This window comes from Triturus cristatus, chromosome 4_1, assembly GCF_964204655.1.
Source record: "Triturus cristatus chromosome 4_1, aTriCri1.1, whole genome shotgun sequence".
Classification (NCBI taxonomy): domain Eukaryota; kingdom Metazoa; phylum Chordata; class Amphibia; order Caudata; family Salamandridae; genus Triturus; species Triturus cristatus.
Window position 1 is genome coordinate 511,770,793 of NC_140585.1, and position 144,179 is coordinate 511,914,971.

Below are 144,179 nucleotides of genomic sequence, written 5' to 3' on the forward strand. Positions count from 1 at the left end.
AACAATCGTTTTGTCATCCAGGTATTCTATTTGCGGCAATAATTTATTTTAGATTTTGCTTTTTGTTTTTTTGCGCCGCTCTCTTCTTTTGATATTCCGTTTTTTTCTGTTGATTGACCTTGTTTCCTTGACCTTCTTAGTGTGTTGCGCCGGTCTGTCACTAAAAAATCCACCTCCTCCCCCAAGCTCAGTCTTCTTTCTTCTGCATTCATTACGTTTCTGTCGCTATCTTCTGAGCCAATGTCACTAATTAAGGAGGCTACATCAGATACCGATAGTGAGTCTTTGGATGTGCCTGCATCCTGTTGCCGTGTAGTGTTCGTGTTTTTTGTTGATTCTACATTGTGTTTTAATTTTTTAGCATTCGCAAATTTCCGTGCAAATGTATAAATCCTGCCTTGTTCGTAATCGGCTAAGTCACGAGCGAATTTGTAAACTTTACGCGTTTTGATTTTGTCCTCTTGTGTCTTAAGACGTCCTTGAATCTCTTGTCTTGTTTTGGCTATATAGTCATTGGGTTCTTATAGTTTTAACTCTTCATTGATTTTTTCAATTTGTTTCACGAGCTCCAATCGGTCTGACTCAGCATATTTCATTAACATTCGAACAAGGTTCATAGAGGCATCCAAATTGCTTTGCCCCCATTCTTTCAGCATGCCTGGATTTGGATTTTCAAAGCTGGGTGCTAAAAGCATCCTCAGTCCTCTCGAAACTCGCCCTGCTTCCTCGTATTTTCCCACCACTTCGTGACTTCAGCCCTTTTGCATTTCTCTAATTTTTTCAAAAGCTCTTTGGCTTTAGAGTTGTTTCCGCCATTGTTGATGCTTATCTGCATGCTTACTCCCGTTGTGGGGATGTTTGGTAAGTTTTTGAAAAGTTAATCGGTAGCCGCCTCCCGCTCCCAGACCTCATCCGCTGACATTTTCGGCTATAGTTTAACGCCGGGTCTTGTAAATCAGACCTCAGGCTGTTTGTTTACAGTGCCACACCTCCCCTCCTATGCAGTTCCCGATAAGGCACTCACCGCTGCAGAAAATCAATTTCGGTGGGTCACCCGACCCAGCCTCCTCCGTCTTCGCGTGCGGCGGTTCCGTCGGCTGCTCTAGGGGGAAGCTGCCAGTGTTCCCTTCCGGGTTTTCTCATTTGTTGGTTGTGGGCAGCTTCCTGCTTGTGGCGAAGGGGTCCGTCGACGGAATCAATCAGCATTCCGTAATCAACGTAAATCAGCAACTAGACTCCCTCTTGCTTCCTAATTCCTTGGAAAGAGAGTCACGGACCCGAACATGGTGGCTGAAACAGTTTATTACTCCATAAGTCGTATGACGCGTTTTGGGCACTCAGTTGCCCTTGATCACATGCGGAAATGCAGTCCGCCTTCTATTTTTATAATGCATAGTGAAATACACCCATAGTGAACATAAACAAAATACTCTTGTTCGCAATCCTTCAATGAGTCAGACATTTCGGTTTGCTTGATTCTCTACTACATCCATTGATATTGTTACTGAGTGTTTTACTTTATATAATAACATTCAATTTGCATTTGATTATTGCACAATTGTTATGTTGTATAATGTATCTAATTGTGCCAGATACATTTATTTTAGCTAAAAAAAAATGATAAATAAATAAATAAATATGATATATCTCTTTTAGGCTAAAAAATACACATAATCTTTCAATCGTAAAAACACTTTATAAAAAGTGTAAAACATGTAAAATATATACATATATATATATCTATATATTACCTACTGGCGGTCGCCAGTAGGTAGTTATAGTGAGGACCTATTATCCATAGGAAATCCGCAACATTCTATTTGGAAGAACTTTGGCGCCGGTTGACGAATCTTCGCGAAATTTTCCAAACTAGTGGGGCGCTCCGGTCCGCTGCTATCCTGAAAGTTTCGGGGTGATTCGTCAAGCGGGGGGCATGAAAAAAGGGGGGTCCCAAAATGTGTTTTCCTCATGCAATTTTCCATAGGAGCCTTTAATCACAGCTGCAGCCCGAACTGCTGAACAGAATTACACAAAATTTGGCAAAGAGGTAGCCCTTGGTTCACACTCGTGCCTTTTGGTTAAGTGGTGTAAATCCGTTCAGTAGTTGCTGAGAAAATCAAAAATAAATTCATAGATATATCTATGGCCTCGGAGGATCCGCGCATCCAATGCGCACCCAGCGCGCACCCTCCCGATCACGAGCTGCATGCTAATTAGCTGTCAACTGGCTGTAAACACTCCAAACCAGGAAGTGTTGGCAGCCATTTTGTGCCTTGATAGAAGCGAGGCTCAAGAAATCAGTGGATCAAGTGTGCAAAATATATAAAGGGTGCAGGGTAAAAATACCCTGACCCTTTAGACCTGCTTAGGGGGTCCCACAAGGAAAAAACATCAAAATGCACACTGGGTGCGTGGATCCTGCCGTAAAAATAAAATAAAACGCGCTCCTTTAATAATTAGCCCCCGGGGGGGCCAAATCCCGGGGGCAAAATTATTAAATTTGATGGAGGGCCCAGAGGGACCCCCCAGCCCCGGGGACCGTCACCCCCCGGGGCTACAAAGTAAATAGTGACATCACTGATGACATCATCCAGTGAATGTGGTTTGGTTCGTTATTTAAATATGTATTATATATATAGCAATCTGCATTGAAGAATGAGTGGATATATAAATATCTGGATGGAGGATTTAGTAGCAGTGTGATTGACTGTTTACTTGACTAATTTATAGTGTCTCACTAAATATATTGGATAGGGACTAAACTGTGTGAATATCTGTATCACTTTGGCAGTTGTTGTGTAAACTGCTGCACCAGTTGGTCACTAGCTACGTGAAAGTCTATATTAGTTATTGATTAGTTAACTGAGTATTTGTAAGGGAGTATTTGTAAGGGAGTGAATGTGTGTGGTTCGGTGGGGGGGGTGACTGCCCAAAGTTGTGGGAATAGTTGATTCAGTAGGTATGTGAGTTTAAAACTACATGTTATAACAACTGTTTGGGTGAGTGAATATCTTTATGGGTGTGGTGATGAGCAAATATATCTCTCAATGGTACATGTCCAACAAACTAGAAAAATAAAAGCCAATGTATTTGACAGTTGTTGTATATAAATAAGTATACATAAGACTCAGTGATTGTATGAGTGACTGTCTGGATAACTGTATACTTGTAATAGTGATTTTATAACACACTAAGTTTGAGTAACTATCTATATGAATAAATGAAGTGGTGTTTATATAAGTGTGTAGCTGAGTAAATGTAAGTATGATCCATTGTTTGCATAAGTGAGTAGGATGACTGCATAAGTGAAAAGAATGTGTGCTGGAGGGTAATGTCGATATAGGTGTATAAGTATATTTGATAGTGTTCCATTGATCATTGACAGCATGTATCTATAGGTAAATGATTAGATGTGTGTGTAGATCTACGAATCACTGAGTGGGTTTTTAGATGAAAGGTTATACTAGTGAATGATGAGGTGTATCTGATTGTCACGTGGATGATATCATCAGTGATGTCATTTGAGATGTCATAAGTGATGTCATCAGTGATGTCACTGACCATGTCATGAATGATGTAATATGTGATATCATCAGCAGTGGATTGCGGGCGCGCGAGTTATAGTTAGCAGAACTAACTATAACGGAGGAATTTCAATGGTTTTGTACGAGTGAAATGTCCAGCTAACTATAACACCCCTAAAACCTATGGTTTTTTTTTTCAGTGAATAAATATATATATATATATCACTGAAAAAACCATAGGTTTCAGGCACGTTATAGTTAGGAATTAGCATTTAAAAAACCTTAGAAATTCACTGAAAAAACGATAGGTTTCAGGGGCGTTATAGTTAGCTGGACTTTTCACTCGTACAAAACCATTGAAATTCCCCCGTTATAGTTAGTTCAGCTAACTATAACTCGCGCGCCCACAATGCACTGCTGATGACGTCACATATTACATCACTCATGACATGGTCAGTGACATCACTCATGACATCACTGATGACATCTCAAATGACATCACTGATGACATCACTGATGACATCATCCAGTGAATGTGTGTTTTTCGGAAAATTACATATGTTTTATATATGTATATCTCAAGGTCGATGGAAGAATAAATGGGTATATAAGTGTCTAAATGGATGATTTGTTTTTGAAAAATTGATTGTATAACTGACTGATTAAGTGTATCTTAGTGAATACATTGCTTAGTGAATAATGTTTAAATATGTAAATATCTGTATCAGTCTCTCACTTTGTGTATAAGTGGCTGCATGGGTTGGTGAGTAGCTACATGAGTGTCTATATAGGTTATTAGTTGGTTTTTTGAGTATCAGTATAAGTGTCTGAGTGTCTGTATGGTTCGGTGGGGGGTATTACGTAGTGCATAAGTGCATGAATGAGTGACTCACTGTGTTGAAGACAGCATGTGTGCAGGACTGTATGGGCGGATGAGTGTGTGCATGGGTGTGTTAGTGAGTGAATGACTGTCTCAATAGTGTCTTAATGAGTAACTACATATGTTTTAAACTAGTATATGTGACTATTGGTGTATATAAGTGAGTATATGAGTGAGAGATTGAAAGAGTTCCTGTATGAATAAGTATGTGTTTCTATAAGTGATGGTTTAAAAGACTAAGTATGTGAAAGTTTCTGTAGAAGTAAGTGTGGTGGTGTGTGTATAACTGTATATGCAAGTAAATGGATGTTTGATTCTTTATTAGCATGAGTGACTATGTGTGTGAGTAACTCTATGGATGAGTGGTGTTATGTAACGGGATGTATAGGTGTATGAGTACATATGATGAGTGAGTACATGTATGAGTGACTATATAGGACTGTTGGTGAATGAGTGGATGTGTATGTGGATCTTAGAATTACTGAATAGGTTGTTGTAACTGATATTGGTATGTCCATTGTTTTGAAAATTGTAGTTTCTATTTTTGAATGTGTGTATCAAAGGTTATATTAGGGGGAGAGGAGGTCTGCCACTCTATCAGCAAGGATGATGTCATCAGTGATGTCATTTGAGATGTCATCAGTGATGTCATGAGTGATGCCACTGACCATGTCATGAGTGATGTAATATGTGACGTCATCAGCAGTGCATTGTGGGCGCGCGAGTTATAGTTAGCTGAACTAACTATAATGGGGGAATTTCAATGGTTTTGTACGAGTGAAAAGTCCAGCTAACTATAACGCCCCTGAAACCTATGGTTTTTTCAGTGAATTTCTAAGGTTTTTTAAATGCTAATTCCTAACTATAACATGCCTGAAACCTATGGTTTTTTCAGTGAATTTGAAAGGTTTTTTAAATGCTAATTTCTAACTATGCCTACAGAGATAGGACATGTGAAGAAAGAAGAAAAAACGCACAGAAAGAAAACAAAGAAATGCAGAAAGAAGCAACAGAAGTCCTCAAAGACGAAGAAAAGTGCAGGAAGAAGGATAACGTGCAGAAAGAACAAACAGAAGAGCAGAAAGAAGCCTTGTTGAAAAATCATCCTGTACCCTCAACTTTTTCAGATGGATTCTGGTGGTAACTGAGTCTGACTAACCAGTCCTAGAGCCAGTGCTATGTTAAAAGACACTCAGAATACAGTGAAAACACCTACATACACTAGGGAACACTATGCGTTGGGGTCCCCCTGTGATCATCTTGACCTCCTCTGTAAGGCCCTAGTATATAATAGGGGAGGGGATTAAAACTACCTCTTAAAACGCGCCACAGGGCGTGTTTGCACACGTCACCTCAGGCCCTATCCCCTCACTTCCCCACTGTGTAAACACGCCCTGTGGCCGTTTTAAGTTGGGAGATTAAGTCCCCTTGAATCCTGAGGGTCCCTAGGGTCCAACTAGACCACTAGGTACCTCCAGTAAGCGCCACAGAGCTGCGTTGCAGAGAGATGTCAAAAGGGGCAGGGCCTAGACCACCTCTCTGCAACGCAACGCAGTGGCGCTTACTGGAAGCACCTGGTGGGCTAGATGGCCCCCAAGGTCCCTCAGGATTGAAGGGAAATTATTTCCCCAACTTAAAACGCACCACAGGGCTTGTTTGCACACGTTAACTCAGGCCCCGTCCCCTCCCTACACCACTGTGTAAACACGCCCTGTGGCCGTTTTTTGTTGGGAGATTAAGTTCATTTGAATCCTGAGGGTCCCTAGGGTCCAACTAGCCCACTAGGTACCTCCAGTAAGCGCCACAGATCTGCGTTGCAGAGAGGTGTAAAAAGTGGCACGGCCTGAACCACCTCTCTGCAACGCAGCTCACTGGCGCTTACTGGAAGCACCTGGTGGGCTAGTTAGCCCACAGGGTCCTCAGGATTGAAGGGGAATTATTTCCCCAGCTTAAAACGCGCCATAGGGCGTGTTTGCACAAACGTCACAAACCGTATGTACCTATCACCATGACGATTTGCGTGATATTCATTAAAAGGCGACTATGCATAGAATGAATCCACATGGAATGTATTTACACTGCTAGTGAAGCTCTGACGTGTCTGACGCCCTACCGTGCCTAATCCCGGTGCCCCCGCCGGTGGGTACTCTCCAAGTAGACACCCTTGGTGTTTATTTATACAAACATGGATAGCTATTGATGGGCACTTTTAATATACATGCACACCAAGCCATTCAAAGGGGATTCGACACAAATTCGACCAAACTATGCAAGAAACCCCCCTCACGGTTAACCCCTTCCATGCTGCGCAGATTCCGCCGCTGTGCTGACGGAATCTTGCGCGGGCGTGGTCATGACGGAACGGTTCCGTCATGAGCACAGCTCAACCGTGGCTCATGACGGAACCGTTCCGTCATGAGCACCGAAGGGGTTAATAAAACACACATCCACCGCCGGATGTGTTATACTTTTTATTTTACTCTCTGGAAAGGAGACGAACCTCACTTGAGAGTCACAGCGTGCTCCTGGCTGAGCCCAATGCTGTGTTACACCCACCAGTGCCCGCCGAGTGCCTCACACCTCTGTGTTGTATTTCACCAGCTAGTGCGTATGCTATGACACTCTCTAGCCCATGTGCACTGTAACACCACCCCGTGAATATGTCATGCCACACTTGCCTTCACACGGGTTATATTGCCCCATCTAACGTGCCTTCCTCGATGCCTATGTTATAACGCACAGTGCTATGCCATACATATTACAATCTTGGATCCATATCTTTGTCACAGTGCATATGCAACATTACACTCCCCAGCACATATTTTATATTACAACTTTAGAGACTAGTTAGGTTACACAACACTGCCCTGTGCATATTACACTCCAAGGCGCATATCGCATAGCACACGTTAGTGCCTGTGCTATCTCGTGCTCTCCAATGAATCTGTCATTGCGCACAATGTATTGCATATTATATTTCACGCCCCGGTTCATCTTATATCACACTTTTCGGTGCATAGTTTATACCATATTCTATATCTAGTTTTCATTTTCAATCGTGCTCCCAGGACTATGTTCTATATAACACTGCGTCCACCTACCCTTTTCACGGGCATTACATTTTGCGATGGGGGTGGAGGGTCAGGGGGTGTTTCTGCCAAGTGAGCCCGGAGTCACAGTCACAAACGTCCTCTTCTTCCTGAATAAAAGTGAGATTATGCTGCATACTTGTTCATATTTTAAGTAGTTCGCACAGACACACATTTTAAAAACAATAAAGTTCCTAATACCCACCTTCTCCGAACAGTTAGCTTGCTGTCCCATCCACCTCCTCCCTATCCTCTGTTGTCTGAATCCACGGACTAGCCTCCTCCCTCCTGCCATGCATGGTCTGATGTGCTGCCACTGGCCTCCATTTAGCATGATGTACCAGTCCACTCCTCCTGCCCTCCATTGCCCAATTCTATGGCCCATCATTGCCCTCCTGCTTAGCCTCTGTGCTTAGCTTGCTGCCCCTATTCTCCTTCCCCCTGCCCTCTTTGTGCATTCCCCTGCTCCATCCTTTTTGCCCACCATGTTCCATGGACCTGCCACTCCTATCTACTCTGAGTGTTCTGTTGAGCTGCACTCCCCTCCCACCTGCCTAGCATTGTCAGGTGACTGTAACCTGTCCCTGCCACCTCCACCCTGCCTGTCCACATGCCATGCCCCTATCCCCTTCCTCCTGTCCTCCATGGTTCATTTTACTGCCACACCCTTCTGCCCTCCCTGGTCTGTTGTGCTGCAACTGCTCCTCCTGCCTGCCCCGTGCGGTCTGTTGTGAGGCCCCTTCCCCTGAACTCTCTTGTCTGTGCCCAGGTCCTGACCCTCCCTTCTATCCTCCATGGTCCTTTATGCATGCCCCTGCACCCTCCTTCTTGCCCATCATAGCCATTGTGCTGCCACTAACCCTCCCGCTTGCCATGCATGGTCTTCTGTGCTGCCATGGCCCCTCCCACCTTCCCTGTGTGGTCAGCTAGCTGCCCCTGACCCCCTCCCACCTTCCCTCCATGGTCTGTGTGTATGCCATCACAGTCTCACTGTTGCTCTTCATGGTGTGTCTTGCTTCTAGTGCCCATCCTGCCTGACCTCCATGGCTATCTTGCTGCTCCTGCCCTGCCCCCTTGCCCCCAGCCCTCTGTTTCCATGTGCAGACCCCTATTCCCTCCCTCCTGTCTTGTCTGTTCCATTGTAATGCCCCTGATCCGTCCCTCCTGCTCTTTATGGTCTGTTATGCTGCAGCTTTGTCTCCTGTCTGTCCATTATGGTCAGCTAGTTACCATTGCCTCTTTCCCCTCTGTTCTCTGTTGTCCATGTGCATGGTCCTGTCCCCTCCCTATTGCTTTCTATGGATTGTTGTGCTGCACTCCTGTCCCGCATGCGCTGTGTGGTGTATTGTGCTGCTGCAAAACATGATGCCTGCCCTGTAGGGTCAGTTTGGTGCACCTCTCCATGTCCCTCGTGTCCTCTGTTATCCGAGTCCATGTCCCTATCCTAATTCCTCCTGCCTACCATGATCCAATGTACCATACTTGCGAACATTTTGAACTTGGTAAGAGGGAGATTTTGAAAAAAAACTGGGGTATTGATTTTCCCCTTTGAGCTACATTGAAAAAGAGGAGATTGTAGACAGGAGACAGATCAAATAAAGCCCATTTGAGCTTCAAAACATTGGACGTTTCCTGGCTGAAACAGGTCTGTTGGCATGTATGATTGTACTACCACTTCCTCTTCCTTCTGCCCACAATGGTCTACTATATTGCCACAGCCTCTCTTGCCAGTCATGTATTGTTGGTTTGTTGCCCCTGCCCCCCTTTCCACTGCCCTCCATATTCTGTTGTGCTGCCACTGCCCTTCCTGCCTGCCCAGTGTGGTCAAATTGTTGCATCTGCACTCTCCTACCTGCCTTCAATTTTCAGAGTCCGTGCCCCTGGTCTCTGCCTCTCAACAGTATCCCAATGAACAACTAGATTGCTAACATTCTATATTTATTACAAAAGTGTGAAACGCCTGACGTCATCTTGATGTAATCAAAACTGTAATACCTAGAGTATTTCCTTTAGAAATTACATATGAGAGGGTCTTATTTGCATCAAAATTATGGCTAGTGCTCTAAAAAACTAAAATGAGGACATATTTTCTGAGTTTTCAAATAGCAACAAAGAACTTTTAAATTATTTGTAATCTTTATGTTTTTTTATCCAGTTGACCACTTGATTAAATGTTGCACCTTGGCGAGAGGATGTGGTGTTACTTCCAGAGCTGCAGACTTTGCAACTGGGGAGCCAGGTTGGAGTTTCTGCTTCAGCTCAACATTCTGTGATTCTGGTCAAATTATTTAATCTCCCCATGTCTACAACCAAAATGAATTTGATCTTGTGTGATGTAACCAATGCTCATGTAAAGCACTCCAATACCTGACAAGTCTGCACTATATAAGACTGCAAATACACAAAAAATAAGTGTTTTGCACACTTCTGTCATTGGGCTTCATGTGGGCTACATCTGGGTGATATTTGTGCTGCATTTGGGCTCTTTTGTCTCTGGTGGCCATCTTGGGAGATTTATTTGTTATGAAGATTCCTAATTTCCTCATTTACTGCAGTCTCCTCAGTAGGAAATGCTTTCAGTTTTTTACTTTGATTCCATCAAGAAGGTATTCAGATATGTCACACATTTGTCATAAATTCTGAATGTTAGCACTCTAGTTGCTCATTAGATCACTGTAGTAAAGCTACTGCTCACCACGGAAGTCTGCTGCTGGTATTAAAAGTGCATGTTTCAGTCTGCATATCAGAATTCTTTTAATGAAATAGAAGAGGATTTGAGAAGTCACTCAAAATGTGCCCTAATTTTTCTTTCTTCAGCACTAATCATAATTTCTATGGCAAAATAAACCCCCTCATTTTGTTTCTTTTTAAATTAAATGTTTTAAGTGTTACCAGTTAATTCCAATCAAGATGGCTTCAGGTGTGCCATACTTTTGTCATAAGTAAGACAGTAAGCGCTTTAGTTGTTCTTAAGAACACTCTGGGACATTCTGTCATTGGGCTATACTTGGGCTACATCTGGGTGATATTTGGGCTACATTTGGGCTCTTTTGTCTCTGGTGGCCATCTTGGAGATTTATTTGTTATGAAGTTTCCTAATTTCCTTATTTACTGCAGTCTCCTCATTGGGAATACTTTCAGTTTTTTATTTTGGTTCCATCAAGAAGGCATTCAGATGTTTCACACATTTGCCATAAATTCTGAATGTTAGCACTCTAGTTGCTCATTAGATCACTGTAGTAAAACTGCTGCTCACCAGGGAAGTCTGCTGCTGGTAGTCAAAGTGCATGTTTCAGTCTGCATGTCAGAATTTTTTTATGTAATGGAAGAGGATTTGAGAAGTCAAAATGTGCCCTTATTTTTCTTTCTGGAGAACTAATCATAATTTCTATGGCAAAATGAACCCCCTCTTTTTGTTCCTTTGTAAATTAAATGTTTTAAGTATTACCACTTTATTCCAATCAAGATGGCTTCATGTGTGCCATTCTTTTGTCATAAGTAAGACTGTTAGCGCTCTAGTTGTTCGCTAGAACACTCTGGGACATTCTGTCAGTGGGCTATACTTGGGCTACATCTGGGTGATATTTGGGCTACATTTGGGCTCTTTTGTCTCTGGTGGTCATCTTGGGAGATTTATTTGTTATGAAGTTTCCTAATTTCCTGCAGTCTCCTCAGTAGGAAATACTTTCAGTTTTTTACTTTGGTTTCATCAAGAAGGCATTCAGATGTGTCACACATTTGCCATAACTTCTGAATGTTAGCACTCTAGTTGCTCATTAGATCACTGTAGTAAAGCTACTGCTCACCAGGGAAGTCTGCTGCTGGTATTCAAAGTGCATGTTTCAGTCTGCATGTCAGAATTTTTTTATGAAATAGAAGAGGGTTTGAGAAGTCAAAATGTGCCCTAATTTTTCTTTCTGCAGCACCAATCATAATTTGTATGGCAAAATGAAGCCCCTCATTTTGTTCCTTTGTAAATCAAATGTTTTAAGTGTTACCACTTTATTCCAATCAAGATGGCTTCAGGTGTGCCATACTTTTGTCATAAGTAAGACTTTTAGCGCTCTAGTTGTTCGTTAGAACACTCTGGGAAATTCTGTCATTGGGCTATACTTGGGCTACATCTGGGTGATATTTGGGATACATTTGGGCTCTTTTGTCTCTGGTGGCCATTTTGGGAGACTTATTTGGTATGATGTTTCCTAATTTACTCATTTACTACAGTCTCGTCAGTAGGAAATACTTTCAGTTTTTTACTTTGATTCCATCAAGAAGGCATTCAGATGTGTCACACATTTGCCATAAATTCAGAATGTTAGCACTCTAGTTCTTTATTAGATCACTGTAGTAAAGCTACTGCTCACCAGGGAAGTCTGCTGCTGGTAGTCAAAGTGCATGTTTCAGTCTGCATGTCAGAATTTTTTTATGTAATGGAAGAGGATTTGAGAAGTCAAAATGTGCCCTTATTTTTCTTTCTGGAGAACTAATCATAATTTCTATGGCAAAATGAACCCCCTCATTTTGTTCCTTTGTAAATTAAATGTTTTAAGTATTACCACTTTATTCCAATCAAGATGGCTTCATGTGTGCCATTCTTTTGTCATAAGTAAGACTGTTAGCGCTCTAGTTGTTCGCTAGAACACTCTGGGACATTCTGTCAGTGGGCTATACTTGGGCTACATCTGGGTGATATTTGGGCTACATTTGGGCTCTTTTGTCTCTGGTGGTCATCTTGGGAGATTTATTTGTTATGAAGTTTCCTAATTTCCTGCAGTCTCCTCAGTAGGAAATACTTTCAGTTTTTTACTTTGGTTTCATCAAGAAGGCATTCAGATGTGTCACACATTTGCCATAACTTCTGAATGGTAGCACTCTAGTTGCTCATTAGATCACTGTAGTAAAGCTACTGCTCACCAGGGAAGTCTGCTGCTGGTATTCAAAGTGCATGTTTCAGTCTGCATGTCAGAATTTTTTTATGAAATAGAAGAGGGTTTGAGAAGCCAAATGTGCCCTAATTTTTCTTTCTGCAGCACCAATCATAATTTCTATGGCAAAATGAAGCCCCTCATTTTGTTCCTTTGTAAATCAAATGTTTTAAGTGTTACCACTTTATTCCAATCAAGATGGCTTCAGGTGTGCCATACTTTTGTCATAAGTAAGACTTTTAGCGCTCTAGTTGTTCGTTAGAACACTCTGGGACATTCTGTCATTGGGCTATACTTGGGCTACATCTGGGTGATATTTGGGATACATTTGGGCTCTTTTGTCTCTGGTGGCCATTTTGGGAGACTTATTTGGTATGATGTTTCCTAATTTACTCATTTACTACAGTCTCGTCAGTAGGAAATACTTTCAGTTTTTTACTTTGATTCCATCAAGAAGGCATTCAGATGTGTCACACATTTGCCATAAATTCAGAATGTTAGCACTCTAGTTCTTTATTAGATCACTGTAGTAAAGCTACTGCTCACCAGGGAAGTCTGCTGCTGGTATTGAAAGTGCATGTTTCAGTCTGCATGTCAGAATTCTTTAATGAAATAGAAGAGGATTTGAGAAGTCACTCAAAATGTGCCCTAATTTTTCTTTCTGCAGCACTAATCATACATTCTATGGCAAAATTAACCCTCTCATTGTGTTCCTTTTTAAATTAAATGTTTTAAATTTTACCACTTTATTCCAATCAAGATGGCATCAGGTGTGCCATACCTTTGTCATAAGTAAGACTGTTAGCGCTCTAGCTGTTCTTTGGAACACTCTGGGAAGCTGCAGTAGAACACAAAGGAATCAACTGACAGTCTCTGCCCTTGTTGGATGTACATGTTTTACTGAGAATGTCAGACTTCATTCTCACATGACTGAGAAAGATAATGTGAATTTACAGAAAATATGCTCTCAGTTTAGCTTATAGATCACCTTCCAAACCTCTGTGGGAAAAGCATGAGAAAATAGTTTTCTCTCAAACATGATTCATGATATCACAGCAGAAGGCTTTTTCACATGGTAAAATCACCATAGAACACACCACAATTCCTAAAATGAGTATGGTTCCATCAACAAATGATTTATAATGTAACTAAAGTCTTAAAACCTTCTATTAACTGTAATGCTTTTTAATGAGGTGCTATCATGTATATTGGTCCCAAGATGGCTGCCAACACTTCTTGGATGAAGTGCTGACAGCCAATCAGATCTCACGGTGAGATGTGTGGTTAGGCTCCACCCAGATATATATGTGTTTTTACTTTTGATTTTCTCAAGAACTACTCAACAGATTGACACCATATTTGCAAAAGGCACATGCCTGACCTGAGGACTACCTCTTTGCCAAATTTCAAGTAATTCTGTTCAGCCGTTCGGGCTGTACCTTCGACTAAAGGTCCTATGGGAAAATGCATGGGGAAAACGCGTTTTGGGACCCCCCTTTTTTCTCAGCCCCCGCTTGATGAATCACCCCGAGACTTTGAGGGTAGGAGCTGAGCGTAGCGCCCCATTAGTTTTGAAAATTTCACGAAGATAAGTCAACCGGCGCCAAAGTTATTCAAAATAGAATTTTCAGATTTCCTATGGGAACTCGGTCCTAACTATAACTATCTACTGGCGACCGCCAGTAGATAATATATACATGTGAGCAAGGGCCGAGTGGCTCGAAACGCGTCATGGACTAGGCACGTAACCTTTTTTGAATAAACACCAATTTCAAGCACTGGCGATTGAAGTTGTCCGTTCCTATCGTTGTGCGAGACTGCACATTTGGGAAGTTTCTTTGATATATATATATATATATATATATATATATATATATTATATATATATATTCACTTAAAAAAACCATAGGTTTCACACATGTTATAGTTAGCTGTACATTTCACTCGTAAAAAACCAATGAAATTCCACGTTATAGTTAGATCAGGTAACTATAACTACTATAACTTGCGCGCCCACAATAAACTGCTGATGACATCACATATTACATCACTCATGACATGGTCAGTGACATCACTCATGACATCAATGATGACATCTGAAATTACACATTGTGGATTGCGGTCGCGCAAGTTATAGTTACCTGATCTAACTATAACGTGGAATTTCATTGGTTTTTTACGAGTGAAATGTACAGCTAACTATAACATGTGTGAAACTTATGGTTTTTTAAGTGAATTTGCAAGGTTTTGTAAATGATAATTCCTAACTATAACGTGTGTGAAACCTATGTTTTTTTCTGTGAATTTGTACGGTTTTTTAAATGCTAAGTTATGTATTTATTTTTTATTTGTTTTTCTGGTTTTTCACTGTGCGCACACCCTGCGCGCACGGTGCGCTTCGCGCACCGTGCGCGCGCTGTGGGCAACCGGTGCGCTTCGCGCACCGAGCTCCCACGTTGCGCAGTCCATGCAGTGCGTGCCTCCCCTTTTTTTAGAGAGTATCATTTGTTCTTTTCTCCCTTGTGGGTCCTTTAATTTATTTGATAATTGTGATTTTTACTTCTTTATTTTTTTTTTTATTTTTTTTCCCATGCGCGTACGGTAAGCTTACCGTACGCGCACACGCCGCGATTTTTTTAATAAAATTATTACATGTATTTTTCGTACTTTTGGGTCCTTCTTGGACCCCCTGACCAACACTAGGGGGTCTGCAACTCTCTTCGTTGCCCCCTTTTCTCGTTCCCCCCCTTTGTTTGTCAGTGCGAGAGACAGAAAATGGCGGCCGACACTTCCTGATTTCGACCGATTCGAATGTTTACAGTCATGTAACCACCAATCAGAATTGAGCTCGCGCACGGCACCGTACGCATACGGTAAGCTTACGGTAAGCGCACGGAGCGCGCTTACAGATATATATATTGATTTAAATGCTATTTTCTCAGGACCTACTGAACAGATTTACACCAGACCTACAAAAGCCACATCCTTGACCTGAGGACTACCTCTGTGCCAAATTTCAAGTAATTCTGTTCAGCATTTTCCCATAGGACTAAAGGTCCTATGGGAAAATGCATGAGGAAAACGCGTTTTGGGACAACCCTTTTTTCTCAGCCCCCGCTTGACGAATCCCCCCGAGACTTTCAGGGTAGGAGCGGAGTGTAGCGCCCCATTAGTTTTGAAAATTTTGCGAGGATTCGTCGACCGGTGCCAAAGTTATTCCAAATAGAATGTTGCGGATTTCCTATGGAAACACGGTCCTAACTATAACTATCTACTGGCGACCGCCAGTAGATAATATATATATATAGAGAGAGAGATCTATCTATCTATCTATCTATCTATCTATCTATCTATCTATCTATCTATCTATCTATCTATCTATCTATCTATCTATCTATCTATCTATCTATCTATCTATCTATCTATCTATCTATCTATCTATCTATCTATATATCTATATATATCTCTCTCTCTATATATATATATATATTCAACATCAATATCCACAAGGAAATAATTGGCACGCACTCCCAGTCTCTGAAGTTAATATCCTCAATATACTTTATTCAGCTTACAGCTTGTAAATCCTTGAGGGACAACCAACGCGTTTCGCTATCCGCCGATAGCTTGGTCACGGTCAATGTTCCTCATTCAACCCCACCAATAAAAACAGTGTGATGCCAAATCATGTGATCAAGAATGTCAATCATCCTGCCTTTTGGTTCTCAAAGGCTTCTGGTACTAGTAGTTTTTTACATTGCCACCATTATCATTCCTAAGTTAATGTTGCATTCACATGGGCTATCATATATCGTGAACAGATCAATTAGCATATATTGTGCATGTGTGAATCAGTTGTCAACAGGCTAAAACCCCAGATTCCTCAAATAATGATTATAACGAGTAACATAAACATTTCTCTATTGAGACTTGGTCTATCCATCCCATTCAGCTATAATAGACATAGGTTTTTTTATATATACAAGGGATTTTTGGCCTGTATAGTTCAGTGTTATGTATCATCTGAAACTAAATATTTCAAGTTATATAATTTGATAATGTTATGCCCTCCAGTGGGCTACCCTTACTCCTGTAACTGTTAAACCCCTGTGAAAATCATTATCCTTAGGGCATAGAAACCCAAAACACCAAGACATTCAGCAGCTGATGTGACAATAATTATGCAATTGTGTTCAATTGTGATTGATGTTACAATCTAAGCACCTTGATGCTTATTCTTGAACCACAGAGCATCAACAAACGGACAACCGAACTTTAAAGAACATCATAAATGAACATATAATTCCTCACTTTGGTTTAACCCCCAAGGGGTATATGTCCTGAAATTCAGATTTTGACGTGATTCTCGACGTCTCAAATTTTTTTCACGATCTCCACCTCTGTCATGCACAGGGATCATCTCCAGGGCATAGAAAGATAGTGATTTCCAGTCACTCTCATGGTGGCTTTCCATATGCTTTGCAACAGCATTACTCCTGTCCTTATTTACTGTGGCCCTTACATGTTCTAAAATTCGTTTCTTAAGCTCACACTTGGTGCTGCCAATGTATTTGAGTGAGCATGGGCATTCGATGACATATACCACGAACTGGCTTTTGCACGTAATCAGATCTTTTATTAGCCATTTTTTATTTCCATTTTGTATTGGAACCTCCGTTATGTTTTTGGCTATTTGGCAAACTTTGCATGAGTGGCACTTTCTGAAGCCCTTGGTTGTAAGCCATTGTATTCCTTTCTTTTTTTTGGTGTCTTGATGGTGACTGTGCACTAGTTTGTCACGTAGATTTTTTGCACGACGGAAAGTGACGTTGGGATGTTTCCCTACAAGTTCATCCACGACTGGGTCCAATTGTAGAAGCTTCCAGTTTTTGCGTAGGATTTTGCTTATTTGTTTCACTTCCTTCGAATGATCCAAGATTAGTCTGATAGGTGGTGGTTGATTTCTCTCTGTGTTGTTATCTTGCTTTTTAGAGTTAAGGATGGTCAATCTCTTTTTTGTGTTGGCTCGTTTCCAGCATCTTTTGATAATTTCTTGCTTGTATCCTCGGTGTTTGAATCTTATTGCCGAGTCTTTGCTGTGTTGTTCCCACTCATGTTGTTCTGAGCAAATGCGGCGTAGCCTTAAAAATTCGCCGTATGGAATGTTGTCCTTTACTGCTGGTTGGTGGAAGCTGTCTGCATGCAGGGTTGAGTTGGTAGATGTTTCTTTTCTGTGTAGTGTGGTTTCAAGTTTGTTATTGGCAACATAAATCTCTGTGTCCAAGAAGACAACCCTGTTGTTACTGATGTTGTATGTGAATTTGATGTTCGCATCTGTGGAGTTTAAGATTTTAAAATATTCCTCAAATTCAAGTGCCGTGCCATCCCACACTATCAACAAGTCATCGATGTACCTCAACCACTTCATGACTTTCTCCACATATTTGTCGTTGTTCGGATGCCATGCAACCTGTTGCTCCCACCAACCCATGGTAAGACATGCATACCCCGGGCTGAAAGAGAAGCCCATCGCACAACCCTTAATTTGGAGGTAAATTTCATCTCCAAAAAGGAACACATTTTGATTTAGACACATCTGGATCATATCGATCAACATCTGGTTGTGATGTTTGAATTTGATGTCTCTTTCTTTTAAAAAGAAGCCACATGCAGTTAGACCGAATTCGTTGTCAATGTTAGTATAAACTGATGTTACATCCATCGTGATTAGCATATACGAAGGCTGCCAGGGAAGTTCCTGCAGATGTTTCAAGAGATCTGTTGTGTCCTGGATGTAAGAATTTAAGTTGAGTACGAAGGGCATCAAAAAGTGGTCAATGTAGCTGGCTATTGGTTCCAATAGTGATCCTTTGGCTGACACTATTGGTCGACCTGGTGGTTTCTGAGGATTCTTATGCACTTTCGGCAGGAAATATATTGTTGCAGTGATTGGATGTTCCGTGGTTAGAAACCTTTTCTCATCTTCATCAATTAGATTTTGTTCTTGCCATTGGAAGATTTTTTTATCCAAATTCTCCTTGAAGGTTTTCGTTGGGTTTCTATCCAGTTTGGTGTAGTACTCCCTGTTGTTCAATTGGTGGTGTGCTTCCATTACATAATCTTCAATATTCTGAATAACAATATTTCCACCCTTGTCCGCCATTTTTATGCTGATAGTTTTATCCTCCATCAATGTTTTGAGGGCCATTCGTTCTTCTTTCTTCAGATTGTCCTTGTACTTTGCTCCTTTGATATTGTAGATTTCCTGGACCACTGCTTCATGAAAAATGTCAATTTTGTTGCCTGGTGGTAATTGTGGGTAGAACCGTGATGATGGTTTTTTCCCACTGAGGCCCGCGCCCAATTGTGGGCATAGAGAGGATTCATCCATCATGTTTGATTCTTCCATCACATCCAAATTGACAAGGGTCAAAAGTGCAGGCATATCTGTAGTTTTCAAGAGTGATTGGTTGGTACTTAGTGTCATTCTTTTTTGATTTTGTTTCTCAAGGAATTTTGACATCTCTTGATTTTCTTTGAAAATTTTAGCCAATTTAATCTTTCTTACGTATTTATACAAATCAATTCTGGTCTGTGCAAGGTCCATTGATTGTATAGGGCAGAAATTAATGCCATGTTTTAGCAGAGAAATGGCGTCATTTGTTAGGACCCGGTTCGATAAATTCATTATCACCAATTCATCCTTATCCTCCGGTATATCTGAGCAGTTTATTTTGAGGTTTTCTGTCGCATACTCCTGGTTTTTGTTCCTGTTTCCTCGGAAACACTTTTTTCTTTTGCCTCTCCTTGTTGTTTTCTTTTATCCGATGTTGGCGTCCGCTGTACCCATTTTCTTCCTCTGCCTCTTCCTCTTGCACCTTGAAATTGATGTTGGTTCTGCTCCCAGAACCTCTGTTGTAAAACCAGTCTCATGTCCCCTAAAAAATTCCTCGTTGATTGTTCCTCACTTGAATCACCCTCTGCATCACTTGCTCCTGTTGATGTCAGCGATGTTAAACTTGCAGAGCTCTGTGCACCCCTTTCACCTGGTCCCTGATTCTTGAAAATATCAAACTTTCTGGCATATGTAAAAATGCGTCCCTGTGCATAGTCCTCTTTGTCTCTCTGGAATTTCGACTGTTTCCTCAATTTGACCACCTCCTCATGTTTATCAACATATTTATCCAGATCCTCCTTGAGTTTGGTCATTTCCGGGTTCATTTCCATTATAGATAATTCTTTTTCCAAGATTGTTAACTCTTCCTTGATTTTTGTCAGCGATATTTCAATATGTTTTACCAAGATCGCTATCAAGCCTAGAGATGAATTGAGTAAAAAATCACCCCATTCTTGTAATAGCTCGTTACTTGCATCTTGTTGGCTAGGCATGAGGGAGATACGAAGTCCTCTCTGGACCCTTCGCACCTCTAGGTATTTGTTCCGACATCGGAGGGTGGAGGTAAGCCTCTATGCTGCATGTGGCTGGCAGTTTCTGATGAATGTACCACTTATTTTCGGATCAGCAACAGTCCACATAACTGGTTTATCCCCGTTTCAAGAAAGAAGTCTGCATTGGTAACATTACCGCAATACAATTCAGTGAATGAATGCAGCGGTTGATTTTAAGCAATAGCAGCATTTTCTCTCTTACGGACAGCTCTGAGAATCCTCAAACCAAACTATCCCCGTTATTTGGAAATAACATTCTTTACACGGTGGAACAGCTACATACCTGTTAACAGTTTTTGACTTCCTGGAGGGATTTGTTAAATGGAGAAACGTGATGCCAAACGTAATGTGCACTTGGCCTCCTTCTTTGACCAGGATGCATTACCAAGGGACACCAATCGGAAAGAACGAATTTCAGAACCAGAAAAGACAGACGTGCGAAGCAAGCTCAAATTATGGGAAAAGTTGAGCAAAAAGGAAATCAATAAGTGGTGGGAATTAACGACATTGAACAAATACCTAGAGGTGCGAAGGGTCCCGAGAGGACTTCGTATCTCCCTCATGCCTAGCCAACAAGATGCCAGGGGACATGAGACTGGTTTTACAACAGAGGTTCTGGGAGCAGAACCAACATCAATTTCAAGGTGCAAGAGGAAGAGGCAGAGGAAGAAAATGGGTACAGCGGACGCCAACATCGGATACAAGAAAACAACAAGGAGAGGCAAAAGAAAAAAGTGTTTCCGAGGAAACAGGAACAAAAACCAGGAGTATGCGACAGAAAACCTCAAAATAAACTGCTCAGATATACCGGAGGATAAGGATGAATTGGTGATAATGAATTTATCGAACCGGGTCCTAACAAATGACGCCATTTCTCTGCTAAAACATGGCATTAATTTCTGCCCTATACAATCAATGGACCTTGCACAGACCAGAATTGATTTGTATAAATACGTAAGAAAGATTAAATTGGCTAAAATTTTCAAAGAAAATCAAGAGATGTCAAAATTCCTTGAGAAACAAAATCAAAAAAGAATGACACTAAGTACCAACCAATCACTCTTGAAAACTACAGATATGCCTGCACTTTTGACCCTTGTCAATTTGGATGTGATGGAAGAATCAAACATGATGGATGAATCCTCTCTATGCCCACAATTGGGCGGTGGCCTCAGTGGGAAAAAACCATCATCACGGTTCCACCCACAATTACCACCAGGCAACAAAATTGACATTTTTCATGAAGCAGTGGTCCAGGAAATCTACAATATCAAAGGAGCAAAGTACAAGGACAATCTGAAGAAAGAAGAACGAATGGCCCTCAAAACATTGATGGAGGATAAAACTATCAGCATAAAAATGGCGGACAAGGGTGGAAATATTGTTATTCAGAATATTGAAGATTATGTAATGGAAGCACACCACCAATTGAACAACAGGGAGTACTACACCAAACTGGATAGAAACCCAACGAAAACCTTCAAGGAGAGTTTGGATAAAAAAATCTTCCAATGGCAAGAACAAAATCTAATTGATGAAGATGAGAAAAGGTTTCTAACCATGGAACATCCAATCACTGCAACAATATATTTCCTGCCGAAAGTGCATAAGAATCCTCAGAAACCACCAGGTCGACCAATAGTGTCAGCCAAAGGATCACTATTGGAACCAATAGCCAGCTACATTGACCACTTTTTGATGCCCTTCGTACTCAACTTAAATTCTTACATCCAGGACACAACAGATCTCTTGAAACATCTGCAGGAACTTCCCTGGCAGCCTTCGTATATGCTAATCACGATGGATGTAACATCAGTTTATACTAACATTGACAACGAATTCGGTCTAACTGCATGTGGCTTCTTTTTAAAAGAAAGAGACATCAAATTCAAACATCACAACCAGATGTTGATCGATATGATCCAGATGTGTCTAAATCAAAATGTGTTCCTTTTTGGAGATGAAATTTACCTCCAAATTAAGGGTTGTGCGATGGGCTTCTCTTTCAGCCCGGGGTATGCATGTCTTACCATGGGTTGGTGGGAGCAACAGGTTGCATGGCATCCGAACAACGACAAATATGTGGAGAAAGTCATGAAGTGGTTGAGGTACATCAATGACTTGTTGATAGTGTGGGATGGCACGGCACTTGAATTTGAGGAATATTTTAAAATCTTAAACTCCACAGATGCGAACATCAAATTCACATACAACATCAGTAACAACAGGGTTGTCTTCTTGGACACAGAGATTTATGTTGCCAATAACAAACTTGAAACCACACTACACAGAAAAGAAACATCTACCAACTCAACCCTGCATGCAGACAGCTTCCACCAACCAGCAGTAAAGGACAACATTCCATACGGCGAATTTTTAAGGCTACGCCGCATTTGCTCAGAACAACATGAGTGGGAACAACACAGCAAAGACTCGGCAATAAGATTCAAACACCGAGGATACAAGCAAGAAATTATCAAAAGATGCTGGAAACGGGCCAACACAAAAAAGAGATTGACCATCCTTAACTCTAAAAAGCAAGATAACAACACAGAGAGAAATCAACCACCACCTATCAGACTAATCTTGGATCATTCGAAGGAAGTGAAACAAATAAGTAACATCCTACGCAAAAACTGGAAGCTTCTACAATTGGACCCAGTCGTGGGTGAACTTGTAGGGAAACATCCCAACGTCACTTTCCGTCGTGCAAAAAATCTACGTGACAAACTAGTGCACAGTCACCATCAAGACACCAAAAAAAAGAAAGGAATACAATGGCTTACAACCAAGGGCTTCAGAAAGTGGCACTCATGCAAAGTTTGCCAAATAGCCAAAAACATAGCGGAGGTTCCAATACAAAATGGAAATAAAAAATGGCTAATAAAAGATCTGATTACGTGCAAAAGCCAGTTCGTGGTATATGTCATCGTATGCCCATGCTCACTCAAATACATTGGCAGCACCAAGTGTGAGCTTAAGAAACGAATTTTAGAACATGTAAGGGCCACAGTAAATAAGGACAGGAGTAATGCTGTTGCAAAGCATATGGAAAGCCACCATGAGAGTGACTGGAAATCACTATCTTTCTATGCCCTGGAGATGATCCCTGTGCATGACAGAGGTGGAGATCGGGAAAAAAATTTGAGACGTCGAGAATCACGTCAAATTCTGAATTTCAGGACATATACCCCTTGGGGGTTAAACCAAAGTGAGGAATTATATGTTCATTTATGATGTTCTTTAAAGTTCGGTTGTCCGTTTGTTGATGCTCTGTGGTTCAAGAATAAGCATCAAGGTGCTTAGATTGTAACATCAATCACAATTGAACACAATTGCATAATTATTGTCACATCAGCTGCTGAATGTCTTGGTGTTTTGGGTTTCTATGCCCTAAGGATAATGATTTTCACAGGGGTTTAACAGTTACAGGAGTAAGGGTAGCCCACTGGAGGGCATAACATTATCAAATTATATAACTTGAAATATTTAGTTTCAGATGATACATAACACTGAACTACACAGGCCAAAAATCCCTTGTATATATAAAAAAACCTATGTCTATTATAGCTGAATGGGATGGATAGACCAAGTCTCAATAGAGAAATGTTTATGTTACTCGTTATAATCATTATTTGAGGAATCTGGGGTTTTAGCCTGTTGACAACTGATTCACACATGCACAATATATGCTAATTGATCTGTTCACGATATATGATAGCCCATGTGAATGCAACATTAACTTAGGAATGATAATGGTGGCAATGTAAAAAACTACTAGTACCAGAAGCCTTTGAGAACCAAAAGGCAGGATGATTGACATTCTTGATCACATGATTTGGCATCACACTGTTTTTATTGGTGGGGTTGAATGAGGAACATTGACCGTGACCAAGCTATCGGCGGATAGCGAAACGCGTTGGTTGTCCCTCAAGGATATACAAGCTGTAAGCTGAATAAAGTATATTGAGGATATTAACTTCAGAGACTGGGAGTGCGTGCCAATTATTTCCTTGTGGAGATTGATATTGAATTCGTAACGGCGTGGCTCTGCCGAGGCTCCGCACCGGAAAACAGAAGCGCCAGGGGTCGACAACACGGAGCCAATCTGTGGTTATATATATATATATATATATATATATATATATATATTATCTACTGGTGGTCGCCAGTAGATAGTTATAGTTAGGATCGTGTTTCCATAGGAAATCCGCAACATTCTATGTGGAATAACTTTGGCGCCGGTTGACGAATCCTCGCGAAATTTTTAAAATAGGTGGGGTGCTCCGCTCCGCTCCTTCCCTGAAAGTCTCGGGGGGATTCGTCAAGCGGGGGCTGAGAAAAAGGGGGGGTCCCAAAACGCGTTTTCCCCATGCATTTTTCCATAGGACTTTTAGTCCAAGCTACAGCCCGAACGGCTGAACAGATTTACTTGAAATTTGGCAGACAGGTAGTCCTCAGGTCAGGGATGTGCCTTTTGCAGGTCTGGTGTAAATCTGTTCAGTATTTCCTGAGAAAATAGCATTTAAATCAATATATATATCTATAGGCGCGCTCCGTGCGCGTACGGTAAAATGTACTGTACGCGCACGCTGCCGTGCGCGAGCGCGATTCTGATTGGTTGTTAGATCTTAGTAAACATTCGAATCGGTCGAAACCAGGAAGTGTCGGCCGCCATTTTGTCTCTCGCAGTCTGAGGGGGTGAAAAACAAAGGTGGAGAATGTGAAAAGGGGGCAGGGTGGACACTTCCTGACCCCCTAGCCTTGGTCAGGGGGTCCCAGAAGGACCCCCAAGGGCCAAAATGTCTTTTAATTTTTTTTCGAAAAATCGCGGAGAACTTAGCATTTAAAAAAACGTACAAATTCACTGGAAAAACCATAGGTTTCACACACGTTATAGTTAGGAATTAGCATTTAAAAAACCTTGCAAATTCACTTAAAAAACCATAGGTTTCATACATGTTATTGTTAGCTGGACATTTCACTCGTGAAAAACCATTGAAATTCCCCCGTTATAGTTAGTGCAGGCAACTATAACTCACGCGACCGCAATCCTCTGCTGATGAAGTCAGATATTACATCACTGATGACATATGTGTCTTTCTGAAAAAAAAATATTTGTAATATATGTATAGCTAAAGATTAATGGAAGAAGACATGGGTAAATAGGTGTCTAAATACAGTGATGTAATATCTGACGTCATCAGCAGAGGATTGCGGTCGCGTGAGTTATAGTTGCCTGCACTAACTATAACGGGGGAATTTCAATGGTTTTTCACGAGTGAAATGTCCAGCTAACTATAACATGTGTGAAACCTATGGTTTTTTAAGTGAAGATATATATATATATATACACAAATATATACAAAACGCATTTTCCCTGCTGTCCCCTGCCACATCCACCTCATGGAGTCGGTGTGAGAAAGTGGAAGCAGGGCCACTAATAAAGAACCGATAACCATTGCTTCCAAGAATACATGCAGGAAAGAAGCCTTGCACTCTTGAAGATTACAGCTCTGCAAAGTTGTATTATCTTGATGCGTTTCGACCAGAATGGTCTTTGTCAAAACTCATTGATAAAGATTGAGTTTGTGTTACCTATAAGTCCCACATCACCATGAATTCAAAAGACTTCAGAAGACATACTCCATATATATGCAACAGTAATTATAAAAATGCACAGTGTAATTCAGGCAAAATATTTTAGATTCATAAACACACTATGTAAGCCAATAAAAATAATAAACAAATCATAATTGAATTGTCATAGGAGTAAAGTGTTACATTTCAATACAACCACAACGCAACAAAGTAAGTGCTTCAAAGTAGGCGGAACCACATTTACGCCTAGTGACACAGCACATATTGCATCGCATAGTAACAGTAACTACAACAACTGGAAAGGCCAGAATCAGCTATATTAATTGACAATTTTACATATGCCCGTTCATATGGCGCCATGTGGCTATATGGAAAGCGCCAAATGAAATACATACACATCTGACTTCAAAATGTGCCTTACCTGCTTAAAATATTGATGAGCTCCTAACATGCACATTTATCCATATTGTATTTTGTGCAATTCAGAAATACAGAGTAAAAGTGCCATTGCCCAGTGGTTTAGCAATATAAATTTACAGTCAATTAACAATACATGTAAGCCTGCCAATACACCACTGTGCATCAAATGCTTCAAAGAAAAACTAACCACATATCAAAACACAACAAAAAATACATGTAAGCAAATACTGAAAGTAAGTGGCACATTGACCGGTTTAACACAGTTTAGTTATAGAATAGACAATGAAAACATCAGACAAACTGTGACTATATATCCACATTGAAAGCAGCAAATTGAGAAATACAGAAATTATCCTAGATGGACATTGAGCTGTTGATCTTGTTTGATGCCCCTGGGTGCTTACTGTTGAGCCTGTTAATGTACTTATATTTCAACTTCCTCAGGGTACGTTTAAAGTCACCTCCTCTTGCATTCATCAGAACCCTATCAATGCAAAATTAAGACATTTTCACAGTCTTATTGGTATGCACCTGATGCCAATATCTTGCTACTGGGTAACTTGAATAGTTATTTCTTATGGCTCACAAATGTTTCAAGAATTATTTTCTTTACAGGGAAGATGGTACTCCCAACATACTTCAAACCACATGGGCAGACCATGTGATATGCAGTAATCAATTAGTATTGTCATCGATGTTCAGTCTATCTGTATGCAGTACATCCAGAGGTTTTCTCTGGAGACCAGTAGTTCCTCCTCTAAGACATGTTCCACACTTACTTTTGTTAAAGCTTGCTATAGTTCAGCTCTCACAAAAAGAGATTGTAAATTGGGAGCTCTGTGGTAAACAATGACTGTCAGTTTTGCATTTTTTCACAAGTGGACAGTAAGGAAAATGTTTATGCATTATATTTCTGTAGTTGGGAGCTGATGGATGATAGTCAACCACAAATGGAATTCTGTCACTGCTGTTTCTGCTGTTGGTATTCCAAATAAGTGCATACCTGGGTAACTGCAAAGACTTGTCAACTTGTTGCTGTATGATATGCAGAGGATAGCCTTGCTTTTTGCATATTGTAGCAAGCTCCTGTAGTCTTAATTGCTGCAGATTCATCTTATTCTGAGCACTTGTTTATAGATGATTATGAGTTTAGTGTGGTGTGAGTCAGGGGTTTGTAAAGTGCGGCTACTTACCCGTGAGGCCCCCAAGGTGCTGGGGGAGGGATGCTGATCCGTCTGTGTGCAGAGGTTCAGTTGAAGAGCCAGGTCTAGTGGTCCTTCCTGAACTGGGTCAACCATGCGGAGTACCTGAGGTGGAGGGGCAGTGAGGTAGGCGAAGGATCTTCCTCCGGTTCTGGTCTTTTAGATCCATGGAACGGGGGCCAGGGTGAGTTGGGTGGAGTGGAGTTGTGTGGCGGGTGTGTGGAAAGCAAGGCGGTGGTTAAGATATTTTGGTCCTGCATCACGGAGGGCCTGTGTGAGGAGCTTGAAGGCGATGTTCTTGTTGATATGTAGCCGGTAGAGCTGTCAGAGGGGTTGTGTCATGTGGCTGCAGAGGGTGATATTGAGGACCAGTTTGGTGTGGCGTTCTGGACATTCTGTAGTTTCCTGAGCTGTTTCTAGGTGACTTCAGAGTTGAGTGCTTTGCCATAGGCAAGTCTACTGGTGAGGAGTGCGTGGTGACCGTCTTTCTGGATTCTGTGGGGAGCCATCTGAATGTGTTTCGAAGCAGGCGGTGCATGTGGATACAGGATGAGGATACTGCTTTGATTTGACAGGTTGGGTCCCGCTTCGTCCTTGGGGCATTTTGGTCATCTGAACTGTTGGCGATTCAGGAGGTGCCGTGTCCGTGGGTGTGAAGCGGATTTGCTGCTGCTGTAGTGGGGGAAGGTCGTTGCACGGGACTCCAGTGCCCAGGAGTCCGTGCGTGTCACCAGCTGTGTAGCGGCCCGCCCACCCGCCCACCTTCTCTTTAAAAGGACTCGCGGAACCCGCTGGCGCGGGTCCCGCTTCGTCCTTGGGGCATTTTAGTCATCTGAACTGTTGGCGATTCAGGAGGTGCCGTGTCCGTGGGTGTGAAGCGGATTTGCTGCTGCTGTAGTGGGGGAAGGTCGTTGCACGGGATTCCAGTGCCCAGGAGTCCGTGCGTGTCACCAGCTGTGTAGCGGCCCGCCAACCCGCCTATTGGTCTACACCCCCTTATCACATCCTCGGCATTCGCTGCGCGGGACGCGCGCGGGACGCCCCGGACGAAGCCCGGACAAAGGGCGGACAGTCTGTGACAGTCCGGGACAGGAGGGGGCCGGAGGGGGCCATGGACATTACGTGTTGCTTCGAGGTGTTCATCCACCCAGGTTGATATATTAATTGCTATTTACTGTTCCCTCCTTGCGTGTTGTTTACTTAGAGATATTTAGGGGGAAACTAACAGCAGAAGAGGGAAGTGGGTTTGTGTTGTACGTCACTGTGGGGTTCCCTGTTTTATTTGTGTTGTTGAACCAGACTAAGAGCCATAAAGGTTAATACATCATGTCTAAAGCTAAAACTGCCCCTGTGATAGCGACCATGGACAATTACCTGGTCAAGATGGTAGATAAGATTAACCAAGAACGAAGAAAGTCCTTGGGGCGGCCGGGGCCTATTGATCTGACCCCCTTATCACCTAATTCTTCTACCTCCCTGTCCGTCCCTCACCAGGACATTAGTAATCAGTCTACCAAATGGATAGTTGTATCTCGGTGGTACCTTTAGACCAAGTCAGTTCCGTTAGTTTAACACCTGGGGCTTCCATCGACTTAGTATCTAGTCAGGCTGTCCCCCTAGTTCCACCGATGCCATGCTTGACGGCCCCGAGATCACAGAGATTATTATGTTCCTGCAGGAATAACTGCAAGAATGTCCAACCCAAGCAAGGGGGGAGTCGACCCAATAAGAGAGTAGACCCCTTACCAACTAGCATTGCTTGTGACTCTAATTTTGCATCGGATAGTACTTCGGTCACTCTAGACAGCAAGCAATTTGACTTCTTAATCAGCATTATAGATGCTAAGTTTGATCTGCTTGTGAAACCATTACTGATCAAACTTGATACGATTACTGATGAAGTAGTCAGACTGGGAGGCCTGTTAGAATCACATATTAACTCTAGCATAAGACCCCAAGTAAAGGATAAGGATTTAGGAAGTAGTAAAGTCCCCCCTAAGACTTCTAGTGAGGTTATATCAACGGCCATGTCTAATTTATCTAAGCCACCTCCCGGGGGATCTTGCGAGGAGGTAACTACTGCATCTAACCCCTCGCTGATATTGGGGCAAAATAAGTCCTCTCCCAACCCAGCCCCAGGGATTCAGGCAGGACATAGTGCCAATAGCCACAACATTCCTCAGCTTGATTTACCACCAGCCTGTGCTCCTTTCGTGGTAGTCTTAACCAACGTCCCTCCTGTAAGTGAGACTGGACGTAATAACAGTCATAGAGAATCTCATGCGTCACTGAAGAACAAGACCATGGATTAGCTCCACCGGGAGTGTGGTTTCCCAGTAGCTTTAGCAGATGAAATATTAAGTACTAGAAGAACCAACTGGATAGGTAACTCTCGTAAGAACTGTGGTGGCGATTGTATAGTTGTCAATTTCAGAAATCCACACCTCGCCTCCACCGTTTTGCTAAGAGCAACTTCACTCCTTTTTCGGGATCAAGGGATTTCTCTTCGTCCCTTAGGTTACTTCTATAGGCATCTACTCAATCGGCCTAATGTTGAACTTATTGGGATAAGGGATGGAGATATGAACCTGTACACTGGTTTTAACGTCACCACGTCTAATCGATTCCAGTCTTTGAGTGGACTTGATTCCAATGATTGACTGGATTCAGTTTTGACAAAACCAGGGGATGCAGCTGCTTCCTTGGGAGGGGGGGGGCGATGCAATGTCAAGGGTTCCAAATATTGTAGGCCCTAGAGATAACTGTAGCTCTATAGCTAACCCCAAAGACGACTCCAGGTGTTGCGAAGCTGTGAGGCAGGTCTATGTTGATGGCCAGGGTGGGGACTCTTCCCCTAAGTACGTATCTCATGGTCATATTAGTCCAATATCCTTATTCAATACTCCCTTTAAAAGTACTTGCTCGATTGCCAGTTGGAACGTCGCTGGACTTTTATCAAAGGATGCCTGCTTGGGCTGGCTTGAGTTAATTAATGCTTTTAATATAATCTGTTTCCAGGAAACATGGTGTACGGACCCAATTAATTACAATGGTTTTGTTTCTTACCAATTACCAGCTGTGGCCTCGCCGTCGGGCAGGGCAAAGGGTGGGCTCCTGGTTTTGATTTCAGTGGAAGTACCTATCACTGTCAAGAAACATGTACTGGTTGGGGTCCATTCCCAGATTTTATGGCTTTATCAGGAGCAGGGTAGAAATATCCTTTTGATTAACTTTTATAATCATATTTTTGATAGTTCTAGGTATCAGGTAGTGTTCGCTTTGGAAACCGCTTTGGCTGATATCATAATGAAGTTTGATATCAATTTTGATTTCATTTGGGTGGGGGATTTTAACACTGCTGCGTGTCCCCTTGCCGCCCAAAGGGTCTGTGGCTTTACCAATTGTTTTGGGGATGGTGTCCCTCACTTCCCCCACAATTCCTATGGTGATTCATTGAATAAAATCTTGGCAACTTATGATATGGAAATATTGGTAAATTTGGAAAATACCTCTGGAGAAATTATCCCCACATTCACGGGAAGGAATGCTAATACTGTGATCGATTTTATTTGCATGTCTTCTAGCCTCAGTCCATGGTGTATGGCCCCTGTGGTTGTGGATAATCTGCTCAGTGATCACAATTGTATTACTATCGAGGGTATACTCTGGAAGGAGCAACAGGGTTCCAAAATTTGTACCATTGCCAATATTGAGCCACATCGACCGAATGGAACTAGAATTAGATGGAAAGGGGATAAAGCGGATATTATGTCAAACTCCATTGTTAAAAATTGTCTATCTGAAATCACTACCATTTTAGAGAGTGAGGAAGCAACTGATGAAATCGTGTGTAATTTTATCAATATTAATCTTATAATAGACAGTAAATTCACCAAACCTTCTAAGGGTAAGAAATGTCAACAAAGGGGGTGGTTTGACCACGCAAGCACCATTGCGCTCAAGGGGCTTAAAGCAGCATTGGCAGCCAAGAACAGGGATAAAGGTGTGATTAGGGAGCTTAGAGCAACCTACCAGGCTGCAGTCAAATGTAGGAAAACCGAATTAAGGCAAGGGGCTTGGGATAAATTAGACCAGGCAGCCTTAACTTCGGATTCCTCTTTATTTTGGGCCACAGTTAATTGTCCGTTTCTAAAGGATGATAAAATGCCCGAATTGACGGCCAACGTTAGTGTGGAGAACTGGGTTACCCATTTCTCATCGATCTTTGATTCGGATAGACCTAGGGGAGTACACGAAGATGGTTGGCCTGTCGTCCCTCTGGACATTTCCATCGCCGAAGTGCAGGGAAGTATCACCTCCAGTAGGGGTGGGAAGGCCCAGGGGCTGGATGGGGTGCCCATCGATGTGTATAAAATTGAACCAGAGATATGGGGCCCGTTGCTAACTAACGTTTTTAATGCTGCTGTTTGTAATGGTGTTCCACCTACCTGGGAGGAATCCATTATCATCCCCATTTACAAGAAGGGAGATAGGGGGGATGTGAAGAACTATCGTCCAATTTCCCTCCTTGACTCCTCAGTGAAAATTATGAGTAGGGTGCTTTTGGTTAGGCTGGAAGAATGGGCTGAATCTAACAATATTCTGGCAAATTGCCAATATGGCTTTAGGAAGGGATGAGGGACCATTGAACAATGTCTTAATCTTGAATTATTAATCGGGAAGTATACGAAGGCCAAGAAAGGATCCCTCTTTCTCTGCTTTGCAGATTTGAGCAGTGCTTTCGATATGGTGGACCATAATATTTTATGGGCTAAACTATTAGAAATGGGGGCACCCGAGGGCATTGTCTATTTCTTGGCCCGACTTTATGCTAATTTAAGTACTAGTGTCCAGTATGGTCCGGGTGGGGAGTGCACCCCGAAGTTTAAGATTAGACGTGGTATCAGACAAGGGTGTGTGCTTGCCCCCCTACTCTTTACTCTTTTTATCAACGATGTTGATTTAGTTTTAAAGACGGTTGCGGCAGATGCACCTAAAATAAATGATTTTAACGTCCCTGTATTACTCTACGTGGACGATGCCGTAATCCTGTCTAGGACCCCTATTGGCCTACAACGCCTGATGGACAGGTTTTCACTGTTCATCAAGGATAGAAAGCTGTTGATCAATAAATCCAAAACTTACATCATGGAATGTGGTGTGGGACATAAAAAACCCCATGCCTATTTTATTGATGGCCATAAGGTGCAAACGGTGGAGTCCTTTAACTACCTTGGCATTACCTTTTCTAAGTCAGGTAGCTGGTCTAGTGAGCTTACTCATGTTCGGGCCAAGATGGCGAAATGTGCCCATGGGGTGTTCAAGTTTGCTACTAAAATTGGGGACAAACGGATTAAAGATATGTTAAAAATGTATCAAATGAGATGTCTTTCAATTGCCCTTTATGGTGCTGGGGTTTGGGGACATGCCATGGTAGGGAGCTTACAAGTGGAGGAAAATCTCTTTCTTAAGAGACTCCTGTGTTTGCCTAAATCAGTTTCTAACGACTTGGTGCACAGAGAGTTTGGTATTCAACATCTCTCAGACCTGATCACCCTAAGACCATTAATGTTGTGGCGTGCTATCTGGTCAAAGGAAGAGACTTCTCTAAACAGAGCTATCATTGGAGATTGTCTCTCTATTGATGACCACTTAAAGATTCCCTGGATCAAATTTGTTATTAACAGCTTCTTAGAGATTTACCGTTTTAATTTAAAAGAGGACTGTTATGTTGCCTCCGGTTTGTCCAAAGCAGAGATGAAGACTGTCTTTATGAACCACAAGTTAGAGAGGCGGGGGAGGGTCGGTGGCAACCTTACTACATGTATGCTCTACGGAAGATTTTGTGAGACTGTGGGTTTTCAACCGTATTTGGGTTTAGTCACTCGAGCTTCCCACCAGTTTGTCCTAACGAGATTAAGGTTTGGGATTGTGCACCATTTAATGGCCTTCCCCTGCATTAAAAAACACCCGATTGGTCCATGTCCGTGCGATAATGTCTCAGCACAAAGCACTATGCACTTTCTATTGCTGTGTAACCTATATGGTAATTTTCGCTCAGTTTATTTAAAACCCATTTTTTTGAAGTATGGAGTCAGAAATGTACAAGATTCAATGAAGTTGTTTTTTAACCCCCACCCTGATGTTTGTATTTTCACTGCTACCTTTCTCCTTCAAGCTATTAAAGCAAGGACTAGCATGCTTTTTTAATTGGTTTTAAACCCTGTAATTTGTACTGTATTTTTTTTTATCATGGTTTTATGACTGTTGTATTTGTTGTGTAAATGTATGTGCTTTTATGGACTTTGTGTTTAAGCTCCGAATAAAGCCTTATGAAATGAATAACAGGTTGTGGCACAATGGCCTTCCAAATGGCACCAGGCCATATGAGCAGCTGTAGGCTTGTGGTACAGATCAGTAATATTTTTTTGTTCATGAAGGGTGAGAAGCACATCCAGAAAAAGGAGATCATGCTTCTGTTTAGTATTGCTGCTGGTGAATTTGATGGTAGGATTGATACTGTTGATTTAAGCTGTAAATTGTTCCAATGTTCTACTTCCTGCATTACATTTTGGAAATCGGTCACCAATGTATTGTAGCCATACCAGTAGTTTAATGCTAGAAGTAGCAAGTATATAGTCCTCTAGATTGTCCATGCGGATATATTCATAGAAAGGAACCATCTGAGTGCCCAGGGAAGTTCCTTGTATCTGCAGAAAGTGTTTACCATTGAAGGTAAAATTGTTGGATTTAAGGATACCTCTTGCAGAGTTGGTAAGCATGTTTGTTGATGGCTTGTTCACAGTTCTTTTATTCAGTTCAATAACTTTATTCGGGTAACTTAATACCCATAAAAGCACAACGATTGATAAAAGAAGACGAGTAGTTAGCAATACACATTAGGCAAGCCTTTACAATAATATCTCTATAACAATTAATACATTTCATAACATGTTAAAATGTTAAAAGGAACTTCATTGGTAATAAAAATTACTATTGATAAAAATACAATGCCAGCTAACAATAGTGCAAAAATAGTCAAGCAGATAGAGGCTTAAGGGTCAAGTATGATATTACGTACTCTTATGGCAATTCTTAGAAAGGTACCTATGCGAAAAGTCAACTCCTCATCTACCAGGGAGACTAGGCATATATAGGCATTGTTCGGACTAATTGGCCTTCTCTTTTTGAAAAATGGGTTTAATATCCACTTGGTATATTTAATATAATACTTACAAAAGAATAAAAAATGTAAAATTGATTGGCCACTCACCCCATCACAAGGACATGGTATATTATCGAGAATATGGTGATGACCAAGAGGGAAACATAATGCACATCTAATAATTCCTGCCCTAAGGCGAAATAGTAGACTCTTTTCCCAGTGGCTCATGTGTAGGGTGAGGTATATGGGTAAAAAGTGACAGTCCTGTGCAATAGACATATATCTAAGAACAGAGGATTTCTTGAATTCCAGGTCAGTTCTTTCTTCGTTGTATAGAAAATACAACGCATCTCTGAGCACCTTTTTTGGCACAGTGTCAACTGTTGTTGGTTTTAGGAAAATATTTCCTTTGTTGACACTGCACAGGCTTTGATATACTCCGCTTAACCAGGGGATTTCCATCCCTTTATCACACAAGAGACAATCACTGATGATCTCTCTAGTGAGGGAGGCAGCCTGATTTTTCCATATCGATAGCCAAAAGAGGGCGGGACGAGCACGGATGAAATCCGATATTAAATTAAGATTAAGTTCTCTATGACAGATATATTGTGATGTAGAGATTGGGGTGCCCAATAGTTTCCTGCAAAACCTGTTTTCTTCCTGTTGGATGCAAGGACAGTTAGCAGAACCCCAAATCTCAGCCCCGTAGGTCGCAACAGGAATGCACTGTAATTTAAAAAAATTTAAGATGGCAGATATAGCACCATTTGCCTTTGGACGGGGAAGGCTAAGAATTGAACTGATGGCCTTTGAGAACTTGCTCCTGGAGTGAGCGAAATGCTCAGTCCAGGAGCCGTTCGCAGCAAAGACCAAACCAAGATATGGGAATACACATGTGCTTGTCAGTTTCTGGTTACCCACTGCTATAGAACTTAGCTGTCGCTTCCCAGGGCCACAAGACATTAAAAATGATTTTTTAAAATTGACACGTAGTCCGTACTAATCTGCTGAGAGAATTCGGGGTGCGGGCTATAAGAACCGCGTCATCTGCATATAATAGTACGGGAAGACTTTTGCCATTAATCAGGGGGACATCATGGGTCGCGGTTTTAAGTGAATTATTCAGCCCATTGATATAAATAATAAAAAGGAGGGGGGCCAAGACACAACCCTGCCTGACCCCCCTTCCTACCTTAAACGTCCCTGATACCGCGCCAATCATGTCAATCCACACCTGCGCCTGAACATCTTTGTGGAGGTGGGCTAGGAAATATACTAGGGGTTCGTCCAGGCCATAAGCCAATAAAATTGCCCAGAGTTTGGACCTATTGACGAGGTCGAACGCTGAAGACAGGTCCATAAAGGCCATATAGACCGGGGATTTCCGTGCTATGGTGTATTTACCAATAACCAAGTTAAGATTGAGACATTGCTCAATGGTGCCCACCTTGCTACGGAAACCTAACTGGCAGTGCTCTAAAATATTGTTTTCCTCTGCCCAGGTTCAAATTTTATTATACAGAACTCTCCCTAGGATTTTTAAGGTATTGTCAATTAATGAGATCGGCCTATAGTTACTGAGCAATGACCGATCTCCCTTTTTAAAAATTGGGACTATAATACTCTTGGCCCATGTGTCCGGTAAAGTTGCATATGTTAGACTGTTAAAAACAGTTAAGAGTAGTGGGGCCCAAAAGTCTTTTTTCCATTTGATTAAGTCAATTGGCAGCCCATCAGGACCAGGTGCTTTGTTCCCAATGCTCTGTTGGTCGGCCTCTTCTATGTCCAGAATAGTCAACTTAATAGCAATAGAAGGGCCATAATCCTGTTGCTCAGGCTCTGATTCTGGGGCAGCGTAAATTTGTGAAAAATGGTTTACCCAGGTCTCGCTTGATATGTTACAGCTAATGGGGGTAAGTAGCTGATCCATTCATCGGAGCGCCCTAACTGCGGACCAGAAAATGTTGCCCTTTTTTGAACTAGCCGCCTGAGATAAAGTTTCCCAACGTTCATTTAGGAGGGTTCCCTTCCTTTTCCGAGTAACAATATTATATTCCGTTCTAGCCAATTGAACATCTGCGGCGCCTCTTGGGTTAGATGACAATGCCCTTCGGAGATTTTTGTTAGCCCGTGTGCACTCACAATCGAACCATTTAGGGTTATTTAATACCGATGTGGTGGGTTTCGACAGGAGTGTTTTGATGGCATAACACAATTTTGAGAAATCTTGGACTACCTCGGAGTGTACAGCGTGCGGTGATAAACAGGAGTTAATGAGGTGCATATTGCCTCTGACTAACATTTTAAAAAGTTCCCCGCTATCGACACCCTTCCAAACTAATCTCAAATTATCAGTTGAGGGTGTAAGATTTTTTGCTCCGCATTCAATAGAGAACACAGGCCGGGGTGCAAAGTTCAACATTATTCTAATGGGGTTGTGATCCCCAAAGTCTGTTTCAATTACTTCGGCGGTCATTAATTGACCTTCTAAGCAGGGAGAAATGAAAATGAAATCCATGGTTGACGAGCAGCCCTGTGGTTCCGTGAATTCTGAACCCATTTAATGAAGGTTGTTGTATCGTGATGATTTTGGTATCAGCGAACCGCGACTGACAAGTGCGGTACGCGTAAGCATTTTCGTCATGCTACACCGATGGATTCACTGTGTATTTAACGATCTAGTCTGCACCCGTGGGTTACATTTTGTTTATAACCGCCATTTTGTGGTTGCCCTCACATATGCTAACGACTACAGGATGACTGTGGCCAAGCGAGCCTCTAGGGATGCATACACCTTAGTTTGAGCTCGTGTTGACTTTAGTTTGACCTGAGTCAACTGACCCTGTTGCCCGAGGCTAAACTTGTTGAGCCAGTACCTTGTTAAGCAGCTGGTCAGATAGAGGTCAAAGAGCAGGACATTATTGATTCTATGGCACATGCGCACACCCCTCTATCTTTCTCCTCATCTGTTTCTGCTCCTTACTTTTATGGCCTTATGGCCTAATTATTGATTTGGGTTGAGTTCTTTTATGATGGGCCCGTCTGGCCTGTTCGAGCAAGAATGCTGGATTTATGCCTTGTCATTGGCGGTGGGTTGGATAACTGAAAGTGGGTTTGTCGTTATGTGATGCCTCTGTAAATATCATCCTCTTGTGGAAATATGGATTTTTCTGGTCAGTTATGTCCCCTATCTTGGACCCCAACGGTTCTATGTGCATGTTACAAGTACATGTATGTTCCCTCCAGTTCCAGTTATAAAGACGCAAATACATGTGCGTCCACCGTTAACATGTCCTCTGTCAGATCCGCCATGAATAGGCCGGATATTCCATTCCTAAGTATGAAAGGCCACCGGCTTTATATGGTTCACTTATGCCATTTTACAGTCCAGGCAAGTAGGCCCTGATTCTGTCTTCGAACTCTTCTTGCCTTCTGCCTCTGAAAGCTCCAGTCTGAGCCTGCATCTGTGGCCATGAACTATGTTTCATTCTCTGCGCGGCTCACGAAGCCTGACATCAGCCTGCTGCCTGCCAAAAACTGTATTTCACCTTCGAAATTATCTGCTCCGTTCCCTGCCCGATGCATTCCTGTCTAGTAGTTTAAGTAAACATTCTTCCAGCTACCGAGCAAAGGCCCGACTTCTCTGTCTGTATGCAAGTAATTCATAGCCCTATTGCTATGGAAGTTTTCCGCCCTCGCATCTAGTGTAGACACTTAGACGCTTGTACACGCACTAACAGTAGGGGTGGGCGGAATTTGCGTAATTGCGCTACGCAAATCTCCGCGAAACGGTAAAAAATCTCCGCGAACACGCAGAAATTCCGCGAACACGCGGAATTGCTTGTTCGCGATGCTTTTTTCCTGTTCGCAATTGCTGTTTGCGTGCTCGAGGAGAAATATCTCGCGAACATGGATTTTGAGAACGCGAACAAGCAAAAATTTCGCGAAATCGCGGAAAGCAGACTTTTGAGCAATTTCGCGTTCTCCGCGGAACGCGAAATTACGCAAATTTCGCAAATTCCGCGAGCGGAACGGAATTTGCCGCCCAGGCCTAACTAACAGTCAGTATAGTCAGTATAGAATAAGATTCTACTCGAAGAGACCTCTCTTTTTGGATAACTTAGTTCTTTAAACATAGGATGTTAGATATGATTTGGGATTAGGTTGACTTGACCCTCCAGACTTCTGTCGCCACATGTAGAGCTAAATGTCAAGTCCCCTTCACCCCCTAGTTGCACGTCAATTGCACGTCATGCTGCTGCGCGCGCATCTCTGCCAAGTATTTCTGCTGACATTGCGAAATTCTTTCATGTAACCACCCTCTTATGACATCACATCTGATGACGTTCTTTCATCACTCCCAGTTACGCCTATTTCAGCTACGCATGCGAAATATTATCCTTGCTATCAATTGTTACACCTCTTGTATTTGCCTCACTGTAATGCCTATTGTATAAAAGTAATTGATTGTTAATAATGTATGTACTTCACTTCCTGAACCTTCGTGGTGATGGAACTTGGAGCAACCGATTATAATCGACCACTGGAATAAAGCCCATTCCGAACCTCTAATACCACGGATTCTGCCTCTTATTTACTGAGCTATTTTATTATGTTTCTGTATCAAATTAAGTCCCGGTAATTAAATTATTTACCACATGAATGGCGCCCGAATAGGGACACTTTCTCATCTCACGCGCCGGCGGTGCGTTGCAGGCCCGGTCTCCTGCCACAGCTGGACGGACAATAACGCGTACCAGCAGGATTTCCTGTATCTCCCTCCGGTCAAGCGGGGGCGACTGAGGCTGCGATCAACACCCAGACGAGGCGGTGAGAAGTGCGAAGTATCCCGACCAGAGCCTAGCTGAGAGAGCAAGATCCGAGGTATACAGAGGCCCACCAGTTTCCGAAGTCCCAAGTCGAGTCCAGTGTCCGAAGTGTTCGAGTCGAGTCCAGTCCGGTTCAAGTTCAGTTCAGTTTCCGAGGCCTTCCGTTTCCGAGCTACCCGGTGAGTACCATTACTGGGGAGGCATTCTGACGTGCACATAGGTTGTGCCGGTCAAGACGGGTTTGGGTACACAAATCCGGTCTGCACTGTTTCAGCAGTGTATCTGTACTGTCTAGCAGTATATCTAGTATATCAAGTGTATCAATTCAGAATAATTCAGTTAATGTCGAGTATCATGTTTAGTGATTAAGTTTTCCTTAGATCGTCATCATCATCGTTGCTCAATTAAATGTTAAATGTTAAATGTTTTCTGCATATTGTGGTATGAATGACTGTTCCTTATTGTGTTTAATGTATTAAGTTTGTTCAAAATCAAGTATCAGATCAGTTTTCAATATGCCGCTCTTTTCGAAATTAAGACAGATCACAACAAGAAAAGGGGTACTCGAAGAAGCCGTTCCTATTCCTCCTAGGGACACTCCAGGGCACTTCATGTATCATAAACATGGCTTAGACGCTATATTATTTCTTGATTTATGGGTAGACTACACTAAGGAATTACCAGAAAGTCAGAGGTGGCCCGCAGCGGGAACCTGGGATGCAGAGTGCATCGTGAAAGTAGAGGAAGAATTATGGAAAAAGAAAGCTAGACAATCACAGAAAGACGCCATTGAATTATGGCGTAAAGAATCGTATAGACGTACAGAAAAAGCACGTAGACAGGAAGAGAAGAGTAAAGAGAATTCAAATGAAGTCCGAGAAGATCTATTAATTGAAGAAGGTGCACGAGTGAAATCAGAACAAGTAGACAGACAAAGACATGCCCTTATGAAGGGTATGTATCCCCTTCTGGCCGAAGGATTACCTAAGGCTACTCCAGAGATACCAAAAGACTTGCCAACCCCATTATTTCCAATAAAGGTACATCCTAAGGGGCATCCTAGAACCGCAGAAGATGTTTTTCTTTCCTCATATTTAGATGACGCAGCTCCCGAGTATGCTAATCCCGCCCCACATAGACCGCCTGCCAGGGAGGTTCAACGCCAAGATCCAGTACCCGTATCCCTACAGCAACAAGTTTTGACACAAGTTCCGGCAAGCACATCTGTTTCTGCATCTGTTCCTACAGCTACTTCTATAGCTGTATCCACACCTATAGTTGCTGTATCCCGGTCAACGAATCCTTTCACACCCGATACCCCAGATGGGGCTACCGGAGGTGCTACCAATATTTTTTCTACGCCACCCAGAATAAATAAACTTACTTTTCAAGAGTCAGCGCATTCACGTACCCCCAAACTCATAAATGCCCGTACGCTTAAGGAACTTCTTGTAGATTGTAGATATGACCCTGTGCCCGGAAAAGAGGACGAAATGACCCTGGCATCATTACGTATCAGACGAGCCGCGGTGTATTTAGGGAAGTTACCAGGAATGACTGCGCATCTAGATAATATATACCATTTTGTCCAAACAGGGCGAGATTCTGAAAGTATTAACAGAGCTATGGAATACCAGAAAGTGGAAATACAGGGGGAACTGTTACGTTTCCTTATAAATTGTGTGATCCGAAATCAAGACCGACCGGGGGTAGACCCGGAAGCAATGCAAATTCTTACCAGATGGAGCCAGAATATATCAGAAGGGAGACATGATAAGAAAAATTGTATAATAGCCATGTGCCGAAAGATCCGTAAAGAAATAGAACGCCTACACGAAGAAAGATTAGCGGTAGACCAGTTCGAACAAAACGAGGAAGAAGGATCAGGACTGCCCACAGGACAGTCAGAAACTATAGCCTATGTAGGTAGAGGAAGATCTTGTAATAGTACTAGATGTCTTATTGACCCGATACGCCCGATATGCCAAGATAATAACAGGAATTCCCAAACACCTATAGTTCATATAAGGTCTAACGAGCATTCATTCCAAGCAGCTGACAAATTACTCCGAGAACGAAGGGGTTATCATTTTCTCGATTCTATGGATGAACAAGAATTAGCCAGGTCAGCTGTCCATTGGGTTGACAGTCCCGGAAAGTATAGTGATGATACAGTAGCACGCACATTTTTGAATCTCACCCCAGATGAACAGCGTTTAGCTGGGATTTATATGATTCAACAACTTCTTATACTATATAAAAGCCAACATTCAGATCCTGGTCCCTTACCTGATATATTGACTGAATTACTCACGAATAAATGGAGAGGTTCAGGTACTAAGCTAATTAAAGAAATACTAGAATCAAGAAAGCAGTACATTCTTTTTGTATGTCCAGGACATGTCTCACTGCCCATTAAGGAAAGAACCACGTATTACATGGACAGACAGAATCCCTTACGAGAAGTGCACCCAATAAAAGGCGAGGACAATGAGTTTAAACGTGTATTTGTATATACACCCATATCGAAAATAGAATTGTTAGAAATGAAGAAAGTGGTACCCAGTCATGACAAAGACCCCGCAGGTTTTCACCGAGAAATTAAAGACATGTTACTCATGGGAGAGTATACCTATCCCGACATTATGACAATATTAAAGGTATTAATGCCTGCTGGCATTTATGAAAAACTCAAGGAAAAAGAGTGGGAGGTGGGAGACCAAAAGATAGATTGGACAGCATTAGAAAATGAAGAAAAGGCCCGAGGTCCAGGTTCGGGGCTTGGGGACAAAACTAAAGCACTACCAGGTTTACTAGTACAGGTACTGCCACGTTTATTAACTACGAAAAAGGAAGATTGGGGTACAATTTCAGCCTGTAAACAGAAGCAAGATGAAGACACTAGCGATTACTATGCCCGATTTGAAAAATGTTTTGGTATAAACAGTGGCATAAAAGCATGTAGCGAATCATACCCACATCTGTTTGTGACCAAATTAGTAGAAAATGCCTTGCCTCAAGTGAAGAATAGAGTATTAAAATTCGAGAGTACCTGGCAAGGTAACACCCCATCACAAATGTTACAAATGTTACAGTACCATCACAATAGAATTAGAGAGGAACAAGAACATGAACATAGACGTATGAAAGACACGAAAATGAAAATGCTAGTTTCCCAGACAGTTCCAGCTGAAGGACATAAAAAGGGTATGACACATTCCAGTGACTCAACAGGACCTATAAAAGGGACATGCAATTATTGTAAAAAGCCAGGTCATTACGTACACGATTGTCCAGTTTTGAAACATAATATCGCCATAGGTAATACAAAAGAAAGACCACGGCCACCTAGACAGGATCAGAATGAACAAGGAGCCCCGCAGCATGCACAGTCCATGCCAGCTCCACCACAGTCTATACAATTTGTGCCAGCTGCACCAGCGCTGCCCGTTGCTGCCACACAAACCACGACAAGACAACTGTACCAGACCGCACAGTACGACTATCCTGATTACCAGCGATACGCATGAACCAGCCTAGAGAGGGAAGTTGACTTACCCCTTATCGAGATCCCTGTAGATCAAGAAGGACCTTATGTACATAGTGAATTATTAGGCCAAGACAGAAAATTTTTACTCGATACAGGGGCAAGTCGAACAACCATAAAACGTAGTGAAGTTCCAGGGGCACCCCTCTCAGGCTCTCAGAATATTTCCCTTGGTTTTTCAGGAAAACCTATTGTTAATGAAGTGTCACAACCTCTTCCACTTACGATAGGACCTTTGACCCGAACTACAGACTTATTGCTTACTAAATCATGTCCAGAAAACCTGTTAGGAATAAAAACACTGAAAGCTCTAGGAGCTATAATATGTTGTTCTCCGGAAGGAGTAAGATTGTTTTTACGTGATTTTAAAGGTCATTATGTGTCTAGAGACATGGATCCCCGATTGCAGACTTTACCTACACATCTATGGGCACAAGGCCCTACTGATGTTGGTTGCATGAATATTACACCCTATCGAGTCACATTAAAGGCAGGAGTGGTACTACCACGAATGCGACAATACAAGTTACCACCAGATGCTGTAGTGGCTTTACTACAAATCATTGACGAGCTCATTGCCCAAGGAGTGGTTGTGGAAACAGACTCCAATGTATGTAATTCACCGATAATTCCGATTCTTAAACGAACAGATCCGAAGGCCCCACCAGTATATCGATTGGTTATTGATCTGCGCGAATTGAACAAATGCATTGTGCCACAATTCCCTGTGGTCCCAGATATCTCATCATTACTGACAGCTATTGATTCCGAAGCAACATTCTTTACTGTAATTGATCTCAAGAATGCCTTTTTCAGCGTCCCAATAGATCCGGAAAGCCAATATTTGTTCGGATTTAGTTTCAATGGACGTAGCTTTAAATTCTCACGCGCACCTCAAGGATTTACAGAAAGCCCCAGCATCTATAGCCAAGCACTGAAACGAGAACTCGACAGTATCCACATGCCAGTTAACACTGCTTTGCTTCAATATGTCGATGATCTGCTGATCACCGCTAGAAGCGAACCCGAATGTGAGAAAGCATCACTGACAGTTTTACAATTTCTAGCCGAAAAGGGGCACAAGGTGTCCCCTTCTAAGCTGCAATTCTGTGTCCAGCGAGTTGTTTATCTTGGACACTCGCTGTCCAAGGAGGGAAGGCAGCTTACACCCGACCGCATTCAGTTGATAGCTAACATGCCAATACCCAAGACACAAAAGGAGGTACGGGCTTTCATAGGCCTCACTTCATATTGTAGGCAGTGGATCCCTCAGTATGCATTTCTAGCAAAACCACTCATTCAGTTGACAACGCAGGAGGCAGCCACATCGACTGTTCTCCCTTGGACTCAGGAACATACACAAGCTTTTGAAAGCTTAAAGAAAGCTTTATGTCAAGCGCCTGTTTTAGCAACGCCATGTTACAGAAAACAGTTTACACTCTTTGTTACAGAACGAGAAGGTACTGCCTTGTCAGTACTCACACAGGAACAAGCAGGATCACACAAGCCGTGTGCTTATTTTTCTAGTACATTAGATCCCGTAGCTCAGGCTCTGCCTGCGTGTCTGAAATCAGTGGCAGCGACAGCTTTAGCAATCAGACAAAGCGATGCCATAGTGTTAGGACATCCATTGACAGTTCAAGTACCACATGCAGTAGAGGTTCTTGTAAATAGAACACAAACACAACACTTGACTATAGCAAGACTTACAGGGTATGAACTAACATTGTTTCAGCCACATATAGAAATCAGACGCTGTAACACATTGAATCCTGCCACACTTTTATCTGTGATTGGAACAGACCCATTAGCTCATGACTGTATTGAAGTTATTACAATCACGACGAAACCCAGACAAGACTTAACCGATGTCCCATTGTCAGACCCAGACCTGACGTTGTATGTAGATGGTTCATGTATGAGAACTAGTACAGGAGAATTAGTGGCCGCTTACGCAGTCACAACAGATACTGAAGTCATTGAAACAAATCGCATAAATACCTTGTCAGCTCAAGCCGCAGAGCTCATCGCTCTGACACAAGCCTGTATTCAAGCCACAAATAAAAAAGTCAACATATACACTGATTCACGTTATGCATTCGGAGTTGTACATGACTTCGGCGTGCTGTGGCGAGAGAGAGGTTATTTAACTTCCCACGGTGCCCACATTCAACACGGAACCCTTATTCATGCCTTATTAGATGCAATACATCTACCCACTGCAATATCAATTATGAAATGTAAAGCTCATACGAAAGTTACTGATATCATTTCTCAAGGCAATGATTTAGCTGATAGAACAGCTAAACAGACTGCTCAAACTCAAACATCCGACATGACAAAGACAATAGTCCCGCCGCCAACACATTGCATGACAGTTAAAGATCCTACTCTTGACGTAATTGACATACAGACACATGCTACACCAGACGAAATAAAGAAATGGACTGAATTAGGAGGGATCCAAACCGATCAAGGATGGATGATGAAGGAAAAGTCTGTGTGGTTCCTTCCTGATTCAATGGTCCAAGTTATAATTAACACTGTACATAGTCCGGCACATCTAGGAGAAAAAGCTATGCTAGATAGCATTCAACACATTTGGTTTAATAAACATTTACGAGCTGCAGCCAAACAAAAAGTTCGTACCTGTATGATCTGTTGCCAGTTCAACCCAGGAAAAAGCGTTCCCGTAGAACAGGGTGGATTTCATCCTCCTGATCATCCTTTTGAAGTCCTCCAGATGGATTATATCCAGATGGAACGATGTAGAGGATTCAAATATGTTCTCGTAGTTGTGTGTGCTCTTTCCCGTTGGACGGAGGCATACCCGGTTTCAGATTACACTGCCCCGACTACTGCCAAACAGTTGGTTCGAGAATTCTTCCCACGATACGGTTTACCACGTGTTGTTCACTCAGATAACGGCCAGCCGTTCTCATCCGAATTAATGAAACACGTTTCACTTTTGTTAGGCTATCAGTGGAAGTTCCACTGTGTCCGACACCCCGAAGCAGCAGGTCTCGTAGAAAGACATAATCAGACTCTGAAAATAAGATTATCCAAAATATGCAGAGAGAAAGGTGTCGACTGGGTAGTAGCATTACCAGTTGCACTCTTTTACACAAGAATGGTAGCACACTCTCGAACAGGGCTATCCCCGTATGAAGTGATCTTCGGCAGACCACCAAATATGTGGGGGACGCCTATACCACGCAAAATAACTGATATTGACTGTAATATGCTGACAGATTATTTGGCTTCCTTGATGTCTGCACTACAATCTTGTCGTTCACAGGTAGCTGCAGCTTTTCCTGACAACACTGAGGTGAAACCCCATGACGTAGTTCCGGGAGACTTAGTCCTCGTGAGGAACTTTGATCGAAAGACTCAGCTGGAACCTAGGTGGAGGACGCCCCAGCTGGTGTTGCTCACCACAAGAACAGCCGTGAAGATCGAGGGCAGGAAAGGCTGGATTCATTCAAGTCATATCAAGAAATTTCATGGACTAAAATCAGATGTGAATACCACACCTTGTGTGACTTCACCCATTGACTCAAAACTTCCTTTTGTTGAACAAAGTAATTCTGAACATTATAAATTAAAGCTCAGGCCCAATCAGTCGAGCAATTTGATTGTTTAAGTCCACTCCAAGGTGAAGCGGTTGAATTGTCTCTGACATGTATCCCTTGGACCTGAATAGAGAAAGCACCCGAAAAATGTTGAAACGACAGGCGTACTGTAAATCACTGCGTAGTCATTGCATAGTGACGTTATTAATTTTGTTTTTCTCAAGTCTTTTAATAATTACTGCAAGTATATTGTTGCACATATATTATCCTATTTCTAGACATGTTTACAATGTTACTGCTGAACATTCTTTTAGTGAATTACCTCCGCTTGAGTTGTCTTATCGATTTGCACTGCGCAATAACACGTTTATTAGTATGTTGCATCATTCCCATCAGATTAGCAATGCTACAAATTGTTGGATATGTGGCCGACTCCCTCCCTATCAGAATTATAAAGGAATTCTACCTCTCTTTCCATACCCGTTCACACACAACGGCTCCTGTGGAGCATGGTTTAGTCTACTTAATTCTCTAGATTCGAGTTCTGCAGTTTATCAAGATAACTGGGTATGGGGAAATTTGAACTTAGTTTTGCTTAAAGTCTGCCACCCTAATAAGGAGGGACTTCCTCAGAGAACAGGAACTGATCTAGAAAATGAAGTGTATGGATTAGGTAATTTTACGCTTAATCTTATGATCCTAAATGTCGAATCAGAAGCTACTCCAATTTTGCCCGCTATGTCAATTTTTCCAGTTAAAGGTGAATTATGTGTAAGAAAGAATGGTTCCATACATATGGGCCATAGTAAATGCACCACTGTAGTAGAATTTAGTGATCGAGGCAAGTCTACATTTAGAGCTTCCCGCCATTCCTATTTCATATGTGGTCAGACGGCATATGTACGTTTACCTCTAGATTGGGATGGTACTTGCTACATTGGATTTCTTTTGCCACCTGTTTTTCTAGCTCCTCCTGATTATCACAGAAACACTCATTTAGTATATAATAGAGTAAGGAGAGATCTCCCAATAGTCGATTACACTGAAACAGCATGGGAAAAATACACAGATTTCAATAAAGGTCTCTTTCCCTATATAGGTACCGTTACTAATAGTAAACTGATACGTAGATTAACTAGAACCCTTGAAGCAGTAGTGAACGAAACTATTTCCGCCTTAGGCAATTTAACAGAAGAGCAGTCTGCTATGCGGATTGTTGTGCTTCAAAATCGTCTTGTCCTTGACGTCATCCTGGCCGATAGGGGCGGAGCTTGTAGGGTCATCGGATCAAGCTGTTGCATTTTCATACCAGAAAATTCGCCATCTGTATATAAAGCCATAACTCGCCTTCATAAGATTGTAAGCCAGATACACCAGAATCCAGGCACCTGGACTTGGTCCAGTTGGTTTTGGAGTGTATTATCTACCTTTGGATGGAAGGTCCTATCTTTTATAGGTATTGGCCTTCTCATACTATTCAGTTGCTGTCTATGTCTACAATGTGGACCAGCGATTTGTGGTCTGTGTGCCACATCGTGCATTCCACATCAAGATTTTCATTCAAGATTCCGGAAGAAGAAAGAAGAACAAATGATGCTATATGAACAAATCAATGGATTAATGAAGATTGATATCTCTTGACGGGCAAGTAGGGGACAAGGAGGGAATGTGGAAATATGGATTTTTCTGGTCAGTTATGTCCCCTATCTTGGACCCCAACGGTTCTATGTGCATGTTACAAGTACATGTATGTTCCCTCCAGTTCCAGTTATAAAGACGCAAATACATGTGCGTCCACCGTTAACATGTCCTCTGTCAGATCCGCCATGAATAGGCCGGATATTCCATTCCTAAGTATGAAAGGCCACCGGCTTTATATGGTTCACTTATGCCATTTTACAGTCCAGGCAAGTAGGCCCTGATTCTGTCTTCGAACTCTTCTTGCCTTCTGCCTCTGAAAGCTCCAGTCTGAGCCTGCATCTGTGGCCATGAACTTTGTTTCATTCTCTGCGCGGCTCACGAAGCCTGACATCAGCCTGCTGCCTGCCAAAAACTGTATTTCACCTTCGAAATTATCTGCTCCGTTCCCTGCCCGATGCATTCCTGTCTAGTAGTTTAAGTAAACATTCTTCCAGCTACCGAGCAAAGGCCCGACTTCTCTGTCTTTATGCAAGTAATTCATAGCCCTATTGCTATGGAAGTTTTCCGCCCTCGCATCTAGTGTAGACACTTAGACGCTTGTACACGCACTAACAGTCAGTATAGTCAGTATAGAATAAGATTCTACTCGAAGAGACCTCTCTTTTTGGATAACTTAGTTCTTTAAACATAGGATGTTAGATATGATTTGGGATTAGGTTGACTTGACCCTCCAGACTTCTGTCGCCACATGTAGAGCTAAATGTCAAGTCCCCTTCACCCCCTAGTTGCACGTCAATTGCACGTCATGCTGCTGCGCGCGCATCTCTGCCAAGTATTTCTGCTGACATTGCGAAATTCTTTCATGTAACCACCCTCTTATGACATCACATCTGATGACGTTCTTTCATCACTCCCAGTTACGCCTATTTCAGCTACGCATGCGAAATATTATCCTTGCTATCAATTGTTACGCCTCTTGTATTTGCCTCACTGTAATGCCTATTGTATAAAAGTAATTGATTGTTAATAATGTATGTACTTCACTTCCTGAACCTTCGTGGTGATGGAACTTGGAGCAACCGATTATAATCGACCACTGGAATAAAGCCCATTCCGAACCTCTAATACCACGGATTCTGCCTCTTATTTACTGAGCTATTTTATTATGTTTCTGTATCAAATTAAGTCCCGGTAATTAAATTATTTACCACACTCTGATTGGTCAAGTTTGTGAGTAATTGATGCCAGCCAGGAATGTGGTTTTTGGCATAAAAGATGCCGCTCCGCTCTATTATGTTGAGCAGTCTCCTGAGAACATACACCGTGTTGTACTTCTAGGATCTCTGTTACTGGCTGCAGCTAATAAATATGATCTTTGATGTCACCAGAAGAATCCCGTGTCTCTGTACTCTAAGACAGGTGAACCCGAAGACTGAGGGCGTGTCCCCTGCGCCGCTGGGATTAAAATCCTAGTTCTTCAGTTGGCGCCCAACTCGGGCGACTTCAGCGGTACCGGTCCAAGCCTGAAGATCGTGAGGAGCTTCGTGTGAAAATTCTGGAGGGAGGCCTACCACTTCATCGACCCCTGTATGTCGCTGTGGTCCGAAAGTCTTTGCTGCGAAGTTCCCCGCATTCCGACGGCTACGAGGGACTGCTGCCCTGACTGTCGCCCTGTCTTGGAGCCCTTTGATGATTTGTAAAGCGAGACGATAGACGGGTCTTCTGGCGACGTCATCGATATTTCAGTTAAGTATGAGTGGAGCGTCTCCCAGTTTGTTTTGGTATCCTTCGGGATCGTTTTGATTTGGTATCCTTCGGGATCGCTTTGATTTGGTATCCTTCGGGATCGCTTTGATTTGGTACCTGCAGGCCCCAAAGCCGAGGGACTCGTGTATTCACGAGGCTATCGTTTCTGATATTCCCTTGAAGTTTGAAGCTAGACTAGTGAGCGAAGATGCCTGGTCTTAGCAGACAGGGAAAGATATTTTGTTATGGTTGTAAAAAGGATTCCCGATTGGAGGACTCGTGTCCGGTGCCTCCGATCGGAACTCCGAACTATGAGCTCTATTTGAAACACGGCGTGGGCCCCATCACGTATAATGAGGTATGGATTAGGTATACTAGGAAAGATGGTGTCCTAAAGTGGCCCCAATATGGTAGCTACGACACAGAAATTTTAGATAACTTAGAAGTCAGACTCTTCAAAAAGAAAGCCCGGCCGGCAATGTTCGACTCCTTCCGCATTTGGCGAAAGGAATCTAAACAAAAGGAAATTAAGTTAGCGAAGCGAAATAAACGTGCACAATGGTGCAGGCTGCGATACAGTTTAGGGATAATGAGGAAGAGCAGGAAAGCGAACAGATGCTTAGGCAACGTAAATTAGCGGTAGACAAATGTTATCCAGTTTTGCCACCTCAACAGCAAGAAGAAAAGGAAGATCTTGTGAAAGATCCTTTAATGTCGCATCTATTAAGTTCGCCACCCCCTTATGCTCAGAGTGCTACCGCACCTCCGCAACTTGTAGTTGCGCAACCTCCGGTTGTTTTACCGCCAGCGGTTCCTCAACAGCCAGCTCTCCCTTTGCTGGCTACTACTATTGCTTCAGCGCAGCCTTCTCAAGGGCCGCCGTCTTTGCTACCTCCTTCGTCTACTACCTCTATACCTGTGTTGTCTGTCCCTTCTGTCACTCTTCCGACTTCGGTTCCTTCTCATTCCGCTTTGTCCTCTGTTCTTTTGTCACCTTCTCCTTCTGCACGACGAAGAATGACTGATGCGGTTGCTAGTTTTTTCTCTCCTCTAATGGGTTCATTAGGTATGTCTCCTGTTGAAGAGCGTAAGCAATTGCGTAGTCAATTGCCTGGTCCTGATGAACGGACAGTGCTGGATCACTTGGCACGTAAATGGGTTAACTATCCTTCACACTATGATCTGGAGAGTGTTACGAATGTTTTCCATCAATGGGAAGCACCGACCCAAAGATATGTATTTGATGTGATGTGTTCTTTCCTCCGTGAACAGTGGGAAGATAGTGAGGTAGGGCGGGCTCCGCCTGAGTTGTCCTGTGTGCAGTCCGAGTTCGCGAAAGGAACTATAGTGGGTCTCGATGTAGAAAGAGCAGTCGCGACATTGTTATCATTTAGGAGCGATTTTCCTTCTAAGTCATTATTTGAGCCTGATTCTTCAGTTAGGAGAAAGGCACGTCAATATCCGATGCGTGAGGTTCCTCCCGTTTGGAGACCTGGTGATGCGAATGCTAATCCACCTGTTCAGGCACATTTCCAGCACGTTTGGGTACATGTTCCATGGAAGCATGCCGAAGTACTAGCTCTAAAGCAGACCCTGCCTGATCCACGTAAAAATCCTGCGGGGTTTTATAAGGAGCTATCTCAAACTGCGAGTTCCTGTATTATGAATTTGGCTGATATAGATATGTTATTTGGGAATGTTGTTCCACAGCCTATATGGAGTAAGATCCGTCATACGGATCATGTGCAGGAATTAGGTGATACATGGAATAATCTTAGAACTACAGATGAAAGACAAATAGGCGGTGCTAAACCCGAAAATGTGATTGCTGTTCTCCCTGGTAGAATTATTGATTATATGAAGACTTTGATGCCTGCTACACGTGTGAATTGGGACAAATTGTCTGCGTGCAAGCAGAAGAAAGACGAAACTGTGTCCGACTTTTTCACTAGATTTGAAGAGACATTTGTAGACCACAGTGGTCAAGACATGAGTACAGGAGGTGGTCAAAGGTTGTTCGTTGACAAGTTTGTGCATAATTTGCTTCCCGAGTTGTGCAATAGGTTGAAGGATTCTGAAAGTGCTTGGGCTGTTTCTTCATCAGCGCAGATATTGGCTACTGCCCAGTACTATGAGAATAGAAATAAAGATGAGATAGAGAAAGCGGACAAAAAGACTAAGGAGTTGAAGACTAAGGTTCTTCTGCAGCAATACCCAGCGGGATTATCGGCAACCACAACACTATCAGAGAAGCTCGCAAATGGTCGAGTCTTCTCAACCGCGTTTCCCTGTAGGCCCCAATCAGTGTGCGTATTGCAAAGAAGAAGGTCACTTCAAGAATAATTGCCCGAGATTAATACATCGCACGAATGGTGTTTCTGTTATGAGAGGTCGAGGTGTTCGACAAGCTCCGCGAGGTCGAGGACGTGGTGTGTCTCAGATTGCGCGTTCCTTGCCTGCGCAGAATTTGATGAATTGTTTTGATCAACAGAATGGTGCGTCTGGTAGGACGGCTCAGTATTATGTGGACGATTATTACGTTGAAGGAGAGAGTATGGAAGGTAATGATTGCTAGGACAGCCACAGACAAAGAAAGGGAGTTGTTTCAGTTCCAGTGGATCAGAGTGGACCTTATGTTGAAGTGATTGCATCAGGGGTATCTGAACCTTTTCTGTTGGATACTGGTGCTGCGAAAAGTTCGATCATGCACACCAAACTCCCTGGCGCACCTTTGTCTGGCTTAACGAATGTTTCAGTAGGTTTTTCTGGCGCCCCGGTTAGCAATCCGATTTCTAGTCCTTTGTCTCTTTCTGTTGGACCTTGTGACTTCGAAGCACCCCTCATTCTGACGACAGGTTGTGGTGAGAACTTGTTGGGCTTGGACTTGTTGGAGAGATTGTATGCGACGCTTTATTGTTCTCCTTCAGGAGTACAGCTTACATTGGGAAAGAGAGTGATCTCTCCGATGTATTTGTCTAAAGACCGACTCCCAGCTGAATTGTCTTCTCTTCCTGATTCTCTTTGGGCTACTGGTCCCAATGATGTGGGTCTTTTGGAGATTCCACCATATGTTGTGACATTGAAGGCGAATGCTAGATTACCACGCATTCCCCAGTATCGTATCTCAAGTGATGGTGAAAAAGCACTTTTGGCGATCATCTCTGATCTGATTGAGAAAGGTGTGATTGAGGAAACGAGAGGTAATGTGTGCAATAGTCCGGTTTTGCCGGTTCTGAAACGAACTGATTTTTCTCAGCCTCCTGTATATAGGTTTGTGATCGATCTTCGCGAGGTGAATAAGATCGTTGTTCCACAATTCCCTGTTGTGCCTGATATCACCGCTCTACTGACTTTGATTCCGGCTACAGCCACATGGTTTTCGGTGATCGATTTGAAGAATGCTTTCTTCAGCATCCCGATTGCCGCAGAGAGTAGAGATATTTTTGGCTTCTCTTTAGGAGGCCGAAGCTTCAGGTTTAAACGCGCTCCTCTATTGTGAGAGTCCATCGATCTATAGTCGAGCTTTAAAGACGCAACTTGATTCATTGATTTTACCCAATGGCGCTGCCCTTATTCAGTATGTTGACGATCTTTTAGTCGCCGCTGAAAATGAAGAGACTTGTAGAGAGGCTGCTATGTCGTTGTTACGTCACTTGTCTGAATTCCATCATAAAGTTTCTCTGTCGAAGTTGCAGTATTGCCGACAAGAAGTTACCTACTTAGGTCACCTCTTATCGAAGGAGGGAAGAAGATTGACCCCAGAGAGAATCCAAGCGATTGCGAAAATGAGTGTGCCTACGACACAGAGAGAAGTGCGTGCATTTCTAGGTATTACATCGTACTGTAGACAGTGGATTGCTAATTTTTCCTGGCTTGCAAAACCTTTGATAGCTCTTACTGTTAGGGATACCCCGAATCCTATTCCCTGGACTGACGAATGTCAGAAGAGTATTTCAGAATTGCGTGACGCCCTGTGTTCAGCTCCTGTGTTGGGTACCCCCGATTACAGTAAACATTTCACATTGTATGTTCACGAGAGAGAGGGATGTGCATTGTCAGTTTTGACTCAACAGTTTGGCGATAGGCAACGTCCATGTTCTTATTTTTCGTCGACTTTAGATCCGGTAGCTAGAGCGTTGCCGAGTTGCTTGAGAGCTACAGCGGCAGCGGCTGTTTCAATCCGACAGTCCGCTGGTCTGGTGATGAACAATACACTGACTGTGATGGTTCCACATGCATTGGATACCTTGTTGAACCGTACCAAGACACAGCACTTAACTAGTGCTCGGTTGTCAGGTTACGAATTGACCTTGTTAGCAAGTCATGTACATATAAAAAGATGCAACATGTTGAATCCAGCCACGTTGTTGCCGATTTCAACTGAGACAAATGATACAGAACAGCATGATTGTTTCCTCAGGACTGAGGAAGAAACGAAAGGGAGGATAGACCTTAGGGACACTCCCCTTGCAGAATGTGATGGTACATTATGGGTTGATGGTTCGTGTTTTAAACTTCCGAACGGTGTTACGACTGCGGCATATGCGGTTACGACTTTGCATACGATTGTTGAAGCTGCTCGTATCCCACACAACTCCGCACATGCGGCAGAATTGATTGCATTGACAAGAGCGTGTGTGTTGTCGAAAGGGAAAAGAATGACTGTGTACACTGACAGCCAGTATGCGTTCAGTGTTGCTTTTAGCTTTGGACGATTGTGGACGTGGGTTTCTGACTTCGCATGGGACCAAGATCCAACACGGTCGATTGGTGAATGAACTTCTTGAATCTCTTACTTTGCCGTTGCAAGTTGCGATCGTGAAATGCAGTGCGCATAAGAAAGTCACGGACGATGTTGGTCGTGGTAATGCGTTTGCAGATGAAGTCACGAAAGAGACTGCGAGAGATGTGATGAGTCGAATGTATGTTGCGGGTCCAGCGAGATGGATTCCAGATAGGAGTATGTGTGAAGATACAATTGAGAGTGTGAAATCCATCCAAGCTGAAGCTACCGAGAAAGAGTTGAACGAATGGAGAGAAAGCAAGGGTAAATTGGATTCGAATGGTTGTTGGGTTGAGTTGTCAGAACATTAGCGATGGTTGTTGCCTGACGCGTATGTACTTCCAGTGGTTACCATGGCACATGGGATGGCTCACATTAGTGTGAAAGGGATTTGTAAGTCATTGGCCCCAGTATGGCAAAATGCTGGCATTCCTAAGTGTGCAGAGAATTTGGTCAAGAACTGTATGGTTTGTTTGATGTACAATCCTGGTAAGGGAACTCCAACACCAGCTGGTCATTTTGCTCCCCCCACGTATCCGTTTGAGGCTTTGCAGCTAGATTTCATCCACATGGAGAGGTGCAACAACCTGAAGTATGTCTTAGTGGTTGTTTGCTCTTTTTCTAGATGGGTGGAAGCCTACCCTCTGAAGGACAACACTGCCTTGTCCACAGCTAAAGCCTTTATTAAGGAATTTTTCCCTAGGTTTGGTTTGCCGAGAGTGGTCTGGAGTGACAATGGGAGTGAATTTGTGGGTCAAGTGATGAAGAGAGTGTGTGATGGGTTGGGTATCCGGCAGAAGTTCCACGCTGCCAATCATCCCCAGTCAGCTGGTCTAGTTGAGTGCTACAATGGCACGTTAAAATTGAAATTGGCCAAAATTCAAGCGAGCTCTGGTCTACAATGGCCTGATGCTTTGCCGTTAGCCCTTCTGTCCACAAGAATGACTGTGCATTCACGAATGGGTCTGAGTCCTTATGAGGTTGTGTTCGGTCGCCCGGCAAATATTTGGGGAGTGCCGCGGCCGACAAAATTTAGTGAGATAGAACACCCTGTATTGCTTGACTACCTGTACGAATTGACGGCTAAATTGCGTGTTCTGCATCAACAGGTTCATGATACTTTGCCACAGGTTTCTGAAGATCCAGGGCACACCCTTGAACCTGGATCGTGGGTGCTTGTGAAGAACTTCCAGCGAACCGGGAACGAGCAGCCCCACTGGATAGGACCGTATCTGGTGTTATTGTCCACCTGTTCTGCGGTACGAGTGCACGGTAAAAAGAACTGGATTCACGGCGTACATTGTAAGAGGGTCCCTTTGTCCTTGGAGTGCAAGCTGAAGACGTTAGGTCGACGGTTCTGGTTGGTCTCAGGGCGTTCCCTGGACCGACAGGAGCATTCCTTAGCACAGAACACCCATCCGCCGCGAGCAGCACGATTAGAGGATGGAGTTTTTCGAGATGGAGAGACCTACTAAAAGAATGAGCTTCAAGAGCAAAATGTGTATAATAATGAGTAGAAAACGTTTTTTAATATTATGTCTGTTTATACTGTTGAGTTTAATAATGTTTTTAATTGGATATGTGACATTCTCTATTCAAGCGACATTCATGCCCACTACACAACCTATGCCTCCTCCTACTGTTTCTTCGCATTCTTTTCACCCTCTGCCTGAACATGAGTCCATTAGGAGAATGGAATTCGCTAATAATTCCTTTGTTCAGCTTCTGCACCAACACCAGCTAGTAGTGAACACAACTAATAGTTGGGTGTGTGGCCTTATGCCCCATACTGCCGAGAAAGGTATTCCTTACCTGGTCCTGCCATTTAGCTACAATGGTTCTGTGTGGGCATACAGAACAATGTTCATTTATGCCCGTGAAGTTAACCCCCTACGTTCTCTGAAAGATAGCCCAAAGAATAGTGCTCTGGTCAAGGGAATAGTCGACATGATTAGAGGAATGAGCTCTTATGAGGCTATCCCGAGAGATGAGACACTAGCGTATAGTGGATGGAACGTCACTGGATATGGAGTTAGTCTGAGTGGGAACCAGCGAGCGAAGAGATCCTCCCCGATCTGGATAGTACCCCATCGGGGTCATTACTGTCTGCAAGGAAATGGCAAGAATCCTAGAGCTCAGCTAGGGAAGAGTGTTTGCACTGAGACATATATTTTTGCGTCCCAGACTTCCCCATCGTTTTTAGCAGCTAAGGGTACCTACTTCATTTGCCATGACAGAGCATATACATGGTTGCCCCCTGATTTCTCGGGCACATGTTTTGCCTCGTTCTTGTTGCCTCCTACATTTACCGCTACGGCAGATTACCACAAAACGAGAGTCGCTAGAGGTGTCTTCAGTAAGGAAGATACCGCAGGACAAGAATTGGGAGATTCCGTGAAGGGTTTTCTGCCATTTTGGGGACCTATGGTTAACAGCAGGAACATACGGCAATTGACGAGAGTGGTTGAGTCCACCATAGTCGAAACTGCCGGCGACCTTAGTAACTTGACTGCTGAGCTCCAGTCGGATCGCCTTATGACTCTTCAGAACAGAGTTGCGTTGGATGTCATACTTGCAGATAGAGGGGGGTCTGTAAATTGATCCAATCGAGCTGTTGTGTTTTCATCCCTTATAACGCTACGACAGTTTTCCAAGCCATCTCCAAGTTACATAAGATCTCCGAGTCCATACATGTGGACGAAGGAGATTGGTCGTTTATGGAATGGTTCTGGGGATTGTTATCCACTTGGGGATGGAAGATCCTGATGGTCATTGGGATGGTATTAGCTACCCTCTTCCTGTTCTGTCTTTGTGTACAGTGTGCTCCCGTAATATGTGGCCTTTTTGCTACCTCGTGTTCGAGGAGACCTGTCCAGAGAGAGTTACTAAGTACCAGGATGATGCTACAGCAACATCTCAATGATCTGATGAACATAGACCTGGATTCAGATTGACGTGAGTTTAGGTTATTGCCTATGTAAGGGCAAAAGGAGGGTCTGTGGTTCCGTGAATTCTGAACCCATTTAATGAAGGTTGTCGTATCGTGATGATTTTGGTATCAGCGAACCGCGACTGACAAGTGCGGTACGCGTAAGCATTTTCGTCATGCTACACCGATGGATTCACTGTGTATTTAACGATCTAGTCTGCACCCGTGGGTTCCATTTTGTTTATAACCGCCATTTTGTGGTTGCCCTCACATAGGCTAACGACTACAGGATGACTGTGGCCAAGCGAGCCTCTAGGGATGCATACACCTTAGTTTGAGCTTGTGTTGACTTCAGTTTGACCTGAGTCAACTGACCCTGTTGCCTGAGGCTAAACTTGTTGAGCCAGTACCTTGTTAAGCAGCTGGTCAGATAGAGATCAAAGAGCAGGACATTATTGATTCTATGGCACACGCACACACCCCTCTATCTTTCTCCTCATCTGTTTCTGCTCCTTACTTTTATGGCCTTATGGCCTAATTATTGATTTGGGTTGAAGTCTTTTATGATGGGCCCGTCCGGCCTGTTCAAGCAAGAATGCTGGATTTATGCCTTGTCATTGGCGGTGGGTTGGATAACTGAAAGTGGGTTTGTCGTTATGTGATGCCTCTGTAAATATCATCCTCTGATTGGTCAAGTTTGTGAGTAATTGATGCCAGCCAGGAATGTGGTTTTTGGCATAAAAGACGCCGCTCCGCTCTATTATGTTGAGCAGTCTCCTGAGAACATACACCGTGTTGTACTTCTAGGATCTCTGTTACTGGCTGCAGCTAATAAATATGATCTTTGATGTCACCAGAAGAATCCTGTGTCTCTGTACTCTAAGACAGGTGAACCCGAAGACTGAGGGTGTGTCCCCTGCGCCGCTGGGATTAAAATCCTAGTTCTTCAGCCCCTACCCCTAAAGGTTGGCAATTTTTTGTTAGTAGTGTTCGGGCTGCTCACTAAATCCATTATGTTAGTCAAATTGTTTGATTTTAAAAGCAAATTCAGCTCTGCTCCCCTCCGAGACGAGGGCCCATAAATACTAGTACCCTTGGTGTATGCAGCGCCATTGATCGTAGCATTAAAATCGCCTCCCAGGAGAATCCCAGTAGATCCCCCCAAGTTTAGTTAGCAGTCTAGGTTTGAAATAAAATCAAAGAGCCCAATGAAGTTCCTGTTGGGGATCGAGTAAAAATCGTTATTATAAAAGTTTACCAGGTATAAACAGATCTTCCTTTTAAAAAGGATGACTTGAAAATTTCTACTATTGGTTGAAAGAACCTTGAAGCTACCCCCTGCAGCCACATTAATCCCAATGAATAGTCCCCCAGATGGTCTTCCCAATTTGGGGGTGGGGGCTACTATACTAAAACAATGAAACCCTTCAATATAAATGTCTTCGGTGGCCCAAGTCTCCTTTATTAAGAGCTTCAGATAATGCCATAAGCCCATCCTCGTGTGGTATATTTGTGTATAATGATGTAACATCAAATGTAGCCAGAAGTGTGTCTTCATCAAATCTGTACGTTTAGTTACATTTTTCAATAATCTGAAGGAAGTGACTGGCATCCTTAACAAATTATAGAAGTTCCTGTACAATGGACTGAAGGTGCAGGTCGACAAATAAAGATATTCTGTCAGTGGCCGTGTCTTTGCCAGAGATGATGAGACGGCCAGGATTGGTTTTTTTGTAAATTTTGGGAGCATATAAAATCTCCCAGGTCTTGGTTTCGGATGAATAAGTACATCTGCTGTTGTTTCATCAATGAGGTTAAGCTCCTGTACTTTCCACCATGTACTTAATTTCTTTGTTCATGTCTTCTGTGGGATCAGTTTCTAAAGGTTTGTAAGTGTTGGTATCCATTAGCGGTCTCATTATCTCCTTAATATAATCACATACTATCATGGCAACCACTTCACCACCTTTGTCTGCCGGTTTTATAATGACACATTCTCTGATGAAGGAGGTGGAGAGATTTTCTTTGTTCTCATGTAATGTTATTAAAGAACCTTTTAGGTGTTGATTCCTTGAGAGTTTGTTGATGGATAAAATGTATGTATCAATAATAGGATTTCTGCCACATTCAGGAGTCCATGATTTGGGATGGCGAAACTTCTTAAATGGATCTGGAAGGTAGCTTGGCAAATCGACATTAGAATTATTATTAAAGTATTCTGCAACTCTGCATCTTCTCTCCAAGATATATATATAAATATATATATGTATATATGTGTATATATGTATATATATGCCTTAGAGTCTTCCGTATATGAAGTGCCTCCACCTGAGCGAGAGTTGCTTCGTTGCCAATGGACCGCACGGAAGCCGGTCTCTATCAAATAAAGAAAATCTTCTCCCCTGTATACGGAAGAAAACGAAGCCGTGTGCGGTTGGATAAATGCTTTTATTCCTCTGTCAGCCGTTCGTCAAACGCGTTTCGAGTGCGCAGCACCCTTGTTCACTGACGCTGAGTAAAGTTTTCACAACCATTTTAACTTTGTGCTTTCCACGTGACTATACAACTACATAGTGAGTGTATAAGAAGACAGACTCGTAGTTTTTACATATATTCCTACGCTGTTGGCATAATCATCACAATGCGATTTCATAATATTAAACTTAAATAGTAAATCTACAGTGATTATGTTGGGAAACAATTGCTCCGTCATCCATTGCATTTAAAAAAATAAAAAATAATAATAATAATAAATTAAACGGTGTCAATAATGCCCAAGTGGGCTTTTTTTGTAGTTTTTCCATATATGTATATATATATATATATATATATATATATCTTACCTACTGGTGGTCGCCAGTAGGTAGTTATAGTTAGGACCTATTATCCATAGGAAATCCGCAACATTCTATTTGGAATAACTTTGGCGCCGGTTGACGAATCTTCACGAAATTTTCTAAATTCGTGGCCCGCTCCGGTCCGCTCCTATCCTGAAAGTCTCGGGGTGATTTGTCAAGTGGGGGCCGAGAAAAAAGTGGGGTTCCAAAATGTGCTTTCCCCATGCAATTTTCCATAGGGGCCGTTAGTCGCAGCTACAGCCTGAACTGCTAAACGGAATTACACCAAATTTGGCAGAAAGGTAGACCTTGGTTCAGAGTCGTGCCTTTTGCTTAAATGGTGTAAATGCGTTCAGTAGTTCTTGAGAAAATCAAAAGATGGCCACCAGAGACAAAAGAGCCCAAATGTAGCATAAATATCACCCAGATGTAGCCCAAGTATAGCCCAATGACAGAATGTCCCAGAGTGTTCTAACGAACAACTAGAGCGCTAAGAGTCTTACTTATGACAAAAGTATGGCACACCTGAAGCCATCTTGATTGGAAAAAAGTGGTAACACTTAAAACATTTAATTTACAAAGGAACAAAATGAGGGGGTTCACTTTGCCAAAGAAATTATGATTAGTGCTGCAGAAAGAAAAATGAGGGCACATTTTGACTTCTCAAATCCTCTTCTATTTAATTAAAAAACTTCTGACATGCAGACTGAAACATGCACTTTGAATACCAGCAGCAGACTTCCCTGGTGAGCAGTAGCTTTACTACAGTGATCTAATGAGCAACTAGAGTGCTAACATTCAGAATTTATGGCAAATGTGTGACGCATCTGAATGCCTTCTTGATGGAACCAAACGAAAGAACTGAAACTATTTCCTACTGAGGAGACTGCAGTAAATGAGGAAATTAGGAAACTTCAATGTAGCCCAAATATCACCCAGATGTAGCCCAAGTATAGCCCAATGACAGAATGTCCCAGAGTGTTCTTAAGAACAACTAGAGCGCTTAATGTCTTACTTATGACAAAAGTATGGCACACCTGAAGCCATCTTTATTGGAATAAACTGGTAACACTTAAAATATTTAATATAAAAAGGAACACAATGAGAGGGTTCATTTTGCCATAGAAATTATGATTAGTGCTGAAGAAAGAAAAATTAGGACACATTTTGAGTGACTTCTCAAATCCTCTTCTATTTCATTTAAAAATTCTGACATGCAGACTGAAACATGCACTTTTAATACCAGCAGCAGACTTCCGTGGTGGGCAGTAGCTTTACTACAGTGATCTAATGAGCAACTAGAGGGCTAACATGCAGAATTTATGCCAAATGTGTGACATATATGAATACCTTCTTGATGGAATCAAAGTAAAAAACTGAAAGCATTTCCTACTGAGGAGACTGCAGCAAATGAGGAAATTAGGAAACTTCATAACAAATACATCCCCCAAGATGGCCACCATAGACAAAAGAGCCCAAATGCAGCACAAATATCACCCAGATGTAGCCCACATGTAGCCCAATGACAGAAGTGTGCAAAACACTTATTTTTTGTGTTTTTGAAGTTTTATAGAGTGCAGACTTGTCAGGTATTGGAGTGCTTTACATGAGCATTGGTTACACCACACAAGAACAAATTCATTTTTGTGTAGACATGGGGAGATTACGTGATTTGACCAGAATCACAGAATGTCGAGCTGAAGCAGAAACTCCAAACTGGTTCCCCAGTTGCAAAGTCTGCAGCTCTGGAATTAACACTACATCCTCTCCCCTAAGTGCAACATTTAATCAAGTGGTCAACTGGATAAAAAAACATAAAGGTAACAAATTATTTAAAAGTGCTTTGTCGCTATTTTAAAACTCAGAAAATATGTCCTCATTTTAGTTTTTTAGAGCACTAACCATAATTTTGATTAACCCTGGGTGTAGTTCGTGAAGTAGCACTTCGCGAGGCTACGCAAAGTGCAGTTCGCACTACGCGAGCTACGCGTAGCACTTCGCGAACTGCGTAGTACCTTGTTCGCACTGTGCCAGATGTCGTTTTCAATGATTGCACAGTGCGGACAAGCAACCGGCACTGTGCAATCTTTGAAAATGGCATCTTGCACAGTGCGAGCTGTAGTTTTCTGCTGCTCGAATAGATTTTTCGGCAGCTTTCTCAACGCGAACGGGTAGTTTCTCATAGCGAGCAGTCGTGAGCATACGCGACCACTCGCAATGAGAAACCTGACCTCCTCGCGTTGGGAATCTCGCCGGGAGGTTTATTTTCCATGCTCGCGATCGCCAACTTGATGTTGCTGATCGCGAACAAGGAAAAAGTCTCGCCGGGATGTCATTTTGCTTGCTCGCGGTCGCCAACTTGACGTTGAGGACCGCGAGCAAGCAAAAAATGACCGCAGCACTACGCAACACTACGCTATGCGTATTCGCACTGTGCTACGTGCAGTTCGCGTAGTGCGAAGTAGCGCGAACTTCGCAAACTACGCGAGCGTAGCGTAGTGCTTTGCCCAGGCTTAATTTTGATGCAAATAAAACCCTCTCACATATGTAATTCCTAACGGAAATGGTCTAGGTATTACAGTCTTGATTACATCAAGATGACGTCAGGTGTTCCACACTTTTGTAATAAATATAGAATGTTAGCAATCTAGTTGTTCATTAGGATACTGTTGAGAGGCCGAGGCCAGGGGCACGGACTCTGACAATTGAAGGCAGGTAGGAGGGTGCAGAGGCAACAATTTGACCAAACTGGGCAGGCAGGAAGGGCAGTGGCAGCACAACAGACTATGGAGGGCAGTGGAAAGGGGGGCAGGGGCAACAAACCAACAATACAGGACTGGCAAGAGAGGCTGTGTTGTTCGCAAGTATGATACATTGGATCATGGAAGGCAGGAGGAATTGGGGTAGGGACATGGACTCGGATAACTGAGGACAGGAGGGACATGGAGAGGTGCACCAAAATGACCCTACAGGGCAGGCATCAGGGCTTGCATCAGCACAATACACCACACAGGGCATGCGGGATGGGAGTACAGCACAACAATCCATAGAAAGCAATAGGGAGGGGACAGGACCATGCACATGGACAACAGAGAACAGAGGGGAAAGAGGCAATGGTAGCTAGCTGGCCATAATGGACAGACAGGAGAGAAAGCTGCAGCATAACAGAGCATAAAGGGTAGGAGGGACGGATCAGGGGCATTATAAAGGAACAGACAAGCCAGGAGGGAGGGAATAGGCGTCTGCACATGGAAACAGAGGGCTGGGGTCAAGGGGGCAGGGCAGGAGCAGCAAGATGACCATGGAGGTCAGGCAGGATGGGCACTAGAAGCAAGACACACCATGGAGAGCAACAGTGAGACTATGATGGCATACACACACACCATGGAGAGAAGGTGGGAGGGGCCGTGGCAGCACAGAAGACCATGCATGGCAAGCGGGAGGGTTAGTGGCAGCACAATGGCTATGATGGGCAAGAAGGAAGGTGCAGGGGCATGCACAAAGGACCATGGAGGATAGAAGGGAGGGTCAGAACCTGGGCACAGACAAGAGAGTTTAGGGGAAGGTCCTCACAACAGACCGCATGGGTCAGACAGGAGGAGCAGTTGCAGAACAACAGACCAGGGAGGTCAGTAGGGTGTGGCAGTAAAATGGACCATGGAGGACAGGATGAAGGAGATAGGGGCATGGCATGCGGACAGGCAGGGTGGAGGTGGCAGGGACAGGTTACAGTCATCTGACAATGCTAGGCAGGTGGGAGGGGAGTGGCAGCTCAACAGAACACTCAGAGTAGATAGGAGTGGCAGGTCCATGGAACATGGTGGGCAAAAAGGATGGAGCAGGGCATGCACAAAGACATCGGAGGGCAGGGGGAAGGAGAATAGGGGCAGCAAGCTAAGCACAGAGGCTAAGCAGGAGGTCAATGATGGGGCAATGGAGGGCAGGAGGAGTGTACTAGTGCATCATGCTAAATGGAGGGCAGTGGTAGCACATCAGACCATGCATGGCAGGAGGGAGGAGGCTAGTCCATGGATTTAGACAACAGAGGATAGGGAGGAGGTGGATGGGGCAGCAAGCTAGCTGTTCAGAGAAGGTGGGTATTAGGAACTTTATTGTTTTTAAAAAATGTGTGTCTGTGCAAACTACTTAAAATATGAACAAGTATGCAGCATAATCTCACTCTTATTCAGGAAGAAGAGGACGTTTGTGACTGTGACTCCGGGCTCACTTGGCAGAAACACCCCCTGACCCTCCAACCCCCATCACAAAATGTAATACCTGTGAAAAGGGTAGGTGAACGAATATAGAACATAGCCCTGAGAGCAAGATTGAAAATGAAAACTAGATATAGTGTATGGTATAAACTACGCCCCAAAAATTGTGATATAGGATGAACCAGGGCGTGAAATATAATATGCAATACAGTGTGCGCAATGACAGATTTATTGGAGAGCACGAGATAGCACAGGCACTTATGCGTGCTATGCGATATGCGCCTTGTAGTGTGAAATGCACAGGGCAGTGTTGAGTAACCTAACTAGTCTCTAAAGTTGTAATATAAAATATGTGCTGGGGAGTGTAACGTTACATATGCACTGTGACAAAGATATGGATCCCAGATTGTAATATGTATGGCATAGCACTGTGCGTTATAACATAGGCATCGAGGAAGGCACGTTAGATGGGGCAATATAACCCGTGTGAAGGCAAGTGTGGCATGACATATTCACGGGGTGGTGTTACAGTGCACATGGGCTAGAGAGTGTCATAGCATACGCATTAGCTGGTGGAATACAACACAGAGGTGTGTGGCACTCGGCGGGCACTGGTAGGTGTAACACAGCATTGGGCTCAGCCAGGAGCGAGCTGTGACTCTCAAGTGAGGTTTGTCTCCTTTCCAGAGAGTAAAACAAAAAGTATTACACATCCGGTGGTGGATGTATGTTTTATTAACCGTGAGGGGGGTTTCTTGCATAGTTTTGGTCGAATTTTTGTTGAATCCCATTTGAATGGCTTGGTGTGCATGTGTATTAAATGTGCCTGTCAATAGGTACACATGTTTGTATAAATAAACGACAAGGGTGTCTACTTGGAGAGTACCCACCGGCGGGGGCCCCGGGATTAGGCTCGGTAGGGCATCAGACACGTCAGAGCTTCACTAGCGGTGTAAATACATTCCACATGGATTAATTGTATGCATAGTCACCTTTTAATGAATATCACGCAAATCGTCATGGTGATAGGTACACACGGTTTGTCCAGCATGTCCTAGGTGTTTCTATAAATATATTAAAAAATAAAATAATAAAAAACAAAGGCCGGCCCCGGGGGATGGGGTCCCCGGGGCCATAAGTGGCCTGAGGACGGGGGCAACGCAGCCCCCCTTCCAAATTTTTTTCTTCTAAAAAAAGAATTAGGGGACAGGCCCTGGGGGATGGGGTCCCAGGGGCCAATAAATTAGAATAAGAAGGGGAACCACACAGACCCCTTCTTAAAAAAAAAAATAACTAAAAGACTGGCATTGCGCCGGAGGCCACGCCCCCTCCTTGCAGCACTCTGCAAACGCTCCCCCTGGCGAGTTGTAAGTTGGGGAATTAATTCCCCTTCAATACTGAGGGTCCCTGAGAGCCAACTATCCCAACAGGTGTCCCCAGTATGCGCCAAGGAGCTGCGTTGCAGACAGGTGTTCTGAGGCCACACCCCTCTTTACACCTTTCTATAACGCAGCTCTGTGGCGCTTACTGGAGGTACCTTGTGGGCTAGTTTGACCCTAGGGACCCTTAGGATTCAAGGGGACTTAATCTACCAACTTAAAACAGCCACAGGGCGTGTTTACACAGTGGGGAAGGGAGGGCACGGGGCCTGAGGTGACGTGTGCAAATACGCCTTGTGGCACATTTTAAGTTGAGGAAATAATTCCCCCTCAATCCTGAGGGCCTCTGGGGGCTAACTAGCCCACCAGGTGCTTCCAGTAAGCACCACTGAGCTGTGTTGCAGAGAGGTGGTCCAGGCCGTGCCACTTTTTACACCTCTCTGTAACGCAGCTCTGTGGTGCTTACTGGAGGTACCTAGTGTGCTAGCGGGACCCTAGAGACCCTCAGGATTCAAATGAACTTAATCTCCCAACTAAAAACGGCCACAGGGCGTGTTTACACAGTGGTGAAGGGAGGGGACGGGGCCTGAGTTAACGTTTGCAAACACGCCCATGTGGCGCGTTTTAAGTTGGGGAAATAATTCACCTTCAAACCTGAGGGACCCTGGGGGCCAACTAGCCCACCAGATGCTTCCAGTAAGCACCACTGCGCTGCGTTGCAGAGAGGTGGTCTAATCCCCCTGCCCTATTATACTAGGGGCTTACAGAGGCGGTCATGCTAATCACAGAGGGACCCCAACACATAGTGTTTCCTAGTGTATGTAGGTGTTTTCACTGTATTCTAAGTGTCTTTTAACATAGCACTGGCTCTAGGACTGGTTAGTCAGACTCAGTTACCACCAGTATCCGTCTGAAAAAGTTGAGGGTACAGGATGATTTGGCAACCAGGCTTCTTTCTGCTCTTCTGTTTGTTCTTTCTGCATGTTATCCTTCTTCCTGCACTTTTCTTCGTCTTTGAGGACTTCTGTTGCTTCTTTCTGCATTTCTTTTTTTTCTTTCTGTGCATTTTTTCTTCTTTCTTCACATGTCCTATATCTGTAGGCATAGTTAGAAATTAGCATTTAAAAAACCTTTGAAATTCACTGAAAAAACCATAGGCTTCAGGGGCGTTATAGTTAGCTGGATTTTTCACTCATACAAAACCATTGAAATTCCCCCGTTATAGTTAGTGCAGCTAACTATAACTCGCGCGCCCGCAATGCACTGCTGATGATGTCACATATTACATCACTCATGACATGGTCAGTGACATCACTCATGAAATCACTGATGACATCTCAAATGACATCACTGATGACATCACTGATGACATCATCCTTGTGATAGAGTGGCAGACCTCATCTCACCCTAATATAACCTTTGATACACACATTCAAAAATAGAAACTAAAATTTTCAAAACAATGGACATACCAATACCAGCTACATCAACCTATTCAGTAATTCTAAGATCCACATACACATCCACTCATTCACCAACAGTACTATATAGTCACTCATACATGTACTCACTCATCATATGTACTCATACACCTATACATCCTGTTACACAATGCCACTCATCCATAGAGTTACTCACACACATAGTCACTCATGCTAATAAAGAATCAAACATCCATTTACTTGCATATACAGTTATACACTCACCACCACACTTACTTCTACAGAAACTTACACATACTTAGTCTTTTAAACAATCACTTATAGAAACACATACTTATTCATACAGGAACTCATCAATCTCTCACTCTCACATATACTCACTTATATACACCAATAGTCACATATACTAGTTTAAAACATATTTAGTTACTCATAAAGACACTATTGAGACAGTCATTCACTCACTAACACACCCATACACACACACATCCACCCATACAGTCCTGCACACATGCTGTCTTCAATACATACAAACAGTGAGTCACTCATTCATGCACCTATGCACTACGTAATACCCCCCACCGAACCATACAGACACTCAGACACTCATACTGATACTCAAAAAAACAACTAATAAGCTATATAGACACTCATGTAGCTACTCACCAACCAATGCAGCCACTTATACACAAAGTGAGAGACTGATACAGATATTTACATATTTAAACATTACTCACTAAGCCATGTATTCACTAAGATACACTTAATCAGTCAGTTATACAATCATTCTTTCAAAAACAAATCATCCATTTAGACACTTATTTACCCATTTATTCTTCCATCGACCTTGAGTTATACATATATAAAACATATGTAATTTTCAGAAAAACACACATTCACTGGATGATGTCATCAGTGATGTAATTTGAGATGTCATGAGTGATGTCATGCGTGATGTCACTGACCATGTCATGAGTGATGTAATATGTGACGTCATCAGCAGTGCATTGCGGTCCCGTGAGTTATAGTTAGCTGAACTAACTATAACAGGGGAATTTCAATGGTTTTGTACGAGTGAAAAGTCCAGCTAACTATAACGCCCATGAAACCTATGGTTTTTTCAGTGAATAAAGATAATATATATATATATATATATATATATATATATATATATATATATATATATATATATATATATATATATATATATATATATATATATATATATGTATATATATTATCTACTGGCGGTCGCCAGTAAATAGTTATAGTTAGGACCTATTTTCCATAGGAAATCCGCAACATTCAATTTGTAATAACGTTGGCGCCGGTTGACGAATCCTCGCGAGATTCTCCAAACTTTTGGCCAGCTCTGCTCCGCTCCTACCCTGAAAGTTTTGCGGTGATCCGTCAAGCGGGGGCCGATAAAAAAGGGGGGTCCCAAAACGCGTTTTCCCCATGCAATTTCCCATACGATATGTTGTCGCAGCTACAGCCCGAACCGCTGAACGGAATGACACCAAATTTGGCGAAGAGGTAGTCCTCGGTTCGGACTCGTGCCTTTTGCATATATGGTGTGAATCTGTTCAGTAGTTCCTGAGAAAATTAGGGTAAAAAAGTTAGTGATATCTATGTCCGCGGAGGATCCGTAGACCGTACCCGCACCGTAAGCGCACCCTCCCCGAACCGAGCGCGCACCTTCCCGATCGCGCGCTGAATGCTAATTGGCTGTCGAGTGTCTCTCTACATTCGAAACCAGGAACTGTTGGCGGCCATTTTCTGCCTCGGTAGAAGCGAGGCTGAAGGTGCAAGGGGAATAAGTGTGTAAAACATATAAAGGGGGCAGAGTGGAAATACTCTGACCCTCTAGAGGTGCTTAGGGGGTCCCAGAAACCCCCTGGGACCCCCCTTTTTTTTTTTTTTAAAACACGGGGAAATGCGAACACGGTGTGCGCATCCTATCGCGTTGGATGCATGGATTCTCTCGCAGTGGGTGCGCGGATCCACGGCAACGTTTTTTGAAAAACAACAAGAAATCATTGGTTGTATGACAACTTTCTACACTGAAAGGCAGGGTGTATATTTCTGTTTTTTAAAGGTATGATTGTTATTGGTTAACAAAAACAGATTGTAAGGAACATTATATATGATAAGCTGTTTGCAGAGTTCTGACCACGTTTGCCCGCTCCTTATTGCCTACCTGTGTGCTCTTGTCATCCTTGTGGTTGCTGGTTCCCCTGCTGCCTTTCGCGTCTCCCTCCCGCCGTCGCCTGGCATCGCGACCGCTGTGTGGGGGAGCGCTTGACGGGACTGCATAGCCCAGGATACTTTGCGGACCAGAAACGGAAGTAACGCAATTTGTGCGCCCGAAGGCGCTACTTAACTGACCCCGACCCCCGCGTCGCGGGACCGCGCGCGGGTGGCGCTGGGCTAAGCCCGGGCAAAGGGCGGGCCCTCTGTAGCCCTCCGGAGCCGAGGGAGGCCGGGCTGGGCTCACCCTCTTGTTCTTTATGTCGTACTGTTCATATTAGAGGGTCATTCTGTTTGATAGATTCTACCTACTGTAGTCTTGTTATTTTGTTGATTTCCCTGGGCTTAGCTGTATGTATTACTCCAGTGGCGCATTGTATTAGTGCTGTTTAACATTGCTGATTGTACCAATAGGGGCACCCTTGATGGCTATTTACTTAAAGTGAGCCAGGGATCAGATCGTGAAACCACTCTTGCATAATTAAGGGCGAGGCGCCGTAGCTCTATCGAGCATATTAAAAATATGTCTTTTTCTACGGTCATTCCTCACGAAGTAACTTTCCCGGACAAGAGTGGTCTATCGCACCAAGAGACCCCATGCCACCTGGGCAAAAATGACCATTTAATTTCACCCAGTAACTCATTCTTGGCTGAGTTATCTAATGAATCATCTACAACTGTTGTACCTTTACCCATTGATTTAATTACTGAACTAGCCGTTCCGAACGGGTCATCATTACAAGTTACTAAGCCTTTGCCACAAAAAGCTAATCCAATAAGGCATTCTAAGTTATCAGGCCCACTACCAAAAAAACGGAGAAAAATAGATCCTGTCCTAAAAAAGAGTAAAAATAAACTCAGTTGTAACTCTGATTTGGTTCATATTGACAAAGGCCCTACTCCTTGCATTGACAATACGTCCTTTCCCGGTACATCTACATCCCGCCCTGTAAGTGATATAGCTACCACAGAACTATTGGGTAACATAGATCAGTTACTGAAATCTCTTATGCTACCCATTGTTGAGAGTCTAAAAGCTATCGAAAAAAGGCTAGAGAAAGTGGAATTTCTAATGGGAAGCAAAAGAGAACTAACTATGAGTTCCGTAAAGCCAACAACTATCCCCTATTGTTACAGTTCCTGTTGTCCTACCCCCCACTGTACTACCACAAGAGTCTATCTCTCAAGTTAACTCGAGTATAAATAATGTAACTAGCAACAACACAGGAGGAACCACTATTCCTAAGTCAATGTATCTAAATAAGGCCAGAGAGTGTTTGGAAGAAAATATCCCAGCGCAACAAGGACCATTGTGTAATAGTAACAATCAGAATCTGGCTCCTATTGCAAAAACACGTGGGCCTTTTTCTATTGACTTGCCGCCAGAAGCTGTCCCCCTTGTGGTTGTACTTGCGGGTGTACCAATTTTAAAGGATAATGCAATGGAGGGATACTTACAGCTAAAAAATAAGGTGATTCACTGGCTTGGACAAAATCGCCCTCTTCCCTCGTACATCAATGGGGAAATCTTACATGTCAGGCGTTTAACCTGGTTGGGAAATACATCAAAGAACATAAATTGGGACATTATTTTTATTAATTTTAGGGACCCCAGAGCTGTTAGCCATATCTTAAATTGGCATACAAATCATATGAGGTCCTTGATTACTACTTGGGAATTAACCTATTTCTTTCCCAGACCAAAGACAGTTTTTACTATTAATCCTGGGGCTTCATTCTGCTCTCAACCTAACTTTCCCATCCCGCTGAGAAATCGTTATGAGGCCTTAGCAAATCTTGAAGATGTGGATTGACTCAATAACTCTAAGGCCACGACAGTGGTCTCTGTTGAGCCATAGCCTGATGTATTTCCATTTCCTAATGAGTTAAGAAATCCTGCATCTGTAGAAAGCGCCGACACTTGTTCTAATTACCTTACCGTCCCTGATACTTTATCATCTGTTAATTGTTTGGCCAACATCGAGGCTACCATGGGGAACTTATTCTCCTGGAACATCGCAGGGCCATCCTCTAAACTAGAACCTGTGGATTGGACATGCTTTGTTAATAATTTTGACTTATGCATATTTCAGGAGACTTGGTCATGTGAACCCTCCTTTGTGCAGGGATATTTGAACTATTCTGTGCCTGCACTAAAGGGTCCAAGGGGGAGACCCATGGGGGGCTTAACAATATGGGTCCGCCAGTCTTTAAAGTTGGCTATCAAAGTTGTTGATACTAAAAACCAAGATATTCAACTAATAAGATTGGATCTAGGTAAACCAGGAATGCTGGACATATATAATGTCTATGTTAGAAGCAATAGGGGGGGGAGGTCCGAGGCTTTAATAGCCTTGGGCAGTCTCCTTGATAATCATTCCTCAAACAACAATATTGTCATCGCTGGGTATTTTAATAGAACATTTGAACCCCTAGTTAATGAAGATGACCTTTTTGGTGATGAAGAGGATCGACATTGGGGAGTTCCGAAACTAGAGCTCACTCCGGTTGCGCGTTGGACCGATGATGTGATCGGTCTAAACACCTTATGTTATGATAAGGGTTTAAGAGCCCTAAATGGCAGGACTAGCGGTGATAGAAAAGGGAAAAGTACATTTGACAATGGGCGTTATAATAGTAGAATCGACCACATCTTATGTAGTCTTAAATTATGGCCCCTGACCTGTGACATGGAGGTTGTCGGGAGGTCAGAGAGTGACCACAATCCCCTGTGCACAACCCACAAATGGTGGTCACACATCAACCGGCCTACGAGCTCTCCTGAGACTGTCCCTCCCCTGACCGTTTCCACTAATGACATGCGCAGATTAAGGTGGGAAAACGTAGCAATTAATTCCCAGGCTATTGCTGACATCAGTGGACAGGTTGATAAAGCAATATTAGCTATTGAGAACTTTAACTCACTTAGTACGGGCTTAGATAAGGTAGTAGGCTTACATAATACTCTCTTTTGTTCAATTAGAGAGTATTTCCTTAAGCCTGTGAAAAATAAAGGAGTTAGAGCACCACAACCTGCTAAGTGGTATAATAATCAGTGCAGGGAGGCGCGATTAGTTTTAGGCAAAGCCATTTAGGGGAGGCAACCCGCTGCAATTCAATCCACCAGAAAGGATTATAAAATTTGTATACATAAGGCAAAGAAAGCTTGGGATAGGCACCACTGGACCGAGTTGAAGGCAGCCAGTGACAGAAGAGACTCCCGGTTGTTCTGGCACATTGTTAGGTGGGGAAAGTCGGGTTTTCCCGAGTCCCCGCATAACAATGTGCCCGAAGAAGAATGGGTAAATATTTTTAAAGCTCAGTACGCCGCGCCAAACAATGTTAATTTGGCCCTTGAAACTAGTGTAGAATATTCTAAAGAAAATTAGTTTGGTATTGCCGAAATCATGTTGGCCCTTAACACGATCGCTTGTGGTCGTGCTCCTGGCCTAGATGGAGTGCCAGCTGATTTATTTGCCAATGATAAAGAGCGCTGGTGCAGGTATATCCATCTTCTTATCAATGCTATCGCACTGGGTGCAGCGATACCAACATCTTGGCAGGGTGCAGTAATTATTCCTATCTTCAAGAAAGGAGACCGTTCCCTGCCGGGTAACTATAGGCAAATAAGCCTCATAGACACTATTCAAAAGGTCGTGGGGCGTGTGATCGTCAATAGACTCCTGGACTGGGCGGAGGAGACTAATGCCCTCTCACCTTTCCAGGCAGGTTTTCGTCGATCCACAAGCACGGTGGACCAGGTTTTTCGTTTTACCCTGTTGCAGTGGAGGACCGTTGTGCTGGGCAGAGGAGGCTTGTATGTGGCTTTTGTTGACCTGCGAGCCGCTTTTGATCTTGTTCCCCGGTCTAAGCTGTGGTCGGTCCTTAAGAAGCAGGGTCTCCCAAGTGAGTTATTATCTTTGATAATGAGGCTCCATGAATCTAACTATGCCAGAATCCAGTGGAGGGGAATAGGCTCGGTAACCGCGGACTTCCCTGTCGAGAGGGGAGTGCGGCAGGGATGTTCGATGGCTCCCGTGCTATTTACACTGTACATCAACGATGTTGTTGCCCGTATGACTTCTGCCCAGGTGGATGCCCCTATTTTAGCTGGGACCAAAATCCCTATTTTAATGTTTGCAGATGACACGCTCATCCTATCTAAAACTCCAAGTGGATTGCAGCGTGCCTTGTCCATTTTTGATCAATTTTGTGGGGAGTATGGTTTAGAGGTTAACACAGCCAAAACAAAGCTAATGACTTTTAATCCTCATCGTAGCTTTAAATCTAAAATTACTTTAAATAACCGCCCGCTAGAGATAGTAAATACCTTTACTTACTTGGGTATGCATATATCTAGCGAGAAGAACTGGCGGCAACATATTGACATCGCTACACTTAGACATAGGCAACTGACCGGTGCTATCTCCACAGAGCACAGAATATCTCTGACTAAACCTGTGAAACCTGCTCTCCAGGTTTACGAAGCAAAGGCTCTAGGCTCTGCGCTTTATGGTGCAGAGCTCTGGGGCTTCGAGAAGGTGGCTGCACTCCAATCTTCAGAGAATAAATTTTTGAGGGCAATAACTGGTGTCCCTAAAAGTACACCATTGTTGCCCCTTAAATATGATTTGGGTAAAAGAGCAGTTTCAGATATGGTACAACTTCGCCCGATCTTGTATTGGCGCAGGCTATGGACGACTCCTGCGCTTTCTCATTTCGCAGAGGGTTTCTTAGACATTATACGATCTGATGTGTACCACAAAATCGGATGGTTAAAATCTCTTAGGATATCCCTGTCTGAGCTTGGCATGCTCTCACTATGGGAAGATCCGGCAAGAGCTATTTTTCCATCTAAAAGCATTCTAAAGACCACTTATTGGGAGTTGGTTGCCTGCCGACACTGGAGTAGCTCCAGTGCCGGTACTATGACTGGAGAATTCCTAGAGGCCAAGATGTATCCCTGTCTAGAACCATATTGGGATATCATAACTAGGCCAGGAGAAAGGAAGCTCCTTTTCCAACCGAGAGCAGGTGCACTTCCTCTTAAATCTCTGACAGTCAAGTGGGCAGGGGGATCTTGTGATAGCTGTCCTGTTTGCGGTATTAATAATGAAACCATCGGACATTTTTTATTTTCTTGTAAATCCTATGAGGCTCCAAGGCGCACCTGGCTGTCTCCGATGTGCAGAAACCTAGGAACAACCAGTAGTACTGTAGCCCTGCGTATTATATGCACTAGCACTTTGACCTGGATCTCAGTAGCCACTGCAAAGTATTTAGGATGGGCGTGGTCGATTAGACAGAGATTTCTAGTCATTTGACTACTCTCTTGACCTGGCAGAGACTGCTAGCCATTAGACTATTCTCTGCAATGCCATTTTATTCTGCATTTTATCTTCCTTATCATTTTAACTGATTTTAATCAAACTATCTTATTAAATTATTTCCCCAACTTAAAACGCGCCACAGGGCTTGTTTGCACACGTTAACTCAGGCCCGTCCCCTCCCTTCACCACTGTGTAAACACGCCCTGTGGCCGTTTTTAGTTGGGAGATTAAGTTCATTTGAATCCTGAGGGTCCCTAGGATCCAACTAGCCCACTAGTTACCTCCAGTATGCGCCACAGAGCTGCGTTGCAGAGAGGTGTAAAAAGTGGCACGGCCTAGACCACCTCTCTGCAACGCAGCTCAGTGGCGCTTACTGGAAGCACCTGGTGGGCTAGTTAGCCCCCAGGGGCCCTCAGGATTGAAGGGGAATTATTTCCCCAACTTAAAACGCGCCACAGGGCTTGTTTGCACACGTTAACTCAGGCCCTGTCCCCTCCCTTCACCACTGTGTAAACACGCCCTGTGGCCGTTTTTAGTTGGGAGATTAAGTTAATTTGAATCCTGAGGGTCCCTAGGGTCCAACTAGCCCACTAGGTACCTCCAGTATGCGCCACAGAGCTGCGTTGCAGAGAGGTGTAAAAATTGGCACGGCCTGGACCACCTCTCTGCAACGCAGCTCAGTGGCGCTTACTGGAAGCACCTGGTGGGCTAGTTAGCCCCCAGGGGCCCTCAGGATTGAAGGGGAATTATTTCCCCAACTTAAAACGCGCCATAGGGCGCCTTTGCACACGTCACCTCAGGCCCCGTCCCCTTCCTTCCCCACTGTGTAAACATGCCCTGTGGCCGTTTTTTAAGTTGGGAGATTAAGTCCCCTTGAATCCTGAGGATCCCCATGGGCAAAATAGCCCACTAGGTACGTCCAGTAAGCGCCATTGCAGAGAGGTGTAAAAAGGGGCACGGCCTGCACCACCTCTCTGCAACGCAGAGCAGTGGCACTTACTGGAAGCACCTGGTGGGCTAGTTGGCCCACAGGGTCCCTCAGAATTCAAAGGGAATTATTTCCCCAACTTAAAACGCGCCACAGGGCGTGTTTGCACACGTCACCTCAGGCCCCGTCCCCTCCCTTCACCACTGTGTAAACGCACCCTGTGGCCGTTCTAAGTTGAGAGATTAAGTCCCCTTGAATCCTAAGGGTCCCTAGGGTCAAACTAGCCCACTAGGTACCTCCAGTAAGCGCCACAAAGCTGCGTTGCATAGAGGTGTAAAAAGGGGCATGGCCTCAGATCACCTGTCTGCAACGCAGCTCCCTGATGCACACTGGAGATACCTGTTGGGCTAGTTGGCCCTCAGGGACCCTCAGTATTGAAGGGGAATTAATTCCCCAACTTACAACTGGCCAGGGGGCGCGTTTGCAGAGTGCTGCAAGGAGGGGGCGTGGCCTCCAGCGCGATGCCGGTCTTTTATTTATTTTATTTTGTTAAGAAGGAGGGCTGTGTGGCCCCCCCTTCTTTTTCTAATTTACTGGCCCTGGGGACCCCATCCCTCAGGGCCTGCACCATGATTTGGCCCTCGCCAGGGTTTAATCGGCCCCGGGAACCCCAACCCCCGGGTCATGGCCTTTTTTTAACTTAAATTCTTTAGGGGGGGCTACGTTGCCCCCCTCTTCAGGCCACTTATGGCTCCGGGGACCCCATCCCCCGGGGCCAGCCTTTTTTTAAAATTATTTTAAAAATATATATATTTATAGAAACACCTAGGACATGCTGGACAAACCGTATGTACCTATCACCATGACGATTTGCGTGATATTCATTAAAAGGCGACTATGCATAGAATGAATCCACATGGAATGTATTTACACCGCTAGTGAAGCTCTGACGTGTCTGACGCCCTACTGTGCCTAATCCCGGCGCCCCCGCCGGTTGGTACTCTCCAAGTAGACACCCTTGTCATTTATTTATACAAACATGGGTAGCTATTGACGGGCACATTTAATATACACGCACACCAAGCCATTCAAAGGGGATTCGTTAAAAATTCGACCAAACTATGCAAGAAACCCCCCTCACGGTTAATAAAACACACATCTACCGCCGGATGTGTAATACTTTTTATTTTACTCTTTGGAAAGGAGACGAACCTCACTTGAGAGTCACAGCGTGCTCCTGGCTGAGCCCAATGCTGTGTTACACCCACCAGTGCCCGCCGATTGCCTCTCACCTCTGTGTTGTATTCCACCAGCTAGTGCGTATGCTATGACACTCTCTAGCCCATGTGCACTGTAACACCACCCCGTGAATATGTCATGCCACACTTGCCTTCGCACTGGTTATATTGCCCCATCTAACGTGCCTTCCTCAATGTGTATGTTATAACGCACAGCGCTATGCCATACATATTACAATCTGGGATCCATATCTTTGTCACAGTGCATATGCAATGTTACACTCCCCAGCAGATATTTTAAATTACAACTTTAGAAACTAGTTATGTTACATAACACCGCCCTGTGCATATTACACTCCAAGGAGCATATCGCATAGCACGCGCTAGTGCCTGTGCTATCTCGCGCTCTCCAATGAATCTGTCATTGCGCACAATGTATTGAATATTATATTTCACGCCACGGTTCATCTTATATCACACTTTTTGGTGCATAGTTTATACCATATACTACATCTAGTTTTCATTTTCAATCGTGCTCTCAGGACTATGTTCTATATAACACTGCGTCCACCTACCCTTTTCACGGGCATTACATTTTGCGATGGGGGTGGAGGGTCAGGGGGTGTTTCTGCCAAGTGAGCCCGGAGTCACAGTCACAAACATCCTCTTCTTCCTGAATAAAAGTGAGATTATGCTGCATACTTGTTCATATTTTAAGTAGTTCGCACAGACACACATTTTATAAACAATAAGGTTCCTAATACCCACTTTCCCTGAACAGTTAGCTTGCTGCCCCATCCACCTCCTCCCTGTCCTCTGTTGTCTGAATCCATGGACTAGCCTCCTCCCTCCTGCCATGCATGGTCTGATGTGCTGCCACTGCCCTCCATTTAGCATGATGTACCAGTCCACTCCTCCTGCCCTCCATTGCCCAATTCTATGGCCCATCATTGACCACCTGCTTAGCCTCTGTGCTTAGCTTGATGCCCCTGTTCTCCTTCCCCCTGCCCTCCGATGTCTTTGTGCATGCCCCTGCTCCATCCTTTTTGCCCACTATGTTCCATGGACCTGCCACTCCTATCTACTCTGAGTGTTCTGTTGAGCTGCCACTCCCCTCCCACCTGCCTAGCATTGTTAGATGACTGTTACCTGTCCCTGCCACCTCCACCCTGCCTGTCCACATGCCATGCCCCTATCCCCTTCCTCCTGTCCTCCATGGTCCATTTTACTGCCACACCCTTCTGCCCTCCCTGATCTGTTGTGCTGCAACTGCTCCTCCTGCCTGCCCTGCGCGGTCTGTTGTGAGGCCCCTTCCCCTGAACTCTCTTGTCTGTGCCCAGGTCCTGACCCTCCCTTCTATCCTCCATGGTCCTTTGTGCATACCCCTGCACCCTCCTTCTTGCCCATCATAGCCATTGTGCTGCCACTAACCCTCCCGCTTGCCATGCATGGTCTTCTGTGCTGCCATGGCCCCTCCCACCTTCCCTGTGTGGTCAGCTAGCTGCCCCTGACCCCCTCCCACCTTCCCTCCATGGTCTGTGTGTATGCCACCATAGTCTCATTGTTGCTCTCCATGGTGTGTCTTGTTTCTAGTGCCCATCCTGCCTGACCTCCATGGTCATCTTGCTGCTCATGCCCTGCCACCTTGCCCCCAACCCTCTGTTTCCATGTGCAGACCCCCTATTCCCTCCCTCCTGGCTTGTCTGTTCCATTGTAATGCCCCTGATCCGTCCCTCCTGCCCTTCATGGTATGTTATGCTGCAGCTTTCTCTCCTGTCTGTCCATTATGGTCAGCTAACTACCATTGCCTCTTTCCCATCTGTTCTCTGTTGTCCATGTGCATGGTCCTGTCCCCTCCCTATTGCTTTCTATGGATTGTTGTGCTGCACTCCCGTCCCGCATGCGCTGTGTGGTGTATTGTGCTGCTGCAAACACTGATGCCTGCCCTGTAGGGTCAGTTTGGTGCACCTCTCCATGTCCCTCTGTCCTCTGTTATCCGAGTCCATGTCCCTACCCCAATTCCTCCTGCCTACCATGATTCAATGTACCATACTTGCGAACATTTTGAACTTGGTAAGAGGGAGATTTTGAAAAAAAACTGGGGTATTGATTTTCCCCTTTGAGTTACATTGAAAAAGAGGAGATTGTAGACAGGAGACAGATCAAATAAAGCCCATGTGAGCTTAAAAACATTGGACGTTTCCTGGCTGAAACGGGTCTGTTGGCATGTATGGTTGTACTACCACTGCCTCTTCCTTCTGCCCACAATGGTCTATTATATTGCCACAGCCTCTCTTGCCAGTCCTGTATTGTTGGTTTGTTGCTCCTGCCCCCCTTTCCACTGCCCTCCATAGTCTGTTGTGCTGCCACTGCCCTTCCTGCCTGCCCAATGTGGTCAAATTGTTGCCTTTGCACTCTCCTACCTGCCTTCAATTTTCAGAGTCCGTGCCCCTGGCCTCTGCCTCTCAACAGTATCCCAATGAACAGCTTGATTGCTAACATTCTATATTTATTACAAAAGTGTGGAACGCCTGACGTCATCTTGATGTAATCAAAACTGTAATACCTAGAGTATTTCCTTTAGAAATTACATATATGAGAGGGTCTTATTTGCATCAAAATTATGGTTAGTGCTCTAAAAAACTAAAATGAGGACATATTTTCTGAGTTTTCAAATAGCAACAAAGAACTTTTAAATTATTTGTAATCTTTATGTTTTTTTATCCAGTTGACCACTTGATTAAATGTTGCACCTTGGCGAGAGGATGTGGTGTTACTTCCAGAGCTGCAGACTTTGCAACTGGGGAACCAGGTTGGAGTTTCTGCTTCAGCTCAACATTCTGTGATTGTGGTCAAATCACTTAATCTCCCCATGACTACAACCAAAATGAATTTGATCTTGTGTGATGTAACCAATGCTCATGTAAAGCATTCCAATACCTGAAAAGTCTGCACTCTATAAAACTGCAAATACACAAAAAATAAGTGTTTTGCACACTTCTGTCTTTGGGCTACATGTGGGCTACATCTGGGTGATATTTGTGCTGCATTTAGGCTCTTTTGTGTCTGGTGGCCATCTTGGGAGATTTATTTGTTATGAAGTTTCCTAATTTCCTCATTTACTGCAGTCTCCTCAGTAGGAAATGCTTTCAGTTTTTTACTTTTATTCCATCAAGAAGGTATTCAGATATGTCACACATTTGCCATAAATTCTGAATGTTAGCACTCTAGTTGCTCATTAGATCACTGTAGTAAATCTACTGCTCACCACGGAAGTCTGCTGCTGGTATTAAAAGTGCATGTTTCAGTCTGCATATCAGAATTTTTTAATGAAATAGAAGAGGATTTGAGAAGTCAAAATGTGCCCTAATTTTTCTTTCTGCAGCACCAATCATAATTTCTATGGCAAAATGAAGCCCCTCATTTTGTTCCTTTGTAAATCAAATGTTTTAAGTGTTACCACTTTATTCCAATCAAGATGGCTTCAGGTGTGCCATACTTTTGTCATAAGTAAGACTTTTAGCGCTCTAGTTGTTCGTTAGAACACTCTGGGACATTCTGTCATTGGGCTATACTTGGGCTACATCTGGGTGATATTTGGGATACATTTGGGCTCTTTTGTCTCTGGTGGCCATTTTGGGAGACTTATTTGGTATGATGTTTCCTAATTTACTCATTTACTACAGTCTCGTCAGTAGGAAATACTTTCAGTTTTTTACTTTGATTCCATCAAGAAGGCATTCAGATGTGTCACACATTTGCCATAAATTCAGAATGTTAGCACTCTAGTTCTTTATTAGATCACTGTAGTAAAGCTACTGCTCACCAGGGAAGTCTGCTGCTGGTATTGAAAGTGCATGTTTCAGTCTGCATGTCAGAATTCTTTAATGAAATAGAAGAGGATTTGAGAAGTCACTCAAAATGTGCCCTAATTTTTCTTTCTGCAGAACTAATCATAATTTCTATGGCAAAATGAACCCCCTCATTTTGTTCCTTTGTAAATTAAATGTTTTAAGTGTTACCACTTTATTTCAATCAAGATGGCTTCAGGTGTGCCATACTTTTGTCATAAGTAAGACTGTTAGCGCTCTAGTTGTTCGTTAGAACACTCTGGGACATTCTGTCATTGGGCTATACTTGGGCTACATCTGGGTGATATTTGGGCTACATTTGGGCTCTTTTGTCTCTGGTGGCCATCTTGGGAGATTTATTTGTTATGAAGTTTCCAAATTTCCTCATTTACTGCAGTCTCCTCAGTAGGAAATACTTTCAGTTTTTTACTTGGTTCCATCAAGAAGGCATTCAGATGTGTCACACATTTGCCATAAATTCTGAATGTTAGCACTCTAGTTGCTCATTAGATCACTGTAGTAAAGCTACTGCTCACCAGGGAAGTCTGCTGCTGGTATTCAAAGTGCATGTTTCAGTCTGCATGTCAGAATATTTTTATGACATAGAAGAGGATTTGAGGAGTCAAAATGTGCCCTAATTTTTCTTTCTGCAGCACTAATCATACTTTCTATTGCAAAATGAACCCCCTCATTTTGTTCCTTTTTAAATTAAATGTTTTAAGGATTACCACTTTATTCCAACCAAGATGGCTTCAGGTGTGCCATACGTTTGTCATAAGTAGGACTGTTAGCGCTCTAGTTGTTCTTTAGAACACTCTGGGAAGCTGCAGTAGAACACAAAGGAATCAACTGACAGTCTCTGCCCTTGTTGGATGTACATGTTTTACTGAGAATGTCAGACTTCATTCTCACATGAATGAGAAAGATAATGTGAATTTACAGAAAATATGCTCTCAGTTAGCTTATAAATGACCTTCCAAACCTCTGTGGGAAAAGCATGAGAAAATAGTTTTCTCTCAAACATGATTCATGATATCACAGCAGAAGGTTTTTTCACATGGTAAAATCACCTTAGAACACACCACAATTCCTAAAATGAGTATGGTACCATCAACAAATGATTTATAAAGTAACTAAAGTCTTAAAACCTTCTATTAACTGCAATGTTTTTTAATGAGGTGCTATCATGTATATTGGTCCCAAGATGGCTGCCAACACTTCTTGGATGAAGTACTGACAGCCAATCAGATCTCACGATGAGATGTGTGGTTAGGCTCCGCCCAGATATATATGTGATTTTACTTTTGATTTTCTCAGGAACTACCTAACGGATTTACACCATTTAAGCAAAAGGCACATGCCTGACCTGAGGACTACCTCTTTGCCAAATTACAAGTAATTCTGTTCAGCCGTTCGGGCTGTACCTTCGACTAAAGGTCCTATGGGGAAAACGCGTTTTGGGACCCCCCTTTTTTCTCAGCCCCCGCTTGACGAATCACCCCGAGACTTTCAGGGTGGGAGCTTAGTGGAGCGCCCCATTAGTTTTGAAAATTTCACGAAGATAAGTCAACCGGCGCCAAAGGTATTCAAAATAGAATTTTCAGATTTCCTATGGGAACTCGGTCCTAACTATAACTATCTACTGGCGACCGCCAGTAGATAATATATATATATATATATATATATATATATATATATATATATATATATATATATATATCTGATGCTGAATTTAGATTTAAATATTACCAATCATGTGAGCGCACCTTTCTTCGTGGGTGAAAGAGTTTGTGGACATTAATATCGGCTCAGTGACTTTCTAAGGTTTTTTTAAATGGTAATTCCTAACTATAATTTCCCTGAAACCTATGCATTTTCAGTGAATTTCTAAGGTTTTTTAAATGCTAATTTCTAACTATAACGTGCCTGAAACCTATGGTTTTTTTCTGGCAATTTCTAAGGTTTTTTAAATGCTAATTTCTAACTATAACGTGCCTGAAACCTATGTTTTTTTCTGTGAATTTCAAAGGTCTAATTATAATATTAATTAAACCTATCATTTTTCTGTGTTTTTTAATTATCAACCCATTTTCAACTTGGTGAAAACTGCAAATCTCACCACTCTTCCATCGATACCTTACGCCAACAAAATCGCCACAAATGAGAGCCACAACTAACGCTAATAAAATGCAAAGTAGACGTTCCCGTGCAAAAAAAACACGAAAACACCACTTCCCCATATTTTCAACGACCAGCCAAATCTGCAATGCGATCCAAAAAGCAGGCGATAAGCCGCGTTAGCAGTAACAAATTAACATCAACCTTTAACTGGTGTAAGGAGGTCCACTATCTACTCCGTGAATTGGACCCAACTCACAGCCACATCTAAAGACCAACACGTGATAGAGCTACTGATCATGCAGGTGCGACACGCAACAAGACGACAACACCCAGCGCCACCACCACCAGAACCTCCCCCACACATCACCCCCCTACTACCACCAAGGGAGCAAAAAACAGGACAACAGACCTTCCCAAAACACCATGCCCCTCAGCCACACAATAGCTGAATGTTGGGAGATGTGGCAACCAACTATATATGAAGGAGGCAAGTCACCCTTCAACAATAAAGCACACAATGCCAAGTATAACGCTGATGTGCTGCACAGACCTCACTATGCAAAGCACAAACCTCTCCATGTGGAGACATACTGTTGATACTTGTAGTGTAGTTCACAGTGGACGCAACCATGTTACCTCAGGCAGTGGGGAAGATCTGGGTCATGTAGCTGTTTTGTCCCCCCCTGAAAGCGGAAGCGAAGTGGGCTGCTCCAACGTACGCCACTCCAGCATAGCAGTATGAATAAATAGGCCAGGCCCTAGGCGTGGTTCACTTGAGGGAAGACCAACGAGTCTGTCACAGCGGCAGCCCTCACCCTGGCATGTGGCTGCCGCCATAACTGCGGGCCTCCTTGACACAGGCCCCCTGTGAACCCAGCGGCACAGCACCGCAGACTTATGTCTGTACTGACTACTGCCTTCGATCTACACTGCGGACAGCAGCGCTCACAATTCAGATGCAATAGTGATTACAGATGTTCCAGTCCAGTTCGCAAGACACTTTGCTTCCAGTGTGGCCCGCCCAGACCACGCATCATCGCACGGTGCGCACACGCTGTGTGCTTCAGGTGCTACTAACTCACTGCACCATAAATCATCACCACGTAGCTGTGCGTCCATCCTGACCGCTGCCCCCATCCTGACCTCTGCCTCCGCCCTACACTGGGGTTACACGGTTCACAACTCAAGATTAGTAGCGACGCAAATTGTGTAAGACACTATAATGGGTTAAGAAGACCACATGCTCCCAATCTGTGCAGCTCAAGTCAACGTCATCTGCCTGTGGGCCTTTGCTGACTGCTGCCTCCGGCCTAAACTGTGGAAGACCGACGACATGTGGTGCCAACTAACCCTGTTCAACACAAGCCGATCCCACATGTGTAAGAGTGTCCTGAGTCCTGAATTGCAGCGACCACAGCACCAAACTCCCTTCGATCAGTGATGGGTATTTCCATATGGAAGGCTGGCGACACGTGGTGCCACTGAACCTGCACAACGCAGGCCGGTGGGGCCACCAGGGTATGCACATGGCTGTGGGCCCTTGCTCACCGCTACCTCTGGCCTACACTGTGGAAGACCGGCGAAAAATGGTGCCACTAACCGTCTTCAACACAAGCCAATCCCACTTGTGGAACTGTGTCCTAAGTCCTGAATGGTAGTGCACAATGTTTCACCTGTCCACATTGACTGAAGTCCTCTACATCTCAATGGGCTGACATTTTTGTTCTTGGGTTTCTCCCCCTTCAATGATTTGAATGGTGATACACATGAAACTATTGAATGGAAAAATGAATGAGTTTGGAGTTTCTAAAGTGCACAGCTACCTCAACGGAGGTGTCCACGCTCTGGCAGACAGTCACATGTGAGGCGGGACGGACAGAGGTTACAGCCTAAAGAACCAGCTCTTTAAGGCTTTCCAGAATTCTGTTTCTGATTCGAGTAGATGCAGATGGAGAGGGAGAGAGTTCCAAAGCTTAGTTGACTGCACCGTAAAAGATCTGCTGCCCGATCTCTCTCTGTGATAATGTGGGATTGTCAAGAGTCATTAGTTGTTGGATCTCAAAGCCCGATTTGGTTGGTACAGCTGCAGCCTTTCCTGGAGGTACAATGGCCCCAGCTTTTTTGTGGCCCTAAAGACCAGAGTGAAAGCTTTAAATATGATCCTTCTAGTAATAGTAGGCCAGTGAAGTTGCCTCAAATGCGGTGAGATATGATAGCACGTAGGCACCCACCTGAATGGCCTTGCTGCGGCATATTGGCTAAGTTGGAGCCTGTACAGTAGATAAGAAGGTAGCCCCAGGTAAAGGGTGTTTATGTAGTCCAGTGAGAATGTGACAAGCGGATGGACTACCGTTTTCCTATGAGCCTCAGGCAGGAAATGCATGAATTTCCTAATAGCCCTCATCTTCCAAAAACAGATAGACGAGATGTGACATATCTGGATGGAGAAGGAAAGCTCTTTGTTAAGCTTAATTCCCAGAATCCTGGCAGCCTCTGAGGGGGGAGGAGGGGGACTCAGTTCTGATGGCCACCATAGACTGGGCTGAGGAGGGGGTGCCCGGCTGAAAAATAAGACCTCAGTTTTGTAATTGAGGAAAGATACTGTCATCATAGGTAGACCAGGAGCCAGAGATGTAGTTAAGTAGATTTATTGGTTCAGGTAAGTTGGTAAAGGGTGCCCCACCGGGAGCAGCATCCTGCTGCTCAGCCCCACTCAATCCAACTGATCACTCCTTCAAAGAATGCACACACACCCAACATTCTATGACATCATACTCATGCAGGCTGAGCAGCCAGGACTAGGAAGTATAGGATATAACACATCTCCTTCCTTTAGAAACAATTAAAACAACAAGAAGCAAATTGAATGAAAATATCACATTCCATTACTAGGAAATGAAATCAATTAGATCACAAAAATCATATTAGATAAGTAAATGCATCCTTAGATCACAATATTATTCAAATAGCATTCTAGGATATTAAGATCGTCAAGAACAAATAAAATGATAAGAGATAAAAGCTCACTTAAGAACATATAGCATAGATAATTGTGTTCTTCATATATAGAATGGTAATGAAACATGTAAGGTCACATTTAAAAAAATTGCACGTGTTTCAGGTATGGTGCAATCATTGCAAAAGTTTCAGAAATTGCAATCAACACACTTACCCAGTACACACTGGAGAACACCATAACACACCTATCTCCCTCTGAGATGAACATGAAAAAAAAAAAAAATGTGCACATGTTCCAGTATAATGTAATAATACAATAAACAATAAATGATGTGCGAGGAAGAACAAAATGTAATGCACGCCGTACTTTACAGTTTAAATAGCTAGTGCACTACCATCGCAACCTTGACGTGCGAGGCAAATGATTAAATAATGCACACAACACTAATTCTTGAGTACTCTGCCAACGCAACCCTGACATGCGAGGCAAAGCACCTTCCCAACACAACCCTGACGTGTGAAGGACACTCCCAACGCAACCATGACGTGCGAAGGACACTGCCAACGCAACCATGACGTCCGAGGCAAAACACATTCCCAACACAACCCTGACGTGTGAAGGACACTCCCAATGCAACCATGACGTGCAAGGGACACTGCCAATGCAGCCATGACGTGCGAGGCAAAACACATTCCCAACACAACCCTGAAGTGTGAAGGACACTCCCAATGCAACCATGACGTGCGAGGGAAAAGCAAAATAAATACTGCATGGGGTACACCTAGAAATGGACAAAGTACTAACACAAACAGAAATCACTGTGCACTTGGAAATGTATGCGTACCTTCTACTTAAAATATGCACATATCCATAGTGTAACCACATCCACACTGAAGATTTACTTATGAACTGAACACAACCAAATGCCAGAAAATTCACGGAACGACATAAAACAACACACATGGTAAAATAACACCCTTCCATGCCGCTCACATGTACCACACATTATTACCGCTCACACGTATCACTCACTACCACAAATGATAGCCCGTATGGGTGGCACATAAGAAAAAAAAATATCTAAAAGTATGCACCATAATTGAATGGCTATATACTCAACAAGTCAAATCAAATAAAACATTAGGTGAGAGACCTCTCACTCAAACCCACAGCGTAAATTGCACGAAAATAAATTCACTTCCGGCCCGCGACGTGAAAGGGAAAACCAGAAAACAGGCTTGCAGGCAGCAATTCACAAGTTCAAAGTATAAATGGGTCCATAGATCGACTATCACGCTAGAGTCACTATAGCGCGGTGCCAGTGTTGGAAAATGACCACTTTGAAAGATACCTCAGTTCGTTGCTCTTGCGCTATCATCTTTAAACAGGAGACGTCGCGCGCATTGGGTCGGTTTCTCCATTCAGCCTACAATCTGCCACGCTTGAGCAAAAGACCTCGATTTTACAGATAAAATTAATCAAAGTAGTCACCGCTGTGCAGATACGTTGCCGCTGAACTACTTAGTTGAAGACAGCCGGATCATGCCTTGCCACACGCAGATCCGCCATTTTCCATAACGCAGCGCTGTAGTGTTGTCAAAGCAATGTACGGCATCCTTGCACGTTGCATTACGTTGTTTTGCAATGCCGACCGTAGAAAACAGCGTTCTGGGGTTACCAAGGAAACATGCGGCGTACATCGTCAATACGCGTCACACTAAGGCAACATCAGATTGAAAACAGGAGGAGGGCACAGCTCGTGATACTCCACGCTGTTAAGAGAAACTCGCGCCAGCTAACAGAATGCCGGTAGGTGTTTGAATCATAACACACGCTGAGGCAGTCACCAAAGTACAACTTCTCTCCTTTGTCTCCACTGCTATTAATCATTAGTGCACTCCGACAGTTACAGCACATCGACCATCCATGTGAGCGTGAAATTCTGCCAAACGCTCCACGGGGCTCGACATATGCCCCCGACTGCGGAATGCTTTTTAAATGCGCTCACCCAACTAACACTGCAGTTAATGTTCCAACGTCCATGCATGGCTGACTTCAAAAACCCACACTGCCGGTTCGCTGCATTTCCAATGATGTAGATTAGTTTTAAAATCAACACTGCACGAAAATGTATTTGCTGCCCTGCCAATTTACTCCATGTGAAAAGTAAATTACAACCCAATTCATAACGTACCTCCCTTTAACATTTTCAGATGACTTCAGACAATGGTTGTCAGACAGATTAAACAGGCAAATTTAAATATCTTCTGGTCTTGTGTATGTCGTATAGGCATTGTGCAAGTCACATATGCCAAATGCCACTATATGTGGATTGTCAGTTAAAAATCCCAAACGTTCATTTATACAGTCTGTAGGAAGGTTTCAAACCACTCAAGCCACATAGTGTCTAACGCCCAACACATACCTCTGTGGACTGTCTGTTGGAAAAGACACCGGTGGGGCATCCAGGGCGTTGCACAGGCTTAGTTTCCAGGCTTCTTTTCAGACTCTGGCCATCTTCTCTTAGTTCCTTGTGTAATTTCTTGGCTCTTCACGCGTGGCTCTTTTCAAAATCGTCGCCATTTTTGTAATTGAGGAAAGATACTGTCATCATAGGTAGACCAGGAGCAAGAGATGTAGTTAAGTAGATTTATTGGTTCAGGTAAGTTGGTAAAGGGTGCCCCACCAGGAGCAGCATCCTGCTGCTCAGCCCCACTCAATCCAACTGATCACTCATTCAAAGCATGCACACACACCCAACATTCTATTACATCATACTCATGCAGGCTGAGCAGCCAGGACTAGGAAGTATAGGATATAACACTCAGTTTTCACAGTGTTCAGTTTCAGGCAGTTCTTATGCATCCAGCCTAAGATGTCTTTTAGGCATGGCTTAAAACTATGAAACGCCTCAAATGAATGGTCTTTAAAGGCAAACACAAATTGTGTGTTGTCAGCATAGGACAACACTTTCACACCTCAGGCTTTAATCTGCATGGCCAGAGGAGCTAGGTAGATGTTAAAAAGTAACGGGCTAAGTGCCGAACCCTGCGACACACCACAACATAGGGGTTTCGCAGGTGAAACGAAAGGGCGAAGAAACACCTGCTGGGTTGGATTCTCCAGAAACGATCGAAGCCAGAATAGTGCCATGCCACACACTCCAGCCTGATGGAGTCTGCTGAGTAGTATGGAGTGTAACATCGTATCAAAGGTTGCCGACAGGTCCAGCAGCACCAGCATAGCCAAGGCACCTTGATCCATGGACTTTCTAATTGATTCAGAGACTTCCAGTAGTGCTGTCTCGGTGCTGTGACCTGCTATGAAGCCCGACTGTGATGCATGGAAGAGGCATGGGTATCTATGTAAGTTACCAGCTGCTTATGCACCAGCCTCTCCAAGATTTTAGCAGGGGCCGGTAGCAGGGAAATAGGCCTGAAATTACAAAGAACTTCAGGATCCGCTGTTGGTTTCTTAAGGAGCGGGAGTAAGTAGGCGTGTTTCCAAATTGTAGGAAAGACGCCTGTCATCAGGTAGGTGTTCCAAATCTGGTTGAGTGTCGGATTTAACCAGTGTGCCAGTGAGCTAAACAGGCGAGCAGGACAAGGGTCTCTCAGCGCATTTGATAATCAACCAAAGCCAAAATAAAGCATTCTGTCAGAAATGTAAGGTTTAGTGTGCCGATAATATCCAGTGCCAGTTTTGTTCATGGTCTACATGAGACCTCAACTGGTGACATGGGAGGTGCATTGTTTTTAAGAGTTTTGTCTCTATTGGCACAGTCAAGACAACTCTTCACCACATTGTCAACCATAGTGCCCATGCTGGGCCACGAGTAGTCTGACCAAACTGTTTTTTTGAGAGACTCTGCCCAAGATGGCCCTCGTGAGCAAGGTCAATTATTTTCTCTCTCATTCCACAGGAATTATTTTTTCTCCTCGACAGATGAATTCTCCAGAATCACTCAGTTCTAGTCTTACTGCCCAATCCTTTGCAATGGAGTTGAGCAATTTATTTTTAGCAGTGAGCTAACCTTGGTGAATGTACATGGTCAGGGAGATCATTTCATCATTCTTGTTCAATAATTGTTCCCACTCATTGAAATTTATTCTGGCAGTTCTAACTTACAGTACAAATTCCTTAGATGTTTCCTCTTGGGTCCCTATCTCGACTCAATGTTGAGGCGTCTGTGTGAAAGGTAATCAGCCACTACATTTTGCAAACCTGGAACATGCATCATTTTGAAATTGTAACCTTCCAGTCCCAGCACCCAATGAGAGATTCTGTGTGTTGTCCTCTCTGAACGCAAATGGTGAATGCAAAAATCAAGGATTTGTATTCCATTCTAATGGTGAATGGTATTCCCCATCAAAAGCATTTTAAATGATTGACCACCCAGTAGCATGCTAGAGCTTTCCTCTTTACTACAGAGTATCTAGTTTCTACTTCTTTTAGTGCCCTCAAAGCAACAGCCACAATCTGTTTGACTCCTTCTACCTTTTGTGTTTGGGTCTCCTCTATTCCTTTGTTGCTGGCATCTGTGGTAATTTTTGTGGGCCTATTAGGATAACATTTTCTTGAGGGTGGGACTCTTGTAATTGAAGATTCGATGTAGTCAAATGCTTTTGGACAGTGCCCCCACCCCAAACAAACAGAACCTTGACCTTGAATAAGCTATGTAAAGGTTCTACAATTGTAGCAACATTTTGGACACATTTTTAAAACATTTCTGATAACCCTAGGAATGATCTGAATTCTTCTTCATTGCTAGGTGCTGGAGCTTTATACATGTATTCTACTAAGTCATACGTTGGTGTGAAACCTTTATGGAAAATGGTGTGTCCAAGATATTCTAAAGCTCTCACTCCTGTTTGATACTTTTCTTTCTTAATGGTTGGGCCTGCATCAAGCGTAGTTATAACCGTTCTGAGAGTGATGTCATGGTTTTCCTCATCAGTGCCTAGATTAGAATATCGTCTTGAAAGCACATGGTGTACTGGACCCCTCACAGTAGATGATGCATGGTTCTTTGGAATGGCCAAAGGGCATGCATTTGTATTGAAAGGCCCTCAGGCATGTGATGAAAGATGTTAGATACCTTTACTGGGAATATAACTCTACCTGATTGTAGGTGGCGGAGAGATCAAGGACACTAAAGATGGAAGCATCCTTAATCAACGTGAGCACCTAATGAATGTTGGAGTTAGGGTCACGCAGATCGACACAAAGCCTGATTTGCCCTTAGGTAGACATGTGGGCTATTACTATTGGGGCCAGCCATTTTGAACTTTCTATTGTCTCAATTACATACTGGTTCAGTAATTTATCAAATTCTTCTTTGAAGGGTGTATGCAACAGTAGAGGTATGGGTCTCATGTACCGGGAGTCTAGGTTTGGGATTTAGACAAATTTGATGTTGGAACTCTCTTAGTACACCAATGTATCTGGAAACACCTCTGGGAATTCACTGTGTATTCTTTCTCCCCATCCTGTAGGGTTTACAAGCAGAACTGGGTCTAATCTGTTTGGGTCTGGCTTCATACCTAATTCTTTCTGATGTTCCATGCAAGCAGACTTAACCCTTTATCGTGTGTGTTCACTTTTCCTACTGAACGACTGCACTTGAAACAAAATACACATTATTTTTATTCCTGTCAATTGAACCAAATCCCCATTGTAACCTCCTGGTTTGATGTCTGGTCTTTCTAGTTCTTTACCTCTACCAGGAATCATACTTTCAATAGATTTATTGTCCAAGAGTGCATAGGGAGAGCAGAAGTCTACAAACACAGTATTAGGTTCATTGTCTAAGGGTATTTCATGCATTATACCATCAGGGGAAGGTAGCTAAACCAAGCAAAGGAGAATAGGGGGACAGCAGGATGAGGATAAGCATTTCAGCTAATTAGGATATAACTATGACTATATTAAGTGAGAGAATAAGGTATTTTTTGGGTGTTCCAGATTTGAGGTTGTACTGTTTATTTGCAATTAATTATCATGGTGGGTGATTGTTATGCTGTCTTTTAAGACTTTTGTATGCTTGTTCATTAGGTCAGAGTTACCAGTGTTTATGAATTTATTGAAAAACATATTCATGTTCCCGTCTCCATTTGTAACTTTGGAAATATATCATCTGTGCTCCGATGTCATGGTAATAACCAAATGTGCACTTCATAAATTAAAAAAATGGTAATATTTCAATGTGTCTGTTTCTTTATATGGCATGTGGTAAAAAGAATAAGTGTAAAAGGAGGAGGGACCTTTAATTTGACAACTGGCTGGCAATACATGATTTACAGAAAGAGAGAGTCCAAATAGTTTTGTGATCGCACCACGGAGCAGCTTGAGTAACAATCAGAACAATTATGATAACAAATTTCAAGTGATATGTATCTAATAGTTAAGTCCAAAACATTGAGATGACATTTTTAAAACATTCAGTACAATCAAAAATATAACATTTAGATCAATCAGTGCATAACATAAAATAATAAAACTTTAGTGCAAATAGTGCATGAAGAACCACAATTTATAGGCTAATTATACTTGCATGTAGCTATTGGACAATTATATAGATTACTGCCACAATGTTACTCGGCAGAACAGAAGGAAATTAAATTCTTCATGTGTTAAAATGTGCTTTGAATTTACATGCTTTCTATGATACATTGCAAATGAGCATTTACCTGTTTTTTTTGTTAAGAAATGCAAGTATTTCAAACTTCTATGGTAATTTTACCATCAATACCTTCACATATGTGTAGGAAATTGTGGTAGTCTGTGACTGTAGCTAAGTATTCAGAGGACCTGAGGAGAACAGAAGTTTCACACCATTCACCCTTAAATGGCCTGAAAAGATACATACAGGAAGAGGACCTTCAATAGAATTGAACTATCTTGACAAAGAAATTTGCACACTTGAACACTTGTTTCTGCGTCAAGTTAATATGGTAGGAGGGGTTACTTAAACTAATGTTGCACTGCCAGTAAAAAGAATGGGAAGAGAAATTAGGGGATGTGAGTTCTCATAAGCCCTTCGATAAAGTAATAAATAATGTGGACATGGAGAGGATTCTTGAATCAATGTCAATGCTAACAATTATTTCCTAGCAAATTTATTAGAAATATTTTAAGAACTGAATGAGGCTGAAGAAAGCAGATATAAGACGGGGAGGGTATGTGCTCTACTTTTTCATTGTCACATGACATCAGTTGAAGAAGGTTCACTTTCAAGCCATGATTCTTCCCTTATCATATTCACAGTGCAATGAGGCCACTAGTTTCTTTAAAATAGTAATATATTCCTTTACTGATTAACTTTACTCATGTACCCTCCTCTCATATTGAAACCTTCCTTTCTAGGAGAGTACTGACCTTTGGAAGGTGGTGTTTATCTAATTGTATTTATCACAATTTCAAATTAATTTTACCCAGCACTCTCTTCTGTACTAAGTTCCGGTACATTTTCTAGAACACCCTGTCCTTCTGCACCTAGGCAGTATGTTAAAAGGTACAGTTTCCATTCCACACTGAGATTGGCCCTTCAGACATGCATAATTAAAAAAAAAAAAATCCCACATCCCCCATGGTAGGGAAGGTTCACCAGGTAGAGACATAAAAAATGGGGGTGGAGTCATGTCTGGGAGTGGTGTAGGGACATGATAAGGATGTCATTGAGATAGACAATTAATTGTATCCATCTTTCTCTCAGGAAGGATGCAATAGTTCTCATTACTTTGGTGAAGCACCAGGGGGCAGAAGATAAGCCGAAAGGGAGAGCCTGAAATTGGAACAGAGGTTGGTTCCATATGAATTGGAGGTAGGATTGATATTATTTCATCACGGGGATTGTAAAGTAAGCATCTTTCATGTTTAGTTTCACTAGCCAGTCTTTCTCTAATAGCATATTGCTCAAAAGATGGATGCCCTCCATCCTAAAGTGTCTGTAGATGAGGAATTTATTTAGTTCTCTGAGATTTACCATAGGCCTACATCCTTTGTCTTTTTTCTGCACAAATGCAAATTTAATGCATTCCCACGGTACTTCTATAATTGCTCCCCTTTTTAGAATGGAGGTCACCTCTTCCTCCACTATTTTCCGTGGTTCTTTTATCAGACTTCTCGGGGGTGAAGTTTGTATCGGAGGTTTTGAAAATTCTATTTTCAAACCTTGGATGGTTTCTTAGACCCATGGGTCTTGTATGATTGTCTTCCAGACCTGTGAGAAGAATCTAAGTCTACCTCCCACTTTTCCAAGGGAAAAAGAACAATGAGGGGTGAGATACTCACTTTGGAAGTTGCCTGGGGTTTGTCCATGTGGTCCGAACCCTCTGGAGCAGGAGGATATTCCTCTCTGGGGGTAAAATGGTGGAGGATTGTTTGCTTGGTAAGGTCTACAGAATCCTCTGTGTCTAAAGAAGGGCCTTTGGTTGAACCAGCCAGTCGAAAGACCCCTTCTCTCGGCCCGTCCAAAAATGTTTGTGTTGAAGACACGTCTCATGTTCTTCTGCATTTTGTCGAGGGCTGTAAAGGTGTGACGTATTTTCCTAATGTTTTTATCATGTCTTCACCAAATAACAGGTCCTGAGTGGGCTCTTTATCAGTCCTGTTGCTCAATTTAGGGTTAATTCTGGTAAGGACCACTCTCCTTCTTTCTGCATTAATGCCTGTGTTAGCATTCCCTAGTAGGATCAGGGCTCTCTGACTCCACACTCTGACTAGGTCCGTGTCTAGTGGTGTTCCGTTGATATGACTTTCTTCCGCGATGGCAATCATTCTGGCCAGGGGGCCTAGTATCGAGTAGACAGTCCTGGCAGGCTTTCAGTGATCTTTCCATTCCTTTCCTGGGGTCTCTTCCCAGTTTGAAGTGGAATTTGTTCAATTCAGGGTCAAGGTTGGGTGTTTGGCATACCTTCTGTTGAATGGCCATTTCAGAGCATTCTGCTCTTAGGATGCTGCGTATTTCTATCTCTAGGGGATTTCTGATCCCTTTTTTTATAAACCTGGCCACGTGGTCTTGAGGACACCATTCTGAGCTCCTCGGGTATTTAATGTTATATGGAGAAATCACCACCTCGCCTAAAGGGTCAGTTATAATTTCCTTTGAGGATGATGGAAGTTGTTCCTCTGCAAGTTGAATTTCAATATCTAAATCGTCCTGATCTAAGTAAAGTACGTGTTCATCCATTAGGTTGGTGTCCTGGTCCCCTTCTTCCTCTATTTCAGTATTTTGTATATCATAATAAGCACTTGGATGACTTGTGCCGCTTTGGACACCTTGATAAGATGTGCCGCTTAGGACACCTTGATAAGTTGTGCCGCTTAGGACACCTGATACATTTGAGGTGCGTAGACCTCCTTTATAGGTTGAGGTGCTTAGAACAATGATTTTAAATAAGGTGCTAGGACCCAATGACCTCAAGGGGCTTATTCCATCGATATTCTTAGCTTTTATTAGCCTTTTACCCCTTTTATTATCGTGGACATCTTTTTGGAGCATGGCAATCTCAGTTATGTCATTCTCTTTATTGGTTAGTGTTCTTTTGTTTCACATAACCTGATTTAGCATCTTGAGCATACAGGGTTGCATTTCCTGTTGAATAATCTTTTTTAACTCATTGTTATTCATGTTAGAAATGGGTGCATCTATATCATCTGATTCCACATCAGACGTTATAAGGCTTATGATTTTCCCCTGTTTCTAAGCATAATTTCAGTGGAGAAAATACTAATGGCTCAGAATGAGAGTGGTCAGTAGTGACTAAAAATAGCCCTGCATGTTGTTGAATGCACCTGGTAGTAGTATGGTATAAAACCTCTTCTTTTCTCAAAAGGATACATCTAAATATTGAGGCTCTCAGTTGTTAGAGCCTGAGGGTAGCTTTATTCCAAATGAAAAAAACATGGTACTTGTACTTGGGATGCAGCAGTTGATCGTCGAAGCGATTTAACTGTCAGAGATTTTCTGATGTTGTACTCGCTGGAGCGATCAGCTGTAGCAGTTTGTGCCGGTGTTTGTTGCCTAGGCAGCCTTGTGATTATAGAGGTGTTACCTAGGCAGGGAATTTTTTTTCATTTTGTTGCTTGGCTATGAGTCTAAGTCAGACACTGACGAGACCGTTGCCACTGTGCATTCCTCTAAATCTTTCTGGCGTGCCCCTGCGAGAAGGATGTCATATTTTAACGAGGATTGGGGCTGAGGGAGAGAGCATTCAGCCTTGGAGGTTGTGAGCGTAGCTCCCAGGAGAGTGTTTTAGGTCCGCTTAAGGAGAAAGGCTCATAAGCAGTTTTCAAGGTGAGATTGGTTATCATAGTGCACCAGAGTTTCTGGAGATAGGGAATCCAGTTAGGGGCGGGGTTGAGAGTATCGGGTCAGGGATTCAGAGGATCCCAAGCTTTTTGGAAGGGAGGGGGTGGAGGAGTGGGGGGTGATCGCCATAAATTGGTTGTCAGTTAAGAATCTGAGTGAGTAGAGTTTTTGGAAAGAGCTGAAGAATCAGCGTGACAATAGATTAAGAGAAATATGCTAATGCCAATCAATCGCAGCAAAAGATAAGGAATAGTATTAAAGTTGTACTTATCTGCCTGGAGCCGCTTTTAAAAGAGGCGGACCATTTTATGTTTATGGCTATTATACATCAGGAAGATTCTGTTCTAGAACTCATTCACTTTATGATATATTGCTTTTAAGTGGCTGCTTGGAGCTTGCATTAAAAGAAACATGCATAATGGTAGCCTCCAGTCTTGTAAAGAAATCACATATAATCACCAAGTAGGATGTGACAAACTTACAATAGTTTGCTATAGCACAGTTAAAACATTTTTTTTAAAACAAACAAGTCACTTTGGATTTAAATTAGGAAGCCAATTTTTATTTCAGCATTACATTAAATAGTTTTTATGCAGCATAATTTCAAACATCTTTGGAAACTCATTTGGTAAGTACACCTTGTCGGGTTGCAGATGTGATTATGACCAATAGTTTTATACCACATTTACTGCTTGCGCCAACTTGTATATAAAAGTCTCATCAGCTGCTCCCTCGAAGAACTCTGACAAATCCAGTGAACCACAGCTGCTTAGTGTAGGGATATGCCATGCACATGCATGCACCTAACAAGATTTGTTTACATTAGATTTCCTGAGGGAATGATTTGTGATGTTTGCTACATCAAGACACTGAGAATAAGAAAGTAAATATTCTTTATTGTATGATTACCAAAAATAATTTACAAATACAGTGCATGTTACATCGTAAAAAAGTACATTTGATTATTAAAAGGTCTAAAAAATGCATTAAAAGCACGAATGACCCAAAAAATGTTAAGTATGTCTGAAAATGCAGCAGAGAAGTGAGGGATCATCACCGAGCAAGACTTAAAGGCATGGGTACGTGGACGTGCAATAGGGTGCCATACAGGTATGAGTGTAATTATTATGTACATGGGCAGACGTATGGGATGAAAAATGTGTGAGCCATAAAGAAACAGCGAGAAAACATAATAGAAAAAGGAAGAGGCATCACCGGGTAGAACTGAGAGGCATAGGTGCATGAGCGTGAATTTAGTGTCTTAGAGGAATGCATGTGATTATTGTATGCATAGGCAGCCGTGTGGGATGAACTGAGGGACAGTGCTCCTCCCAAAGTAAACTATACGATATAGAAGAATATGTAATCGTGCATGTTGACGGAGTATAGAATCATGATGCCAATGTTACTGCCACAGTAGATGATCGGTGGCTCATGTATTATTTTACTTTCTTCATCAGTTCTTGCATTAATCGTAGAGTCCTTCCGGCTGCCGCATAGAACTTTCCAATTCGTGCGAGCTCCATCGGCACTGTGGTGGTGTAGATGAACATTAGAGCCTCCTTGCATGATCTTACACCATTTTGAAGGAAAATGGTTCTTAAATATAGTTGCCTCTGGCCCAACAGAACTGGGCAACGACAGATGATGTGCTCAGCAGATTCTATGTGGTATTGGCACAAGCGACATCCACTACTTCTTGGCAGTGTGTTTTCCATTGAGCCCTGTGGTCCTGTATTGGTAATGTTAGGAGCTTAGTTCTCAGAACGTTCTTGTCTTCCCAATCCTGCCATCAGGTATGGTTGACATGAGGTGGCTTTGTTTGAATAGACGAGCCCCTCTGTGCCAGGGATATATCTAATCCGTTTGAGATCCTGTTGCCTTGAGGTGTCCTTACCCTGCTTTTTTAACAGGCTTTTTAGGCCGGCCATTGTTAAGAGTATGTCCATTAAGAGATCAGCTGGCAGACCCAATGTCTTGTTGGCCATCAAGAGATACCTTGCCCAGCAACTAGTCTTATCTGTAAAAACTATTTGTAAAACTTCCCTGATTGTGCCAGGGCCTGTCTTGATCACGCAATGATAAAATTTAACTATATATTTTTTACATTCAATATCCATTGCTAGGATATAGAACTCCAGGTGGATCAGTGTGTGCCTTGTTGAGTATGGAAGCTTAAAAACCTTTCTGAAAGCCATGGTGTGCAGGCGCTCCAATTTATCAGTAAGCTGGCGAGAAAACCCGAGACGGCCATAGCTCAATGTTGGAATTAACTTTGCTTGCATTACTCGTCGAATGCCATCTGTTAGGTTGCTTAGAAGCTTATGATTTAATTTGCATAAAGCCGTATGCCGGTGTCTGAAAATTGTACTCCCAGATAGGTATACTTGTTAGCAGTAGCTGTCCTTAACAGGCCGAGATGCCAACCCAATAGTGTTTTTTTGGATTGTGGCCAAAAACCAGCACCTTTATTTTTGTTGCATTGGCTTGAAGTTTGTTTTCCATATTATAAAGGTGTAATGTCTCCAATGCCCTTTTCATGCCTATTCTAGTTTGATCCTGTAGAACAAGGTTATCGGCATACTGCATGATCGGGAGTCTGAGATGGCCCAGTTCGGGCGTGAAGATGTTAGCTTTAAGGAGCGCCTTTCCCAGATCCGCAGTGTATAAATTAAACATTGTGGGTGCGATCACATAGCCCCGTTTAAGCCATTTATTTGTGTAGATCTTAGCTGTTGCACATGTCTGTGTGAGCTTAGTGCGAACACAAGTGCCATTGTGAAGTAACATGATGGCTGCCAGGAGTTTCCTCGAATACCCCACGCAAGTTTTGCCCACAGTATGTTACGATCGATGCCATCAAAGGGGGCACTATAGTCGACAAAGCATGCAGATAGTGGAGGGGTGGTGACCTCTGGAGCCTCGGTTGCCAGGTATGAAAGCGCAATGGCAATGTCCAGTGTAGATGAGTATGGCCGAAATCCTGTCTGGTATTGTGGTATGATTTGTTTTTTTGTTATCCATACCTATAACTCTTTCAGGAACACTTTTGCTAATGCCTTCCCTTCAACGTCCAACAATGCAATCAGTCTGTAGTTCTTAGGCAATTCAGCCTTGCATGATTTTCCAGGTCTCTTCTCTTCCCAGAGTTTCGCTTACACATGCTGTCCAATCTTTCAGGAATTCTCTATACCTCTATATACAGGTGCCATGCATCAGCACTAGCGATATACTGAGACCACGGCTCAGCAAGCATGATGCAGCAGCTATGATATTTTCTGGAAAGGTACACATAATAGTTGCAGTTAGCAGTGCTCCAGGGTGTATTACTGGAACGCAGACTTCACCATTTTAGTGCCACAGTCCTGAGCTTGTTCCTTTTTATAGCAAGTAGCAAGCCAGCCAACATATCATAGTGCAACTTGCATCACACTATTCTGTTGAAAAAACGAAGGCAATATAGATATAGCACAACCTGCGGAGCCTTACAACACTACTCACAGCATCCACTGTAGAGCCAAATGCCTAGATTTGCTTTGAGAATCTTAGAGTCAGACCTATGTTTTTCAAATACAGCCAGACTTTGAATACACAATATCCTGCGATAGAAATTCTTCATCTGCTTCTCCTTCACCATTATCACTGCGATTGTGTTGAGGCCCTATGTACCTCCCCCCAGCAGCTGTTCACCAGTGTCGCATTGAATGGAAGGCCTTCACACCAGTCAAAGGTAAGAGTCACTTTCAATGGACTTCGTCCACCAACAGCTTATCTTCAACTACCTCTCTTAGAATGGGTTTGTCTTGTTGATCCTACTGTGTTCCAGATGACATCCAACAAGTCACCACAGACACAAAACTGTTTAAAATAGGCCACTGTCCATTGGGTTTCTGATGTCTCAATAAAAGGAGCGTCCTTTCTATTCTCAGAAGAGTTTTCCTGTTGGAATGTGCAATGGACAGGAACTTTTTCTAATACCTTGGACTAATCAGAACAGAAAGACAACTGCATTAGATTCGCATCCCTGAGATCCTCTTGAATATTTTTGTTTTCAAACAACACTAACTTAGGTAAGATTCGTGCTAAAGAGACATTAATCCAAACCTATACACAACCTGAGCAATACTACAGTGCGCTGTCACGCATTTGCATTAGTTTAAGAATATTTTAAAAATGAAATCATTTTGCATGAGCTTTTACACTCAAATGATTAGTACATATTCCAAAAGTCAGAGTAGCTTTTATGCAGAGCAATGTGTGACAAGGCTTTTGATATTAATAATGATTTAAATTATATGTTTAACATGGAGGTTTAAGCACAGTAACGTTACGGGCAGAATTTTATTTGAATTATGTTTATGATAATCTCTAATTTTTAAGACCTGGGTTAAAAGGCTGTAACCTATAATTTACCAGGCACACTATCATCACTTTCAATGAAATTAGGCAAAGTAGGATAATAAGACATCCGAAAACTGACCCACATGCAAATTTAGTCACCACATTTTAAAGGAAAGATGATTATACACTGTTTGACATTCGATTTTCGGGGCTATTTCGAAACGCCGCCAGTGACAAAATGCATTCATGTTAGAAGGCACAAAGTGGAATTTTGTTGTGAGATTTTAATGTTTCTGTCAAATTGGGAAGTCTGAGCAGAAGAGAATTATGTTGGCAAGAGGAAACAGAGATGGAACGAAGATGATATATAAAATAAGTGTCCATGTCTCTTAGCACAATTTTGCATCATGGCACCATTGTTTTGCAGTGCCAAATTTACTTCTCACACTGACATGAATGACTAAATGAAATGCACATTTTAACAAGGAGTACTTTTATATAGTGCAACTGTCCGTATCATTTGTGGCAAAAAAATAAAACCTAAGAGGAAGAACAATATACCATTGTGATTTTAAGGTGCTTCCAATACAATGGAATAGTAGCGCTGCGACTTAGCCTAGGAAAACGAGTATAAGGGACAAGCATGCATTAATCTGAAGTTTCTTAATAGGTGGATCCTATATGCAAAGGATTAACTGATGTGTGTGGAATGAATGATGTGCTCGGATCATGTTGCAAAGCATAACAGGACGAAGGTTCAATATCTCTTGAGGGGAGAGCTTACACAGCAGACAGGCTGTGCAGTCAAGGTCACGCGTTGGGGGTAGTTCATTTCGGCAACCCTTACATGTGAGAATGCAGTCAGGGATGATACCTCTATGTACAGGTGCCATGCACCAGGACTAGTGATATACTGAGATCACAGCTCAGCAAGCATGATGCAGCAGCTATGATTGTTGCTGGGAAGATCATGCCATGACACATAATAGCTGCAGTTGGTAGTGCTCCAGGGTGTATTAATGTTACGGTGCCTGGGGACAACTAGGTGTTTATGATAATGTGCAAAGCACAGAGATAGCGAATATTTCTAATGTGAGTAGAAGGGAGTTCATGTCAATATGTTTTTTTAACTTTTAACTTTTTAACTAGCATTTCTATATAGCCCAGGATCTTCACAGCAAAGGTTTTATCTTTGCAGTTGGTGTGTAGGCTCTTCTGGAGTCAGGTAGAGCAATTACCGCCAGTCATTGGAGGATTAGTGTAACGGCAGCTTGTACGTGATGTAGAGATCTAATGGGAAAAATCATCCGAAGAATCTTAGAAGATAGGTCCAGGCCACTACGGTCACATGCTATTCAGAGGATGTTCTGCATGAAGTATGACTTAACAATTGAGGGTAAAGAGGCAAGATCCACAGACCACAACGAGGAGACCAACATGTTTTGCTGGCCTTGAGCTTCAGATGTACGGCAATTCTCATTGAGAACATGCCCCTCCATAATATAGACAGATTGCATAAGGTCCTGATATCGATGTGGAGAGATTCACTTCATGTACTAAGGGCTTTTTTATGAGCCCTTTACACCAACGCTGCATCACTTTGTGAATGCTGTAGCACCATAAAATATACACCACACTGCACCCTATTTACAAAGTGATGCATCTAGGTAGATGTGTCACTTTGTAAACCCCTGCGTTACATTATACCTGCGTCAGTTATAATCTATGCATGGTGGGCATTCCCCTGCAAAAAAGCTACATAGTAGTGTCACAGTGAAATCTTGGTGCCTGCTTGAAGCAGGCGTAAGGACTCAGGCTTGCCCCATGTGAAAGGACACATTGCTGGAGTTGCCTCTGTTTTCAGACACACTCCAGCAATGCACCAATTTTACGCCTACAGATTCGTCAGGAATACTGTCGTAAATTCTTGCGACAAAGGGCACCGTACAGTAAATACAGCGCATCCATAGTGTCACCAAGATGGCACTATGAAAAGTGTCTTGTCGCTGGTTTCCCTCAGCGATGCAACACTTTCCATAATTGAGACCCTATGTGGATTTACCTCGCTGTTGCTGACCTGCCAAAACTGTGCATGCCGTATTATCTCTGAATTTTAAAAGAAGTGATCCACTGGAACAGGTTTATATGCACTATCACTGAATGCCTCTATCACACACTCAAATACACAATCATGAATGTGTTGGTATGCTGCTATTGTTTTATGTATGCAGCACCCACTAGTGTTACTTAAAGAAAATGTACATTTCTGTAAGCTGTTGTTAGCTACTGTGATGTCAATACAGTTGAAAAACATTTTACTTCTCAACTCATGTGCCATTACATGGCCTGGAGTTGCTGTCTATCACTGCTTCCAGGTTTTCTTATACCCAAGATAAGTAGTAGTCAGTCAGTCAATTATCTTTATTCGATTATTGAAAATCATAAAAGATCGAGCAAAAATACATAACAACATTTCATCAGATCATTAAATTTGCGTACAATTATCACAAAAAGAAACATTAAATTTATACAATAAAACATACATAAATATTTTAAAAGGGATAAAAAGAAGGGTTTGTTAAAAAAATAAAAGAGGAAATTCATTTTTCAGAGATAAAGTGCCTGTGCCTTATTTGAAACTTATTTAAACGTGCTCCTGCCACTAGAAAACTAGCGACAGAGAAGGCTACTTTTATATTAGGAAGAAGTTGCAAGAACAACAGGGCCGGTTTTACCTGAATAAAGCCCTGAGTACGTAAAATAGGGAGCAAGTATCTTTTTCTAATCTCAGTATAATGACCGCAAAACATAATAAAATGCATCGTATCCTGAATTGAAAAACAATCGCAATCGCATGGTTCAGCGTCATCAGGTCTCGCCCAGGTTCCAAAATTACCCAATATAAAATGAATTAAGTCAAAACGAAATCTCGTTAAGAGAAAACGATGGTAAGGATTTGTTACCCAAAGAAGGTATGGTTCCATTCCAGGAACAGAGGTAAGCAAATAATGTTTCCTTACCATGGGTTTTTTTAGCTCTTGTACTTCCCTTTCCAGGGCATATAGATTTATCAGAGTATTTTTAACTAATTTTAAATCTTCATGAGTTATTTCATCTGGAGATGAGAAGAGCTCCGGACGGCCTGCTAAGGACAGCTGAGTTCTCACGTATCTTACCCATGGGATTTTAAGTGCTCTGTCCAGGGCCAAACAATCTTTTAAAATGATGTGATTTAATGTGAGCTCCTGGTTAAGCCAGGTTTTTAGCCAGCCAATCACTGGGGCTAATTTTAAAGTATCAGATATGTAGCCCAAACCTACCTCTGTATGTAATGCAAATGTCGGGGTTGATTGGGGAACAGAAAGGAGAGATCTTAAAAATTTATTTTCTACATTCTGTATCTTAGCGGAGTTAATATATCCCCAAATGCTAGAGCCATACTGGGCGACTGACAAGCATTTTGCTTTATAAACTTTAATTATGCTTTCCATAGGACGGGCGCCCAGTTTTTTGGCAAAACCCAACAATCCTGCGATCGCTCTAGCAACAGCGCTACTTTTAACCAGAAGCTGGGGACCCCAGGTGCCCTTTTCGTCAAAAGTCACACCTAAGTATGGGAAAGAAGGGACTCTCTTAACCTCCTTCCCCACGCAATAAAATGTTAGCATCTTTTTTTTTCTGCCTGCGTGTCCAGCGATCATTACATGTGATTTTTCTGTATTAATTTTCATGTCCAAAGATGACATAAAAGCTCCAAAAGATAAAAGGAGTTTATTCAATGCAACTCCAGAACATGCAAGAAGAACAGCATCGTCCGCGTACAGGAGGACGGGTATCTTTGTCTCCCCTGCACGCGGAATATCACTATGTGATGTTCGCATTACTGCCTCAAGGTCATTAATATATAAGGTGAAGAGGAGGGGGGCAAGTATGCACCCTTGCCTAACCCCCCTCTCAGACTTAAAGAGGCAGGTGCATCTTCCTTCCCTAGTGACTCTAACTGAAGTCATGAGATCCTTATGTAGCTCAGCTAAGTAATCGACTAAAGGGGGGTCAAGGCCCATGCCCAAAAGGATCCCCCACAGCTTCGACCTGTTAACCAGGTCAAAAGCTGAGGAGAGGTCCATAAAGGCCATGTACAGTGAACCACCCCTAGCGACTACATATTTGTTTATAATTAGCTCTAGGTTTAGGCACTGATCTAAAGTTCCTCTATTGGCTCTAAAGCCATATTGTGCATTAGATAAAATACCCTTACTTTCTAAAATCGTGGACAATCTACCTAAGAGGACTCTCCCCAGGATTTTAACACTCGAATCAATAAGAGAGATAGGCCTGTAACAGGCCGGGTCTGTCCTCTGTCCTTTCTTGAAGATTGGCACAATGGTCGAAATTGCCCAGCTGGGGGGGAAAATAAATTCCCTTGTAGCATTAAAAATATTAGTTAAAATTTTTGAGCTAAGTTCAGGAGCGCTCTTAAAGAAGTCCGCAGGGACCCCATCTGGCCCCGGTGCCTTTTTGCAGAGTGTATCTTTAATTGCAAGTATCACCTCTTCCTGAGTAAAGGGAGGAATATGAGTCAATGAATTTAGTACTGGTGTTTCACAATCTATTGTGGTGTGAGTTTGACTATAAATATTACTAAAATGTGACACCCACTGTTCATCTGGGATAATACAGTCAGCTCTCTGATTATCTAGTCCCACAAAATATGGGTGATTTATGACTGCCCAAAATTTAGCACTATCTTTCTGTGTCTCGGGCAGTAACAAATCATTCCAAGCCTCATTTTTAATCTCAGATTTCCTCTTCCTAGTAGCTAAATTATATTGTTTCCTCAATGATGCTATCAGTACTCTGTCTCTAGGTTTACACTTTAAGGCCTTAAGAAGGACTGAATGGGCCCTAGAACAGTTTATATCAAACCATCTAGGGCCCGTTGGCTTGTTTAACTTTGCCTTTACAGTCAAATCTAAGTTAACTTGATGACATATGACACTAAAGGCCTCAACCATTTTGGCACTCGGGTTTTTGTTATCTAAACAAATGGCAATTTCATCAACAACTTTGGCCAATGTTTCCTGTAAAAAGGATGTTGGGATAACTTGGTCCCATTTCAGCCTACGATTTTGATCTTTTAGCGCAAGACCTGTCGCACACAGTGTGTCAATCTTCCTATTTTCCAGGACTCCATATGCTAAAACCTCTAAAATCACAGGATTGTGATCGCTAAAAACAGAAGTTTCTACCGTATAAACAAATGTTTTAGGTAGAATACTTAAAGAAACAAAAATGTAGTCAATAATTGTACCAGAATCATGACCCACATATGTTGGTAGCCTCAAATCATTTGAGCAGGTACAAAATTCATAAAGGTTGAGGGTGGCCAAAAATAATTCCAAAATCTCTCCGCTTGGGGTGTGTTCAAAATGCGGAGGTGAGGAATAAAAAGAAAGTATCTCAGTTTCCCTCTGACAACCTGCCAGGCAGGGATGAATGTTAAAATCTCCCATAAGGATTACCTCATACTCAAGATGACTGTTCTCAATATGAGTAGATAAGAGATCCTCTAAGGATAACAAATGCTCGTTAGAAAATTGACTGGTCGAAGAATTATAAAAATTTACAAGTAAAATAGGGTTACAGTTTGATAAAGTCAATTCAACCATTAAACAATTTTTGGATTTAGACTGGATGTATCTAGGTTTACCTTTAACGTCAAGAGAAGTATACACAGCTAACCCACCCCTTGCTCTTCCTGCTTTACTAGGGACTGCAGGTACTGAAAAATGAGAGTAGCCATCTAGGGCCAAACACTCTAACGTTTCCCAAGTTTCCTGAAAAGCAAGAATGTCATAACTCCTGATTTTGTCCAACCATATTTTGTCTTTAAATTTGGTTCTGAGCCCAGCAATGTTCCAGCTCATTATTCTACAGGCCCTGTTGCCCGCAGAGGACTGAGGTGATAAAACAGAAGCGGGATGTGGTCCCTCAACATCATTAGTTTGACTTGGCAAAAGTCAATCATTTTGATCCATAAAAGATAGTGGCGCAAAACGGTTAAACAGTTCTAAGGGTTGTGTAACAGGGTTAAACACGAAGGGTTGTTGTCGGTGGACTGGAGCATTATTCCTTATATCTTTTCCCCATCTAGAATAAGAATCCCAGTTTGTGTTCCATCCTAGAGCAGGAGTCCTTGGGATTGATACGTTCTGCTGTTCCCCATAAAAGAATTTCAAAGTGAGGGGAACCACAGTACCTTGTCTTCGTTGGGGGGGAAGGATATTTGCAAGAATATTAGGAAGAACATGTTGATTTGAAAAGCTCACAGCCACACAGTCACCTTTGAATTTTTTTGGCCGATTTCCCAGCCAAGGAACCCTAGTTGCTGATTTAATTACACTTGCGAGATGTTGCTGTCCTCCTGGAGCTAGCCGCATATTACTGGTTAGCCAATGTAGGGCTTTGCTACACAGTGAGTTAGAACTTTCCACCGTGCCTCTTTCTAATGGAGGGACATTTGCAAGGACTAACACCACGGGTGTGGCTTCAACAATAAATTGCAGGGGGTCCGACGTAAAAGTATGGGGTTGTAATATTTGCATGTGGGGAACATTCGCCGCGGGGGTTGGATTTGCTGGGGGGCACTGGGACGTAGAGCTCCCGACAACGGCGTTGGAAATCAATGTCGATGGATTCTCCCCAGAAGGCTCTGTTCCCTCTCCAACACCCAAAGTAGTTCCGTCAACGGCTTCCCCTGGATTATTGTTCAAAAGAGTAACTAGCGTGGTTAAATTTTCAATGCCACTTGCAACTGTGTTTTGATAACCACCCAGCTTCTTAACCTCTGCTTGTAATTTATCAATCTTGGATATGTGGGGTTTAACGATAAAGTTAATTTTAGTCTCAATAAAATCCGCAATTTTATCAAAAAGGGCTTCTTCAATAGAACAAATGGAAGAATCCTCAGCATGATTCATTTGTATACATTTTGAGGTATTAGCCCTCTTCCATTTAGCCCCAGAACGTAGACCACCCCGCTTTAGAGGGATCTTAGTGCATTGACGCTTGGGTCTAACTTCATGGCCTGTAGGAGTTAGGTCAAGAATAGGCACCTGTGACGTCTGAGACTGTACGTCTTGATCAGAATCAATGTCATTCAAATCATTTACATTACCCTCAATAAACAAGTCTTCTAAAGCCGGGGTTACATTGTCCGAGATATCAGGTATGACTTGGGAAACAATGTCAGCAGACGTGGTTGCGCTAAAAACATCTTGTGTATTAATTTCATCAGACGAAGTAGTAGCGAAAGTAGGTGGGGACAAGCAGAGCAAATCCGGTGATTGGCTCAGCCCCAATGACTCCCTCCTTTGCGTATTAATCTTCTGTACAGTCTGAACCAAATAATTGTTCATCTTGTTGTTTTGGACTACAACAGCTTTTTTAGGCATGACTTATCATGTAACCGCAGTTCACGAAAAAACATAAACGTGGGGACTTCTATAAGCTCAACTTACTTGCACAATGATGTCCAATATAACTCCTGCAGCGTGTATGGCCCTGCCCCTGCCTCTTCCTGCCGATGAGGGCCGTAGAGGGCCCGCCCTTTGCCCTGGCTTATCCCGGCGCGTCCCGCACGCGTCCCGCGAAGCGGGCCTCAGGGTTTCTTATGTGCGCCTCCGGGCGCTTCCGTGGCGTAAGCTGTGCGCGCCACCGCAAAGGAGCTCGGGATATGTATTTCCCGTGGCGGCGGCGCGGTTGGCGAGGCTGGGGCACCTGGAGCGGTGCGGTAGGTGAGGTGACTCCTGGCAGTGTCGGCAAAGAGGTGCGAAATTTCCCCCCGCTGCGCCGGCCTCAGGGTTTCTTATGTGCGCCTCCGGGCGCTTCCGTGGCGTAAGCTGTGCGCGCCACCGCAAAGGAGCTCGGGATATGTATTTCCCGTGGCGGCGGCGCGGTTGGCGAGGCTGGGGCACCTGGAGCGGTGCGGTAGGTGAGGTGACTCCTGGCAGTGTCGGCAAAGAGGTGCGAGATTTCCCCCCCAAGATAAGTAGTAACAGGATGATGTTGCTGTTGGGACAACAAACTCCACCCCTCTTAGAATTCTACACATAATCTATACTCACCATTCCCTCCCTCCTTAGGTTTCCGAAGCCCCAACGTAGCTAGTAAAGAGATAAACTCTGGCGTACGATCCCTAAATGTGTTCCTCTGACTGCGTTGTGTTAGTAGATACATAGACGAACCAACAGTATGTTCCTTTGTCACATGGAGTTATTAGGCCCAGTTAAGAAACCCCATTTTTAGATGCTCACCTTCTTAATTTGCCTTCTCTTCCTAAACATGGTGACATCTGACACACATTCATTTGTGTGCACATACAGGATAACATTATTTGAACTTAGTTTTGCTTACAACACCACTTAATAGGCACGCTATCATGCTATTGAACTTGCTGTACAAGAGCTAAGTTCAGCATGCAAGATGTTATTTGTTTTGGCCGCTCGCCGACAGAGCTATCACAATAAAATAAACAATGGTGGTCTGGCTGGGGCTTTGGCAAGGTAATATGAAGGATTTTATTATATATTTATGACATGAAGCCTTTGTTTAAACACAGGAGTATTTTGCTGGCACTGAGAGTTCATTCCATGGTGTAATTCCAGCTCATCTGATTCCTCTTTACCTCATGCGAGGGTTGCTGTCCGGTTCTACATTAAGATGGGCAGCTTGATGACACTAACCCACAGGCAATAGGGAGTTAAATCACCCAAGAGGAATGTGGCAGATTTACTCACCCTAGACATGATCGGTTAGGATGCACTAGGTAGGAGTACACCATGTTACAGTACTTGTTCGCAAGCATACTCTCTGCAATAAGCACAGTGGTTGAACTGTTCATCTTTTTCACCATTCTCGTAATGCTAATCACATTATTATGTTTCCTTCAATTGATTATTGCAGCACAAGTATTTTACTCAAGAATCACAATGCTTCAATAAATATTGAATTGCTTTACTGTGTATTTCTTGTCTATCTCTTTGGGTATGCATAACTACCTAGGCGAAAGGGTTCTAGATCTGTTACCACTATTTCCTCAGGGAGTTAGGGTTATCATGTTCTGAGGTTGCACAATCCATTTGTTACCCTGTCAGGTTAGGGGTACAGATAGTGCACTGTGAGCTGGAAGTTCTTTGGCCAACATATCTGGAAGGTGTGCAGGGAATCCGACAACCCACAGATCTGATGGTTACGTTATCCAACAAATGCACAGTTTTACTTGAGAAAGTATAAGCCGTACGACATGACATCGCCAACAACCTAACTTGAGTTCCTATTTAATGGATTGCTTGACTCTTTTTCATTTTTATACCGAAAGACCCCTACTCACCTACTAACATGAGATGTCCTTGGTGTTAGGGGAAAATTCTCCTCATCTCAGTAGGTAAACCCGATGTATTAACTGTAGGTTGCTCAAGCTTGAAAATTTCCTCATAATTAAATGTCTCAGGGCAAACCAGCAATTAACATACCAATGTTCTGCCGACATGCAGCTACACAAATGCTGTTACAACGTGGTCTGCCCCAAATGGGTGGAGACGTCACCTTCGTGGTTGAGGCCCATGAAGCATTCAGGACAGAGGAATTCTATTCATGGTTTACATTCCCAGAAGCTAATACAACTACAAGACTGTTTCACACATACAATGCGCAAACAGTTCCTAACAACTACACAGTTTATGAAGCACTAGAACTACCACTAACTTACCAAGAACATCAAAATTGGTTGGAAGGCGCCCTACCAAATACAAGCAATAATGGTAGACTAGGTCCCCTTAGCAACGAGGGAGCAACATGGTCAGTGTTAGCTGCTTACACACCATATCCAGAAATAGACAATCTGACAGCTCCATACTACATATGCTAAATACAGATCTGGTTAAAACGTATAGATGTTTAACACAATTTATCATGCAAACAGTGACAATAAATCCTGTGAGGGCTGCTCAAGTTGAACAACCACAATTGACTACACCTGGAATATGTCCACAAACCATCAATGCAGTCATGGGTAGATTCTCGTCAGACAGGAGGAAATACAGTTCTGAATTGCACAAAAAACAAACCAGCATGAGGCAGTGTTTTCCCATACAGAACCTCAGGAAATACACAGATTTCTCACAATGCTTGCTAAGGGAGATGACTCCCCTGGTGGAGGACTGCCCCACTTGGGTTCAGTCTTTGCTGCAGTATATAACAGAACACATTAGCTGTTTTGCCAGAGGTGCTTAAACAGATCCAAAATTAGTATGGGACTCCCCCTGTCCTGGATCTGGGGATGAATCCGATAGGCAACTTTACTGCAGTATCTGCCATCTGGTGAGTAACATTAAAGGGGAAGCAGCAGTGTTGGTAGGATGGCAACGACTCACAAACTTGACTCCAGGAGAAAAGGAGTGCTAGTTACCAAAAATCATTGAGGAAACCTATGCAACAATAGGTAGAGATAATTTGGGAGATACACCTAGTAAACCACAAATTAAGAGTAATTCTGAAAAGGATAACTCAAAACAGGCATCAGTTTCTTCCTCTAAGAAGTGGGATAATAAGAAACAAAAAGCAAAGACTAATTTGCGGGGTGGATTTCCTCAATAGGAGACCCTGGAAAAGCGATATCCTTTGCGTAACCGTGATAATATTAAAACATGCCTGACAGGTATCAGAATACTGATACACATTCATGTCTTTACTTTCAGGAGTCATCCAAAAAAGGCTTTTAGAGAGGTGGATGATCAGAGCACAGATCACAGGAGTAAATGAAACTGAAGAACTCACAACGCTCTTCTGACTACATAATAAAAAGGAAGATAAACTGAAACAGTCCCAGCCTCAATTCTAAAGAAGAAGGTGGCTGTCATTAAAGTAAAGTATGCCGCGGATATTGAGGACACTGCTTCTGAGGGGAGAGTGGGCTCTGACCATGCTGGACAGCATTGCAGAAGTTGCTATAGTTCCCCAGAGCCTGATGGATTTGTCTGCCGGCAGTAGTGTCATGTTATGTTATGGTAATTTGTAAAGCGTGCTATTACCCATGGGTGTCTTGGTGCTCCCTGGACTGGAACACACAGAATTTGGAGTGTCTTTAGTTGTTTTAGAGCCAGGTCTTGAATTCTTTTCGAATTCAAATGCAAACAGGGATGGAATGTCTCTGATGTGGACAGAAAGGCTGTACCACAGTGTAGCTGTACTGACAGCAAAGCTCCTACTTCCCTAGTTGGCTTTCCTGACTCTGGGGATACTAAATGTTTTATACCCTGCAGAACGTAAGGGTCTGTTGGGGATGTGCCTTAAGAATTCTGGTCCTGAGTGGTGCCGAACTTTATGAGCCATTTAGAGGGCCTTGACTTTGACCCAGCTGCGGACCGGGAGCCAATGCGGCTTTCAGGGAATGGGGGAAATTTTGTTGAATTTTGTGAGATCCAAGATCATTCTAGCTGCAGCGTTCTGGGCTAATAGAAGTTTAATAGCAAGTTTTTCTTGTAAGCTCATGTACTAGCACTATCTCTGATGATTGGGACATTGATGCAGTGCATGAAATGCTAGATGATCTGCAGCATTCAACTGTTTTTAATGATACCGAGATGTATGAAGGAATGGCTTATTATGATGAAATGTTCTGCTTTCACCATTATGGTCACCATTTCCTACATAAAACTAGTACTCCATGTGCAGTATTTATTCACACAAAATGGGAACACTGCCCTACACCAACACGGGGAGCTCAAAAGCATTTGCACAGCAGTGTGCATATTTTTCTGGTCACAATCCAGTTGACCCAGAGTCTTATAATTATAAACTCACACCCTCATGGACTCAGAAAACTATGCTCACTGGCACCAAGTTGCATCTTCCATTTCTCAGCTGTCTGTACAATGGTTTGACTTTTGGGAAGACAATGTTGATTTGAAATCCATTTGGGGAACTAAGGATTGGCAAGTTGAGAGGGATCAATGCTTTATTTAGAGCATTTAGAAGGATTGTTGGTAACCCGCACTCCTTTTTATTCCAAATTCATCACAAGGTTAATCAATTTGGGGTGCTATCCTTTTGAATGCTCCATCCTGCAGCACCAAGAACAGACAAATAAAACGCTGATGCAAAACATGTATCAGACCCAGGATGCAACGACCTTCAAATCTTATGAAGAAATCATCGTAGACTAGATTTTGTCAATTTTAATCTCATTTTATTCAATGTGTACAAATTGTAATTCCAATTTTCAAATGCGTGTACAATGCCAGTCCAGGCCTTTTCTACATCATGTCAAAATTACTCATACAGTGAGTTAAGAAGTTTATGACCCAATGCATTTCGGGCATTTATGCCCTTCTTCAGGGGAAACTGTAATGTAAGAAAAAAACGATTGTCAGTAAACAACAACGTCTTAAGAGCATTTAAATGCCCAATTAATGTCAGATATAACAATAAGTGGTTAATAAAAACTCAATATGAATATCCTCCCGAAATCACTCTGGTTATCTATCTTACAAACAAGGAATGAAAAATAAATGAAACATAATAATCTCATAGCGTGGCTCAGAATAAATGCTGCATCTCAATTATCCAACCACCTCTTACCTTCAGCTCTTAGACCAGTCGAACGGCACAGCCGCTTGCTTGAATATATTACACATTGAATAAAATGAGATTAAAATGGACAAAATCCGAACTACGATGATGTTTCTTCAGATTTGGAGGTGGTTGCATCTTGGGACTGATACATGTTTTGCATCAGCGTCATATTTGTATGTTCTTGGTGCTACGGGGTGGAGAATTCACCAGGATAGCGTCCCAAATTGATTAACCTTGTGATGAATTTGGAATAAACTGGAGTGCGCATTACTGACAATCCTTCTAATTGTTCATACATCTTTCCCACCCGGTACCCAGCACCTGAGGAACTCATTGCTGAAATATGAATGGCTTTACTAAAGCACGGATTTCCTCTTTTTGTTTAAATTGATATTTCTGTTAGACTTTGGAGAAAAGCATTTCACTATTATCGATAATCATAAACGTTCACGCTCATGTGAGCGACGAAACAAGCACATCAATTCATATGGTTACAATGTTTTTTATCATTTTTATTGTTCGTTATGTGGGAAATGGGTCATTTGCATGTCTTTTTTCTATATCAGTGGTCGCATATAGTGGGAAATGGGACATTTGCATGTCTTTTTTCTATTTCAATGGTCACATATAGTGACGAGGCACGTGATCTAACAGGTGCATTTCGTTTTCATTTTAAAAGTAGCTTAGAGCACTGATGTGCAAACACAAATAATCAAGCAAGCGGCTGTGCCATGTGACTGGTCTAAGTGCTGAAGGTAGGAGGTGGTTGTATAATTGAGATGCAGGATTTATTCTGAGCCACGCTATGGGATTATTGTTATGTTTCATTTATTTTTTCATTCCTTGTTTGTAAGATAGATAAACAGAGTGCTTTCGGGAGGATATTCAATTTGAGTTTTTATTAACCACTTATTGTTATCACTGCCAATAATTGGGCATTTTAAATGCTCTTGAGACGTTCTTGTTTACTGACGTTCGTTGTTTTCTGACATTACAGTTACCCCTGAAGAAGGGCATAAATGCTCGAAATGCATTGGGTCATAAACTTCTTAGCTCATTGAGGGCCTCATGTAGGTAGCTAAATACCGGTCGGTAACGGCCAAAATTCGGTAAATATCCTGTTACCGACCGGTATTTAGGCATTTGCGATGTAAGAGGCATGATTTCAGGATTCGGTAATTTACCGAATCGGTAATGGATCGGTAAAATACCGATTCGGTAAAATACAGATTCGGTAAATTACCGAATCCTGAAATCATATGTAGGGAGCACTCAAAAGAGTGAATATTAGTATTCAGAATTCGGTATTTACCACCAAATACAGGTTGGTGATAAATAACGAATACCTTGCAAACAGCTATATTTGGCTGATTTAAAAGTGCCATGTGGCAGACATACATGCCCTTAAGGCATGTATGTGCGCCACATGTGCACACATGCACGAATCAGGGGTGCAACAGGGTGTCAATGTGACACCCTGCCACCCATGATAATGCCTCCCCTATTGCCGATTCGGTATTTACCGAATCGGTAATAGTAACTGGCTTCCCATTCATTCCTATGGGCCTCCAGGCCCATAGGAATGAATGGGAAGGGATGCATTATTACCGATTCGGTAAATACCGATTCATAAATACCGATATTTACCGATTCGGTAATCATTACCGATTATTTACCTACATACTATTTACCGATTCATAAATACCGAATCGGTAAAATTCGGTATTTATGAATCGGTAAATTGTATGTTACCTACATGAGGCCCTGAATGAGTAATTTCGACATGCTGTAGAAAAGGCCTGGACTGGTATTGTACACGCATTTGAAAATTGGAAATACGATTTCTACACATTGAATAAAATGAGATTAAAATGGACAAAACCTGGCCTACGATGACGTTTCATCAGATTTGGAGGTGGTTGCATCCTGGGACTGATACATGTTTTGCATCAGCGTCATATATGTTAATTTAGAGCATGCCTTCTACCACAACAAATGGTTTTCCTGAACTAAACTAGGCCGCAAACTTCAAGTGGTATTTGATCGCCCACAGAGGCATCACCAGTTATGCAAGCTGCTAGTTTTGTTCACAGAGAATAATGCAGCACTGATACTATTGGAGTATTTTATTGTGAGAACAACCACAGACATTATGTGAAAAGCAACAATTTCAACTAGAGGATATCTGAGACCACCATATTCATTGTAATGTGCAAAGTCTGTACTTACTGCTCAGAAATATTTTACCCAGCAGGGGCGGCTGCTGTCAATGGATGTGAGGGGTGTCGCCCTGCCTCCCTGGAGGAGAAGAGGATGAAAAAGAAGACTGAGCAGCTGGGACAAAATTGGGGGGGAATGAACCAAAGCAGCTTTATGTGCAATGCACATGTTGTGGCTGGTCAAGGTCTTCCTTGTCCTGGAAGCATAAGCCTCGTCGTTGACAACAAGCTGTGGGTGTCGTGGGCTTTGCTTTCCTAGACTAGGCATTCATATAAGGCATTATTTACAATGGACCATGGCAGGATTGGAACACTTCCATTAAAGCCCATAATAGGGGGAAGAATTGATTAATTGAGGCAATCAAGTAGTGGTTGTGTCACTGACCTCTGCCTCCTTCATTGCCACCCAGCAACTGCTGTTGTTCCTCCACCCTCTTGGTTGTGGCATGTGGCCTGGAGTTGGGGGAGGATTTCAGCATATCTTAGCTTGAGGCAGATAACCTGGGTCAGTGTAGAGAGATGTAGTGTTTTTTTCTTTATTCCCCAGTGCATGGTCAGCAGGGGAACAGCTGTACCACTTAATATTTGCAGTCCTTTGTGAGTGGTATGTCTGAGTCCAGGCCTCTTTTTGAATCAGACCTTTATTGGTCTGTTGTGGCTAACTTCTGCTTACATCAAAGGAATATGATGATGTCCCCAGACATGTGGATCAACCAGGAGTCTGTTTGAGAAAGCCAGTCTACTTTTGTTTGCATTCACTGCAGACTGCTGCCTGAGCTGACTCTACTGCTCTCTGTCAGGACAAGCCTGCTGCATCTTCATAGCCTAAGCCAACACTGCAGCCACGCAGAACGTCAGACTCCAATTGAGAGTCCAGCACGCTAGAAAGTCCACTCCACATTGCCCACATACCAGCTTCAGTCAGGAATTTAATTTGGTGTGTGAATGGTGAGTCCCAGTTGACTCCAGTACCAGCCAGTCCAGTCATATAAACTGACTTGGACTCTGCGCTGTGTTTTTTAGTTTGAACCTAGAGTCAGAGTGCATGCGCTGCTCTGCGAGGTTTGCTGTATTTCCTCTGTGAGATTTGAACACGCCTACCACTTTTTCATTGGTTGCTTGGTCTGCCTTTACAAATTCAATTACTTTCGATGGTGAAAAGTGTGCATTTGTCCCCCCTTGTGGCTGTGTTGTTGCCGACCTGATGACTGCCCCTGCTACATCGATCCTTTCACTAGTGGCTTTAAGTTTTGTTTCAATGCACTACTTTTTCTTTCCACCCTCACCTCGCAGCTTGCTTTTTTTTAAGGCATGGGGAGAACCTATGCAGAGGCTCAAACCCTGTTTCTCAGTTTCAAAGTCGGTAGCTCTAGATGTAATGCCTGTCTCCAAGACGATCGGCAATTTTGGGGTTTTTATCTGTTTCCCTCAAGACGTTTGGATACTTTGACAGTGCTTGTTTAGTTTAGAAATAGATTGTATGTTTCATACGCTTTCTGTCCCCAGCTCATGTTTTAAGACTTTATTTCATTTGGGTTTTTACACATCAACGTGCCGCTGCACAACCCCTTCTGGATATGCAGCTTGACCTGTCCTTCCCCACACTCGTGCTGCTTGTTTCAGTGACTACATGCATTTATCTTGTTATCTTTGTTTCCTCCCTCAGGCCGGGGGCCCGCTCATTGTAGGAGGGGGCGGGGTAGTTTCAGGGATGCTCTGCAGGCTTGTTTTGCACCTACCACCCTTCAGCTGTTAAAAAACAGCAAGACAAACAAATGGCAGGATATATTTCTAGCTCCACCTGCACACCAGGGGGCTCGCGTGTAATATGATGTAGCTTGTTTAAATTTACTTTGAATCTGCATAAACGCCATTCCTAAAACAATAAGAGGGCTCTTGTATCTTGATAAAGGTAGCAATAATGTTTTATTTTTAAGTTTTGAAAAAGAACAAATTAATTGAAAAAGAAAAGTGAAAAGGGTGAAAGAAAAGGGGAAAAAAAATATATATATACATAGATGATAACTTTGAATACTTCCAATAATACAGAAATAAAAGATCATACATCAATATAACAAGATAAATACAAATGTACTAAAAAATCTGGTCAGGTAATAAATAGAACAATGCATAAAATATAATAAAAACAATACTGAGAACAATAATGAAGAAAAGAACAAATGAGAATGTCAAGGGGGTTTCAACACTTCTTGGTTTGAAATGTGTGGCACAGAAAAAAGCTTAGCATGACGATCTATAAAATCTGTAACTGGGGACCACATAAACCAGCTTTTGGGAGCTAAGGAAATTGGGAATACATAAACTGTATCTAACCTGTGATTATGACACACAGCATACCACCAAGCCTGAAAGGATAAGTCGGCTAAGTTTTTCCAATGTTTTGTAATTTATTGAAAAGCTACTCCCAAGAGCAAATCCAAAACCTGTAAAGGTAAAGGACAGCTCAATCAATCTGCAGATAGAGAGCATAAGAAAATATTAGTAAATGGAAAAGGAACCGTCAAATGAAAAATTCGGGTAATTTGATTCCACACCTTCTGCCAGAAATAGCTATAATGTCTTATAAATTGTGTTTTTGTGGGCCTGTTTTTAATAAGTGTGGTGAGCACTGTGTACAGTGCGTATGGAGTCGGGTAATAACTCAGATGTAAATGCAGCGTTGTTTGGAGTGTGTACTGTATATGGTGGTTTGTTGATTGGTATGCAGACCCACTGTGCCTCCGGTAGGTGTCCTCTCTAAAGAAACGTAGCAATGTGGTTTAGGGTGCAGGCATCACCCGCCACCACTGAGGCTTATAGTTTTTCACAATAGCCCGGGAGTGTGTCCAAAATCAAAAATGTGTTAGCAATGACCCGTACTAAACCACTGGGGATACGATGAGGCTTTACTTATTTCTTTCATGTATTATCTCCTCTGTGTCATTAGGGGTTGTTAAGTAAGGGAAACCCTGGAGACTGTGTAGGGCCTGCATTGTGGTTTTTAATGAGGCAAACTGTACCAAGTGAACGACCCCAGCAGGTACCCGCTCCCGTGATTAACAATGCTTTTTAAGGGAACGAGTCTGTTAGTCCTGAATTTCCTGCTGTAAGATAAACTCACTTGCAGGAAAAGAAAGTCTTGTGTTTTGGTCTCAATTTTGTCCTTAAAATCATCTCCCCTTTTGGTTAGTCTGTTTTCAGTCTCGGTAATATGATCTATATCGTTTCCATACCTGCCATCTCACATGAAATCAGCTCACTTCAGTCTGTCTCCTGGTTAAGAGATGATATCACACAATAAAAAAGAGTTCAAGGCCAGCTGGAAAGCCTTGCATGGAGTAGGTTTTATAAAATTGCTCAAAATATAAATTCCATGCCTGGGTTTTCAAATCACCCAGCTGAGGCATAAAAGGGCACCCTTTCTTTTATTAAATAGCATGGAAGCCTATCCTTCGGTGTGTGTGGCCGTTCACCAGTGGTGCGTAAAGTATCAGTACATGTTGTAGCACCCAGGATAATGTGCTCCATGGCTAAATACTTATAAGGTCCCAAAGGCAAGACCTATTGGCTATGCTAGTGCTTGTTTTTAGACTTGGCAGGCATATCTAACTTATCCCGCCAAGTAAACGCACCGGGGGAGCTTCCTGAGTTTTTTTGTGGGCGCTTGGATAACCCATAGAGTAGGATTTATATTGCCTGTCCAATCTGCACCACAAGCAAGTATTCTAGACATGGGCGGTTGATCCACTGTAAAAGTGGTGTTGTGGAAATTTGAGACCAGAGTATAATACACGACTAAGTGTAGTGAGTGATCTTGTGCTGAAGCTGGGAGGTGTGGGGGGGCAGAGGTATTTTTCCCTGCAAAGGTAGGGTTCATTGCAGATATGCTTGTTGGAATAGAATTACTGGACCAGCAGCCATGGAAGCAAACGGGAATAACTCACCTGCAGGAATGCCAATGCACACAGGCACTGAGGACTTCCTGAGTAATCATGGGTGACCAGGAATTTATACACTTTCCCAAGTAGTTTAGAGCACACAAACACAGTACTTACGTATTTAACACCCTGCAGTGTTTCACCTTAGTAATCATATTATATTACTGCATCGAGAGGCATTGATTTAAAGTGAATTTAGAAGCATTCCTGTGACCCGCCCTAACGACAATGCCGTTAGGGAATTAAGAGGCAAGTCAGTTATGTTCACCCTAAATGTGGCCTAAACTAGATAGAGCACCAATATATTCTGTTACATCAAACACACATTTATGTACATCGCATATCTTGAAAACACGTACTTAAACGTGCTCCCATATGTGGCAGCGAAGGAAAAGAAGACTCTGGGATAAAGTATTTGCCTAGGGTCACACACATTGAGAGCCTCAAGCAGGGATTCATAATAAGCAGCAGCCACCGCAAGAGGGGTTTCTCTTTCTAACTTGAAAGAATCACGCTTTCTTCTTTACTACTGGAGGATGAAATGAGAGCCTAGGTTACAGGCACAATCCTCGTTGTATTTTGTGCCAGTTTTACATAGCGCAAACCTTGCGCAAGGAAACAAGAGCGCTTCAAAAACCGGCAGCTCTGGGTAGAAAGACACATCAGATAGATAGTCAGGAAATTGCAGCAGTGCTCATCTGACTACAGCAAGGCCAGTGTGGAGGATAGAGAGGCCAACGTGGGTTACACACCAATCGTGAACTGGGGTGTGTGGCGTTCCTGCGCTGAGTGCCTTGGTCAGACTCAGAGGACACACAGGTTCTTCGTGGTGTTTGCTGGCGCAGGTTGGTAGTAATCACTGAACCGTGGTAGAAAGCAGCCTCGTTGGTCCCCACACATATTTCTGAATTTACGAATGTTTACGATTGGAAGATCATGCGTTAATGATCTCAGTCCAAGGAATGATGGAAGGGTTGGGGACTCTCAAAGCACCAGCCTAGAGCCATACTCAATGGGCCGTGCGTTGACCCGCCACGCCTCCTAGACTAACAGGTAATACTCTTGCCCAAAGTGCATGTTTGAAATTTAGACACATGGTCAAAATGATGTTGCTCCACTGGTAACACAGTGAGCACAGATGCCACCGTAGCATAACGTGTGTCTGTGCCCAGAATTACCTCTGCACTCCTGAAGAATGTCAGTGATCACACAAGACCTCGGCTAAGCTTGGAGTACAGGCGCCTGAAACATGATCAGAGGACTTCAAACTGAACTCCACTGCCCACCGTTAGAGGATGGACATGGGCCAAAGGGAGGCGAAAATACTCCACTGTAGGGGAAGCACGGTTGTAATCCACGTCCCCAGCAGCAGGCAGTTGAGTTTTAAATTAGAACCAGAACAGTAATCACAACAAAGGAGTCGCCCTTCCTAGTCTTAGAAAACAAAAGTGATAAAAAAAACACACACACACAGAAATAACCCTGAATTGTTGTTCTACTTTGGGGCATGTAACAAAAGAGATTTATGAAAGACCGAAACAGGCTTTGAATAGATAATGAAACTGCTACTGTTACAGGCATCAGCAAGTTACACAGAAACGTGCAATTGTGAACGTGTGGACAAACACCTTTACGGGTGCTGAAGAATGCTAAACTCGTATGTGCTGGATTTGCATCGCTCTTCTCCCACATTTTATTGTATTCTACCTCTCAGTCGTTTATATTGAAATAGTAAAATTCAGTTTATTGTGACATTTATTCTATCGTTAATGCCCTGGTGACCTAGTCCATCAGAAAAGAAAAATTTTTAATATATTTTTTAGAGAAGAGGATGAATTGAGGTGGCAAAGCCAATGCTGTAGTGGATTCTGCAGCAAAATAACTCAAAATGTTATGCACCTTACTTAGCTATGTACACATGTAACACGTACACTTCTCTCCAGGCTTGAGAACTACTTATACAATTGTAATCACACCTGCCGCACACACTTAACACTTCCTAAAGATATGCGATTCTCAGCTCAGGTGACCTCGTTATGCACGAGGCTTGAGTTACATTTGGCTTTCAGAATGTGCTCTGTGCCTTCTTATAATTAGTTGCAGCGAAGACTGTGGCTCTTTTGTTTGCTTCTTCGGCTGTCAGACGGATCGCAGAACTTGCACCCCACAGGTGTGTCCTCTGTCCCGATGTCTAGGCAGTTTGGCATTTTGCAGATACCAGCCTTTTCACCTGTCCTATAAATTCCATGTTAGAATGGTCTTCTAAAATGTCTGCATATGTTACAGTATATATGTCTCACAGATGAGGGAATTGCATGGTGCTACATTCACACAGGAATAATGGCATTTCTTGCTGAGGGGTGAAGGGCACTTCAGTGCAGACCACTGCCGTTTAAATATCCCTGCACCTCTACAGGGAACTTCCAGGGATAGTGGAAGTGACATCATTCACCCTTTGAACTCGAGTGGCGTTACAAGGTGGATCATTCTTGCGCACAATAGTTCCTCACCAGCCTCTTTTATTGTTGGGGGTAGGTGGAAGGGCAAAGAGAAGAAACTAGAGAAAGGCGAGCCAGGCTAGCAGCTGCGACCCCTCGGCGACTGTCATACAAACAATTCAGCTCTAAAAACCCAAAAGTGTTAAAAAGCCCACTGCGATTGTTCTATAACAACACGGCAATGGGAATGTGACTAAAATGAGCTGTTTCCAAGTTTCTGACCCTAAGAGCCTGGATGCAGCTACTTCCAAACTGAGAGTTCTCGGACAGTTCAGAACCAATGGCGTCATCAGCTCACAGACTAAGGTTAAAACAGGATCGTGTACAGCACCTCTAACTGTAATAGTGTCTCAAAAAATCTTTGCCAGCCACTAGGGATGGATTACAGAAACTTTCCAGGATAGCAGTATTTTTTTGGTGCATGCTAATTTGGTTCATTACAGTTTGTAACAGTCAGTGGGGTTTTGGGAAGCAAAAATGTGGTTATGGGGCAGACAATTGTAGGTTTTAGAAAGCAAAATAGAAAAGAAAAACAGGACAACACTTTCAATATGTAATATGAGCCTCACGAGCACCTTGGTACAAACTGTCAGAGAGACTCTAGGGACACCCAGTCACCCACCACACCCTCATTGACAGACTCCACAACATCAGCATACAGCAGAATGCCCTTAAGTGGACTGCTTCCTTCTTTTCAGGATGTACCCAAAGCATCTGACTGCCCCCTTCACATCCGCACTCAAGAATATAATTTGGGCATACCTCAGGGATCATTCCCACCTTGTTCAACATCTACATGAACCCCCTCACAGACGTTGTCAGATTCCAACGACTCAACATAATCTCCTATGCGCACATCACTCGACATGGGAAAATGGATGTGAGTCAGCTGCCTCAAACTCCACTCCGAAAAAACAGAGGTACTGGTCTTCAGAAGAAACAGCTCCATATGGGACCACAGCTGGTGGCCGACAGAACTCGGACCAACACCCACACCATCAGACCATGCGCACAACCTCATCATCTTACTACTTCCACACCCTCCAAATCAATCAATCAACCAATCAATCAATCAGGGGTTGGTAAAGTGCAGCTACTCACCCGCAAGGGTATCAAGGAGCTAGGGGGCATGGGGGAGGCTCCATTGAGTGCTGGGGTCATCTGAAGAGCCAAGTCTTGAGGTCCTTCCTGAACTGGAGGAGTGTTGGGGCTTGCCAGAGGTGGCGGGGGAGGTTGTTCCAGGCCTTGGCTGTGATGTAGGAGAAGGACTTACCTCCCATTCTGGTCTTGTAGATGCATTGGGCGGAGGTCAGACCGAGGTCGGCTGATCGGAGATGTCTTTTGGGTATGTGAAAGGAGAGGAGGTTGTTAAGATATATATGTCCGGTGTTGTGAAGGGCCTTATATGTGAGGTGCTTGAAGGTTATTCTTCTTTCAACTGGGAGCCATTGGAGGTCTTGGAGGTGTTTGGTGATGTGACTGCTACGGGGGGATGTCGAGGATCAGTCTGACTGCGACGTTCTGGATAGTCTGGAGTTTATAAAGGAGTTTCTTGTTGATTCTGGTGTAGAAGGCATTGCTGTAGTCCATGTAAATACAAGATAGACCTGGTCTTGTGAAGGTGCCTCTCCTTAGGCTAAACAAAATATCTATGTAAGCTGAGGAACAAGTCCCACAGGGATAATGTCCAGGTGGGACTGTTGTCTCCTTTGATCTCTGTGGTGATACTGCATGTGTATGAACTAGTTTATCCTTTAAGTTGCTTGACCTTTTAAAAGCAAATCTCGGGGGGGCATTTTAAAATCTCTTGTGGACAAGAATGACCAATGTTTACGTATTGATTGTCGGATCCGGGTGGCCAAAGGATCAAAAGTCATTACCACTGGGACACATTCATCTTTCACTTTCTCATTCTTCTCTAATAGCACACTTCGTGGAGTGTTTAACGCCCTTTTCTTAGCTTGTCTGACTATCCTCCTGTTATACCAATCATACCACCCAAGGGATCTAAAAGATAATCTGCCGGTGGGACAGTTCATGCGGTACAGAAGGAATTGTTCTTCTACTGTTACCTACCTTGAACAATCAGAGGAACTTTGTGAAAAACTCAGGAAAAGGCATTATCCCCAGAAGATAATCAGACAAGCTAAGAAAAGGGCCTTAAACACTCCATGAAGTGTGCTATTAGAGAAGAATGAGAAAGTGAAAGATGAATGCGTCCCAGTGGTAATGACGTTTGATCCTTTGGCCACCCGGATCCGACAATCAATACGTAAACATTGGTCATTGTTGTCCACCAAAGATTTTAAAATGCCCCCCTCCGAGGTTTGCTTTAAAAAGGTCAAGCAACTTAAAGGATAAACTAGTTCATACACGGGCAGTATCACCACAGGAATCAAAAGAGACAACAGTCCCACCTGGACATTATCCCTGTGGGACTTGTTTGGTCTGTGGGCTGACTAAGAAGACATCGAGTGTAGTCCTGAATTCAGGCAGAACGTGGCATCTGACACGGTTTAGCAACTGTAATACCATGAACGTGGTGTATAGGTTGACATGCCAGTGTGGTCTTCACTATATAGGACTTACTACTAGAAAGATCAATGTCAGAGTGCAGGAACACCCTAGCACCATTAGAACAGGGAAGTTAACCACTAAATTAGTACAGCACTGTCATGAGCAGAAACATACATTTACGTGGGTAGTACTAGAGAAAATAGTAGGGGATCCGCAGAACATCGAGGGTCTACTAGCTTCAAAAGAAGCACGCTGGATTTTTCAAGAGAAAAGTGATCAAATCGGGCTTAATGACTTTATTGAATGGAATAGGGTCAAATAGTATGTGTTGGGGAATTAGATGCTGGGCAGAATGAGAAAGCTTTGGTGTCTTTGAGTGGAATATGAGAAATGCTTTTTGATTCTCTTTTATCACGTTTGATAATGAGCGCGTTTTGCACTAATGTCCACAATATGGGGTGTTTTGTGGCAATCTCTTAGACTATAATATAAGAAATGCTTCTCAATTGTATGTCGATTGGTGTAACAACAATCGTTGCCAGCGTCTATGCCCACAGAATTACAAGACGTTCTCCGTAAAGAAAAAAGAAAAAGTTTGATTGGGTGAGAATTGCTTGTATGACATGTTGTCCCTTGAATTCCCTGTCGTTTATTATTGAGAAGATGGGTAGCTTGCTAACATGAATTAGGACAGGACCTAGAGCGTTGGAAGTGAGTTAATATATGACTTGAGGTGCTACATATGAGGTGTGATTAAGAACGGGCTCCCGTTGTGTTAGTAGGCCCCAGTGAAAGGACAGGAAAGAGATGTAATTCCTGTGAAATCTTGGCCTCTATTTGCCTTTAGTTGTATAAGAATTTGAAAGACCCTTGGACTGTTCAAAGGCAATAAAAGAAATACAGAAATAAATACAAAATACAAAATAAAATGGATTGTGTGCTTTTAAATCGTTATATGCATTTAGTAATTGCATATTAAAAACAAGCATTGGCATAGCCAATAGGTCTCGCCTTTGGGACCTTATAAGTGTTTAGCCATGCAACGGTTGATGTTGTTGCACCGAGGATATTGTGCTGGATAACTAAACACTTATAAGGTCCCAAAGGCGAGACCTGTTGGCTATGCCAATGCTTTAGCTTTCCGATCGACAAAATTAGAATTTCTCAGGTGTATTAGGCTAAACAAAATAACTGCACCAATGTAATCTACTTTCAATGGACTGTACAAATTAAGTCAATGAATCCAAAACGTTTATGAAATGAAGCCTAAAAAGTAGTTTAAAGGCGATAAAATGCAGGTTATAAATTTCAAACCCACTTAAATGACTCACGGGAATACCTGGTGGTGCCGGGCCCCCGCTGGAGCAATCTTTATCTGCCATTCATATGTTCCAAGATCAGTGATATAGCTTGTCTGGCTAATGCACCAGCTGCAGAGATGTGTAATCTGGGAGTTGAATAGCGTGCCGGGTTAATATACCTGCTGCAGGCATCTGAAGGTGTAACTTGTACTTTCCAGTGCCAGTGAGATAGGTACACGGGACCATACATGTGCTGCAGAGACTTGGTGCCGTATTCAACTCCAAGGAAAGTCATTCGTAGGGTATTGTAAATTCCTGAGATGTAATCTGTAGGTCACATCTCCCCAGCTACGGCAAAATTTGGGTTAACCTGCAAAACAGGGTGGGTGTGACCACCACACGGCTCCCAGCGCCATCTGCAAGTACCATGTTGAGCCCAGATAGATGCTGGGAGGCTTGGCGTGCGGATCACAGCTGTGCGTCCCCGGAGGACCCTCTCGGCTTCTCCCCCTCTAGAGCCGACACGCGGGATACGGTTAAATATAGTAAGAGCAAAGGCTGTGCCTTAACCCGAGAGTTCATGGACACACATTCCATACACACGTCACTAACATTCAGGCCTTTTTCTTGAGGAGGGGCGATTTCTGAACAGTTTTATGAAGGGCCTATTCCAACAGCGTCCCAGCCACTCAGCCCGAAGCACCAGAGCTTTTAAAAACAAATGACAACGAAGAAGTGAAATTGCCCTGGAGAGGCAGTCAGTGGACGATGTTATCAGCCATCTGCAAGGTGTGCGATATCTGCCCGTGCTTGACCCCGCTCCATGGGGGAGGGGAGGGGCAGAGGGCGCGCGGGGCGGATGAAGAGCTGGGTAAACATGCTTGGCAGAGAGCTAGGGCCTGTGTCAACTGCCCTTCCCATCCCTTGGGTCATGTATACACAGGAGGAGACGTTTTAGTGCTCTACGAGGCTATATTACTTCCAGGGACCGCCAGCGCCATTAAAAGCAATGTTCGTAAATGGTCTAGAGACTGCCAACGACTGTGAGCGCCAGGGACGTAGCAATCTGCAGTACAGCAGGTGCAGTGTCACCGGGGCTCAGGGCAGAGAGGAGCCCCAAACATAGCTGTGCCTTTTTAACTACCAAACCACGGAATGAGGAGCATTGTCTTTGCTTGTATTAGGGGCCATGACAACTTTGCTAAGCCAGTGTTGAGAAAGGAGGTGCCAAATATCCCCCGCCCCCCTTTGTATCACACAAGAGGCAGATGGAAAGGAGCATAACATATACATACCGAAGACTCGTGAAAGCGGAAGCACATGCCACACAAGATGGAGGCTTCAACACACGGATTTACAACCTGCGTAAATTCGAGTTCACTACTGCAAATGTTTTGTTTCGATCTGATGTAGCCGAAGCACGTGAGGCGTTACACACCTTGTGCACACAAACAGCCACGCATCTCAGGTTAGACTAAATCAGACAGGTAATGTTTCCTCATCCTGATAATATTGAACACTGGAAGAAAACCAACGGAACTTGCACTGTGCCCATAAAATGGACCATGCGGTGCTATCGTCCGCATTTGCTTAGTTTAGGGTAGGAGCATGCCTTTGGATACAACACGAGCAATCATGCAGCCACACTGCCCTTATTGGTGGGCACTGTTACCCCCGCTACAGGCCTCCCTGTCCATGCCGAGTGTACGGATTAGCTGGCACTGGCAGCCATGGATGCTGTGAAACCGGTATTATATCACCGCTGCCAATGAGTTCACTGGACTTGCATTGAGTACCAGCACTTTCTATTTTGAGAGAGAGTACCTGCACTTCTCAGTAGAGGTGCAGTCCTTTAATTGGAGAGTACTGAAACTTGCCAGAAACTATTAGGTACTCTAGGTTAAGGCCAATGCCACTAGAATTATGCGGCTGTGGAGGGACACATTATGAGGCAAGGTTGAGTAAATTATGCGGCAAGAAAAGCCAAATTATGCGGCATTTTTTAAATTGAACTACTTAAATATTTTGCCAATTTTAAACTTGTTAACGCTGTCTGGGCATTAGGTGCACCTTTTTAAATAGCAGATTTACACCTAAATATAGCAACAAGCTGGAGAAAGATGACCAGTCAACCTTTGCAAAGGGTCTTCCACTGCAAAGCAAAACACGTGCTGTGTTTATTACCTTTTGAACCGTCTGAGATAGAAACTATTAATTTTATTAAACTCTGCAGAATATGCAGACGATTGTTTATTTAGCAAATGAGGCAAATCTATAATTATGCGAAAATCGCCGCAGTCGCACAATCACATAATTCCAGTGGCCCTGGATAAGCTACCTGCGCCCCACATGTCAAGCAACGACCAAAGTAGCTCAGAGAAAGGCTCTTGGAGAATGAAGGAGAGAGGACAGCAAAGTGCAGCTCTGGCAGCGCGCGGTAAGAGGTGCTGCTCTCACCACGGTGTGGCTCCACATGAGGAGTAATATTATGGAACTGAAATGGCGGGCTCAAAGGGAGGCTCCCGACGATTCACCAGGCGGACCTCCGAGTTCGGAATGTTGGCTCAGTCCTGCTCGCAGGGGCCCTTCTGCACGCACCACTTGGTATTCAGCTCAGAAAGAATTATGTCCAGCAGCAAGTGGGGCACTTTAAACTGGCCCCGGCTTTCAGCTCAGAAAGAATTATGTCCAGCAGCAAGTGGGGCACTTTAAACTGGCCCCGGCTTTTTACCATCGGCAAAGTTAACGAGCGTTGGCCGCGCGCGAGCTGCCGGAGACGCAAAATGTGGTGGGGGAGGGGGAGAAGCCGGAGTTGTGTGTGCGCGTGCGTCATCGCGATCGCTCTGAAAGCGAAAGTGATCGCGATGACGCACAAGAATTTTCAAAGTGCTGCTGGCGGCCGGCTGCGCGCGTGCACGATCGCGTGAACGCAAGCGTTAGGCCAGCCAGCAGCACTTTGAAAATCGCACATACAAAATGTCTCTTCGAGCCAGCGCAAGCGCTGGGGCTCAGCGAGACCTAATGATGTGCGTGAAGACGGTATTCACAGTATTTACGATTGAGTATCACAAGATTTGGACGTTTTAGCCGTAGTTAAACCCCTATCCAAGATGGCGGTGATTCTTTCAGCGGTCTCACGTGATCGGAGTGTTCCGCGAGAGCTTTAAATATGAGGCGTCTGACCGGGAGTACGAAACGGTCGAGACAAAGTGCTCCATGAGGCCCCGGGCGCTAAGAGTACGTGAGTCGTGGGATGAGAATGTGAATCATTTTTTTTTTTTTTAAACCGGCGATACGTTGAACGATAAGAAATGATTGGAGAACAGTGGATAATGTGTGAATGCGTGTATAGTGTTTGGAGAGGTTTATGTAATAACTATGAGCTTGGGAGTGGAGATTGACACCGGTTGTCTTTAATAGTGCCGTAGTCACGTAGGTTCTAGTGTGAAAAGATAGCACCATGTATTACCTAAGATCACGTGTGAATAATGACATTTGTATTACTCTACAGATTGGCATTACAGTTGAGTGTCAATCCACTGAGAGGACTCATAGATGGAGCCTTATGTGTGACCTACGGAAAAGAGCTGGTACGAGGCCTGGCGGCTCATTGAGGGTAGTATGAACCCTTTGTTTTGAGTAATATGTTACAGATCATTTCAGAAAGTTGAATGAGACTAACGGGTTGTGTGTGTTTTATGTTTTTACATTTGGCAATCCCTGGAAAAAAGCCATTTAAGTGTCCATTACTGGTGCCATGTGACTCTGTTTGCCCTGAAGAAATTGCCCAAAATGATTATGGCAATGAAACATGTTGGCTCAGTATAACGGTATGCACAATAGGCAACCTTATTTTAATTTGAATAAAGTGCACAAGGAATAATAAAGTTGGCATCGAGAAAAGTGCAACTTTCTTCAATTTTAGATTCACTTGGTCGCATCGTGGGATGTGATTAATTCACCACCATTCACAACACTATTTTCTTTTTGCTTGTTTTGAACACTATATTTTATTTTACACAGTAAGATGACTACCAATGATGATAAAAGTGAGCACAGCTGGTGAGTACTAACCAGCGAGCTCGATTGGTGGTGCGCACGTGAGGGGTCATCTTGCTTTCTCACATTTTTTTTATAGTGATGTTTAAAAATTTCTGTGCACGTATCACATTATTCCTCCTGTAATTTGGCCAGGGGGGAAAAAAGTGGGGACTTCCATTTGTAAAAAAACAATTTTGTTTCTGTAAAAAAACAACTCTGTTTCTTTAAATTGAAGGTAAAAAAGCTGGAGGTTACTACCTCATAAATGGTAAAGAGAGGTGTATATGGGATTAAGAAATTGTGAATCCCTACCTCAGTTTATATAGATATTGTGTTTAGCCTGAGGAGAGGCCCCTTCACAAGACCAGGTCTATCTTGTATTTACATTGATAATTGAGTGGAGGGCGACCTAGTCTTTTCTTTTCTTTCCCTCTGCAGCTTCTTGTTGTATGTATTGCTGTAGTCCACGCTGCTGCTGATGAGACAGATTTTCTGGATTCGGATGGGATCCATCTGAATGTCTTTCGAAGCATGCAGGGGTTGTTGAAGCAGGTCGAGGATACAGCGTTAATCTGGCGGTTCACTGTGAGTGATGTGTCTAGTCCAAATGCTCCGCAGACTCTTTACCTGGATCCCATTAAACGCCAGAAAGGTCATAGCGAAACTCAAAGCCAGGATTTTTGACAGAGACACAATACCATCAGTGCCCAGAGATCCTTGAGGGTGACAGTGCTCTGCTATACAAATGTTGTTTGATTGATTAATCAATAACAAGAAAGTAGCACCAACAAAATAGGTATGACATTTTCAAAATCTCTACTATATTAAAATGTATATATAGTGCCCATAGGCAGAGGTATTCTGGCATAAGGAAATATAAGGGGGGGGCATAGGTGCATTTGAATGAAAATCTTGCTGAGCCTCTCAACAAGTTGGAAGAGCAAAAGGAAACCATTTCATCTCTTCAAAGTCATTGTCTTGAAATGTCTATAACAAAAAAGGACCTAGGTGAAATCACTGGACAATGTTGCAGGCGTCGAATAACATTTATGATCTTCATTGATTTCAAATGAAATGATTTGGCCTTGATATTATTGACTAGTTATGTAGCTTTTTCCACCACCTGATTTATTACCAGGTTTTCAATTAAGATGTTTTCTTATCTCAGACTGGCCAACTCACAAAGATGCACTGTATGTCACACAAAACTCTTTCCTTTCACACGGTCAAGCAGTGGCAGACAATGTGAATTGGAAACCCCTGCAGAGAGTGCTTCCAACTCACATTGTGTGGAGGTTGAGCACAGCTGATGTCCATTGGGATTTTGCTACCTTCTCAGAAGCAGTCTTTGAAGCCTCACGTTATTTTTCTTAGGGCATTAGAGAAGCTCATGGGCTGTGACCTATACAAAGCCCCACCCCCTCTCAGTGGCCACAAAACCCCTTGAAGAACCTTCATGGCTGAGGTGTAATAGACTCAATGTCCATCTCCTTCCCAGGCCCTGCCCCCTGTTGGTTTCCCTTTTTCACACTGTGAGGTTTTTTTAAGAGATTGGCAGGTCTGTTATTAGCTTTGCGAATTCATAATTCATTTGTTTTTACTGCCAACAGGAACAAACCATTCTCATTCATCCACTACTTAACGAAGGACATTCGTAAATCTGCCACAAGTACATGAAGTACTCACTAAGATTGTCATATAATAACCTCCCAAAGAGTTTTTCAGAGAACTGACCACTGCATAACCTACATTTGTTTAAGCCTTCTGCAACCATTATTTTCTAAGCTGAGGACAAATTCTGAGGATATATTACAAAGTTTTAGAAAAAACAAAATTTTTCAATGAAGAGAGTGTAACAGGAGTCTCCCACATGTTGACAGGTAAAATACAAAGATTCTTTCACAGCCTGAGACCACCTATTGATAGAGAGGAGAAAAGGCCCTGCCAGTATTGTAGTATATATGGGGTGGTCCAGCATATTTTTGAGACATTGCATGTGTGTGCTCTTTAGGTACAGACTCTCAAACTGCAAAACGTTTCTCAACAAAACAGGAATCAATAAAATCAAGAAATGTGCTTTAAAACATGTTTGTTTGCTACTTAATTTGTCTCTTGTCCCACATATGTATCTTTCCTGTGTGACCATTAGTTCTAATTTATGTATTTCAGGATAGGCCCTGAAAGTGTGACAGGTAAAGATGGGTGCAGCAAAGAAGCAAAATATATTCAGTGCATTTGAAAATGTACAGCAATATCTGAGGCATGGCCAGTTTGAATGGGCTGGAAAGAATCTGAAAAGCAGAGTGCAGAGGCATATATGACATTCTGTTGTCTTGCAGTGACACTGCCTATTAAGGGCCCGATTATGAGTACGGCGGTCCTGGGACCACCGTACCGTCATTGTTGGTTAGACCACCGCTGACTCAGCTGTCCGCCCACCCAATCCAGGACCTGCCTTTCTGCTGAGCTTTAGATAGCTGAGACACTGCCATGAAAAGGTTGGCAGAAAAGACAGGTAAGGGGAAACAAACAGGGTTTTAGAGTGATTTAGCCCATGAGGACTGTTACTGGGGGCACATGTTGTCCCCCTTTGTGTTTGCACTGTCGTGCACGCACTGTGTGCTTGCATGACATGGTGTGTGGCAACAGTGTGCCCAACATGCAAGTGGTGCTGCACAACGTTGGCATGTGCTTCAGGCTCTCTCTGTGAGCCAAAGTATGCACCTGCCGCCGTAACATTACTAGTTCTTTGGCAACCCTGTGATACAGAAATCGGGATGCTGCCAGCTTGGCGGCATTCTCCCGACCGCTGCTGGCAATTCGGCCCGCCTGCCCATCTTGTAATCGGACCCTAAGTAATTAGGTCTGAGGGTCAAGGTATATGAATTACTCATCAGAAAAATTGGGGTTTATTTCTGAAGGGGAAGATGTTATTGACTGTTAAGTATTCCATAGTTTCATTGGTCCATTAAATAGGGAAACCATAGTAGAACTGGTGAACATTTTGACATGCTTCATCTATTATCTTTAGTCAACCATGCTATTTGATGCAGTGTCCATCATGGTCACCTTTATGAAATATATGTGCCCTCCTCTTCTATGACATAACATTGAGATAACATATCAACATACAAAAACATAGCAAAATAGAAGGAACACAAATATCACCATCCTATACATAAAACATGTTGATTACAAAAACATAGCTGCAAAACATACCTACAATTTATAGATATCAAAAACAAAAATAGATAAATAGTATACTAAGTATTGTCAATGTAATACATAAGAAAGATTACCAAAACCATGAAAACCAAACTATTGTGAACCAAAACATCACTAGAAATCATTTTAATATTTAGTTGTATATTATCATTAAAAACTAAATATACATTATATTTTTATGTGCATGTATGTATATATGTATATATTTTTATATTTGTATGTGTCTGTGTGTGTGAGTGTGTGTGTATATATTACCTACTGGCGGTCGCCAGTAGGTAGTTATAGTTAGGACCACGTTTCCATAGGAAATCCGCAACATTCTATTTTGAATAACTTTGGCGCCGGTCGACGAATCCTCGCGAATTTTTCAAAATAGGTGGGGCGCTACGCTCCGCTCCTACCCTCAAAGTCTCGGGGGGATTCGTCAAGCGGGGGCTGAGATAAAAGGGGGGTCCCAAAACGCGTTTTTCCCATGCATTTTTCCATAGGACCTTTAGACAGGGCTACAGCCCGAACGGCTGAACAGAATTACTTGAAATTTGGCAGAGAGGTAGTCCTCAGGTCAAGGAAGTGCCTTTTGTAGGTTTGGTGTAAATCTGTTCAGTAGATTCTGAGAAAATAGCCTTTAAATCAATATATATATCTGAGCCAGCTTACGGTGCGCTTACGGTACGCTTACCGTACGCGTACGGTGGCGTGCGCGAGCGCGATTCTGATTGGCTCTTAGATCTTAGTAAACATTCGAATCGGCCGAAACCAGGAAGCGGCGGCCGCCATTTTCTCTCTCGCACTGAGAGTGATGATGAAAATACAAAGCACAAAAACATGTAAAGGGGCTGTTTAGACTGCTCCCACACACATAGCCATGTTGAGGGAGTCCCCAAAGATCCCCCAAGGCCAAAAACGGAATTTTTTTTTTTCGCTAATTTCGCCGATTACGCTTACCGTACGCGTACGGTAAAAAATGATATAAAAAAAAAAATTATCCACACTCTCCCCACCCCGTGTGCAATTGGTGGCCGAAGGCCACCAATTGTACATGGCTTATAACAGATGAGATAAACTATAATATTTAAAAAAAAAAAAAAAAAAAAATTATCCACACTCTGTCCACCCCGTGCGCAAATGGTGCCCGAAGGGCACCAATTGTGCATGGCTTATAAAAATTACGAAAAATTAAAATATTACCTTTCAAAACGAAGTGCATCATATGTCCTCCATGTGCGCACGGTGCGCGAAGCGCATCGTGCGTACATGGTCCATCTAGCGTAACGTGGGCACGCGGTGCGCGTAGCGCACCGCGTGCCCATCGTGCGTGCACGGCACTAACTGCGTAAAGTGGGCGCGCGGTGCGCGAAGCGCACCGCGTGCTTACTGTGCGCGCACAGTGCGCGCACGGAACAAACTGCGTTAAGTGGGCGCGCACGCCACGAATGGCGTAAAGTAACTTAGCATTTAAAAAACCGTACAAATTCACTGAAAAAACCATAGGTTTCACACACGTTATAGTTAGGAATTAGCATTTAAAAAACCTTGCAAATTCACTGAAAAAACCATAGGTTTCACACATGTTATAGTTAGCGGAAATTTTACTGATAAAAAACCAATGAAATTCCCCCGTTATAGTTAGTGCAGGCAACTATAACTCACGCGACCGCAATCTTCTGCTGATGACATATGTGTCTTTATGAAAAAAAAATATTTGTAATATATGTATAGCTAAAAATGTATGGAAGAAGACATGGGCAAATAAGTGTCTAAATACAGTATTAGCATCAGCAGAGGATTGCGGTCGCGTGAGTTATAGTTGCCTGCACTAACTATAACGGGGGAATTTCATTGGTTTTTTATCAGTAAAATTTCCGCTAACTATAACATGTGTGAAACCTATGGTTTTTTCAGTGAATATATATATGAATGGAACTTCGCCTCTGCTACCACATCTCTGGAAGGACGAAACAGGACCCAAATAATTCAGTGCGTGAAGAATTTTAATCAGAGAGTGCAACACGAACCACCATGACGCGTTTCGGCCTCAACACGGAGGCCTTGATCACATGACGCCTACAGTACAAGCCAAATTATTTAAAGTGCCATTGACTAGAACACGTGATGGCTGGGCCAATAGACATAGAAGACATATAGATGTAAAATACAAGGTGAGACTCCAACATTGATGAAACAAACAATACAATGATTGACAATTTTCACATTGTGCATAGTAACTGCGTGTGCAAAATAGCTGGCTTGGTAAGAATTGTAAAATACCTCAACATTCGTAAAACACAGGCTGTAAATGACTGTGAGGGGAAGGGGTCCAAGGGACCACTTCCCCTTTGCGAATGGTTTACCACCCACTTGAAGTAGGTGGTAAATTGCGAGTGTTTTGCGGCCATAAATGCAGTCGCAAAACATTAGTACATAGCATGTTGACTCGCTATTAGGAAGGGACGCCGCTTCTTCATAGCAAATGCTATTTTGCGGGTCACTGACTCGCAAAATAACATTTGTACATGTTATTACCCTTTTTTACAGCCGCAAACGGGAGGATCACCCATTTGCAGCAGCAAAAAAGGGTCGGACCCCTAGCCCAAAGTCACTGGATAATGTCATCACTGATGTCATCAGTGATGTCATTTGAGTTGTCATTTGAGATGTCATTAGTTATATCATCAGGTCTGTCACTGACCATGTCATGAGTGATGTAATATGTGAGGTCATAAGCAGTGCATTGGGGGGGCGTGAGTTATAGTTAACTCAGCTAACTATAATAGCTGAATTTCTCTGGTGAAATCTGACCCTAACTGTACCGTGCTCGTAATCTTTGTTTTTTTCAGTGAATTTCCAAGGTTTATTAAATGCTAATTCCTAACTATAATGTCCCTGTAGCCTTTGTTTTTTTCAGTGAATTTCTATGATTTTGTAACTAGCCGTCATGTTTGCAGAGCAGTGGAGAAAGGGGTCTGGGCCTCCGAACAGCTTTCAGGAATCCCGCTGTGTAAGACTTACAGGAGGTACCAAGAGGGCTTCTTGGCCCCCAGGGTCCCTTAGGAGTAAAGTGGACTTTATGGCATAACCAGAAGTGCACCCTGAGCTGCGTTTGCAGAGTGGTGGAGAAAGGGAGCATGGCCCCCGAAGACCTCTTACCAATCCCTCTCTGTGGGACTTGCTGGAGGTAACAGGAGGGTTAGTAGGCCCCCAAGGACATCGGTGGGGGCCAACTACCTCTCCTGTTACCTCCAGTAAGTTCCACACAGCTTATTTGCTGAGACCTGGTAGGATGCCATGTCCCCTTCCTCTACCACTATGCAAATGCTCCTCCTGTTGCAGTACTAGTACAGGGGTTGAGGTCCCCTTTGCTATTGAGGGTCCTTGGGGGCCAACTACTCCACCTGTTACCTCCAACAAATCCCACACAGTGGGTTTGCTGGGAGGTTTTCATTGGCCATGACCCCTTTCTCCATCACTCTTCAAAAGCACCTCCTGGCACTCTACTAGTTGGTGGTTGAAGCCCCCTTGGCTCTTGGGTGTTCTTAATGAAGAACCTGGATGCATATTTACAAAATACCAGTACCTAAAGTGTGACCCATCTAAATGAAACCCTTCAGCATTTTACTATTTCAATTGTTTTCCAAAATATAAAATATAAACTAATGTAAAAGTGTGTTGAAAATGTAAATATGTATGTAAATGTCATCCCCCCAAAAATATTTTATGAGTACACACTTTTAAAATGTTTGTTAAAAAGTAAAATATGTTTGGAAGTGTGACTAGCTCAGTAAAGACGGCTGACACTCTCTGAGGAGTCATCCCCATACCACTTAATCCTACAATGCAATAGCTGCCCACCTGCCTTTAGACTTCTACTGAGGTTCCCTGAGATCAGAGCTGCCCGCTGTATTCTCTGTTCTAGCCGTGCTACCAGGAGGCAGAGACTGGAGCCCTTAGACAGCCTACTTGGGCTCTGTATGGCACTGTGGCCTACTGACACCCTGCAAAGCACCCAAACAAACTGTGGAGCCCATTCTAAAACCTTTGGGTTCCAAGCAATAGATGGGCTCCAAGGGCCTGGTGCTGCCATGCTTAGGGCCAGTGAAATGAGACAGATCCTACTGGCTGCTCAGCCCAAAGCAGTGCTACAACAGAGGGCAGTTTGACACAGCAAGGTGAGTCTGGTAGGTACCCCTCCCACTGTTATTACAGTCCAGCCTTCTTGACTCTGGGGCCCCCAAGTGGGCTTAGATTGACCTATCCAACCAGCCCTCAGAGAACTGGACCATGCAGTTTGCTTGATCGTAAAGAGACTGGTTCCCGAGCTGGGATAGAGGGACCCTGACACCAGCAAGTGGGATATGTATCGGCTCCCACCACAACCAGCGCAAGGCATGACCTCCTAATCTAGGCTCAGGGATGCAGGGGGAGTGCGATTGCTAGACAGCGCCTGCACCATCGCTACCAGAAGAATTTGACAACTGGGGAGCAGTGAGTGGGACCTTCCACCCTGGACACCGTAGCTGGAACCACAAGAACACTAATCACCCCAGTTCATGGACCCCTGTATGGTACCACCCTCCAGAAGGGAGGGGGAAATTACCCTATGACCTCCTGGCCTTGACCTCAAAGGAGAACCCAATAGGCAGCAGACTACTTGTGCTGCTCCTTTCTGTCTCTATCCTGCATACTTCATATTCCCAGGTGGGGGATGCGGGTCATGCCTTGGTGAACTGGGAGGCAGGGTCATAACTGATCCTTGGTTGCTCTATGCCTGGGTGGGTCAGATTAGGGAGGCTATCCACCATCCTAGGAATGATACCTCTACTCAGGTACATCACACACCACCCAGATGGACGCCCCTCAACCACAGCAAACAATGTTGGCCTAAGTACAGACTCCAAAGGCACCATGGGCAAAGACAAAGGCAAATCTACCCATGTCCAGACCAAAATGAACAGAGTCACCACACCTTCAATGAACTGGGGTGGTACCCTGGTGGATATGTTCCTGGGGTAACCCCCAGTGGAGTGGCCGATACCAGGACTATTCCTCAAGAAAACCAAACTTGGAGGGAAGCAGTCAAAACAAGAATTGTAGAGGTGAGGATGGATGTGACACTGCTCAGGCAGGAATTCTGGAATGTGGCAAACCGTGCTGTGGTGGCTGAAACTGGGGTCTCCACCTTAGAAAATGAGATGACCTTCCTCAAGTCCATGGTCCCTATATTGCTTCTTTCAAATAAACAACTAACCCTGGGTGTTAGATCTGGGGGTCTCTAGTTGGCAGGGTATGTACCACTGTGCAAGTAGGGACCCTTGCTTCTAGTCAGGGAAAGGGGGATACACTGTTAAGATAACCCCTGCTCACCCTCTAGGTAACTTGGCCTGAGCAGTCTAGGCTATCAAAGGCAATGTGTAAAGTATTTGTACCAACACTCACAGTAACACAGTGAAAACACCACAGATATACTCTACACCACTTTTAGAAAAATAAGGTATCTTTACTAAAAACTTTACAAGACCAAATACTACAGAAAACCAACATACAATTAAAATAGTTACTTTAAAGATAGTTCAAGAGTTTGTAGAAAGTACTCCAGGATGTAAAAATCAGTGTCCTGCACAATGCGACTTTCAATGCACAAAATGCGACACTCTCGTGCCCAACAGTACCTGTGGTTGCGCTAAGGTTCCCAAAAGCTATAACAATGAAGATGGCAAAGGCGATGCGATACTACTGAGACCTTGGGGAGGCTTTGCAGCATCCCTGCTTCCCGCAGCAGAGGTGAATGCGCCGGCTCCGATCTGTAGGGGGAGGATGCGATGACTTTGGCTTTCGTTACGTAGGTTTCTAGGGGGAAGCTTCACGCAGAGGTACGGTGCGACGCTCTTCGATGGGGCGCGATGCGCGGCGCGGCATTGACTTCTGGCGCCGCAACCCTCGATGCGCCACGGGACGGGACTCTGCGTCGACGCACGCAGCGACTGGATACTTTCACGCTCCGGCAGTGGTGCGGCCCGCAAACTGGTTCTGCGACGACCTTCGCAGTGTCAGAAATCTTCACGCACCGGGACGATGCTCGACGCACTCGGCGATGCGGGGACTCCGGGTGCTGCAATGACGCCGCGATGAAATTCTTCTCGCACTCTCGATCTTGCGACTTGCAACCGGATGATGCGACCCTCAAACGGATGATGCGATGGGTACCAGTTACTCTTGTTCACGCTTTCTGCTTTCCAGCTCCCAAACACAGCAAAACGACCTCCTGAGGCCCCAAGACTAGGCAAGCATTCCAAGGCAGGTCAGAACTCCCTCAGCAGAGTTCCAGGGGAGCTGGTGGTGAAGTCCTTTTGATCCTGGGACTTCTTAACAGGGAGCCAGCTCTCCTCAGGCCCTTGGAGATCAGAATTTAAAGAAGGGGACACAGCAGAGTCCTTCCCCTCTCCTTGGCAGCAAAGCAAAACAGCAAGCAGGCAGTCGTCTCTTCTTCAGTTCCTCCCAGCTTTCTCCTTGGCAGAGGTTCCTTCTTAGTTCCACAGTGATCTAAAGTTTAGGTGTCTGTGGTCCTCTTCTTATACCCCTCCAAATCTTTGTCTCTCTTTGTTCCAGTGGGGGGATTCCCCTGCTCAAACCGGTTCCTGGGTGTGCTCTGCCCTGGAGCACCTGGTTCCTTTCAGAGTGAGGGGCAGGGTCGTTGGATGCTCAGCAGGAGGTGGAGCCTTCTTTGTGCTGGCAGAGGCAGAGTCCTCAGCCTGGCCAGTAGGGGGTGGAGCCGGTATTGTGCTGGCAGAGGCAGCCCTATTCAAACCCAGGGGCTACTCCTCCCACCCATCTAGAGCAGATCTCCCTATTCACCCTGCTACTGACTCATCCAGACTCCTGGAGCCACCTAGCCCATCACATGACACCAGTCAGCCAATCTGCACACAGGCACACAGGAAGGTTAAACAGGAGAATAGCTAATTTCTAAAAAGTGCTATTCTCACACAGTGAATTTAAAAACCATCTTTCTAAAAAGATGTATAATTAAATTCTGAACACAAAGATACCAAACTTGGATTTTCTATCTTGCCTTTAGGGGAAGATGGGCAGGTAAACAGCCTCCCCCATTCTGTCCTATGGGCAAGATAGCCTCTCAGCAGTGAAAAACGACAATGACTGTAATTCACTACCAGGGCATGTTACACACCTCAGTACATACCCTACCTTTCAGATACACTGCACCCAGCCCAGGGGGGTACCTAGGGCCACCATAGGGATGCCTTACATGTAGAGAAAGGGAAGGATAAGGCCTGGTCAGTGGTTGCACTGGCCAGGTCGACATGGCATTCCTGGACTGCACATAGGCACTGCAAGCAGGCCTAAGACATCATTTTAGCGGTACTCCTGTGGGTGGCACAATCAGTGCTGCAGCCCACTAGTAGCATTTGTACTACCAGCCCTGGCACTCTCAGTGCACTTTACTAGGGCCTTGCAGGTAGAACAAATATGCCAAACATGTATAGCCAATTACATCACAATTTCCCTAGGGAGCACTTGCACTTTGACACTGATCAGCAGTGGCAAAGTGCCCAAAGCATCTATACCAGTAAAAACGACATCCAGCATAGCATCAAAAATACAGGAGGTAGAGGCAAAAAGTCAGGGGTTAACCACGCCAAAAGATGCCAGGTCTAACACTGGGCATAGTACTACGCTTCGCTCATGGAGCATGTATAGTTTGCACTACTACGCACTACACAAAATGCACGTAGCACAGTGCAGAAACTGTACTACAACACGTAGCGTAGCAGCAATATCAACAATACCCACAAATGCTTTGATAAAACAATTTTACATGCTAAAAGGCATATAACCAATTCACAAAAGTGAACTGTGAATGAAAATATTAGGCAATGAGAGAGGTGATGATTTTGGGGTCCCCCTAAGTTGGGGGGAGGACCAAGCAGATGCCTTGAACACAAAGAGCATATCATGCTGGTAAACGATTCTGTGGGGGTCCCTTCATCCTAGGACCACCCCAAGCACAGTTATGGGCAAAAATACAATCCCAACCAAAGGCCCTGCAAAGCATTATGGGACGAGATTAGCAGAGGGCAGTGAATATTATAGTGTCCAATATCAAAATAATTCTAGAAAGAGCCGCAGTTCAACTAGTCATTACTAGATGTCCCTCACGAGTCAAATGCAAAAGCATTGAAACCCTTTCATGGGCTACTAACCAAAATTTTGCTGATCTGATAAATTGCTATACTCCTCACCCACCGCCTACGTGCACTTTCTGACCCCTTCCCCATTCGTAGAAGAACCAGACAAGGCTGTCCTTTATCACCCCTGCTCTTCACCTTGGAAATTGAGCCACTGGCAGGGGTAATTAGATGCCAATGGTGAGGAGCAGGTTAGGACAGAATTGCACTATATGTAGATGATGGGCTCCTTTACTTGAGGAACCCTCACGAGTCAGGCCCCTGAATGATGATGATTCTACCCATCTAGAGAGGCATGGGAACTCCACCACAACTGGTCCAAGTCTGTCCTGATTCCACTGACGAGAGGGTCTGGAGCGATCAACTGGCAAACTAATGTCCAGATTAAATAGCTCACCTTCCTGTACCTGAGCATACAAGTCTCAGTGGAACCCATCCTGACTTCATCCTTTAATTTCTCTCCACTTGTTACCAGAATGAAATGAGACTTTAACTGCGGGACTCATCTGCCAGTCCAAATCCTCTGCATGGTGGGGTTACTTAAAATGATGGTACTTCCTCTGTTTCTCTATATACTCTAAAACCTCCTGCATATCCTTGCACCTTAGTTCTGAAATCTCACTGCCTCCCTCTGATACTTACTTTGGCCTGGTCATTCTCTTTGTATTGCCTGGGATAAGTGCTGCCAGTCAACACACTGGAGGGGTATGGGTTTGACATATATTTGCCTCTACTACTGGACTACCCAACTATAGGTCATCAACGACTGGCTGTGCAGGAGCTGGGGAGACCTGGCTTATAAACTGGAGTTATCTCTCCTGGGTCTTTGCAATGTTCTTCATGTTTTGTACGAGGGCCCTCTCTTTATATACTTTTGAGTCCACCAGAGTAGTGGTCTTCGTGTGGCACGTCGCACTAAAATGATTTGGTTGCAGAAAGTTAATTACACAGCAGACCCTTTTGTAGAAGGGGAGGTGGCCAAGCCAGGTTTCACATTTGAATGGATTTCATAAATGGGACAAGATAGGAATTACTTACTTGGGAGACATATGGCAGGGATCACATATGAAGTCCTTCTGAGAATTACATTCCCTATACTTGATTCCACCCTAAAATGTCATAAATGCTGAATTCTGTGATGCACACTTTTCCCCCACCAGGAAGAACAGATAGAACCTGTATACAATCCACTCGAGGCTATATTGCTCCAGGATGCTCCGGGAAAGGGAGGAATCTCACAAATAAATAAATTGTTAATAATCAACTCACCTGGTGTATTTGATGTTCCTAAACAAAAATAGGAAGCCCGAGTTGGACCCTTGTTAACTGAAGGGATGCACGAATGTCACTCGGGTGTTGGCAATTTCTTCCAGCCTCTGGCTCATTCAACTTCACTGTCGACACATTATGTACCTCAACCCATACGCCTATAGAAAGCAAGTAAGCGATCCATCTCTAACTGCATCCGATACGCCTCCCAAGACCCTGACTTCTGCCATGCAGTGTGGGCACGCCCAGTGATATTAACTAATCGTCAGCCATCGGAAAGGTGTTGATAGAAGTACTATAAGACAAGGTGGCACTCTCACCATCAGTGGTACTGCTGGGCATCCTAAAAGACCTGAGAGGAGCCTGGCACACACAAAGCAATTTCACAGCATTTCGGAATAGCAGACAGCAAGGAACTGGTCCACCAACCTGACCTGGGACTACCCATGCAAGCATGCCAAGATATGGGGACAATGGTGGACCTATTCCGGGCTTCTTAGAGAATTTCTTAGTGGTTGATGAAGAGACAAATTGTGTTATTGCCCCATCTCCCATTTTGAGGATTATGTAAGTGGAAGTCGAGTATATGTGTTTTGTAAGGCTACTAACTTAAAACAAAATTTGATTATAAATAAATAAAAGAATGTTTTATGTTAAATAGAACTGTCACAATAAATGGTGTTACTTGACAAATAATAAAACATCTTAAAAACCGTCTTATGTTTGTATTTTTATTAAATAAAAAATACATAATTTAAATGCCAAAATAAGCAACTTCACCAAAATAAAATCAGTTGTTGTAAGTTACATTAAGCACTACCACTTCAAACCTAAGGGGTCAATTAGGATGGCGGACGGAAAACCACTCCAACCGCCATGGCAGGATAAATTAACCGTCCGCTGGTACCGCGGGAAAAGTGGCGTTCAGATTAGGAAGAACCGCCGAAAAAAATCTGACCGTGGCAGATAGATTCCACGAAAGACCGCCGATAGCGGGCAGAGCAGGGGAAAAGCTGTCTGCGGTGGTCGGATTTGCTGCAGAAAGACCCAAAACCACAGAACGGCTAGCAGATTGACTGCATGTTAAATTAGGATACCAATGTGGTGACAGCAGAACAATCTGCTGTTTCTGACCGCCACGATCATAACCAATGATGAATGGGAGAGCCGGCGAAAGGGCTGTTGTATGGCGACTGCCGCGGTCGCTCTGGAACAGCAATGGCGGTCGACAAAAAAACACACAACAAGGTGACCAAGTGTGGCCATTAACCTGGCTCCGCCTCAAAATACACCTAACACACCCCAATGACACATCCCCGTGGCAAGTATAAAATGCAATTCCCAGGTCAACACACCTGACAGCAATACTCCATCTGGACCCACCCACATAGCTGAGTATAAAACCAGCCCCTTCCCTGACCAAAATTCTTTGCACAACTCCACAAATGAATGGCCCAACCCCACAGCACAAAGGAGAGGCACATCACACACCATGTCACAGAAGAAAATGCCCAAATTCACTGACAATTAGTTGTCAGTTATGGTAGATGAGGTAATCAGAGTAGAACCACATTTGCTTGGAAACCTGGTCCAACAGACACCATTAGCCAATAAAAATCAAACATGGGCAAGGATAGTTGACAAGATCAATGCAGTAGGGACCATCCCACGTACCCAGAATGTGATCAGGAGGAGATGGCATGACCTCAAGACCAAGGTGAAAGAGCGGAACAAGAAGAACCATAAGCTGGCTCAGATGAAAGGCGGTGGCCCTCCCATTCCACCACTAACATTCAACGAATGGGAGAAGGTGCTTGCCATATTGCATCC